Source organism: Lissotriton helveticus, chromosome 8 (genome assembly GCF_964261635.1).
Source record: "Lissotriton helveticus chromosome 8, aLisHel1.1, whole genome shotgun sequence".
In the NCBI taxonomy this organism is placed as follows: Eukaryota; Metazoa; Chordata; class Amphibia; order Caudata; family Salamandridae; genus Lissotriton; species Lissotriton helveticus.
Genome location: NC_136069.1, coordinates 1,441,207,102 through 1,441,351,280, shown reverse-complemented (window position 1 = coordinate 1,441,351,280; position 144,179 = coordinate 1,441,207,102). Strand labels below are relative to the sequence as shown.

The window sequence follows — 144,179 nt, the reverse complement described above, 5'->3', positions numbered from 1 at the left end:
ACGGATGTCCTCATTTATGTGAAATTGCACTTTCTTTCTCATGATAGGAATGTGATATGAGTGGACACTGTAGTTTACAAAAACCAGCCCCATGTTATCAGAAGTGCTAATACTGTGGAACATGCACTCAATGAAGAGCCTTGCAGGACATGAATTGGTGCTTGTACTTTCGTCTTCATGCTTCACAGTTGCTATGAGTGAACCTTGACTGTGCAGTGGTATCGAAGCAGCCCATGTATAGACTTTGGTGTTTGACAGGGTTAAAAGGGGCACTAAAAACAGTTCATTGTACATTTCCACTGCCATAATGTTTATGAACGCGCCACCGTCTTTGTTAAAAGGTTTGGTGCACCCATTAACTTTCAGTGTACAAATGAAGTTCATACTTTCTGTTTTTCTCCTAGCTTTGATCATCATTCTTCCTTGCAATAAGCTAATCCTGCATGTGCAAATCATCCAGCAGTCAACATTGATATCACACACCCATCTTCCTCACTGTTGTTCGAAAATGAAGGTGATGTACTTTTAGACCAGTAATTTGATGAAAATCGACCTCTTCAGTTTCTGCTTGCCTCAACTGCTGTTCCAGCTTGGCCTAGTGGGCGTGGCTGGAATGTCTCTGGAACCTTCTGGCATCCATTTTGCTTTCTCGACGTGACGCACTTGGTCTTCACCTCGCTTTGCAAACCATCATAAAATTATTCTTTTTTCCGCAGACTTTGCATATCTGACCAATGGCAGGACATTTACCTTCATGTGGAAAGGAAAATCCACATCAAAAACACAACTTCTTCGACATTAGTTTGCTGCTTTCTCCCTTGTGTTTCGAGCTGATTTATTTTGGGCCATTCCAGCATCCATGTTAGCGGTTTGTCTGTCATCTCTTTCTTCCACTGTGGCAGCCATGAGTGCTTACTCCAAACTGAGTGTCTCTATCAGCATGCGTCATCTGAAGGAATCAGAGACACAACCATCTATTACTCTCAGACACATGGCCTCTTCATCATTGAACTTGTTGTGCTTGAAATGCTTGATGAGCGAATCAAGCCTTTTCTACAAACTCATCCATCATTTCACCAGCTTTCTGCCATTTCTGGCTTTACATGGGGCATTAGATTGAACTTGGTGTTTAACGCCTCTTTGATTTCACGGCGCGTCACTTCATCACCGTCTGCTATTTTCTTTATCATATTGTTTACTCCTTCACCCGCATAATTCTTTAGCTATTTAATAATCATTTTGTCATTTCCTTCTTCCAGCGCATCAAAGAAATCATCAAAGGATTCGATCCAGGCAGTCCATCTGTCACCAATATTCTGGGTTTTGGCAGCATCGAAGGGAGGCGGTAGTTTTAGGAATGTGGCAGCATCATAACATGTGGAATTTTGTGCTGTCTGGAGCGGAGCTTACTCTGGCAGCATCTGCTGCCTGTTTGGACTGTCACAATCATCAAGCAATAGCTGCGTGAAAACATTTGGGTCATCGCAAATTGTATGGCACATTGTATTTTGTTGAGCCTGAGGTAGCACACAATTCTTGTTTCAATAAAGTCCAATAGATCTCATGTTTGTGAGCAGAGCACGCCTGGGCTGGGGCTGTCCGGTGTGAGGGACACTGGTGGCGCTGCGAGGCGTGTTGCTCCAGTTTCTCTTGTTTCTTGTGATGCTCCATTTAATTTGTTTCTTGTGGATCTTGTGCTTTGTGTGTCAACACTTCCTCCTGGAAATGTACTTGTGCTGTCTGTGTGGTCATTAGTGAACCACTATGTGTTCTGTGTGCTGTCTGTACTTGTAGAATCGGAAAGATCCTTCCAACATGTAGACTTCCCTGACACTTCCTCTTTAACCTCTTTAAGACCACAAGTAGAGCGTAAGTTAGTCTCCAGATCATCGCCAAAATGAAGTGGTGATGTTCCATGTGTAGAGGTGATGAAGTAGACGTAGCCGAGGTGTGTCTTTGTAAGTATTTATTAAGTGCATAATATCAGTAGTAGCAGCCCCACCAGGAGCAGCCTAGTACTACGGTACACAGTCAAAATATTGAGTTGAAAATTTCGACCTACCAAAATATCGTGTTTAAAATTTCGAAGGTACAGAATATCGATGTCAAGAATATCGTAGGACAGAATATCGACCCTAAGGTAAGTAATATCGAATTCATTTATATTGATGTAAGTAATATCGAAGTTAGTAATAACGATAGCATATATATCGATGTAACTAATTTCGATGTTATTAATATCGATATTTGTATTATTGTTTAGATTTTTATTATGTATGTATTTAAATTAATTTATATTATATGTGAATTATTTTTATATATTAATACATTTATTTTTAAGTAAATTATATGTTTTAGTACTGGAGCGGGTTGTGGGTTTATAGGGGAATAGGGTGGGAAGTAATTTAATTGTAATAATTAATTGGTAATTAATTATTTTAATTGTTGAATTAATTATTTAATTGGTAATTAATGTTAATTTTTATTAAATATTATGTTTTAGTACCAGAGCGGGTTGTGGGTTTATAGGGGAATAGGGTGGGAAGTAATTTAATTGTAATTATTAATTGGCAATTAATTATTTTATTTGATAAATTAATTATTTAATTGGTAATTAATGTTAATTTTTATTAAATGTTATGTTTCTGTACCAGAGCTAGTTGTGGGTTTATAGGGGAATAGGGTGGGAAGTAATTTAATTGTAATTAATTAAATTTTTTATTTAATTATTAATTGGCAATTAATTATTTTAATTGATAAATTAATTATTTAATTGGTAATTAATGTTAATTATTATTAAATGTTATGTTTTAGAACAAGAGTGGGTTGTGGGTTTATAGGGGAATAGGGTGGGAAGTAATTTAATAGTAATTATTAATTGGCAATTAATTATTTTATTTGATAAATTAATTATTTAATTGGCAATTAATGTTTATTTTTATTAAATGTTATGTTTTAGTACCAGAGCGGGTTGTGGTTTTATAGGGGAATAGTGTGGGAAGTAATTTAATTGTAAATAATTAAAAAAATGTATGTGTAATATATTTTGTAAATATTTATTAATTGGCATTCCCTACTGTTGAACCCTTTGGATTTGGAATAGTACTTTTTCTCCCTACGCTATCCAATGCTTTCCCTACTGTTGCACCCTCTGGAGTTGGAATAGTAATCTTTACCCATATGCTATCCAACGCTTTCCCTACTGTTCCACTAACTGGAGTTGGAATAGTAATTTTTACCCATACGCTATCCAACGCTTTCCCTACTGTTCCACTAACTGGAGTGGGAATAGTAATTTTTACCCACCCGTTATCCAACGTTTTCCCTACTGTTGCACTCTCTGGAGTGGGAATAGTAATTGTTACTCTTACGCTATCCAATGTTTTTTCTAATGTTGCACTCATTGGAGTGGGAATAGTCATTTTTACATACCCGCTATCCAACGCTTTCCCTACTGTTCCACTCACTGGAGTTAGAATAGTAATTTTTACCCACCCGCTATCCAACGTTTTTTCTACTGTTGCACTCTCTGGAGTGGGAATAGTAAATTTTACTTTTACGCTATCCAACGCTTTCCCTAATGTTGCACTCTCTGGAGTGGGAATAGTAATTTTTCCCCCTATGCTATCCAATGTTTTCCCTACTGTTGCACCCTCTGGAGTTGGAATAGTAATTTTCCCACCTACGCTATCCAACGCTTTCAATACTGTTGCACCCTTTGGAATTGGAATATTATTTTTTACCCATACGCTATCCAATGCTTTCCCTACTTTTCCACTCACTGGAGTTGGAATAGTAATTTTTACCCTTACGCTATCCAACGCTTTCCCTAATGTTGCACTCTCTGGAGTGGGAATAGTAATTTTCCCCCTACGCTATCCAATGTTTTCCCTACTGTTGCACCCTCTGGAGTTTGAATAGTAATTTTCCCACCTACGCTATCCAACGCTTTCAATACTGTTGCACCCTTTGGAGTTGGAATATAATTTTTTACCCATACGCTATCCAATGCTTTCCCTACTGTTCCACTCACTGGAGTTGGAATAGTAATTTTTACCCTTACGCTATCCAACACTTTCCCTAATGTTGCACTCATTGGAGTGGGGATAGTAATTTTTCTCCCTACGCTATCCAACACTTTCCCTACTGTTGCACTCTCTGGAGTGGGAATAGTAATTTTTCCCCCTACGCTATCCAACGTTTTCCCCACTGTTGCACCCTCTGGAGTTGGTAATTAGCCAATCTACGCTATCCAACGCTTTCCATACTGTTGCACCCTTTGGAGTTGGCATAGTAATTTTTACTCTTACGCTATCCAACGTTTTCCCTAATGTTGCACTCATTAGAGTGGGATTAGTCATTTTTACATACCCGCTATCCAATGCTTTCTCTACTGTTCCACTCACTGGAGTTGGAATAGTAATTTTTACCCACCCGCTATCCAATGCTTTCCCTACTGTTGCACTCTCTGGAGTGGGAATAGTAATTTTTACTCTTACGCTATCTAACGCTTTCACTAATGTTGTACTCCTTGGAGTGGGAATAGTCATTTTTACATACCCGCGATCCAACGCTTTCCCTACTGTTGCACTCACTGGAGTTGGAATAGTAATTTTTACACTTACGCTATCCAACGCTTTATCTACTGTTGCACCCTCTGGAGTTTGAATAGTAATTTTTACACTTATGCTATTCAATATTATTTATATTTATTTATGTATTTAAGATGTTACATAATGTTGTATTTAATTAATTAAAAAAATATTGAAAGTATATTTAATTGTTGTTATTTATTAAATATAATTATTTATTATTATTTATATTATTATTTTATGAGTGTTGATGTATTTTTAAATTGTAGTATTTGTTAATATTTTATAATTATTTAAGAAATAATGTATATATTATAATTATTTAAGTATATATTATATATTTAATTATTAATTTTAATTAAATGTTTATTAGTAAATATGTATTATTTATTCATTTTAAACATTATAACACATTTTAACATAAGTTTAAAATATATATAAGTACTATTTACTTAATTTTACCTTTGTTTTAAAAAAACGATATTTTTAATTACGATATTTTTAACATCGATATTTTTGTTTCGATATTTTTGTACTTACCATGTTGTAGATAGGGTGTCGATATACTTGCCTTCGATATTCCAACGTCGATATTTTGTCTGTCGATATTTTCAGCCTCAATATTCTGTCAGAGATTCTAGTACTACAACGTGGCCCTCAGGAGCAGTTTCCTGGACCACAGCAAACTCTTCGGGGCAGCACTCTCAGTTCTTCAGGTTGCTGGGTTATGTAATTCCTTATCTTGTTGCCAGTTGTAGCCTTCTCCTCATATGATCATGCCACATTCGGAGCTTAGTATTACATATCTTTATTCCTCTGCGTGCTACAGTTCACTGAAAAGTCTACATCATAAATTCTATCATCTACACCCACGCACAAATGTCACTGTTCTACAGAGTCCGTCAGGAACGAAAAGGGTCCTGTCATCTCTAACTAAGAAGACGCTACAACTGATACAGAAAGGCACCTAACTCAGAGCAAGATACTATTACCAATATGTGCATGGGGAAAAAGAACCCACAATAACGTCGAATTTAAGAAATAACACACACAGATGACGCAGATCGCACAGACACTGTGTCATCGAGACACCTAAGTGGAAAGGCAATTTATGGTAACAAGTGATATGCTGACACTTCTACATAAAGCCGAAAGATACTAAGACACAGACAGCTCCTACGGTACAAAAGGAACATATCTTGAAATGAGTAGACACACATCATGACAAGGGACACAGTGATGCATCAACATGGAAGGGATGTATGTCATTACATCGCATACTAATACCACGCATGCCATTACAACGCGGGTATTACTACGCAATATCAATGACATTGCATGCCATTACATCGCATACTTTTATCACGAGTATGCCTTTACCACGCATGCCATTACAACGCAAAGGCATGCGTGGTAAAGATATACTCGTGGTAAAAGTACGCAAGGTAAGTGACAACCCTACCCCTACACAGCACACTACTCCCACCCCTACACTTCCCCAACCCAAAAACACTACCACACTACACTACCCACACTACTCCCACCCCTACACTACCCTAAACCCAAAAACACTACTACGCTACCCACACTTCTCCCACCCCTACACTACCCCAAACCAAAAACACTACCACACTACTACACTACCCACACTACTCCCACCCCTACACTACCCTAAACCCTAAAACACTACTACGCTACCCACACTACTCCCACCCCTACACTACCCTAAACCCTAAAACACTACTACGCTACCCACACTACACCCACCCCTACACTACCCTAAACCCTACAACACTACTACGCTACCCACACTGCTCCCACCCCTACACTACCCTAAACCCTACAACACTACTATGCTACCCACACTACTCCCACCCCTACACTACCCTAAACCCTACAACACTACTACGCTACCCACACTACTCCCACCCCTACACTACCCTAATACACTACAATAAACAAACATTACAACACTACAACGCACACTAAAACGTTTTTTTTAAAAACACACACAACACAAACATTACCACACTACACTTAAACTACCCTAAACCCTACAAAAGTAACCCCCACCCCATGCACAAACCCCCTTACCTCTCTCCTCTCCAGCATCTCCGTCGGATCCTGCTTCCTCCTTCCTGCTTGCTTCATGTTGTTGTGAGAAAACAGCCTAAGTTTCCTCACAACGACGTGGATAGCTGCCCCCGCCGCCGCCATTACACATTACATCGCATGCGTTGTAAAATTACATGCGATGTAATGGTATGCGTGGTTTTACCACGCGTTGTAACATCGCATGCGTTGTAATGCATGTGATGTAAAAGCAACGCGTGGTAAAACCCGCGTTGTAATGGCTGTTCCCCCATGGAAGCCATAGCCACTGTGATAAGGGCACCTATTCAATGGACTACACCGGGATGATGAGAGCTAAACAGTGCACTGAGACACAGAATCCACAAATAGTGACCAGAACAGGATATGGCTCATCTTCTTTGCTTTATGTGTTTCCACTTCTTGCCCTTCCCTTAGCACCTCAGCAGCAAAGAGCAAGCTATTTAAAAGTTTAGAACGGGGAAATAAGTCAACCCTGTGATGACTTCCTTTGTCAAAGGATGTGTGATGTCGTTTATGCTACCCCATGCGTTTTGGTGAGTAGATGTACAGCATCACCACGTTGAAGATAAGTAGTCATATTTTGGGAGTTTCACAAAAAACTATCAATTTTGAAAAAATCTAATAAAAAACACAAGATAGAATGTCTTGTGGCACAGACGTAAATGAACAGGAAATGCCACAAACGTTCTAAGGCTAACGCATCTGCTTTACACAATGAAGTAATAGAAAGCAAGTATGCTAGCACACTGTTAGAAGCAGTCTGCCTTTTCCATGGGAAGAGATCTTAGATTGACAGTGAATCGGGCTTAAGCGGTGTGAACAGGTTTGGGAGGAGTATCGTAAATGTGGGCAGTCAGGGGAAGTACACTAAGGCGAACATACACAGTAATTCAGCAATGGGAACTGATAGAAGACCCGTTTTAAGATATATTAAATACAAGAGATTTCACAAGCACTGTGCAGGCAAAACCTAAAAATGAACTTGAATGTACATTGTAACAAAAAATCTGAGCGCGTTTTCGAACATCTTAAAACCTTTTCTCTGGTCTCTCACAATCATTCCATTTCTGTATATACCCAACACAGCTAACACCTGAAATAATGCCCAGCAAAAGCCTGTTAGGAATGCCTAATCTGAATGTGGTCTATGTAGCATTTTGTAGTATACACAGATCATTTTGGTACCCACTATGTAAGGAAGGCACTTCAAAGTGCAGCCAGGAGGCAGCTGCAGCAAACATTATGGCAATTTTATGAAAGAGTTATAAGAGTATAGGGTCTGCTATGGATCAGTCCATCGGTGGGTGATTTTATGTGAAAGATATGCTGCGGTCAAGGAGCATACCAAAGTTGCAGAAATTCTTCACAGTGTTAGAGTATTTCCTTATCGAATCACGTCAAGAGAACTTGTGCCCATGCTCCGTCGTTTGAACACCATGCGAATCAGGTTACGCTGCAACCATTCCTAGAAATCTTTATGGCAATTTGGTACACCCATTTACATGGATGGAAGAGGCTTTCTAACATCAAATCTTGTGTCGGGCATTTTCTAAATAGCTTTCCATCTCTCCAGGAGAGACATGGCCCCTTTAACTCGGGGTTATTGGCTTTCATGCTACCTTGCAAGGACGAAGAAAGTGCTACTAAGTAATGCTTCTACTTCACCAAAAAACATATCTGCATCTTATACTGAAATTCGCATATCTGGCAGTAACATAAAGTCAAGTGGAGTGTACATAGTAGATAAACAGCAAACATATATCAATTGATTTCCGCATGAGCTATTTACCAAGGGTAATAAGCATGAAACCTCCACAATTTTACCCAGGTAAATCTCTTTAGATTGAGCCTGACAATTTTTTCTGGAAAACAAATGTCAGGTGAGTACTGATACGTGCAGTTACAGTATTGTGTTCCATTTCCGAAATAAAATTCAGTGTAGGGGTTATTTACAAGAGAAGGGTTGTATTTGTAACCCACCTCATGTTGTCAGTTTTTATCCAAGCCTGTTAAAAACCTCAATATACTCTGGGACACTTGTAATCGAGGCCATGTGTCCCCTTTCGCAAGAAAGGGACAAAATGTACGAAACCTTGTGGGAAGTCGTAGGACTTCATATATGCATTTTAACTGTGGCATGACACATACCAGCAGAGCTACTTAACAGTAAATTGCACATCAAACCCAGCCAATCAGTGTAGTTTCAAGGTGAAATCCATTTTACATGCAGAGGCAAATAGCTGTCTGTCTCCTCTGGTTTCCATATCTTTTTATGGCTCTGTTTTAAAATATGTTTATGTGAATTTTCATGGACAAAGAAGGAAAACAAGCAGGCAGTAAGGCGTGCCAACGCATGCTAGACTTCGTTAGTCATTAAGTACAGGCCCAGAAGCAAAAGGTTGTTTAAAATGCTGATGTCATCATTTCTAAGCTGATCTGCTACTGTGAGTGATGCTTGACAGGGGCCTAAATCACGCCCACTTTAATTTACAGACAACAAAAAGGATATCCCTAGGAAGCGCATGGTCTCGAGCACTATTCTGACTGAGGGACCTTTATTGTGCATTAAAAAGGCTGTTCTCGGTGTGGCCTGTCTGGAAACACCCAAAGGACATGGCTGCAGGAAGTGCAAGCGAGCGGCTCTCCACCCTCACTCGACATTATTAGGGAAGAGGTTAAACGTCAACATGGGGCTGGTAGGAGCTCAAGGTTGACACCACACGTGCCTTTAATATGGACAGGCTGCAGCTGTGTTTGTAGCGGGAGTGTCTTTACAGCCTCTGCTATGGCTACATTAATGCAGAGAGACAATTGTGTCACCTAAACTGGAGGTGAAGCATGGAAAAGCAATGCACCTTCACTGTAGGTGCAGAGAGGAAGTTTTAATCACCGCTGCTGTAGATACAGGGGCAGATTTTATAATTACTGGCGCATCCCTGCAAATTAGCAGGGATGCCCCAGTAATTGTGCGCTGCAGCTCCGCCACCCATGATTTGCCGCAATTATAATGCGGCGCATCATGGGGCAAAAACGGCGCAGATGTGCCACGCATCTGTGCCGTAAAAGCGGCGCATTGCTGGAGTTGCATCACAAGCGAAACGCGCCGGAACTCCTCCTTATGGCGTAGGGCTTTACAACGTGACGCATCTCCCAGATGCGTCACGTTCTTAATACCAGCACCATGGCGCATCTTTTGCGCCGCCGCTGCGTCACAAAAGTGACGCAACGGCGGCACAAAAGAGGCGCAAGGGGCTTGTAAATGTGCCCCACAGTGATTAAAGGTTAACCCCTGCCGTTGTGGTTGCATTGAGGATGCGTGAGGACCACCTCTGCTTTTTGTGCACTGATAACAGGGGCACCAGCTCTACTGTACGTGCAGCGGTGGTTAGTGTGCCACTTTGGCTGTAGGTGCAATGGCTTGACTCGAGGTGCAGCGAAGATGTGGTACCGTCTCTGCTGAGCTGTGGAAATATAGAACACGTTCACTGTTTATGCATCGAGGAGGTGTGTACCCCCTCTCGGGTAGGTACATTGAAAGCAGGTGTACCAACTGAATACAGAGGGGCAAGTATACCAGCTATGCAGTAGGTGCAGAGAGGAGAGAGATAACATGTTCACTGTAGGTGCAGTGAAGATGTATTTTCCCGCCTTGCAGCAGGTGTAAACTGTTATGTTAATTCATTTTTTAAAGCACGCGATTACCCAAGGGTGTCTTGGCACTTGCTATATGCGCAGTAGAGAGGAACCCTAAAAATAACAGAGACCCTAAACAGTGCTAACCAGCCAAGTCTTCAGCTGCTTTTCTGAAAGCCAATAAATTGTGCATGGCTTTGATATGCAAGGGAAACGTGTCCCATGTGTTTGTTGATCCCAACACAAAGCTTTGGCCTACCCAAGCCACACATTTAGATCTAGGCACTAGCTCAGATTTGGCTGATGCAGACCTTAAGGTCTGGCCTGGAGGGCACCAATTGAAACTGTTTTTTTAAGGAAATCAGGACCTAAATTGTGTAATGCTTTATAAGCAATGTAAAGTACTTTAAAGATAACTATTTGTCTAATGGGCTGCCAGTGAAGTTCCCTAATAGATTTGGACACCGAAGGATGTTCAGGGATTTTCAGCAGGAGATGAGCACGGTTTGAAGTGTATTAAGAACGTATTGGTGTGCACTAAGTAAAAGACCATTACAACTGGTTAACTAAGACAGCACAATGGATGTGACTACCATTTTCTTGAGATTAGATGCAATAAAAGGTAGTGCCTTCTTTGTCATCCTGAGGGTGTGAAAAGCTGCAGAAGTGACAGCATTGACTTGGTCAGTATATGTTGATTTGTTATTGATTAGGACTCCCAGATTCTGGGTATTCCTAACTGCAATGGGGAGTGAACCCAAATCTTGTAGCCCCATACAGGGGTCAAGAAAGAGAATTGGGCTCCAAAGAGCAGAACTTCAGTCTTTCCTGAATTGAGTTTCAAACAATTTTCAGACATCCAAACACTGACCGCCAGCATACAGTCACATAATCTGACCCCGTTGCCAGTGTCCTCGATGGCCACGGAGACAACAATTTGTGTGTAATCGGCATACGATGTAAGAGAAAAACTGAACGATTTTATTAATTCATCTAAGGGAGTAACATAGACATTAAAAAGCGTAAGGCTGAGCAAGGACCCCTAAGGAACCCCACAAGGTAGAGAATAAGGCTGTGAAACAAATATGCCCAGACTAACTGTTCTCAGCCTTATAAGAAAGAATCAAGCAGTTCCCAAGCAGTTCAAGTAATTCTGTTGTTAGCCAAATGATCTATCAGCAGCCCATGATTAATTGTATCAAAAGGCGCTGATAGATTGAATAGGATAAGGACTGGTCTGCTTTCCTGATCAAGAGACAGTCTGATCTCCTCAGCGGCTTTGATTAGAGCTGTCTCTGTACTGTGGCACCTACAGAAGCCAATCTGAGTGGCGTTCAGATGATTGTAGAATTGAATATGCTCAACTAGTTGCTTATTCATAACTTTTTCATTATAGCAGGTATAACACCTTCACAGCAGGTGCGGTCAGGGCATGTGTGTGCCACCTTGGCTGTAGGTGCATTGATACCGGGGTTACAGCTGCATGGTAAATGCAGTTGGGGTAAGTGTACCACCTCTGCTGTAGCTGCAGGGAGATCAGTTATGCTATCTCCACTGTGGTGCACTGAGAACAGGTAAAACACCTCCACTGTAAGTGCAGGGAGGACACGTATAACACTGCTGCTGTTCTACCATGATGGCACATCTTACACCTTTCTTGCAGGTGTTTTATGGTCCTCTGCTGTAGGAGAACACAGGAAAGCTCCTCCATCTTTGATGGTACAAGGAGACATGCCAGGTATGCCACTTCTGTCATAGATGCATTGAGCATCGGCATAATACCTCACCTGTAGATGAAGTGAAGACGGGTACAATACCTTAGCTGTAGATGAAGCGAGGACAGGCATTACAACTTCAGTGTAGGTGTAGCAAGGTCAGCTATAACACCTTCATAGTAGGCTGAGGAAAGGTATAGTACCTCTGCTATAGGTACAGTGAGTACAGGGGTACAATCCCCACTGTGAGGATAGGTTTATAGTCGCCTTTCAATGCAGTGTGAGGACCAGCAAACTACCGCTGTTGTATGCTCAATGATGACAGGTATAACTCTTTTGTAGGTGCTGTGAGATCAAGTGTAAAACCACAGCTGAACATGTAGTGTGGACAAAAGTACCAGCTCTTCTGTAGGTAGATCGGGGATGTGTGTATGTGCCTCTCTCTCATTTAGGTACTGTGATGGTAGGGGTACCTTCTCTACTGTAAAAGTGTGTAAATAGGTTTACCACCCCTACTGTGAGTAGTACCTAGACAGGACTGCCATCTTGGACGTACTCGCTCTTTGGACAGATGTTCTTTCTGTGCTGTGAATGCATTGTCCACCGGTGTAGCACCTCTGCAGGAGCTGAATGTAGGCTGTGGCACTGCCTCAGCTGTGTGTGTGGTGTGTTCAGAAATACCATTTCTGCTGCACATGCAATGTGGACAGGTGTATCACTGTTGCATTAGGTGCTGTGTGCAGTGGTGTACCATCGCTGTTATAAGTGTTGTGTGGACCGAACATTGCAAGATTTTCAGTAGATACCACTGAAGTATACCAGTGTGGTTACCAGCAGAAATGCTGGGGAAAAAATCATCAAAATTAAATGCCTTCCCTTGACTTAAGAAGTAACATTCAAATCTTGACATGCCATGTGGCACAAAGGACATGAGCACAGCAGTACATCTCCCCAGCTCAGCTTGAATTATCATTCACCAGTTTCTCAAAATGCACATTTTTCTATCTATAACCACTTCCACTGTGGGCGAACAAACTAAATTTTCCAGAAGAAAGCTAATTTTTGACAACTAAAACTGCTTTTAAAATATCAGTGTTCAGTGTTTACGAAATGCACAGTCCAAAAACATCAGCTTTTTATTTTCATCACGTGCTCCCATGTACAAATGCCTCATATGGACAGACTACTTTGAATTCCCAGGTACTAGTCATATGCCATGGATGCTCACCATAGCACCACGGATGCCTGTCTTATGCCAGTAATGCCCTCCATTATACTAAGGCCACAGTTGTGCCAAGGCTGGAAACCATAATGATGAGGGATGAGACCATATACCAGTCAACACCATTGATATGCCAGGAATAGGTACATATAGGCCAGTCATACTCTTAGTATGTCAGTGATGGCTGCCAGTATACCACAACTAGACCAAAAATACTAAAAGTCAAGGATTTAAATTATTGTGCCATAGGCACTATTATGACAGGAATGGACACAGTTATGCCAGAGATGATGGGGGCTAGCATATATATTTGGCGGTTCTTCGCACTAGGCATAGTTTCAGGAAGCAATAGTGTTTATTATGGACACGCTTAACCCCTTCGCCGTGAAGCAAATTCCGCCGAGGGGCGAGGGGGGTCGGGGCTGGCGTGGCGCTCGGGTACTCAGGACGGCTCCCGGCTGTCATGAGTCACAGTAGGCGTGTGCTCATGACAGTCGGGAGCCGTCCAAACTCCTCCCACTGATTAATTCTCCCGCACAGGCGGGGAATTAATCGCGGGTGGGCGGAGCGGCAAAGTTCGGATGGCTCCCGGCCGTCATGAGCACACGTCTACTGTGACTCATGACGGCCGGGGGCCGTCCCCAGCATGGAAGGAGTTAAATGTTGATGAATATCTTAATTTTCTCTGGTCTGAATCATGCCCTGTTCTCCTGAAGTCTGGGGCTGATCATGCATCCAACTGAAACATTTTCACTCTGACTCTTGTAGTTCCACACTTTGGTGGGTCAGCACTGATTACAGCTCAGGCTACTGCTGCCATTCGTTTTTGATGGTGCACTGTTCACACACGAGGTGTGCTGAAAAAGAAGGAACTACAACATGGCCAATCTCCTTGTGGCTTAATTATAATGAGATTGGATACAGACTGCCATGTAGCAGGCCCTATAGGCCGACACAGTGTGTGTTTGAATGTTAGTATGAGTTACTCTCATATGTTTGGCTGGCTGTCACTCTAAGGGTCTTGAGATGATCAGTGCTGCCTTCTTTAATAGGCACCTACTCTCTGAATTTGATACTGGGCTTGAGCTTGACTTCACCTCAGATAGCTACTTTTAAGGTACTGGTGAGCTACCAGTAGCTCCCGAGCTATTCATTGTAGACCCCTGGTGTAAATGTATGTAACCTCTGCTTTTGGAATTGTGGGGTCAGGTGGGCCCCCTCTGCTGTAGGTCTTCCTTCTGTGACTTAACGAGTACCACCTCAGCTATATGTTTTACGTGATCAGGTGCACCATCAATGTTGTAGGTACAAGGAGGAAGGTGTACCAGTTCAGATGTAGGTGATTTGTGGACAGATTTACTATTTTTGATGTAGGAACTGTGTGGATGTGTGTATAATTTCAGCTGTAGGATCTTTGTTGACAAGTGTGCCACTTCACTATAGGTGTTTTGGACTAGTGCACCATATTAATTCAAGATGCAAGATGGACAGGTGTAACACCTCTGCTGCAGATGCAGGGAGGATTGGTCTATCGGTTTTGTTGTAAGCTCATTAAGGACAGGTATGACAAATTTGCTGAAGGAGCAGTCCTACAGGTGTAACACCTACATCAAAGGTGTAGTGAGGACAAGTATAACACCTCTGCTGCAGGTGCAACAAAGATAATACATAACACTTCAATTCTAGGTGTGCCCCCCTCGACAGTAAGCAGAGTGAGGACAGGTATAACAGCTCTTTGCTAGGTTTCCTGAGTACCTCTGTAGATGTTATAAGGTCATGTGAGAATCCACTGCTGTACATGTTGAGTGGAGAGGGGTAGGTGCATGAGGTCAAGTGAGAAACCACTGCCAAACGTGTCGATGGGGAAGGGTGTATCACCCTTTCCGCATGGGTGGTTTAAGAGGTGCACACATGTGCTGTAGAATCTGTCTATTCAAGTGTGTTGCCTCTGCTACATGAATATGTGGACAGAAATACCATCCCTGCCATGAGTGCAATGTGGACAGATGTGTGGTCTCTGTTATATATTTATTGTATGGATAGGTGGAGCATCTCTGTTTTAGATTCATAGCTTGCTACACTGTGCCTTCTACACTAAACTATACTATGTACTGTATTGTGATGCTGATATAATATAATACCTTGAACTATCAAGAGTGGCCCTCTGGAATGTTAATTGCTTTACTATTTTACCTCATTATAAGTAATTAGCTTTGATGTGCAGATCTGTGAATTAATGTTACCCAAACAACAATTGTTTGTGCTCTAATTAACAATCCAGGTTCTGTACTGGATATAAGGCTCTGCCTGGTATGTTTGTATCGTACATTCAATGAGAACAGATCTACCACTTCTGCTGTGTGAGTTGTGTGAAGAGCTGCACCTCCTCTGGTATAGGTGCTGTATGGCCAGGTGTACAACCTCTGTTATAGGTACACTCGGGACAGGCTTGCCACATATGCTGCATATGCAGTGTTGCCATCTGCAACAACTCTGTTGTAGTTTCTGTGTGGACATGTGTGCCACCGTTTCTACTGTAGATGCAATCTGGAAAGGTGTAACAAGTCAGCAACAGGTGAATTGGAGACAGGTTATTATTATTATTATATGAAATTTGTAATGCGCTCAGCTTACCCGGGGGCATCCCGGCGCAACAGACCAAAGAAGGAGGAACTCGAAAACTCACTACTGTGGAAACAGGTAGGTTTTAAGAAGTTTCCTAAATATTAGGATCTTGTGCTCTGAGCGAATCTTAAGGGGCAGAGAGTTCCACAGAGATGCCACCTGAACCGAGAAACGCCTGCCCCCCGTCCGAGCTCTTCTGACTCTCGCAGATTGCAAAAGATGTTGCTGGTCTGAGCGCAAAAGGCGTGGAGGTTTATAGGGACGGGCCATATTAACAAGGATGGGGGGGCCTTTGCCATGTAAAATTTTATGGGCCGTACACAACGCCTTAAATTTCACCCGCTCCTTAACGGGGAGCCAGTGAAGTGCTTTTAGGGCCGGGGCAGCGGACTGCCTTCTAGGGATCTCCATCAAGACTCTGGCAGCTGCATTTTGCACCTGTTGGAGGGTTTTAAAGGTAGCTTCAGGGGCACCAAGAAACAGGGCATTACCAAAGTCAAGCCTAGAAAGGATTAAACCCCGCATCAAAAGCTTCTTAGCTGGATCCGGAAGCAGTGGGAGTACCTTTCGGGCTGACTTCAGTAAACCGAAGCAAACCCCCGCGGTCTTTCTGGCGTGAGTCCTGAAGGACAGATCTTCCTCCAACCATACTCCCAAGGACTTGATCTCCTTCTTGGGAGATGGAGGGTCGCCAAGAGACCGGGGCCAGCAGCTGGCAATGATGGAGGGACTGGAGTTGCCCAAAAACATCAACTCAGTTTTACTTCCATTGAGCTTAAGAGCCGAGTTGGACATCCATTGGTAGACATTAGCCAGGCAGTCATGCAACAAGTTGGGTTGTTCCGCCAGCTGAGTGAGGCCCACCACCAGCTGAGTATCATCAGCATAGCTGATGATCTTCAACCCCGAAGGGGCTACCACTCTTTCAAGTGGAGTCATATATGCATTGAACAAAGTAGGGCTCAACGATGAGCCCTGAGGGACTCCACATTGAAGAGGGAATAGGGAAGACTGCTCTGCCCCTTCCCAGACTTGGTAGAAACGGTTGGAGAGAAAGGATCCCAACCATTTCAAAGCCGTCCCTGAGACACCTACCTCTGACAGGCGTTGGAGGAGCACCTGATGACTCACGGTGTCAAAGGCAGCACTCAAGTCCAGGAGGATCACTGCCACTGATCCTCCGGTGTCAAGAGTGCTCCTTGCTTCCTCCACTACCGCCAGCAGGGCCGTGTCCGTTCCTTGGCCGGGACGGAAACCAGTCTGGGAGTCTCCCAACAGGTGGTTGGACTCAAGATAGTAAGAGAGCTGACGGTTAACCAGCTTCTCGGCGATTTTAGAGAACCCCGGCAGAAGCGAGATAGGCCTGAAGTTGGTCAGATTGGCGGGATCCAAGCCTGGTTTTTTCAGTAAGGCTTTTACTACAGCCCTTTTCCATCTCTGAGGGACTATGCCACGAGAGAGAGAGAGGTTGATAAGGTCAGTGAGCGGAGCTGACAGAGTATTAGCCACAAGTTTAAGATGTTTCATAGGCACTGGATCACTCGGAGATCCACTCTTCATCTCCACCAAGACCTTTGTAACCTCCTCCTCCGAGAAGGGGCCAAAAGAGACAAGTTTGGTCGGGCAGCTTATTGGACCAGTAGCCGGCTCAGAGATGTGAGGCATAGCGGGCAGAGAGGATAGGATTGTATCTATTTTAGAATGGAAGAAACTAGCCAGTTCTTCACATTTGTCTTTAGGATTAACGTGTACGACTGGGGGGACCGGGGCTTTCAAGAGTTCTTTAAAAATTTTAAACGATTCTCTTGGAGAGTTACTTGCCCTCTCAATCTTATCACTAAAGAAAATCTTTTTGACATCCTTCAATGCACTTTTGTATTTTCTCATCTCTCTTTTATAATTAGCCCGGCTTTCTTCCGTCTGCTCTCTCCTCCAGGCACGTTCAAGCCTTTTGCAAGAAGTTCTGCAACTCCTAAGGTCCGGAGTATACCAGGGGGCAGAAGCAGTTCTTCTCTCCCTGATAAGTCTCCTTTTTTTAGGAATCAGTAGGTCAAGGGAGTTAGTAAGCCAATTAGCCAGGTGTTGATCAGCAATATTGGGGTCATCTACAGGGTCAGGACGAGTTATTGCTAGCTCTTTAACCCAACTGTCAACCGGCAGCTTCGACCAGAGTCGTTCCACAGTGTATTGTCTAGGCACGGGATCTCCCCGGTTCTTCAACAACCAGCTGAAAGGAATAAGATGGTGATCCGTCCAGGGAAGGGCCAGCATCTGGAGGGCTTGCAGGTTTGCAGTATTAGCAAAAACAACGTCAAGCTGATGACCTCTGTTATGAGTGGCTCCCAAATGAGCGAGGTGAAGATCGAGAGCATCAAATGAGCTCAATAAATCTCTTGCCACCATGTCATTGGGGTCATCAAAGTGAAGATTAAAATCCCCAAGAAGTACAAAGTTGCATGAGGCAGCGGCTAATGGAATAATGGCCTCAATAATAGAGTCCACAAAATTCCCCAGCGCAGCAGGAGGGCGATACAAAAGGAGGCCGGAGATGGAAACGGAAGAAGATATGCCAAGGGAGAAATGACAGCCTTCAGTGTTGGTAATACCGCAGTCCACAGCTTTGCACACGAAAGTATCTCTATACACGATGGCCACTCCACCCCCTCTCCCATCCGGCCTATCAAGATGGAAAATGAGGTAGCCCGGTGGGAGAGCATTGACAATATCGGGACCTGAACACGCGGTCAACCACGTTTCCGTCAGGAATAACACATCCAGACAGTGGTCCAGAAGGAGGGAGTGTATTTCTATCGCGTGACAAGGCAGTGATCTGCAATTAAGCAGAGCCATAGTGAGTGAGTTTAAAGCCACACAGTTAGTAGACACAGGACACCCAATACAGTGTTTAAAGGCAGTGCCCTCAACCCAATTGTAATGGCAACTAGGCAGTTTCGTCGCGCGAAGCGAGAGCAGAGAGTCTCGTGAATACCTGAGGGGGGGGGCCAGATGTCTAGATGGAATGAGCAGAGTGGTATGCCCTGAGCCCGTCTGGGCCCGGACGGGCACAGACGGGCACAGACGGGCTTGACTCTGGCGAAACTCCGGCGGTATTCCGGCATCCCCGCTGCGCGTCTCCGCTGCGCGTGGGCATGGCAGCTTTTAAGCCCTAGTCGCCTCCTAGAGAGAGGACTAGCGCGTGCACCCTCTTCCCCTTCCCCAACCAAAGATGTCCGCCAACAACCAACAAACGAAGGCGAGGGACCGGCAAAAAGCGGTAATTACACCGATTACAGTGCTCGTAAGAGGATGCAAATACAATGAGGCATGTGCCAGGAGATTTTACAACAGGGTCAACAATTTTATTTTAAAATACAAAAATTACGAAAACGAGTGATTTTAAAAGCTCAAGGGAGCAGCTAACAAGTCAGCATGGAGCAAGGAGTGAAAGCGCTGTATGTAATGCGCTGGTGGTCAAAAAAGGTGTGCCTCCTATGCTGACAGTACTGTGAGAACAGGGGTAAGAATTATGTTTTCGGTGCTGTGTTGATGTGTTGACATGTGTTGAACCTCTGCTGTATTTGGCGTCTGGCATGTTTACCACCTCTTTTGTATCTGGTAGTGAGACAAAATATCGAAATTAAAATATCGATATACAATAATATTGATGTTTTAATTTCGATGGTATAGAATATCAATGTCCAAAATATCGACAGACAGAATATCGTTTTTTTAAGGTATGTATGTTACTAATATCGAAATTTACTAATATCGAAATTATGTTTAGTGTTATGTATATTATTATGTTGTTTATATGTTTGTTAAATATGTTTTGTAATGTATGTTTGAAAATTAGTAATTTTGTTTACATTTTGCGTTTTAGTATCAGAGCGGGTTGTGGGTTTATAGGGGAATAGGGTGGGAAGTAATTTAATAATAATTAATTAATTAATATATTTTTGTAAATATTTCAAATTAATAAATAATTGGTAATTAATTAATATTAATTAGTTAATTAATTAATATATTTTAGTAAATATTTTTAATTATTAATTAATTGGTAAATAATTAATATTAATTATTTAATTAATTAATATATTTTAGTAAATATTTTTAATTAATTGATATTAATTAGTTGATTACATTAATTGGAGTAAGTGTGCTAATATATTTAAACTTTTGTTATTGTTAATTACTAATTAATTGGTAATTAAATAATATTAATTATTTAATTAAATTAATTAGAGTTAATGTGCTATATTTAATTTTTTGTTATTGTTAATTAATAATTAATTGGTAATTAATAATTATTAAGTGATTAAATGATGTGATTTATTTATGTGTAGTGGGTTGTGTGTTTATAGGGGGATAGGGTGTGATAGAATTAAATGTAATTATTTAAAGAGATTGTATTTATTTATTGGTATTTATTGTTAATTAATTAGTACTTAATATGTGTTAATTAGTTCATTTATAATTACATCAATTTAGTAATATTAATTGTTATTAATTGATTAATTGAAATTTATATTAATTGTGTTTTTTTGTATGTGTAGTGTGTTGTTTGTTAAAGGGGGAGTAGTGTGGGAAGTATTTTTTTCCCCCATGCTATCCAATGCTTTCCCTACTGTTGCACCCTCTGGAGTTGGAAAAGTAATTTAAACCCATGCGCTATCCAACGCTTTCCCTACTGTTGCACCCTCTGGAGTGGTAATAGTAATTTAAACCCCTACGCTATCCAACGCTTTCCCTACTGTTGCACTCTCTGGAGTGGGAATAGTAATTTAAACCCCTACGCTATCCAACGCTTTCCCTACTGTTGCACCCTCTGGAGTGGGAATAGTAATTTAAACCCCTACGCTATCCAACGCTTTCCCTACTGTTGCACTCTCTGGAGTGGGAATAGTAATTTTTACCCCTTCGCTATCCAACGTTTTCCTACTGTTGCACCCTTTGGAGTGGGAATAGTAATTTTTACCCCTATGCTATCCAACGCGTTCCCTACTGTTGCACCCTTTGGAGTGGGAATAGTAATTTTTACCCCTACGCTATCCAACGCTTTCCCTACTGTTGCACCCTCTGGAGTGGGAATAGTAATTTTTACCCCTACGCTATCCAACGCTTTTCCTACTGTTGCACCCTCTGGAGTGGGAATAGTAATTTTTACCCCTACGCTATCCAACGCTTTCCCTACTGTTGCACCCTTTGGAGTGGGAATAGTAATTTTTACCCCTACACTATCCAACGCTTTCCCTACTGTTGCACCCTTTGGAGTGGGAATAGTAACTTTTACCCCTACGCTATCCAACGCTTTCCCTACTGTTGCGCCCTCTGGAGTGGGAATAGTAATTTTTACCCCTACGCTATCTAACGCTTTCCCTACTGTTGCACCCTCTGGAGTGGGAATAGTAATTTCTACCCTACGCAATCCAACACTTTTCCTACTGTTGCACTCTCTGGAGTGGGAATAGTAAATTTTACCCCTACGCTATCCAACGCTTTCCCTACTGTTGCACCCTCTGGAGTGGGAATAGTAATTTTTACCCCTACGCTATCCAACGCTTTCCCTACTGTTGCACCCTTTGGAGTGGGAATAGTAATTTTACCCCTACGCAATCCAACGCTTTCCCTACTGTTGCACTCTCTGGAGTGGGAATAGTAATTTTTACCCCTACGCAATCCAACGCTTTCCCTACTGTTGCCCCCTCTGGAGTGGGAATAGTAATTTTTACCCCTACGCTATCCAACACTTTCCCTACTGTTGCACCCTCTGGAGTGGGAATAGCAATTTTTACCCCTAGTCTATCCAACGTTTTCTCTACTGTTGCACCCTCTGGAGTGGGAATAGTAATTTAAACCCCTACGCTATCCATCGCTTTCCCTACTGTTGCACCCTCTGGAGTGGGAATAGTAATTTTTACCCCTACGCTATCCAACGATTTTCCTACTGTTGCAATATGTGGAGTACGTATACATATTAATTTATATGTGGAGTTTTTAATTTATTTTAAATGTATATGTATTAGTTATAATTTTTTAATATGTTTTAATGTTTTTATTTAATATTTGTAAAATTATATGTATTTTTAAATTAATTTTACATTATTATTAATACATTTAAAAAAACGATATTTTTAATTTCGATATTTTTGTACTACGATATTAAAATTTTGATATTTTTGTACTTACCTTTATGAAGATATAACTCAGATATTTTTGATTTCGATATTTTTGTGTCGATATTTTTGTATGTAGATATTCTGTCTGTCCATATTATGTCATAGATCCTTTGTATCTATTGTCTGGCGAAGTACACCATCTCTGATGTAGGTCCAATGTGGACTGGTGCACAAGCTTTGCTGTAGGTGAAGACTATATATAGATGTGTCATCTATGCTGTGGGTGCTGTAGGAGCAAGTGTATCACCTTCATCTACAGCAACTTCGACTCACAACTGGATACCATCAACCTTGCAATGTGTCTCCCAGTATCAGACAAAGTCAACACTTTCACCACATGGAACAGCATCACCACAGAAGAAACCACAGCAATTATGCAGACCATCCACTCCAGGGCAGTTTCAGGCCCTGGCCCCACCACGCCTTCGACAAAGGTGCAGCCCCCATCAGCAAATGCTCACTCGATCCTCAAAACCTACATCAGCACTGCCGCTGTCCCAGAAACCTGGACGCACGCAGCCGTCAACTCTTTCCTGAAGAAGTTCACAGTTGACCCAGCCAAGCTCCAAAATTATGAAATGATTTCCCCTACCAGCCAAGGTCTTAGAAAAAGCCATCAATAGATGCCTCACTGACCACCTTGACAACCACAAGCTCCTTAATGTCACACAATCAGGATTCAGACCAAACCATAGTACAAAGACTGCCCTTATCACCACTAGAGACAACATTCAGAGGGTCTTCGGCAGGGGGGAAACTGCAACCCTCAACGTAATTGACCTCTCTGAAGCCTTCGACACAGTGTCCCATCTTATCCATATGCCTCCATGGAACTGGCATGCCAGGACCCACCCTACAATTGATCTGCACGTTTAACACTGGGAGAACCCAATCAGTCAATATGCCACCATGCTACTACTCAGGAGCACAGGAACTCATTTGTGAAGTGCCGAAGGGTTCCTTGCTCAGCACAACCCTCTTCAACATCTGCATGATGGCACTCAACATCAACATACTCACCTATGCAGAAGACACACAACTGATACTGTTCCTCTTGGACAAAACACCCAGCACCAGGATCAACTTAGTCATGTGCATGACTGAAGTGTCCACCTGGATGAATTAAACTGCCACAAGTTGAACATGGGCAAGACTGAAGTGGTGATCTTCGTAAAAGATGCCTCGCCATGATGTGACTGGAGGCTACAGATCTCGAACCCACTCTCATCCCCAGCACACAGGCAGGAAACATCCAAATGATTATTGACAACAGATTGGACATGTCTGTACAGTCAATGCAGCCTCCATGTCCTGTTTCCTCACCTTAAGGATGCTGAAAAAGATATTCAACTGACTACCCAACAGCACCAGGAAAACCGTCACCCAACCCCTCATTACCAGCAGACTAAACTATGGGAATGCCCAATACTCTGGAATTACCAGCCAACTCACAAAAAGACTTCAGACTGTTCAGAACGCAGCAGCCAAGCTGCTCCTTAATCTCCCATGCCGGTCTAAGATCACACCACACATGAGGAAACTTCACTGGCTCCCTTTACATAAGTGTACATAACTCAAGCTCCTCACTCACATATACCGCGTGTTTCACAACACAGGCCTAGCCTACCTGAACAGCTGCATGCCTTCACTCAGCCATGTCCTACACAACAGCAATAGCTGATCAGGAGGTAATACACTCTTGTACATTGCTCCTAAAGCATGGAATCACCTCCCACAGCACATTAGAGCGTCCTTTCCCAACCTTCTTGAATTCTGCAAAAAGCGGAACATCTGGATCATTAATTGGATAAAACAGTCATTTCCAAGAAACATCATGCATGGGCAGTGATTCAATCTTATCAGACGCTGAAACCACAATCGTATTTGTCCGAACACTTCTCACATTATAAAAAGCATTATCTGATGCTGTTGCGGCTGGGGTCATTCCCCACAAAGGATTTGACCCTGAAATGGAAGTTTACATGGCGGACAAAAGAATGCCGCCTCTGCGGACAAGGAGAAGAGACACTACTACACCTCCTGTGTACTTACCCCTCACTACTAGAAACCCGAAAAATTGTCCTTTGTGATATTTGTAGGAAAAAACAAATAAAGACATGCAGAGTTGCAGTCATACAATGCCTTGGAGGCCTGTCGATCCAATTGTCCTGCAGAGCCATTACATTTGGGAAAATGGCGGCGAAAGAATTGGACAAAAAAAATGAACTAATTTGAGTTGCTTTGATACGAACTGCCTGGACACATTCCATCTGCACTGGCACTATTTCTTCATTATTCCTTATTGAACCGTTTTGCACCTTCTATAAATTGCACTGGCACAACCTAACATTTCTAATCCTAACCATTGATTATTATTGAGGATATGACCTCACTGTGCTTTTATCTCTCGTATTTTACAAATCTTCATTTTTACTCATCTTGTATTATGTGTCTTTTCCAATCTTTTATGATTTTTAACAAAATCAAATAAAAGTATTATTGATATTGCATCATGAATTAAGTCCCACCACCTGAGGCTAGCCTCACACATCTGCCACAACACCAGATTACCCTCATGGGTGATAGTGCACTATAAAAATACACATAACATAACCTTTGCTCCAGATAGATTGTAGACAATCAATCAATCAATCATAACATTTATAAAGTGCACTACTCACCCGTGAGGGTCTCAAGGCACTGGCGGGCGGGGTATGCTGCTACTGCTCAAAAAGCCAGGTCCTGAGGAGTCTTCTGAAGGTCAGCAGGTCTTGGGTCTGTCATAGGTGGATGGGGAGGGTGTTCCAGGTCTTGGCGGCGAGGTGGGAGAATGATCTGCCACCAGAGGTTGCTCTTTGGATGCAGAGGACCGTGGCATGTGCGAGGTTGGCGAAGCGGAGCTGGCAGGTGGGGGTGTAGAAGCTGAGTAGTCTGTTGAGGTATGCTGGTCCGGTGTTGTGGAGTGTCTTGTGTGCGTGGGTGAGGAGCTTGAAGGCTATCCTCTTGTTGACGGGGAGCCAGTGCAGGTCTCTCAGGTGGGGTGTGATGTGGCTGCAGCGAGGGATGTCGAGGATTAGGCGTGCAGAGGCGTTCTGGATGCGTTGAAGCTGTTTCAGGAGTTTTGCCGTCGCTCCTGCGTAGAGGGCATTTCCGTAGTCCAATCTGCTGCTGATGAGGGCCTGGGTGACTGTTCTTCTCGTTTCAGTGGGGATCCACTTGTAGATCTTGCGGAGCATGCGGAGGGTGTTGAAGCAGGTGGCAGAGACAGCGTTGACCTGCTTAGTCATGCAGAGGGTGGAGTCGAGGATGACCCCTAGGTTGCGTGCATAGTCGGTGGGTGTTGGAGCTGTTCCCAGTGCGGTCGGCCACCAGAAGCATCCCAGGCCGAAGGGGTGGATCCTAGGATGAGGACCTCCGTCTTGTCCGAGTTCAGCTTTAGTCGGCTGTTCCTCATCCATTTGGCGACATCCTTCATTTATTCATGGAGGTGGGTTTCGGCGGTGTGGGGGCCCTTGGTGAGGGAGAGTTTCAGATGGGTGTCATCAGCGTATGAGATGATGTTGAGGTCGTGCAGTAGGGTGACATGGGCGAGTGGTACCATATAGATGTTAAACAACATTGGGCTGAGGGATGAGCCCTGGGGTAAACCGCAGACGATCTCGGTGGCTTCGGAGCGGAAGGGGGAGGCGGACACTCTGTGTGCTGCAGGAGAGGAAGGAGGTGGTCCAGTCCAGGGTCTTCTCTTGGATCCCGGCGTCGTGGAGGCGTGCGCGTACTGTGCGGTGACAGACCGTGTCGAAGGCGGTAGACAGGTCCAGGAGGATGAGGGCTGCGGTTTCCCCGTTGTCTTACAGGGTCCTGATGTCATCGGTGGCGGCGATGAGGGCAGTTTTGGTGCTGTGGTTGCTGCGGAATCCGGACTGGGACGGGTCCAGGATGCTGTCCTCCTCGAGGTAGCGGGTCAGTTGTCTGTTGACGGTCTTCTCGATGACCTTCACTGGGAACGGGAGCAGGGAGATAGGCCGGAAGTTCTTGAGGTCCTTGTGGTCCGCCTTGGGTTTCTTGAGTAAGGTGTTGATCTCAGGGTGCTTCCAGCTCTCTGGGAAAGTTGCTGTCTCAAGGGAAATGTTGATGGCTTTCCGGAGATGGTGTGCGATGGCAGTGCTGGCTTTGTTAAAGATGTGGTGTGGGCATAGGTCTGACGGAGATCCGAAGTGGATGGGGTTCATGATCTTGATGGTGTCGTCATGTTAATGTTGGTCCAGGAGAGCAGGCGGTTGGTGCGGGAGGAGGACGTGGGGGCTGTGGTGTCAGTGATTGTCAGGGCGGTTGTGGTGTTGAAGCTGTCGTGGATGTCTGCGATCTTGCGATGGAAGAAGGTGGCCAGTGAGTCGCACAGGTCTTGCGAAGGTGGGATGTCGTTGGTGTTGGAGCTGGGGTTGGAGAGTTCCTTCACGATGTTGAAGAGCTCTTTGCTGTTGTGTGCATTGTTGTCTAGGTGGTCTTTGAAGGAGGCCCTTTTGGCGGATCTGATGAGGTGATGGTGTCAACGGGTGGTGTTCTTGTGGGATGCGTAGCTGTTCGGTGTTTGTTCACGGAGCCAGTTCTTCTCTAGCTTTCGGCAGGTTTGCTTGGAGGTCTGGAGGTCTTTGGTGAACCAGCTGGCTTTATTGCTGGTGTGGCTGTTGGATGGTTTCTTAAACGGGGCGAGGGTGTTGGCGCAGTCTTCGATCCACTGTCTGAGGTTGCGGGCAGCAGTGTCGGGGTCGAAGGGGTCGGTCGGTAGGCTCTGGGCGAGGGGGGTGGTTAGCTGGTCTTCAGTGACTTTGTTCCAGCAGCGGCGAGGCATCTGTTGGGTGCTGTGGTGAGTGGTGGGTTTCCGGAACTGGAAGTGGATGCAGCGATGGTCGGTCCAGTGGAGTTCGGTGGTGTGGTTGAAGGAGACGTGGGGGTTTGCGGAGAAGATGGGGTCGAGCATGTGGCTGGCGGAGTGGTGGGTGTTGTGACGAGTTGTCTGAGTCTGAGTTTGGTAGGTTTTTCAATCAGTGTGGTGGAGTTGGTGGTGTTGTTGTTCTCGAGGTGGAAGTTCAGGTCCCCGAGGAGGATGTAGTCCATGGAGTTGAGGGCGTGTCTGCTGATGAAGTCGGCAATGGAGTCAATGAACTGTGGTTGGGGTCCGGGGGGTCTGTAGACAAGGGTTCCTCTGAGGGTGGTGTTGGGGTCGGTGTGGATCTGGAAGTGCAGGTGTTCGGTGGTGCTGAGGGTGTCGTCGGTGTTGGTCGAGATTCTGAGAGTGTTCCGGTGGACGATGGCGATTCCTCCTCCTACTCCGTTGGTGCGGTTCTTGCGGGTGATCTTGTAGCCTTCCGGGATGGCTATGGCGATGTCAGGTTCCGAGGAGGAGTTCAGCCAGGTCTCCGTCAGGAAGGCGACGTCTGGGTGGTTGAGTCGAGTAGGTCCCAGAGTTCACCTGCGTGTTTGCGGGTGGAGCGGGTTTTCAGAAGAATGCATCTGAGGTAGTTGAGTTCTTTCTTGGTCGGTGGGTTGGCGGGCCAGATGCTGGTGAAGCTGAAGTTTCGGCAGGAGAAGGGTCCTTGGGTGCGCTTTGGGGCGGCCTGGAAGCAGGTGTGTGATCGCCCGTTGTTGAGTGGGTGGAGGGTGCTGGAGTCTTAGCGGAGGCGTTCGTCGTGGCATGTGCGGGGGCCAGGTGTTCTGGTGCGGGGACAGGCGCGGATAGGCTTGCCTTAGGCACGCCAGTGGAAAGGCCGTGCAGCGGCCGCCATATAAGGGGAGGTGGGAGGGAGCGGCAGGTGGAAGGCAGGAGTGGGGCGACCAGACAGAATAAGTAGAGCAAAATGTGAAAAAACAACCTACAGAATTGGCAGTGAGACAAGCAGTGAATTAGGCAGAATGCAGCAGATGGCAGCGAGGCTGGGGGCACAGATGCACAGATGGCGCTATGCGGTGTGAGGAGCAGCCCGACCTGATGGCAGGGTCACGCCCTGATATATTTTTTGTCTTGACAGATATATAAGCTCTCCTGGAGATACAACGTCCGCAGGTGCGCCACCTCGGTTGCAGTTGGTGTGTTGACAGGTGCACCACCTCTATTCATGTGGACAGAATACTACCTCTTATGTAGGCACAATGTTGTCAAGTAGCAACAGCCTTGTGTAGGTGCTTGCTGAACAGATGTGTCACGGTTGCTGTATGGACATTTTACTGAGGACAGATGCACCGCCCTTGCTGTAATTGCAATGTAGACTGGTGTAGCACATCTGCTGCTGGTGCTGTGCACACAGGTGTAACCACTTCTGCTATAAATGTAATGTATACAGCTGTACAGCCAATGTGTTGTGTGGACAGGTGTAACACCTCTGCTGTAGCTGTTGCATGAACAGCTGTAGAACCTCGCTTGTAGGTTTTGTGATTCAGTTTTTCTGATGTGGGTATGGGGTGTTTTACAACCTCTGTTGCAAATGTTGTGTGAACAAGAGTACCGCCTCTGTTGTAGGCGCTATGAGGACAGGTGAAGAGGGTCTGTTGAAGGTGCTATGTGGGCAGGTCTGAACTGCCCGTGAACCTTCACTGCATGTGCAGCGCGGGTGGGTACACCACCTTGTCTGTTTGTTGCTGTGGGTTAAAGGTAGTCTATATTATCTGCAAGCGTTCTGTGGCGTGCTGCTGCCTCTCGGTGTGGCCCCGCGAATATTCAGTTTGTATTATGCTTATGTACACGGCATTTTCGTGGTTCGGCACTCCGTTTGATTTTTTTTTCTTCGGCCCCTCAGCCCTTGCCAAGGTCTGTATTCATAGTTTCACAGCTAAGGAAACGGGAAACATCGAGGCGACGACTAGAACACCTTTTTCATTCCATAAAGTTTACAGCTGTTTTGAAACAGGAGTCTAGCCAAAGGCTGACGGGTGACACAACCGTACAAGAACTTCAGAGAGTGGACAGATTTACGAGAAGGCTTTCTGGAAGCTACTCGTGCGCGAAACAAACACGAGCGCCCCGCGGTCTTGCCCTGAACTTGTTTGACAAACCTCCACAGACGAATCTACATAAAGCGCTCCGACGCTATGCTGGGGCACGAAGCGCTATAAAATGCTCGAAAGAGCACTGAGAACAGCATGGTACTACAACTGCACCTCGCAATTAAGGAGACCTAGAGGGACAACGACAACTCATAACTGGATAGAAAGCTACCGTGTGGTTATTTTGTTTATTTTATGGGGGCACTACCTGAGGTGAGGCTGCGAACGCAGACCACAATATTGCAGGAAGGAACGAGCGGAGAGAGACATAAATGCACAAAATATCACAGACCCCCGCAAAGCCCATACATCATCACCCTGCCCGGCACGCAAGGTCCAGGGGCAGTCAGCGAGACAAGAAACACTACGTTCTGCAGCAACTTCCTCTCCATAAAAAAGCTGTAAATCTGTCCGAAGTGCTGGAAAAACACAAATAAAAAAAGGCCGAAGGAGGTGAGGTAAGCAAGGTTAGCCAACGGGTGGCTGCTTGTGAAATAGTCAGCAGACGCGGACGCTGTGGCTTTAAGACGCGATTCAAAGGAAATCTCATTTTTCCTACCCAAACATTCGCCCCCCTCCCTCTCTCCCGCTCTCTTCTGTCTGATTAAATAAGGAGGAAGTGTGGGAGTGGTGGTTTCGAGGCTCTCCCTTTAAGAGGCAGCCTGCAGTGACGAATTGTTGAAATTGCCATTCCAGGATGGCATTCCAGTATAAATTCATTGTTCCACCTCTCCGCATCTTCATACGTCTCCCTCTTCTGTTCTGCTTCACATCGACAGACTGGGGGTAGGACAAGAAAAAGTAACGAGTCGGTGGAAACCCAGGATTACTTTTGCCTTTCATTGCTTTTTCTTTTCCTGTTGAGCGAGGATTTGTGTTTTTTTTCTTCTCATCCACAAAAAGCAGAGGAGAAATATTGAGGGCGGGATGCTGTCTGAGAAGTGCCGCTGACAGCCGGCAGGAGTGATCGGTGCAAACACCAAAAAGTTGCTGTGTCTGGAGCCGGGCACCTGCCGGGTCTCGCGCACCGTCTCCCTGTGGCCACCGGCGGGGTTTGGTATTGACTTGGCATATTTGCTTCTGAGGGGAGATCAAACAGAGAAGCGAAGGCGCGAGAGGAGATTGAGGAAAGTTCAGAGGCGGAGATGCCATCGCCCTGAGCTGAGCCGTAGGACTTTGCCAGCCAGCCCTTCTGCGGTGCGTGGACTGCACTCGCAGGCAGACCTCCGGCAGGCACCTACCGCTGCCTGTCCTTTCCCTGACCCGCTTGTGCCTTCCGTGCCGCCTGCCCCATCAAACTCCCTGCCCTCCGGTGCCACCTGCACTCTCTCTCCCCGGGCACCTGCCCCTCCTCTCCTCCGCCTCCACTCTGCAGCTCGTCACCTGTCCGCCTCAGTACCCACTGGCTCCTCCACCTCTCTCATGTGCCCTCCTGCTTCTGCCGTGCTCTCCTGCTGCCCATCGGTGCCATTCGTGCCCGTTGCACCTGTCCGTCTCCTTCTTGTCCGTGCATACCCCCTCTAGCCCTGCTGGACACTTGAAACCCTGCGGACACTTTTCTTCCTCAGTCAGAGCAGCCTTGACCCTTTCTGCGCCTCTGATGCCCTCTCTTGCCCTTCTCTGACAGTCCCTGGTCATTCCTTCCTCCCCGCCCGTCTCTCTCCCGCCCCAGCTCCGTCTGCACAGCCCGTGCCCTCTGCTGCCCTCCGCCCGGCGGTCCCCAGCCGGGATGTGGCTGCTCGTCCTCTTCGGGATGCTGCGCTTGAACTTGGCCGCCCCTCCGCCCGGGAGCCCGCGGGCTGCACCTGCCTATGAGGATGAGGCGGCCCCGGGCGCCCTCGGCCCCTCCCCGCGCCGTGGGGGCATCGTGCAGCGCATCGACCAGCTGTACGTGGGCGGCGGGCGGGCCGGCTACCTGCTCTACGCCGACGGCCGCCGCTTCAGCCTGGAGCTGGAGCGGGACGAGTCCCTGGCCTCCCCGCACTTCAGCACCGCCGGCCTGGGGCAGCGCCTGGCGGGCGGCCGCCGGGGGCGCTGCCTCTACCGGGGCACGGTGGACGGCAGCCCGCAGTCTCTGGCCGTCTTCAGCCTCTGCGGGGGTCTGGACGGCTTCTTCGCCATGAAGCATGCCCACTACACCGTGCGCCCCCTGGGCAGGTCGAGGGACGAGGGCGTCTACGGGGACCGCTCCGGGCCGCTGCTGCACGTCTACAGCAAGGGGCGCTTCAGCTTCCAGACCCTGCCGCCCCCGCTGGAGAGCTGCGGGACCCCCGGTCAGCGGGGCAACACCACCACCACCACCACCGCAGCCCCATCCCCGGCAACCCAGAGGCGCAGCCGCAGGTCTGTGTCCAAGGCCAGGCACGTGGAGCTGCTGCTGGTGGCCGACGAGTCCATGGCCAAGAAGTACGGCAAGGAGCTGCACCGCTACCTGCTCACCCTGGCCTCCATCGCCTCCTCCCTCTACGGGCACGCCAGCATCGAGAACCTGGTGCGCCTGGCCGTGGTCAAGGTGGTGGTGCTGTCGGACAAGGACAAGGGCCCCGAGGTGAGCAAGCACGCCGCCACCACCCTGAAGAACTTCTGCAAGTGGCAGCATCAGCACAACCAGCTGGACGACGAGCATGACGAGCACCACGACGCCGCCATCCTCTTCACGCGAGAGGTAGGTCAGGCTGGAGCGTGCTACCCTGCTGGATACCCAGCTAGATGTGAGATACATCTCTGGACACCCTGCTCCTTGCTACCTTACTGGGTACTCTGAGGTAGGCCACCTTATCAAATATCCTGGTGTAATTCTGCATGGGATACCCAGCTGCCTCCTGCCTTGCAGGTTCTTGGCTACATGATGCATGCTGGAGATACCACTGCGTTCTTATAAAGGTTTACCACTGCATGTGCACTAACCAGAGGCCGCTCTGTGTGCTGCCTGGCTAGATATCTCCCTACCTGCTCTGAGATTAGAGACACCAGCTTGGTATACATTGGCTGTACATTACCTGTCTGACTAGCCTGCTGCATGCCCCCTACCTTTGGTATCCCCAGCCTACAAAACGATACCTGGTTAGATATTTTGAGAAATGCTACCTGGCTCCATAGCTTACTAGATGCTCTGTGCTTGCACACCTTGCTCAGGCTTGTCTGGTGGGATAATGTACCGAAGGCTACCCAACGAGATACTCTATGCTAAGTTGGATAGTCTAGTGAAGGTTCACTGGCTAGATGCCATAATGAAGACAATACTTGTCACTTCAATGTGTTAGCTGGCTAGACACTTTACGAAATGATGTATGCCTAGACATCCCGCTGCATGCTACTGTGCTAGACACCCTGCGGTAAATTGCCTGCCTAAATACACTCCTAAACTCCATCCGCCAAAATACCCTTATTCATATTACCAGGCTCCATATTCATTTTCAGGTTACTCACTTAGATACCTTACTGAACACAACATGAGTTTTTACCACAGGGAATTTTACTTGGCTAGCTATCTAACAGTGTGTTTACTGGACTAATACGTTACAGCCTGTTACTTGGCAAAATGCCACACTCCACCTCATGTGCCTAGAAACCATATCCAGAAACCTTAAGAAACATATTGTAACTCAATAGTGCCTCAAATGAAACCTTGTTAGATGTTCTATTGGATGCTTTCTGTCTAGATCCTCCTCTAAATGTTTTCTATCTAGAAGGTCTAATGCCTCTATTCTCCACTGGATGCTGGACTCCCTTCTTGTCTCTATCTCGTTAGACTAGATAGATACCCTTCTGAATGATACTTCACCACATATGGTAATGCTGCACCCTATACCTTATAGGTACTACTGCCCCATACCAGAATGCTCCCTGGTCATATACTTTAGAGTGTAAGGCCTGGCTCGTTACCTAAAGAGTCTCAAAAAGCTTCTTGCCTATGTGAATTTATTTGGATAGAGACTCTACAAACAGGACACAAGCTGCTTTGAGATAGTAAGATGTGTGTGAGGTAGAGAGCGAGTACTCATCAACCAACATATCATTATTGCATGACAGAGCGGATGAGATGGATGAGAGCAAATCTGGCGATCAATGTTGGGAGCGATATGTTCAGAGGTTGATAAGGTAAGTCATCATCATCAAGGTCCACCAGCACTCTCAGAACCCAACTTCCCCTCCAATCACTTGTTGACTGTAACTTTCACCGTTGACCCTTTACAGGTCTCTGCTGCCCATTGGCTTGGTGCGAGCTATACAAACACCACATACATATATGCATGCATGCAAAGTTTCCGATTCCCTAGCTCACTCAAATCTGTTGGAAGAGCATGGATTTCAGCTCCTTCCTAAAAGGGTGGATGTTTTTTCGTTGTCTCAGCAATGGTATCATGTTGTTTCAGGCATCCTCCACAGGCGAATCCTTCTATAGCTTTATAACTAAAGGAACCATCATTTTGCTTTTGTACCCAATCTCAGGTGTTTGTGTGTGTGAGTGTGTAGGGGGGGAGTGGTAGTGTGTATTTGGGAGTCACCCTACTTGGACATTTGTTGATGCCCCACCAGGGCACCTTGTGTATTATGTACAACATCTTCTTGAATGTAACTTTCTTCTACAGAGGTAGGTAAGACAATGGCTTCAATGAAGGTGTAATGTACTTAGTCCATCACAGAGCTAAAACCAGCCTGGCTGCTGAATTTTGGATACATCGTAGCTGCTCTAGTGGTATCTTCTATGACAGGCTAGTGCTAGCCAACTCTAATGTTGACGCTAGCAGTGAGCTCAGACGAACCTAATGTTTCACATTTGTAAACTGGTGCAATGCAGTTTTCAAGTGCTGAGGGATCACTTCTCACTGGATTGCAATATACCAAACTGTATGTTAAGTGCCTACAACACCTGTGCATCATATTACACCGCAAACCTCACCATATGCTAAATAGTTAAGGCCACACTCCTATTACCAAACTAAAGGCCTCTTTATATTACCAGTCAAACATCTGATTTCATGAACCCACTATATGTAGTAAAAAAGCATCCCAGTATGCGCTGACGTTTAGCAGGTTGTAACTTCTAATGCAGGTTGCCAACCAGAAACTTTATAGTATATCTCCTAGCTGAATCTAGCATGTCTTATGACAAGTCTAGAGTAAAGGACAACTGAAAAAATTAGATGCAGAAAATATGTGTCTCCTTCAGGGCACACACTCATATCCACAGAACTATGCAAAGATCTCTCAAGATAGTACACAATCTACCTTCACACAAATATACACAAACCACTTCTAAACATTAATCTCACACAAGTGTCCAAAAACCTCAGACACATGGCTTCCAGATATTTGCACAAAAGGGTGGAATGTTTGAAAATGCACTACAGTGCCTTGGAAATGGAGGTTTACACTAGCTCACATGTGATTCACATATAGCATACACAAAATAAGAGGCCTCATGGCATAGATGTTGCCCGTACATAGTACATTATGAGTTGCATCCTACCCTTTAGCCTATTACATGACGGTACATCTGACTGCATGCTTCAAAAGCTGGAAATCACTTGCCTGCCCATACACCTGGAGCATAGCAGAAGATTCCACTGTGTCTTACAGGACTTAAGACAGCTCTCTGTGTTACAGGCCCAGACATACAAAAGTACTTTTATGGCTGGATATCCTAGTTACATAAGACAAAACTGCTATGGGGTGTATTCAGACCAGTCAACAGCAAATAAACCTTCCGTCACCAGCTGAACAGACATTGAATAACTGAAGAGATCTGCCACATGCCACTGGCCAACAGAGGATTTAAACATTTTCCACCACTGCAAGTCGCAACTAGCTACATGTTACAACCACATCTTGACATCTCACAGAGACAATGAGATATGGGATGATATTAACTAAGCCCTTCTCACCAGATCTTTCCAACATTTCTCCCTCCGACGTATATATCTACACAGGACCATTGACTTTAAATATCTCTGAATGTACAACCTGGTGCAGTAGCCAGTTCAGTGAACTATGATCACAACAAATACTGTAAATCCACCCTCAGAGCCGCTCAAAGCTGCCAGCTTACTGAAGACCATAAACTGAGCACTTAGCTCTCACACTTCATCGTCCATTGCACTGCTAAGTTCTGCTCCCCCTTTCACATTAACTGCTTCCGATTGGTCCTCACAAACAGTATACACAAATTGACCATACTGGATCTGAACATATATTACACACTTCCAGCTACACACCTTACAAGGTACAGTTGGCTACCCATGTAGGCGATTGCTTCAGCACCCCACATAGGGCTGCTAACTGGTATGCAAATATTACAATACAATACACAACTACATGAGTGAGTGTGTGAGTTGCATGACTGCGTGAGGGATCATGAGAGTGAGACTGAATGTTTTGGCATAGAGTCTTCTCATCTTGTTCAATCTACAAGCTCACCAGCAGGCGCCATTAACAGGGTATGTCTAAAAAACATTCAAGGGTGTAATTGGAATAATCTTATAATATGTATAGTGGAGAAGTGTGGCTCACTGGTTAGAGGAGGTAGACCCTGAAGCAGAGGTCAGACCCGGGACCAGGGTTCAATTCCCGACGCGGCAGGGTCTTGAGCCCAAATATCCACGGACTCGATAATTCTCGTTTCGGTGCCTACTCGAATCACGGGTTCACACTCTGCAGCTCTGGGCATCAGCTTGCTTAATCTCCACTACGGCCCCCTGCGGCGGGATGCCTGGCTTTCACCTTGGTGATGCCCAGTACGGGTATCTCACAGGGATAAAGCCAGGACGGGTTCCCAAGGCAAGCGCCGAGATGCCTACGGGTAATCGAGCGCTATATAAGAACGCATAATAATAATAATAATAATCGGGAAATCTTCCTCATGTGAGGGTCTGATAAAATGACATGAAACACCTTTCCGTGTGCTCGATGTCCTTGAATTGCTGTGGACGACATCCTCAAAGGCCGCTGACGTTGGAGTCACACGCGGCATTCATTTCTGTGATAGATCTGAGTACTTGGAGAAACTTCTGCATAATGACCCCATTAAGATGCTGAGACATGAGGGGTTTGGGCATTTGCATGTACAAAGGCTTGCAGTACTACTGCATTAAACAATTCTTGGAGAGAGGCTTCTGTCTCTTGTCGTAACCTGGACTGAGAATTCTGGAAAACCCTTTGGGAGCCACTTCTTACTGCACTTGACCTCAGACATTCTGACAAGACACACAACCTCGGACATGTTCAACATTAAAATAAACTCAGAATCACTAAGAAGTGTCTGAGGGTATCAAAACTCAAAGTGTTCTTCTGTGGGAGACAGGTGAGTCAGGATCCAAGGAGCCAATCTGTGGAGTTTTCTTCCTGCCATCCTTAGGAACTGACAAGGCCAAGTTGCTCTCAAGAGATTCACGACAACCTGCCTGTCCACAACCTAACAATTTCCTGTTTTTGAGCCTTAGCGCTGTGGTTGTGGCTCCGCTTCTCCATTCCTCACAATTTTCAGGAGACCCCAGTGGGGTGGACATTGCACTATAAAAAGACCTAGGGTCTATTATAATGTCAGGCGGATCACCACCACCCGTATGGTGGTGGTGATCCGTCCGACATTATTCCCCGCCCATCACCCATTTCCCTCCGCCATAATAGGGTGGCGTTTGGGACCCCGGCGGATGGAAAGACCGTCCGCCAGATTTCTGCCAGTCACACAAGTGACGGGGCGGAAAAGGGGCCTGATATGGTGGCGGTGTCTGCATCCATATTAGAATGCAGGTGGGAAGCAGCCTTTCCGTGGCGGCAACGCATGCAGTTTTCTCTGTTGGGGGCGCTTTGCGGGCCCCCAGGATTTTGAGGGGGGGGCACATGGGGGTACATATGGTACCCCCCTGCATTTACATGGACGACGTGGCAGGCACCGTGTGGTGTCTGCCACGTTGTGCATGCAAATGCACACATGCCTTTTTTTGTATTGCGGCGGGTGCTGCTGACAGCACTGCCCGCCACAAAGCAAAATATGCGGGATGCGCCTGCCAGTGTGGCGGCCACATCTTAATTGCCCATGTGGGACCGCCGCACCCTTAGCGGGCAGTCCCATTTCCAGGCGTCCGTCCGCAATCATAATAGACCCCCAAATACTTGACATTACATAACATTACCTACTTTTCTGTAAACAATATGACGTCATATCCCGGTCTTGTGGACATCATTCTTTTACTGGTGTTGGTGGCTTCGTTGGGTAAAATGTGAACATATTAGAAAAAATAACATACCTCTTGTTGCAGGGCGGGATCGGTAACATTTTTAGCATGAAAAATCATTGCTGGTTCCTACAAAATACAAGACACTTGGCTAGATGGATTTGACTTTTGTTAATTTGAATAAAAATGACTTTTATCCACATAGCTTTACGTATTTAACAAAGATAAATCTAAAAGTTAAATTTAATTTGAAATGAGATTGAGATTGGTTTGGATAGTTTACGACGTTGAAATAAAGGGCATTAAGTAAGCATTGGCGAAACCAATAGGTCTAGCATTAATGTGCTAATGCGTTCAAACTCAGGCAGGCATGGATGCAGTATGTATGCATTACGTGCACAAATACTGTTTAGCACATTAAAATTAGCGCTATTAGCCATGTCAGTGATGGAAAAAAGGAATTAAACATGTTGCTTTTTCTATAGAATGCATATGAGATAAATAAGTGATTGTGACAAACAGTGTGTTAATAGAGTCTACTGTTTAATTGTTGAAGAGTCTTTCATATATTCCTATGGATACACTTCCAAGAAGTCTTAATGATACACCAAACAGTTAGTAGGATGAGATGAGAACTTTTCCTGTGGCTGGAGCCAAATCCCACACAATGTATTTCTGAAAGAATTGGCAACAGCAGGTCTGCAAGACCTAAAAATGAATTTAAAAAAAAAGCTGAAAGCAAGCCTACATGTAATAAGAATCATAGAGTGTTTGGATGTAGACACTGAGCAGGGTGTAATGAGAAAATTTGATAGCCTGTAGATTTAGAATTGAATTCCACCATGCAACTGAACTACAGACCTTTGCTGGAGGGCAGGCAACTGGGAGTGAACTTTGTGTTGTGGCAGTGGTCAGGCATGAGATGAAATACAGCCTTATTTCAGCACTCCATGGTTTTGAACAAAAATACACAACTCACCTTTGTAATGTTCTATAAAGTGCCCAGATTTCATTTTTTGGTATTCAAAATTGTGTCACACCAGCAGCTGATCTAAAACACACAAATGAAACATCAAGATATTAGTCCCACAAATTAAGCCCTTCCACAGGACCCTGGAGATTTGAGACGCCGCCTGTTGTATTTCAATTGCTGAAGAGGCTTAGAAAGACAACAGACCTAAAAGTAGTAAGTAACATGCAAGCAGTACAAAGTTCAAGAGGAGAATTAAAATGCAAACCACATGCCCATCAAAGGTGGTTTGCTGGTGTTGGCGGGTGGGGTAAGGAGGGTGGGTAAATTGAGTTTGTTTTTATTGCAGAATGGGTCATTTGCAAAGAACTTGGCAAGACTGCTCAAGTCATTAATGGCTGTGAACTTTAAAGAATGTTGTCCTATGTCGGTATGTTAACAAATAGGAAAATACTCCTTAGGGAGCGGCACTTCGAAGGGCCCCTCACTGCTAAAGTTAAACAGGTCCTGGTGTTGTTTTACTGCTCTCGGGTTCCCTTGTTGACCCTTTCAGGCAAGGATCAAATGATTGCTTGTTTAACAAGATGATGGTTATTAGGGCAATACGCCAGTCAGTAACTAAAACATATTAAAGGCATATTATTATGCAAATATGCAGAGTACAATACTTCATGAAAGTTGTTGTTTGACCTGAAAGAAGAGCCAATGTGCCATGGTGATTATAGTGAATGCAGAATCCAGAGTATTGTATTGTAGCATTTATATAGTGCTTCATCCCCAGGACAATCCCGCAAAGCACTTAGGTTCCTGATTCCCATCATAGGTAAGTGCTTGGTTAATGGGGTGTTGGATGTACTTTGGCCCTTATGGGAGGTGGTGGGCATGGTGAGTGAGGTTGAAAGACGCGGTGAAACATGGTGCAGCGAATGTGTGCGTAAGTGTAAATGTTGCAAAGAGAACTCTTGTCTTATAGCATCTTTGCTCCAACCAGCACAGCGACCCCGATCAACTCCCGACTAGCGCCTCCCCCAGATTACCTAGTTACCTCTCCTAGAAACCTGGGGACTTGTCTCGAGTAACTATAAAATGCAAACTGTATATATGTGTCCTCTATCCTTTATATATCCTGCACCCTGCCCCTTTTTACCTTTTGTATATTATTGTGATTCCAAGCCTATTGTACATTTCTATGATTCCTGTAAAGCGCTCTGATACCGTAACAGGTCAAGTTCGCGCTCTATAAAACACACAAATAAAATAAATAACATTTGATAAGTTACAGAGTCAAAAATTGAATATAAGTGTATCTCACCAATAGTTGTGAGGATTTTTAATCTGTATGGCACAGATAGTGTGTGAGGTAGAATTTAAGTGAGGGTGTTCTTCTGTCAAAGTGTGACTGGAAGGATTATTCCACAGTGTGCATCAAGCGAGCCAAGAGGAGGAGAGGACGCACGCACTTCATGAGCGCGCGTGGTAGGAAGTCAAGTGGCATGATGACAGCGGCTCTCTCCATGGTGCTACCAGCTGACTCACGGTTTGAGTGGTGGACGGGAACAGTCACAGAAGAGCTATTGACCTGCAGCTGCCGTCAGCATTGTGGTTGTGTTAGCTGACCCCTCATGGTAAACTAACTATATGTTACCTAACCACTCACGTTAAACTAACTACCTACGGTCAGATGAACTTAAGGCCCTTCAGCTAGTCCAGTGAACTTGATGGAATAACTGGTCCTTTTCACTGAATCCAATAAGTTAGTCATCAAACTAAAGTCAAGCATGTTTCAAAGGGAACTTGCTTGGATTCCTTTTTAATTTACATTCTTGAAATGCTGAGTCAACAATGGCCACATTAAGTGTTGTATTTATTGTGTACACTACTATGATGCAGGAAAAGACACCTGTGTATGTCTTGTGGAAGACTCAGCCCAGGAGACCTAAAAAGATGATTGATTCCATAACAGCTTTAATGGCTCGACTGGTTCCCATTCCCTAACCTGCCTGTGGCTGCAGGACTCGTCTGAGGAGTGACAGTTGAAGGCTTCGCCATATGCTGCTCAGACACATGAACTCTGCTACATTTTTGGTTGTGTGTCATGGTATCATATGCAAAAGTCAGATTATCGACAACCAAAATATTGTGAAGGAAAGTCTACATAGGGAAGTATACATTTACTGTCATTAACTTCACGTCTATGTATCTTGATGAGATATATATTTGGGAAGGCACAAAGAGGCGTAGTTAAGTATAGTAAACCTATTCATACCTATATACACATATTTGAATGAATGAATGAATGGGGCTTATAAAGCGCACAGCTGCTTCTAGGAGTATCTCGGCGCTTAGAGTCTACTAGTGCAGAGTGAAGTGATAATGCCCGAGCAAAAATCCAGGTTTGAAGTTTTATCCTAAATAGGGACTCAGAGAAAACTGAACGAATATTAAGTGGGAGCGGATTCCAAGCCTGTGCAGTAAAAAAAGACAAATAGTTATTTTCATGATTCTTTGTAGTTAATATTCTGGCTACTGTGCTCGTGTAGCACGGGTTTATGCATCCCATCCACTCCCCTGCCACAGCCCTGCTGCCCTGTAATTGTTGGAACTAAAATGAGGTGTATCATTGTTTTCTCGAGAACTCTTACTGTCTGTAGCACACACGCTAGGGTGTTAACTCTGCAAGTAAGTGCATTTTGTGCAGAAATAACTGAACAGACCTATGAAGCAGTGTTTGCCCCTCCATGGCTCATGGCTGTGCTGCCTCTTGTGAATTCACTAATTCACAAAGTAAGCACAGTAGCGCAGAGTGTGCATAGAGCACAGCAAGAAAACATGGTCCTAAATGCAGTGGGGTAATGCAAAAGTATGCCCCCCTGCAGAATGCGAAGAGAGGCCCCTTAGTCTCACATATCTCACAGATGTCCATCGGCCTTGGGCTAAATGAGGCCTCCTGAAGGGTCGAGGGGCCTTGAAGGGTTGGGTCCCTCCTGCTTTGCAGGGGCCTGTGTTAAACCCCTGCCCATATGTAGTAAAGGTTCGCACTATACAAAAGAATGCAAACAAAAGTGATGATCAACTTTCATTCCTCAAATCTATTTTGCCCTGGAAGTTGATACCTGTGCAGCCCAAAAGCACTACATACTAATCTCCTAATAATTTTAGCAAATGGGTGGCGTGCTTGCAGCGGAAAAGCACAATAACCATAGGTTTCGGTGCAATGCTAGATGTGTTGAAGTAGCATGAACTGGCTGTGTGCCAAATCTTAATGCCAAGTGAAACCAGGTGCAAGCAAATGGTCACGCGATATGTTTCCTGCTATATCTACGCGAAATATGTCTCATTTATGCTGAAACACATACCTTAGTCGTCTGGCCCCTGTGCAGCTGTCTACAAATAGGAATTCGTGTTGAAGGGTGTGCCTCAAGTAAAGCTCCTGTGCTAGACAATGTTGACTCACCTTGGTGCCATAATGCAAGAGTGAGTGTCATGCAGAACAGCCATTTTTAGAATCAGCACCACCTATGATGTTGAGCAAAAAGATTTGTTACACTTTTTCATGTAGCACTCTGTTGCATGAAGGATGCTAAATCAGGGCCAGTGAGTGATGCTTGCTGTTCCCCTGTTTTCCTGTGCGGCCCTGACTGCAGTGTAGCAGTAATTCATGGAGGGATTGACAAACACACACTTTCTTGAAAAAAAAAATCCCTCAACAGTCATTGACATTTGTGCACATTGCCATACACCACCATTGCCCGCCACCTCCTTTTCAAGTTTCCCCAATGCTAAGAGGGTTCTGATAAAAGAAATGCTTAGGTTAGGGTACCCCAAGAAGACAAAGCGAAAGAACACACATTCAACAAGTTTCTAAATTACCAAGCATTTTAAAATGGGATTTGTTTAAAAATGAGTGACAAACGTTTAACCAGTTTCAGGGTCCTGCACTTATTTTGCTCAAAGACATTGATTGCTTCTGATGTTGGGCTTATAACTTCAAAAACGCTGGTGCTCTCCTTGAGGGGTATGAGGCGGTAGGGACTGCACAGAGAGGATTTGTTGTCAACCCATGCCCATATGGGAAGTGTTTGGTGTTTGCTGTGAATATGTCGAGTGGTTGGCAGCAGTTCCATATTACTACATTCGGGCATCCTTTCAACATCCTGCCTAATCCCAGCCATGCTGCTGAACAGCAGCCTCAATGTAATTTTCAAATCAAAGTTGAAAGAGTTTTGGATAATTGTGGGTCCTGGCTCTGGATTGTGACTCCCCTGGAATTTGCTTACAGAGGCAATTATTTTCTTTGTGGCTATTTCTGTAGTTTTACAGAATATAGAATCCACGCCTGCCCAATCTCCAGGCAAAATTATCATAATTTCTTTTGGAAGGAAGCAGCCAGAGACAGCAATATTTAACATTTCTTGCTGGCATGTAAATTTGTAATTTCGGGTTTTAGAAGTCGCAGTTCAAACATACATTTGCCCAGTTAGGCCACACATTGGGAAAAAAAACTGTTTAGAGCCGGAGGCATTTTCCAAGTAAAATCCCAGAAACCACTGCTTGGCCAGTGTGGCCTACTGATGTGGGAAATAGCAAACATGTTCTTAATAGACGCACAATAAACAATCCAGGAAGGCAAAGTTATCTCTCAGTGAAAGAAATTCCACATAAACTGGGTATCCTCTGTGCAAGCCGAGGCATCTGCTGTAGACGTTCTTAGTTTTTCGAAGTAGCATCAAGGCTCAAACATTTCGCACCTACAAGAATCCTCAAAATGTGAACTATGTCAAAATTTCCAGTAGAAAAAAATAGCTGAAAAACTGGGCACCTCAGTCCAAAGTAAAGACCTCTTTCCTGTTTTTTTCAATGAGAAGTGAAAGAAATTGGCAGGTGAGTTGAACTTTTACAACTGTGTTGTTAATGTATGAAGTAAGCTGCTTGGCAATTGGACGCCAAGCCACCGGCTTCATGTTTTGATGGGCTCTGAAGGCTGCTCGGCGTTCTCTTGCACATCCAGATGTCTTCTAGCTGGCCTGTTTTTCTTCCACGGAGCGAATTGTGTGAGGTACTTTTTCCCATTCCTGTTTACCAGCTAATGCCACCTTGAACTTTGTGTCTGTGTGTTCATAGAATAATATTTGCGCTTCATCTGTTAAGTCGGCACATTTCCTAGAGTTTTAGTAACCCTGTACTTGCCATCAAAAGCAGCATGAGGCAAACATAGTACCACATGGGAGGCTGGTTGGTACATAAACTATTTTTATCCTGTGATGTCAGTGATGCTGAGTTCCTCGTTTTCGCTAGAAGGCCTTTCTAACCTATTAATGTCACCATGTCTTCTCAAACTCCTCTCATTTTTGTTTTGTTTACTTTTTACAAATGATTAACTAGTCTAATGATTTGGCTTCTCAGTCTGAGCACTGTTGTTTTTGGGTTTAGCCTGCCGAAGGCTGCGCTCTGCGCAGCTTTTCGGCGCAGGTGAAATCCTATGTTGACCATAAGCACTTCGGGAACGTCCCCCGGCTCTCATTGGCTAGCTCCATAAATGGAGGCTAGCCATTGAGTGCCGGATCTGTCCGTCAAGGCCGGACCAGATTCGGGGGCGTTCCCGAGATTTTTTCCCAGGGCGGAGTTACATTTTTTCCCGTTCCCTCCCCTTTCACTGAAAGTCTGTCCATTCCCGCCCCCTCCGTGTGCCTTTCCGCCCCCCTCGCTGTCCTGTGCACGTTTCCCGCCGTCCGTGTCCTCTCCCGCCCCCTCCCGCCGTCCGTGTCCACTCCCGCCCCCTCCCGCCATCCGTGTCCTCTCCCGCCCCCTCCCGCCGTCTGTGTCCTCTCCCGCCCCCTGTGTCCTCGTAGGTGCTTGTTATGAATGGAAGGAATCTCTCTGAGGGAGTGAGTAATTCCAGGAAATTAACCCGCCACTCACAACTCAGCACATTCCGGAAGCATAACAACAGAGCGTGCATCACGACGAGCCAATTGTATGTTTTGATAAGTAACTACAGTGCACTGAAAATAGAGCGGCAGCGGTAATAACCAATACAAAGTAGTCATGGATTCACTGGAACCAATAAGGGACAGACTCGTTTTTTGTGACGTTCGGTGGGACGGTTTGAGTAGCCGAACTCTTTGATGGGCATTATCCTTTTCCAATGGCAATTCAGCGCTATCTCGGCTGGACCAATGGCAGCGACACTGGGCGTGATCTGCCTTTTGGGTCCGCGCCTGGTGTTTTTTGGTCGGTGAAGCCGTTGCTGCGCTGGAACGTCCACTCCGAACCGAAAACGAGATCCAAACTGCGGCAGTCCGGAGGAGCGGGGTTGCGGTAAGGAGACATGGGGGAGTGATTAATACAGTCCGCCGAGAAGGCCGCGTCCCAGGCCGGGCGCTCGGGCACGAGGTTTCTTGACCCGTGGTACTGGGCAGCGCCGACGGTATTCAAGCGAGACCGGGGCTCGCTTTGCGGCCTAGGTCGGACGAACGATGAGTATAGCGTATACTGAGTATACAGGAAAACTGGTTCTTTTGCTCTAGTGCAGACGCCGGAGGGGGTGTGGTGGTTTTAAAAATCAGAGCCTGTGTGCGGGCCTTCGCGGAGCTGGACCGTCGGGCCTTGGAGCACTCTCGTCATACCTTTCACACCCGAAGTGAAACATTGGATCCCTACCGGTTCACCAGGAGCCCTGCCTCCCTGGAGATTTCACCTTCCTTATTTACAAGTAAGGGGCGTGGGCATAGCGATGGTGGTCGCCACAATTGCATATTATAGATAGTGTCTGTTTATCATGGCAGTATATATATATGTGTGTGTGTATGGGATCTTAGAGAGGGATACGAACAGGACTAGATATTGTCTAGGCAAAAACCACAAGTGGGAAGGGTCGTGTATAGCGATGATACTGTTGAGATGAGAAGTCGTCCGGAAACATGGCTCGGACCGGAACTGAGGGAGGTTCAGGTAAGACGTGAGGAGGAAATAAAGATGGCACTGGGTGATCTACAACTGAAATGATCTTGGGTGTACGTTTATAGAAACAGACGGTAATTTCACAGCCCTGATTTGGACAAGATCAGAGTTGAAAGTGAGAACTTTTAGAGCTGTGCCTTGAGTTGTGTAAAAACTAGAAGGTCGTGGTGTTTGGTACAACACGAGTTTGATACATATCACTTCTTTATTTAGTCCAAGGCTTTGGGTAGTGCTTGTTATTTAGTACTAATTAAGTCCGTAGGATTGCGAACAGACGTAGCATATTTAAAACGTGCCTAGGTTACTAGGAAGGTATTGTGCGCAGGATACCGGGCGCTTCAACCTCTTTGGTCCTCTAACTGGATAAGGCAGCTCTTGAGGTCAAGGAATTTGGCTGTAGTAAGATAGCGAGAGTGCTCTTTTCGATAATTCAATGTTTGAAGGATCAGGAGGAGATTGTTGCTAGGGATGGTGTCCGACAGAGCGCGGTCTTTGCAAAGGAGCTCATATTTCGAAATGTTTTTGTGAATGTGAAGTATGGCGGAGAAGGTCCTGATCGCTGAGTTAGTATTCTATTTACTGTGGCGATACCTTGCAGTCTTGGTACATGTAGAGAGAAGTACGTTTCTCAACAGAATTTTAATATTTGTTGTACACTCTTCTCCATAGTTGAGACCAATAAAGCAGCTCTACTCAAGCGTTTCGCATAGTAATAACGCTTTGCTCTAAGATGTGCTTCCATAAAACGTATATAAACACTGACATTTTAAACCGTGGACCGGCTTAAGTGGTTTACATTGCTTGAGAATATGCATTGATGTGTATTTTAAACATTTCTTCCCATACTGAGGGAAAAGGGTTTACCTCCTGTTTCTTAGTGGCATTTATTCTTTGATTGGTGCTGTCCAGTAAAGAGATCGTTGCATTTAATTATATAATGCAGGGATGTGAGTCAGCATGTACCCATACAAGCCTTACCATATATCTCCCCAGCTACTTGTGAAGGCATTACTGAAATAAGTAAACTTAATTCCATCAGCCTACTTCGATCTAGGTCTGTAGAACCCAAGCACAACAAAATGCGAGCAGCACTCCTAAAATATATATTTCATTAACTTAAGTGAAAGTTAGAGCAGTCAATTACTTACTATTGGTTGCCTTCATCTTTCCTTTATCGTTCGTTTGCACGTGAAAGTTTCTTTGTGTGTTTGTCACTTCGATGGAGCATGGACCTCTAGGCTCACCCATAGGCACCCTGGCACTGAAAACAGATGTTTATTGTTACCCAATTCAATAGTACTCAGTTTATCGACCTGAGAAGGATGAATGGCTGAGTGGGTCCACCGGAATTTGAACCTGTGACCATGAGGTTGTACACAGGTCCCAGCAGTGTTCGCATTAGTCCACTGAGACACCAGACCCAGCTCCATGAAGGTATTCTAGATGCTCAGGGCCCCTTAGCAGGCATATGATGCCATGTTAGCTCCAGTTACTCCCCACCTGCCTCACTTCTACTCGTCGGTCCTGCCTGTACTCTGGACGTTATGCGCAAGCTGTCGCTTCCCTCTTCTTCTCAACATGCGCTATCACTGCACACAGCCTCTCCACACACGGCCTCTCTGCACATGCCGCTCTCCATATAATCTCTCTGCACAGGGCCATGTGTAGAGAGGGCAAGTGAAGATAAGGCATGTGTAAAGAGGGCGTGTTCAGAGGGTGTTTTCCAGAGAGGCACTCCATATTTCTGTGTAAAGTAAAACACATCAACGTTTTACACATAATTCAAAGAAGTTAGAAAAGACCATTTGTCAAAAGCAATACCAAAAGCTCAAACTTTAACAAAGGCGAAACCATTGCATTGTAAATGCTTGTTTAATAGCTACACCTGCCATACACAATGCCGGTGTTAACCGGTAACGTAATCCAGTTGCATCAGAAGATACATGTGTAGCTGTATTATCAGAGCGACAGCACAAGGCACAACTTTTTTTTCAGTCATTCTATATATTGTGTTATTTCTAAGCTCAACATCTTGGAACCTCTCCCTGATACCTGTAAAATGCAAACACATGTACTTTAGCGCATACATCAGACACGTTCTATACTCTCTTCATGCACAGGGACTCTAGAATTATGCATCACTAGAGGACCATAGTTCAAGTAAGGCATAATTATAGAGCCCTTTCTGTGTCAGTGCTATGGTCCCATTGACACACATTGGTACAGAAGAGATCCCAAGGACATGCAAAAAGAAAAGTATACACATTGGCATAATCATACTGAACATATTATTCATAAAACTCGTAGGGTCCCATTACGAAGCCAGTCGGACGCTCCTGATGTTAATGGGGCTCCCCGACAAGGAGTCGGCAGACACGCTTCCCAAATCAGGATGCGACCGCCTTCACTGTGGTCAGAAAGAGTATCTTTCCTATTACGGCTTGTGATGAGGGCTGCAGCACAAGCTGCAATAGAAAATATACACTTTTCAACCATCCATGCACCATGTGACGCCTGCCACACAATGCATGAATGTTTGGGGGAGCACAGGTGCCCCCCAAGCTTCATAGCGGAGGCCATGTTGGGATGAGACCACTGCTAAGGGCCTCACAGTATGTTTCCAACAGCCTTTCTATGTCGGTCAGACCACCATAGAAAGGCTGCCGAGAACGTGCATCGTAATCCCCACGGCGGTGCCTGAGTAGGCACCACCTCAATTTTGTAATGGCGTAACACAGGCCCCTGCAGCCCCTGCAGCGTGGGGGGTCCCCCAAGCTCTGAGGGCCCCCCTCAGCACAGTACTCTAGCTGGAGATCTCCTGATTGAGTCCAGAGGGGGCCTCTCCACGTGCCTTGCATGGGGGCCCCCTCAAGTTTTTTTTATGCCAGTGCTGACGGGCTCCTTGAGCCTGTCGCAAGTGGAGTGGATAAACCCCGCAGGCATTAGTCGGACCACCTGTATCATAATAGGGAAGTCAGACCAATGCCTCAGATGTCAGGCGGAGCGCCACAGACGAGCTGTCGGATAGCCTTCTGCCCTACATCGTAATGTGGTGCATAATGATTTTGTTTTACATGGAACAAAGAGAGACACTTTTTAAACTCCTAACTCTCGTGCAAAGGTTAAAGTGTTGCACTTAATGGAAAACAAGCCCACGTGCAAACTTTATACGAAAAATGTGTGCCTTGCTTATTCTGCATTTCCCAGTTATGCTTTAGAACTCGTCTTCAGATGTCCTTTTCCTCTGTGTACACCCTTTGGGTCTATATAAGCACCTGCTTCAATTAAGAAATAGCCTTGTAGAATAACATTTTGATGTCACATTTTGAAATGTAAGAGATGCACTAGGAGGCACTCCAAAATTCAGGACATCAGCCCTTGAAATGAAAACTCAAATCTGTTTTATTCTTTGAGTGCGCTCTTGAAATAACTGCTGTCTTAAGAACACTGCCTAATGTGTGACATGAGTTTGCACAAAAGAAGCAAATATTTATATTGGAAATAAACCATCATAATTTACACCCTCTTGAATTACTTTTGAATATGTCTGTATTTTTTCATGCTGCATACACAAGCATTCATCCCAGTTCGTCTCGATTGGAGACATACATGATGTCTGGCATAGGTATCACCTGATTGGCAGCCGTTCAACACCGGAACATTACAAGTAATAACTGAAAGGTGACCTGTTGACATATGAAGAGGCTTTTGACTGTACTATACTGCAAATGGCCTGTTACATATAGCAACTTCTGTTAAATTTGACATAAAACTTTTTTGTTGAAATATGCAAACTTTTCAGAATCAATTAGAATATGTGGCAAGTTCTGTAAATCCATAATTAATAGAAAACACAACAGTCCTATAATCACTTTTGTACAGCTTCCCTGATTCTACCAAACGAAATTACCAGACGTTTTCCCATAAAATTGATCTTCATTAAACCAATGGACACACAAACGCAAATACACACATGCATACAAACACAGACATACACATAATGATCAATATATATCCATTCAACCCATACAAAACAACAAAAAAAAACAGAAAGACAACTGGTAGCCCTAAAATATGTTTTGATAAATCAGCACATCTGCTGAGCATTCCAGCGTCGTTACTATCACAACTTCCCTTGTCACTACTCGCATCTAAGCCATCCCTTCCAGGTCCCTGAGAAAGCTACCTTACTCACTAGGTAAGACACCAATCTTATTGGGTGCACTCTTTGAAGCAGACAGCAATAAATCAGCAAGGTTTCCTTAGGTTCCAAGTACACTTTTGCCTCCTGCAGTGACTGGAACTCATTTTTACAGTCTTGTGGGCATTCCAAGCCCTACATCCTATACTTGCACCATATTGCTCATAAATTGTAAATCAAAAATAATCTGACTACAAATAACAACCCATTCATACTCACACTCACTCTCCAATTGTTCCCTTACTTTTCTTAACCACTATCTTTCGACCAACACATTCATTTCACCTTTCCAGCTACCACCTGTTGTTGTCTGGTATTTCAATATACATTTTGTCATTGGTTTTTGGATTCCGTACCAACACATGACACAATCACATTACCAGGGACCAGTATTTCAACAATTCAGGAGTCAACAATTAAAAAGTAGTCTTTCCTTTCATAGAAAGTGTCTTCATTATATAGTCAAAAAGCATAGACTGATCAGCCATTCTTCGTGACATATCTGATTCCAGCTTCAAGCGAATAGCTTTAAAAATAAAAAAAACTAGCCAGTTTTTGTGTTTTACTTGGTCATTAGCTTGGCAATCGCATAATTCTACTCTTTTATGCTGGGTTGCACATCCAGCCAAATTGCTCTCATTTCCTTAGCAGACATTGAATGCATTTTGATAATCAACTGCTTTTATAAAACTTTCCTTGAAAATGAATCCTTCAACTATGTATTCATTACCGGTCTACTAATATATCCCAGACACAACATCTCCAGCCATAGTGAAATATAGTCTACCAAGATTAGTGTATAAAATTGACCCCCAGCCAAAACCAAAAGGCCCCATTGATGCTTATTGTCTAGTTACACCAGACCTCAGGATGCAGCTCTCCTTGCATCCTTGGGGGTAGACGTGGTTAGACTACGTTTGTATTCCATCTTAGAGCTCATGCAGATTTCTATGTGATTATAGATTTCCTGTTGGTGAATGGGAATCAACAATGTTCTATAAATTCTGATGTTTCTGCATGACTAGAATAAATGTCATATGTTTTGCAGATCTTAGCTACTAGGCTAAATGGTGCAATTAAAGTGTATTTCCCGTAGTACTATTTCGACGTGTATGGCCAAAAAATTACTTTCCATCTGTACTTGATTCCACAATGTATAATCTAATACTCCCAAGCCAAATATATTTGGTACATTCTAGTTTCCATTGCGCCTCACTACCCTTCTTATCCCCGGCTGCTAATAATCTTTATTTATATTCCCCTTTTAGCTTTCTGTGCAATTTCACACTCCTGACAGTCCTCACTTACAGGTACCACAGAATGTGTCAAAGAACATATTGGCCTTTCTGCTACCATGCACATGCCCCACCACATTATGTAAAGTTTGTAATTTGGTCACTAATGATGATCATGTAGTCAACGTGACTGACCTATTTTCATTCCTCAATCTGAACTTCATACCCAACAAGAAAACATGAACATGTTAAACTGCTTAAGTGCCCCCATGAATGCCTTTATTTCATTATAGTAAATGTTCATGAGGCAGACATGAACACCTGTTCAACCACGCCTCACCTAGGAAACAAAGTTCTAATTCCATAGCCACTAATAACCAGTCATTACACAATGTCTTCCTATTTCAAACAGATGCTAACATGTTGCCTTCACAGTCTATTCCTTGATTTCCCTGAATCCATGATCACATTAAAAGTGGCACACAACCGGTGTTCCTGTACTAAATGACGCCTTTATAGGCTCTATTTAACCAATAAAGTTATCTTACGGCTTTGTCCATTACTGGTCAAAGCCCAGAAAAGAAACAATTTGTTCCACATTTTCTGGTCTTACTTCTACTAATGTGATCTTTTTTCAGTGCAACTGCCCAACAGATTGTGCCCACAATATCCAACTTCACACTGTGTGAATTTGCACTTTTGCTTATTCAGTATTATCCATGCTTCTGCAGCTTACTCTTTAAAGACCTCAATATTCCACTATGCCCTGCCTCATTGGTTCCTCAATCTAATTGATTAATTATTTTTACTGGAATTCTGTATGTTCAACATAATTCTTTAGAAAACAAAAACAAAACTAGACAATTAAAGTTGTGTAGACCTGAATTGACAGGCCCTTTTAGTTAGTAGGATGGGCATTATTGCTTTGTATTCCTCGCTCAGAACTACATGATGGTAAACATTGATGAGATATACCATGATAAATACATATACCATTGCCAATGTGAAGTCATCCATCGATATCTAGTTATTCAAAATTCCACTTACACTTTATTGTACATCAGGGGTACATCTATTACCTTATGACTCACAATGTTTGCTCTTTCTGTTTTCCTTCTTTTAGTCTAAATAGTGGTTTACTCTAGTAAGCTTTTTAACTTTTGTCATCAGCTGACATTACCTGAGGCATTGGGTGTTTATTTAAAGTTTCATTTTTAATATCGCTTAGTGTAGATCAATCATTGTATCGCAACACTTACGTTCCCACATCCCCTCTTGAAAAGCTGTATCTACCTGCATGTAATACAGAATGTCCACCAAATACCCTGCAATTTCCAAGGGACAACATTACATTTGAATACAATTCGTCATACATTTTCTTTGACACACTGCTATACAGCATGTCAGCTTTCTTACTCATTTCTGCCTCTCTACTATTAATTTACACCATACAAAGAGACAGTTTCTCTTCCCCTAGTGCACTATTAAAAATAGATTGCAAATGTGATCATTCATAATCTCCATCTATGACACAGCTATCGCTTTGACTTAGAGCTTTATCCTCACTCATGAAATGCCTTCATAGGAACATTCATTGCAATAATCAAATAATATGTATCAATAAAGTCTTCATCAATATTTGATTCAATTTGTAGCTTTATCACTTATCTTCTTGTCTCAATTGGCAGTGCTAGCACTATTTTAGTTATAGTGAGGTCAGAGTACTTTCAGTAGGAAAGTCATTTTTAGTTTTCTTAATAACTTTGGTGCTGTATGATAAATCTGCATGAAAGTTTCCAAAAAGGTTCATCCACTTTGGCTTCTTCATGAAATGTTTGGCTCTGATCCGTGAAGTAGAGGCCAAGAAAAGAAGAAGTCACAAGAGTTCAATTTCCATTTGAATTCTTATAGGAAAGTGTGTTCTCCAATACAGATACAAAAGATGAACAAAAGGACACCAAATGTGGCACAAAGTGTGAACTATACTGAGAAAGCATGCTTGTTATGGTTTAGTGTAAATCCGTTCAGCTGTTAGCTGTTTCCAGGAAGGAACCATTGTACTAGAACATTCTGATTGGCTGAATGTAACGGTACAACATGTTGAATCTTCAGTTCAGAACTCGAGGACTTGGTCATCAGAGATGTCATCCATTATATCATTTGATACATGAATAGTGATGTAATATGTGTAGTCTTGAGCATTGCATGATGAGGGTGCAAGTTGTAGTTCTATTGTGCCATAGAACATTTTTATGTACTTTTATGGATAGTGTATATCCGAATAAAGACCAATGAAACTGAAACTGAGAACATTTCTATAACACGATGAAAGTGTCTAATGAAGCGTGGTTCATCACTTTTAGCTCATTGACACGTGATAAGATGTTTTGTGTGTGTGCCTGTGTGCATGGCAATACAAAATGTATCCATAAAATGGCAATTCTATTCACCATTGTTGTTGCTGTCTAGTATAGTGCTTACAATGATTTTCTGGTCTAAGGTGCTTTCCCATTAAATTGAGATATGTGGACTAAGTTGCATAAATTTGCCCAGTCACATTGGGTCTGTGGAATTTACTATTACACTATATTAGAAGGAACCACTTTAATCCTTAACCTCACAAAGATAGTACATTTCCTGCACACAGCTGTTAGGTTTAGCTTTTTGAAAAACAGTTACAGCCCCTTTCTAGCATTATGACAGACACACAGACACACACCAGAGCTACTACCTACCTAACCCAACACATACAATACACTTATTGATGGTACAATACAGGGGGCGCCTCATTCTTTGGAAGTGCAAAGAGTGGATGGTGGCAGTAGAGAGAAATTCTGCATTTCGTATTGGAGCAAACCACCTACTTTAACTGTTAGCTTTGTTGTTGATATTCAAAAGAAAGACTGCAGTGTCTCAGATCAATGGATGACAATTTTCACAGTGTAACCAAATAATATGTAAGGTTTTTTAATTTATTTTTCAGAGGGCTCTGATTGTCTATATTTGATGTGATTTACTTCAGATTCCGAAAGTACACTCTGTGGCACTTGACTTCTAGGGATTTCAGTGATTAGAAACCAGGTTGTTTATCATAGTTGATAATGGTAAATTCTTTGCAGTAAAAACATCTATCCACAATTTTCCTTGTTCAGTTCATTACAAAATCACATTAGGTTCAAATCACACTACACAATCAAGCTCTAAGTAAATTTAAAAATAAATATTTCAATCCCAATCCTCTTTTTGTCCGATGCTTTATTGACCATTATAGTTTCTTTAGATTTCTATTTTTGTACATAGCTGATGGTCAATTCAGGTCTGTCTCTTTTGCAGTTAACGCCGACAAGAGTGTGCTGTAAAACAACCTGCTAAAAGTTGGCAGTCACACCATGGAATTTTCTCCATGTTTACCCCATTTCCCTTCTCTGGCTTTTAGAAAGATACCATTCCGGAAATAGCATTTGTTTCAGTTGGTCTTTCAAAGGTTCATGTATTTGTGTGCCCATGTGTACAAGGGCTACCTAAATATGTGTATATATGTGCAGAGTCCCACATTGTTTATTAGAAATCTGCCACCAATCCTGGCGAGTACCAGGGTTGATGCATATCAAGACGTCCTAGCTTTGATTCCACCTATTGATTCTTTCTTCCACCACCATCCACTTCCTGTCTTTTTACCACATTCTTGCAGGTTCTCCTTCATCCTCACTTTCACTCTTTATCCTTATTTTCATGTCTTTCTCCTCTTAACCCCTCCCCAGCCCCCCGTATCTGCCTTTTATCTTTTACTCTGGGTCAAATTCTGATCATGAAAAAAGTCCCTGCCACCAAAAATGAGGGCCAGTGTCTACCACCTGCAACGACCCCACAAATTAAACACTAGTTTGTCCCCCATCAGCACCCACCCTCCAGATGTATATCACACTGCATTTAGCTTCTGCTGACATTTGGATGTTTCAGACTTGTTTACTTAATTCGGTATGCTAAATTAAATTAGACTATAGAACTGCAATCTACTATTCTTCCAAACTTTCGTAACGTCTTCGAGAATGAGGAAAGCGTTTGTCCATTTTGCATATTTCTGTAGCATTTCCCAGGGGCGGTTCTGGGCTCATGGCGGCCCTGGGCAGGGAGCATAGGTAGGGGGCCCCGGAAGAGGGAGTCCGGGTGGGGCAGAGCCCCCCAGAGCTCAGGTAGGTGTTTTAATAGGGGCACGGCGGCACCTGGGGTTTGGCGGCCCTGTTGAGGAGCACAGCTTGCACATGCCTAAGGCCGCCCCTGCATTTCCTCACACATATCACCAACCTTTCGACTGTCGAGTGCCATTTACTGTTTGAAGGCTTAGAACTATTTGATTTGGGGATGTGTTAAAAAGTCAAATGAGTTTTGAACAGCAGCCCAAATAATAGGTAAGCAATGTCAACAAAGTAAATCACAGGTCTGAAAATGTTCCAGTGCTACCATCTTCTTTAATTTACAAAAGTGCATCTTGAAATGAAGGTAGATGCTAGCAATCATCTGTAGTAAAAATGGATAGGCATGCATTCCATTAATAAGAAGATTATGGAAATTCTGGTCACTAGAATCTTCCATCCTTGTTAAAATGGCATGTTTACTTTACTGCAGCACACATTCTGCGCAGTGTATCTGGACAGGAGTTATGCTTGGTGTTTAGTATTTTAGAGGTCTGAAAAAACAAGCATCAGTAAAGACAGTGGGCCTGATTCACAAAAGTAAGTAAACTAAGACAAAAGTCTAACTTTATGACTTTTGGTATCCACAAAGGGCATTTACAAGTAGTAAAGTTAGACTTTTGTCTCAGTTAAACGTAAGTTTTGCTCTTTATTTTAACTGCGACCAAAACTAAGACAAAAGCCTAACTTTAATACTCGTAAATGCCCTTTGTGAATACCATAAGTCGTTAAGGTAGACTTTTGTCGCAGTTAACCTTTAAGAAGCCGGTCCAGTGTGTCTGGGTTTAACATGCTGCATTAGCACCTTTAAGCGAGATAGATAGAAGAGAGCCAGGCAGCGAGGACAGAAGAGGTAAAGCAGCCACTCACGTAAGTCAAAGCAAGCACTTGCATGGAGGTAGGAGCTGCACCACTGGGTGTGCCAAGACGTGATTGACAAAGTCACAAGTGGATGCCTGAAAGAGACTAGTTGAAGAAACCCAATGCTCGAAAGATTTAAGTTGGGAGTCCACAAATGTCTATTTGCCTGAGTACGGGTGCCCAGAAGGGTACTCAGTATTTATCGTGTTCAGAATTTATTGGGTGTAATAAATAGAATTTTTCAGATTTCCCCCCAATAACAGAGGATATAGTGCTGAGTTTGATGGTTACCAGACCAAAATCAGCAGGGCTCAGAAATGTTTGGCTCAGTCATAATAAGGGCCTATATGAGCTCATGTGCTTAGGTATGCTAGAGGAATGCCATGCGTTTAAAGATAGTGAAATCAGTCCAAGTTAATTTAGCCAACATGTTTTAGCTCCATTTTCTTTTATGGAACTAACTTGTCCCACATTGGGAAACCATTCCTATATAATTCAGGTTCTTTTTTCTTTTCAGAAAAAGCATGCCATGACATTCATTTGTATTAGATTCATGGTGAGAAACTGAAGGCATTGCACTTGTGAAAGTTGGTACAATATATTCTAAAAAACCCTTGGCTTCTATGCAATTCAGTCTTTTTGCTATGGTGTGACATGTGAATCCATGTGTTGTATTATTATTATTATTATTATTATTATTATTATCATTTTAAATGGGAGAAGCCTGGGAATGTGTGCCAGTTTACAAATTACTTTTCTGTTGAGCCTGTCTTATAATGTCTAGTAGAAACATAATAGAAAAGCTCAGGAGCTCCCTGGGCATATTGGGTTTTATTAACAAATAAACATTTTATAGTAAGTAAATTACTACTACAGCAGTACTAGTCGTACTATAGAATAGTGTTCATAAGCCTACAGCTGGAGACCTCGTCTCTCCTATCGTTTCTGTGCGGAGGTCAATGGATGTCATTTTGGGTTTGCCAGGGGTTGCAGCTGCGACCCTTGGCTCGTTCCTTGCTTCCTCTGTCACTGTCCTTGTGACCCATTGCTCCCTCGGGCTGTCAAGGCAGTGACAAAAAGTAGATCTTGTTGATGTTTTCCATTCAGCTCCTCTAACCCCTTCGCTGCTTCTGTCTGCCAATGGCCGTCGGGAGCACTGCCTCCGTAGTGCTGCGCACGTCCATTGGCCGACGCGGCCCCGCTCACTTGATCAAAGTACCGCACCGCGGCGGAATTTGCGCCGCAGTTAAGCGGTTAAATGGAAGCGTTTTGCAGCTGGGCTGGATACCACTCAAAAATATGCAGTTGGAAACTGCTACAATTTTGGGGATCACCTAGCAGCCACCTTTATATCCCCCTCAGGCCCCAAGCATGATCACACTTTCATTGCGCTGTTATAGTGGTTATTTTGTGCAACATTTGACACAGTGGGTCATATCCTGATTTCAGAGCACTGTAGGTGTTGTCGTGTTTAAAGATGTTGGAAAAACATTGTATAAAAATGCAATGGCAGCCGGCATGACTCGTGTGTGGTGGGGGAGGGCGCGGGGGGTGTGTGTGCCGGGTTGCGCAATAAAAATACATAAATAAAATATACACTTACCTCGTTGTTGGGTCCCGCATCTCTGCTCCTGCTCTCCTCGTGGGACAAGAAGCCAGCAGCCAGGCCCCCCTGACCAATCACAATGCTGCAATGCAGCACTGTGATTGGTAAGCAACCAGGCTACCCTGACCAATGGTTTTGAGCCTCCTTGTTTGACGCTAAACCAAGGAATGGGGGCCTGGGCATGTTCCCAATGCAGGCTGCAATGCAGCCTACATGGTGAACAGGGAATGTACGCATGACTGGTTTGGGCGGCCAGAGTGGCCGACCAAGTAGTCATTGCGCACTTAGGAGTGGGCAAACCACTCCTCCCGTGCCCTGCTCCGAGAGCAGAGCTGCCCCACCCACCGCCAGCTCGCAAAGGAAACATAAAATGATAATAACTGAAAGTTATTATCATTTTGTATTTCCTTTACTTGACACTGCTGAAAAGCGGTGCGAGGAGCCGCCACTGTAAAAATGTGCTTGACTCTTTGCCAGCCTTTACTTTTCTTCTACAAATTTAGTACATGAATTATGATAATTCATTGCAGTATTTCACTTTGCACTACAAGCCTGTGTGAAACTGACCTTAGCCATGTTTTCACTTCCAAGTTGCAACTATCCGAGTGCACAGCATCTGGCGGGGGTTGTTCAACCAAAAGGTACAATGTTGTGGCTAAGGGATGGACTAAATTGAGATTTTGTGAACATAAATTCAGATCAGAATTCCAAGACGGTTTGAGGTATTGTATGGGGATGGAGAAGTACCTGCTGCTGCCATCTGCAGCTACTGGCAGCTCACTGAAGCCATGGGTAAAGAGGTGAAGTGAGTGGTAGTGTTGGTGCCACTTCATTAGCTGTTAATCTATGTTTAAATTAGGACTGGGGCAGCAGTATTAGCGATGCAGTTCTATCTCTGCCTGAGAGGACTGTGTATAGGTTGAAGCCTTTTCTGTGCAGGTTAAGCACAGAAAAGAAGGGGGTCTGCTGATTTTGCACAGTCAAATCCAGAGGTGGCTTTGCATTGCCTAGTATTGTACACCCTGCAGATGGCATAACGCCTGGAATTGAAACAGTACACATAGCTCAGAATAAGGGATGCATAGAAACTCTAATGGGGAGAGTGACTATAGAGAAAGAGCCTTGGCCTTTGGAAAATCCATCCCCAGTGGAATGTGGATTTCTATGTGGATATGTGGTAATGATGCTGAACCTACTCAAAAGAAAATCCCTGGGTAAACACTGTCTTAGAGATTTACTATCGTTTCATACACTCTCAATCCATGCATTCATACTTTCCTACCGTTACTAACTAATCATTCACGCTACTAGTAAGTATTTAAATTCCACACTAAAATTGAACGTTCACAGTCTTTTTAATTGAAATAAAATAACACAATTTATAACAATAACTTAAAATTTCAAAGAACAATCCTTGAAAATGTATCATAAAAACATCAACTATTCATAAAAGTTCAATAAACATTTTCATTATAAACATAGACATAAAAAAGATTCCATTATCTAACTTAGGGCCCGATGTAGGTAAATCCCATTTACCGATTTTGAAATACCGAATCTTACCGATTCGGTATTTTAAAATCGGTAAATGGGATGTAGGTCCCAACATCTGGATTCGTTACCGAATCCTTAACAATTCATTAATTACCGATTCGGTAAATACCGAATCGGTAATGCCCATTCTTTCCTATGGGCTTTGAAGCCCATAGGAATGATTAGGCATTACCGATTCGGTATTTACCGAATCGGTATTCAAAGAATTCACAAGGGTGCAGGGGGTGTCACTTTGACACCCTCTAGCAGCCCCAAAACGGCCATGTGTGCAATGTGGCACACAGACATGCCCTAAGGGCACGTCTGTCTGTCACATGGCACATGTGTACATGCACAGATGTGCATGTACACAGGAATCGTTTTTTTACCATGGATTTGTATTCCATGGTAAAATACCGATTCTGTAAGCCATGTGCTGCCGGAACATAGGCTACCTACATTGCATTTTCGGTAATTTTACCGAATCGTTATCATTACCGAATCGGTAAATATTACCGACTCAGTAAATTTACCGATTCGGTAATGATAACGAATCGGTAAAATTACCGAAAATGTGCCCCTACATCTCCATAGCCCTTTACCGATCGGAAACGGCCGAAAATCGGTATTTTCAGCCGATTCCGATCGGTAAAGGGCTACCTACATCGGGCCCTTAGTGCATGTAAGACAAAAGACATTTTGAGACGATTATGGCAATCAACAAAATATAACACAAGGAAAAAATTACACAAGAAAAACCTCTGTCTGTGGCCTTTGAATTCCTATGCCCCACTATTTTCTAGATCCACTGGTCTTCTCTATATAAGCAAAGGTATAGTCAATAGTTTCATATCTATATGGACATCTACTGCTCCTTTGACCCTGTTTGGATTCTACACAAAGAACATGTGAGTGCGTCGATGCGTTTCGGTGCTGTTGACATTAAATACTGTAGCACCTTCTTCAGGACTGCCGTTTCATTGGGGTCACCGGCATCAAAGAGTTTTGTTTGTCACAATGATGCTGAACCTATTCATATTTCCCTCATCAACAGTGTGATGAAGGTTAGCGAGGGAAATGTCCAATAACAGTACACTGCCTCTCATACCATGAATGAACTCAAATGTTTTGCATTATTGTATATTTTTATCCCTATATGGAACATGACTTTATGACTTGGACACTGCAACTACGTATGTAGCTCTATGATTTATCGTGAACTTGATAATGATGTCGGTGATTTTTTTACACTAATTTTGACATTGGGCCTTTTCTATTAATCCATTGACCTTGTTTCCTCATTCTTTTCACAACTTTGGTTAGTACCTCACTTTTCACATACTCTGGTCTTGTGGCCCACTAAATCTCAACTCTCCTCTCCCACTGACTATCGCCCTATTCAACCCTTGACCTATTTTTTCCACCTTGCCCTACTGCATTGTCCCTTGGCTAAAATGTCTCCCTTGCTATTCATTTTCGCTTTATTTTCGCGCCAATGCTTGTCTTTCTACTGTGCCAACTTCCAAATGAGACAAACTCCTTTTACTGCTCTCATCACCATGCTATTCTGAAAAAAGTTAATAAAAAATTGGCTGTGAGTTACATTTTTGATGTTTGATTTCTAACGCCATACAAAAAAGAACAAATACTTTGTGGAAAATGTTTTAGCACTTAATTGGTTAACACTTTCCATGCTCAAGACGAGCTCATCTCGTCATGAGGCACGGTTGAGCTGTGCTCATGACAAGCTGAGTTTGTCATGGCCATTGGAACGTTCACACGCGGGGATAATTTCCCCGCTGTGCTGAACGTTCCAAAATGGGTGTGGCCGTGATGAGCTCTGCTCGTCATGAGCACAGCTCCACTGTGCCTCATGACGAGCCGAGCTCATCACAAGCACGGCGGCGCCGAGCGCGCCCCCCCCCGCACAGCAGGTGAAAACGCCCCGCAGCGAAGGGGTTAAATGCATTGCTTAAAGTGTCACAGGATGAGTGCTGATGCCCAAAGTGCCACTCCAACTGTGCCATCAGGGTGGATGTTTTGGGGTGTGATACTCCCCAAATAAATGCATTATTGACTTGGTAGTTGGTTTTTGAGGCCTTGAGTTGGGTCTGTTATGTCTGTGTGGGTTTTTGCTTTCATCCTGATAACACTATGAGGTTTTAACTTGTTTATTTTTTTGGATCAGAAATATAAATATATTTAGGCCCAGATTTACAAGGATTTTGTGTCAGGGCTGCCTCACTCTTTTGATACTGCCCTTTTAGACACAGCCCTGATTAAAAATCCTTTTTTTATTTACAAGGCCATGCAAATATCAATTTGCGTTGCTTGATAGGAAAAAGTAACGCCACATAGTGCATTGCGATGCATTGCTTTATGTCAGGAAGGTATTCTATGGGGATGCTCCCATGTATTCACCCATGGATTTTGTTGCAAACTGATATTTACAAAGAGTTGTAGACATGGGTTTGTGTCAAAATGGGTGGGTGCCTGAGGCTGGCACAAACGAGGCGAAATATATTTATTTCTCCTAATTATTTCCTCCTTGTAAGTGTGCTACAAAGAGGAAAAATTCTAAGAGAAGGCAGACCTTCCTGCACAAAAACTATGCAGACAGTAAAGCAGACACCATCGAAATACGGTGCATAGGTGACTTCATTGGCACTAGGCAGCCCAAAGTGCTCCAGTGCTTGGAGAGTGCAGAACTGCAACATTTCTGAAATAGTGCAGTTCTGCGCTCTTCAGGTGACACGACACAACACAACAGCTTTGCTTGCTGCACTGCGTTGTACCACTTTTATCTAAATATGGCCATTACTACATGAGCCAACATGAAGACAGCAATGCATGTGCAAAATGTCTGGTAATGGGAGTTATTAATCACATCCTCAGAGCCATGGCCCATAGGGCGAGGACGCGCGTCCTGAATAGTGTGCCACATAATAAACTCAACTGACTAAACCTAACATTCATTAAAGCCAGTGACTTACTTGGTTACCTCGTACCAGGTTAGATCTCTGCTCTATGCTTGTCGCATTATGGTAAGTACAACTTGATGCTGCAAACATAGCACCAGTCTTTGTGCTGATGCTAATGGGCATAGTCATCCTACACAGAGATTGGTACTGCCACATTTTTGATGTGACAGTACCACTCCACTCTCAGTATGTGTCATGCTAAATGCATGGACGCAGTACACCTCCTGGTCCTACTCTAAACGAGGGCCTGAGAAGGTCTCATCCCGCATGCGCACTCTCAGTCTAAGCGTGTCGAAGACCGTTCTTCGCTGACTGCAGGCGACATAATCTTGTTGCTCCCTAGTGGTGTAGGATTTGATTTTAATCACTTCTTTCTGGTCTCCTACTTTCACAGGACTTATGTGGGCATAATTCATGTGATACCCTGGGAATGGCAGATATTGGAACCATATGCTCGCCGGAACGCAGCTGCGCAGTGATTGAAGACGACGGCCTCCATGCTGCTTTCACAGTCGCTCATGAAATCGGTATGCTCCATCTTTTCTGTTCCTTTGCCAAATGAAACACTTATACCAGCTGCACTTGTAACAGAAATACTGCTCAATTAAAACCAGGCTTGCTAGCTACAGTCAAATGCTCAGAGATTACTAACTTCTAGATGGCCACAGGATGGATGGCAAGGTAGGACCAAATTATGCAGCACAATGCGCCACATTTTGAGATAGTATTATTTCATTATTTTATAATTTTGACAGATGTTCACACTGTCTGAGGAAAGGTTTCATCTCATTAGTACTAGATTAACACCAGATACTGCAATAAACAACTCAGAGATGACCGGCTAACTCTTTGCAAAGAGCCTTACATTGTGTGGTAACACGCGTCACCGTGATTTTAGTGACTTTTGATCAGTTTGAGCAAGAAGCAAAGTTTTTTTGTTAAAATATGCAGATTATGCAGAAGATTGTGGGTTATGTGGCAAATGTTTCAAATCTATACTCATGAAGAAAATGTCACAACTGCAGAATCCCATGATTCTAATGGCCAATAATTGTATGAGTGAGGTGGTGAAGATCTCCTGTAACATCATCTGATAAGAGAGTGACTGCTTCCGTCTGAAAAATGACAATGCAGGAACCTTCTTGTGAAGTTCCTGTGGAATATTTATGCTTGTTCCCTGAAATTGACTCTACAAAATAAGAGCGGTGCAAGGTTGTTATGGTGAATCTATTTGATGTGGAGATATTTTAGTCCTTGATAGATACATGCGTAGTGCAAGTTCAAAAGTCGACTAATTTACACACCAGTAGTGCATGTGTACATAGCAGAAATATGAACCTATTCAGTCTGACTGACAAATATCTCAATTTATGTTTTTTAGGTGTCATTTACCACAAAATACTCACTTCTCAAATCTGTACATCTAATTTCAGAAGTCAAACTAAGCAAAAATAATATAACACTAAACCTATTAGGGATACCTAATTAATTTGGTTTTAACCCCTTCACTGCTGCGGCTATTCCGCCGCAGTGCTAAGGGGGCGGGGCGGAAGAGCGGCGGCGCATGCTGGTGACGGAACCGCTCCGTCACCAGCGTCGGTTGCGCTGTGCTTATGACGGAGCGGTTCTGTCACGGCCCCACCCGCTCAATAGAACGCTCAGCGCAGGCGCGGAATCCGCGCCGCGTAGGCGTGCCGGGCGGGCCGTGACGGAACCGCTCCGTCATCAGCACAGCGCGACCGCGGCTGATGACGGAGCGGTTCCGTCATCAGCAGGGGAGGGGTTAATTAAACATCGACATCTTGAAACAAAATAAGCAAAACTTGATAGGTACAGATTATTTGTCCAGAAATTCCTTGGTCTAGTGGAAACTGAATCCTGTTGTTTCCCCCACTATGTAAACCACTCAATGCATACTAACTTCACCTGAGAACAGTAGGAGAGCCTAGTAGAGCGTCCACATTCCATAAGTAAGACCTCAACTCCTGTTCTTGGCAACATATCTGGAATTTTTGATAAACTCTTCCTCAGACAGCCTGGATTAGTCGTGCTTTGTCAGTTGTGAGCGTTGCATAGATTTCAGCCTAGTCCTTACACGGCAGGCACAATATGTGAAAACATGCATATTGATTATATCTTCAATGTAGCTTTACAGGATTCATTTTTCCAAATTTGAAAAGAGCATACAAGACCTGTTCATGGGAATCTGACTTTCAGTGGTTCATTCTGGCTAATTACTACATTATAATTAAAGTATATGTCAAGGAGATTTTCCGAAGTTGGCTTAAGGCATCATGTCATCGCGTAGGAACAAGAGGAGAGGGCTGATCCTAAGGACAAGCTCTGTTGTGGTTGTGAATAGCATGAAATACCACTTATGAAACCTTGCAGAGACTCTGAAGTCTATCAGGCAACCAACAGAGAGAAGTATGTGTGGGATAAATTGGTCACTTTAACTTGTTTATCTTTCCCAGACTTCCATCCTAAGCCATTCAAACTGCTGCACATGGACATATGATCACCTTGAACTGTCATCAGCATACCTATTAATATTGAATCTAATGGACTGGATAATAAAAACCCATGTCCACATAAATGCTGATCAGGATTGAGGGCAATTCTGATTCATTAAAAACTGACCAACAGACAGCATGAAAGTAGTATGCATAAGTAGAAAAAGAGGTAGCCTAATAGTGAATATGAACGGGTACGGTAGCATCAATGGGCGCGTAGGAGAAATAAAATTGGGAGGCAGTCATAAGTGGTGTATTGTAGTCGGTTGAAAACATCAACAGTCCTGTTTGGATGTTCTTCATTTTGGAAGATGAGGACCGATTTTGAGCCATTGCCCTCATTATACCTGTTGAAGATAGTTTTTAGAGATACCCTAGTTTTGTCCTCAAATATTGTATTGTTTTGTAATTGCATTCAGCTTGTCATAGAAATGCAGATTTTGTACCGATGATGCTCTTCCATTTTTAAGAAATACTTAGAGGCCAGATGTCACAGTCATGTTCCCAGGTATCCTGAACATTGGTTAGTCAATGCAAGCTTGTCCCCAGGTATCCCACATATGCCACTCGATGCCATAATGGGCCTAGATAAGATCTATTAGATAGCAGTCAATCTCGTGTCCCCAGTTACATCTTATATGCCAATCAATGCAAAGAGCCCTTCTTTTCCTCTAAGCTGATCAAGGTATGTAGATATGGACTTAGGAATAGTGGGGGAGATTCACAAAAACATTTACGAGTATGGGAATTAGCACTTCAGGAGTACTCTTTTCTGTACTTTAACACCGTTCTTGATTTGCAACATTATGAGTGCTGTACCTAGAGCTCTGTTGAAAAGACAGCGATCTGTGCTAATAAATGCCAGTGCATTGAATACCAAGGCTGCGTAGTCCTGAATCCTCCACATACCTCTTTAATCCACTGCCAGATGCTCACTGCTCCTTTATCTCACTCTTTCAGGCTCCTGCTTTCTATCTTATTGACTTTTTTCCATCTTCTCTTCCTTCTTCTTTCCTGTTTGTGTGTGTTTCCTCTGTGTTGCTCTTGAGCAATGTCTGATAAGGAAAAGTAAGTGCTGGTGTGCCGCACTGGTAAACACCTGCTCAAATTAAGCACTGCTTTTACATACCATTTTGAATTGCCCCTGAAACAACCAACTCCCTATTAGTGCAGAGGGCCTTTCTATTTGTGTTAATGGTATATGAATAACCATGTGTTATATGAATTTTACTCCCATTTTAGACGTTTTGGGGGCAATTTCCATAGGAGTTTGTAAAAGAGAACTACAGGAGTATTACTTTACATATCCAAAATGCCTATAGCACTAGGTATCAAGAAATTAAATAAGAAACAAATCATTATTGTTAAATGTTGCTGTTTGGAGAAAGTTAGTTCTGTTATACTGTGCAGATCATACAAAAGCCATTGTCACATCATCATTAAGGAACTTGTTAGAGCTTACAATAATTACTTTATAAGTTCTTATTATTAAATTAACCGTCGCAACACAAATGAGACCAATAAAGCAGCACCAATACATTTCTTGCAACTACTGTTCTGTTTATTTTCCGCTAGTGTTTTGTCTCTAATACAACTGTTTTAATACTGATCATGTTTTATCTAGGTTGAATGGAATAATATACTGCCCATGGCATAAAATCAGAGACTTCAATGAATGAACAAATGAGAAATCTTAAAAGGCTGTAGGCAAAATGTGTTGACACTATAACATTTATTTCCCAGGTCTTAAGAAGTGGGAAGCAGAGCGTACTAATTTATATATTACTTAGACAGACAAAACAATATACAACAAAGTACACCACGTTTCAAATATCTCCTGACCATCTACAAATTGAGTGGGCGTTGTCACTGAAAGGCAAGATAGAAAGGGTTCAGTGGTGCATCTCCAAATAGTAATGCCGTGTCTATCTACAGAAGGGCAAAAGTAACCAGCGTCCTAATTTGCAATAGGGGCAAACTGTCTCTTTACATAGAGAGGCAAAAATGTGCCAGTTCTAGCTAGTAGATGCTTGAAAAGTAGGGTTCAGTCAACCTACATGTTCCTAACCAGACCACATTGATGATATGCTGTTGTGTAGGAAATTGCTTGAAAACAGTCGGGGGAAAGAAAATGTAGAGATGATCAGGCAGACGAGTTAGAGGGATGGTCCAGCAGCGAATAAAAGACCACACATGTGTTGTGTTTTCCATTAAGGAACAGAAGATTGAAAGGACCTTTGCTTATCCTGCTTAAGGGTGCAGGTGGGTGACACCAGGATTTATCTGGGGGACGTTTTTATTTATGGGGCACCCAAGAATTCATGGGCACTCGATACAATTGAAAATATCGGTGCTCAATCACTCTTTAAAGAAAGGGGTGAACTTGTAGTGAACAGTCACCACATCAAATCAGCAACCTGCAGTTGTTCCTTCAGTTTAGGAATGTTTTTATAAAAGGCAGATTGTATTTATTTGCCATGGCATTATATGCTGCCTTTTTCTAATCCAAAGATTAACTCTTTCATGGTATTTACAGTTAAAAGGGTACTTCTATTCTCTTTATGATGAACTGTTGGTATATATTTTTTCTTAATCATTGCAGGGAGTTAGCAAAAATTCAGCCAATTAGAAGAAAGTTGAACTTCATAGACCTTCTGGCTTCTCTTGACTAAATTATGCAACAGCCTCATTATTCTCATTAAAAATGCATAGTTTTTTGCCCAAGTAATGAGCGAACGGATTCTTTATCGGTGTCACTCAGCAGAAGGGAGGATAATTATGATTTATGGATAGGTAGGCTCTGAGCTATAAATAACTATCAGAAGCACATTCTTTTCCCTCCTATTCCATTTTCTTTCAGACTTCCACATGCAAGTTGCTTTTCTTTCTTTAATGTTTTTCGTGTGTTCCTAAAAGGCCTCTGTAAGCATCTCTTTGCGTGCACATGGGAAAGACTTGTTTGCAGATGGTAAGCATTCAGATTGGCAATTTGCATGTGTGACACCTTCACCTACAAGCAGAACAAACTTAAAAGTTTTCTTAACGTGATTTTCTAAAATGCATTCCAAACATCTGTTCCTAAAACCGCAGGTTCTGGTTCCAACATTAACACATACCTTTCAAGAGCAAAGGGAAGTGCTTAGCACGAATTCCCTGGGGTGGGTGAGACATGGGACAGAGGGGGCCGGGTCGGCCCTCTCCAAACATAAACACGACCTGCACGAAGATCGCTCGCTAATGCCAGTTAACATTTTTACAGAAAATTCTTGGCCAGCTCATGAATCTTTTTATTAAACTGTTAGGCTGAAATCGTTCCACCTGCTGCACACGTGTGTGTTTAAAAATAACCGGGTCTCTGGAGCCAGGCCAATTTGCAACAGATCCTGCGGGCTGAAAAGGTACAATGTCAACAAAACAACTTGATTTAGAATAATTGAACTCACTCTTAAACGTGTCTAAGTTTCCTTTTCTCTAATTCCCATTTCTGCCCGGTGTGACTGGAAGCTGAGAGCTTCCTCCATTGCAGCTGGGAAAATGATTATGAAGCAGAAGCGGGGCGATCTCAAATCAAAGCGAAATGTTCAGCCAAAAAGGTTTAGGAAGCGTCCCAGACACAACAAGGAACTTTGCTTTAGCTGATGCTGCGGTTTGGGGGTTTTCTGTACTTTTGCTGATCTCAGTGCAACCGTGCCACCCTGGACGGTAGAATAAACAATCTCTTATTTTCAGAAGCAGTCCCGCATCCTGTGACCTTTCAGATCCAGGATGTCAGGCACACCGGAGTGCAAGGTCAAGGCCGATGCGAGTTAGCGGGAGTGGAAAGCCACAACTTGGCACTTTTGGCCCCTGGAGCAGGATGTCGTGTGCAGCTGCACTTGAAGGCACTCTCCTTTCAACGTTAGGGGGCTGACCGGTAGTTGCCATGGGACCCTTGCATCATCACTTTGCTTCTGGGGACCTTCCTGTGATTATGGCTTCCTGCAGGCTGCAGTGGGTGTGGCATTCTGTTGAAGTCCTTCTGTTTCATCAGGCAGAATATTGTGGGATCTTATCCTACAGAGACTCTGCACCCCATAATGAGTGGCATAAGGAAACTTGAGGGCCCCCCTGCACAGTTCACGGAGGGGGGCCCCCACATTCCAGACTCAGGAGCTTTACGGCCAAGGGCCCCACTGCACGTACACAGTGCTGGAGGAGGCCCCTGGAACTCAGCGACCCCCACGCACCGTGGAGGGTGCGGGGGCTATTGTTACACCACTGCCCATAAGGGGGTCTGCTGTTAAATAGAAAGCATAATGACACCCTTTTCTTGACACTTCTTCTGTCTCAGAGGAAATAATACAAACAGTTGATTGCGACAGTGTCCAGTTTGCTTTCTGTTTATTAATTTGGCATTACAAACACTCAGAAAGAATATCGTTCCTGCCACTGCAACTCCAGGAAGATAGTAATAAATACCCTTTACAAGTTGAAACCACTTTAAGGCCTAGAGTACCTGGCAGATTTAAAAAAAAAGAAAGAGCAGAGAGGACCTTTTGCACCCCTCCACCCAACACCCCCGCGCCCCGAGCCATTGCTTTTTAGAAGAGCCATTCACATTTTGAATCACCCCATAGAACAGCATACATACTGCCTATTCTCAAAGGCATTTAGGTGTTACCCAAAGTAGCCCACTCTTGTAGTACTCTTTTATGTACACTAAAATGCCTTTGTAAATTAGCCCCCAAAAATCTAAAAGTGTAAATGAGCTCTAATACTCGCATAAGTTTCAAATACTTTAGTAGACATAGAAAGGGCTGTGCCTTCTTTGTACTTTTACTACCAGGGAGCTGGACGTTTCAGGGACAAGTCACGAAGGCATGTAACACATATGCAACAAAGAGTTTCTTTAGTACCTTTTCCTGTACTAATAAAGTGTTTTGTGAATCAGCCATATAGAGACGGCCAATGGGTCAACCCTTTTCAGATTCCAGCTTTTGCAAGGGCCATTTGCATTTTGAATCAGCCCACAGGACAGGTTTTTGGTGTTTGACGTGTCATCCTTTATGAGTTATGGCCTTTTTACTCTTTACATGTCCAAGTGCACATTGTGATTCAAAGGAGCCCATCTAAAGTTAACGCCAAGGCGCACCACACACTGTGCACATAGTTTGTGAGAAATTACCTGGATAGGTGTCTGATTACTCATAATGTATAACCTTATTTGTGAGCAAAATTATGTAACACCACATGTTCTAGCCATATCTTTCCCTATTGTCTGTAGTTTCTTAGATGTATCCACTTGCAAAAGCCCACATCCAAGGTGGCCTTTCAGCAGCAGTAAATAGATTTCACGGTGTCAGCTGTCAGAGAGGTTTTGGCACATATAGGCATAACAAATAAAGTGCATCTAGCCCTTTGTATTGCATCTTTTGAAGCATGCCCTCCTGCTAAATCCTCTGATTGTTTGTTGCTGTTCTCACCCTATTATGAAATTACCCTATTGCAGGGCAATGCCTTCAAATTTCAATCCCTACTTTGTCAAGATGAAATTTGTTAGCAATAGGAGGCTTGTCAAATTGTTGAGCTGGCCATACAGAAGCACATGGTGAACTGTAAGGAAAAGGAAGCATATTGAACTCTATCATTTTTCAGTAATTTTGTTGTGTTCGCTAAATTACTGTTTATTAGACAATCTTAAGGACTATGTATTGCTCGAACCTAGTTAAAATGGTTAGCTTCCTTCATGCAACAGTCCTGTCACAAATTGATTCTAGCAGAGGAAAGCAATTTGACCTTGATTGCTATGGTCAATTTCCTCCCTCGCTTAGCCAAATGCCGATCACCCCTTCCTAGGTGACAGTGTACCATGGATGAGTTATGGTGTTATTCCACGGTGACAATGTAATTAGACGCTGCTGCCTCAGAGCGTCATTCGTGCTCGTTCAGTCTTTACTGCAGGTCAGGCTCGCGGGATACTGGTTGTACAGAAAGGTTTAGCAGGGCTATTGTGAGCTATTGTGGAGTGAAATACCAGACATATATTGGGCATGGTGAAGACCCCGAGCAGGTCTAAAAAATGCTCAACGATTACTTGGTCAGTTTAAAAATCACATTCTATGGCAGTGTACATTACAAACCTGTAGAGCTTATACCATGTCCTCTTTCCTCTGCATACTTTCTGCACACTTAAGTTAGTTAGGCAATGACGTTTATGAACAGATTTCACTTCAATAAGTGCACTTAAGTAAGTGCATTCATTTAATAGCAACAAGAAACCTGTGTCACTAGATCAGAACAAAATGTGGTTTCTGTATAATATATTCGATTTGCAAATTTTTTATTGCAAGTGCCTGATTTAATCCGCAACGACAAATCATTTCAATATGCTTGACAAGAGCATGCGTGTAGCTACAGTTGTTGTAGCAGGTGCAGTGGCACCGGGAGCCAGAGCCCTGAGGAGCCCAATGAAACCCAATAATTGCTGTATTTTACTAACCTAACAACAGTCAAGGAGGCCATTTTCCTTGTATGCACCAGGGCTCATGGAATCCTTGCGCCCCTACTAGACAAGAAGAATCACTGAAATAAATTGGTAAAGGATATCTGAAGTGATATAAAGATCATCTTTATGAGTTTGAAAAAAAGAGTAATTTTGCATTTGGGAACATCTACGTTTTCCAGTTCTTCTAGGATTTTGAAACAGCACAAGTGTGGCAGGAAGTGCCTTGTGAAAATTCACAATATAAATATGTTGTCTTTTCACAAAGGATTATTAAGACTATTACTGACTTTTGCGAGTTTCACAAAAATGTAATGAAATCTTTACCTTAATCATTTACAGATGCAAATCGCACCATTTAATAGAGACACAACTTCTGCTACAACAGTCTCTAAGTGCCGAGCGAAAATATTCAGATTCATTTTACTTTGGTAACTTTGGAAGGTCAGTGGGTATAGGGTTTTAAGACATTGCTGACAGACCTCTCTAGCCCTTGTTCGAAGCAACATTTTCAAATTCTTGAATGTGCACATTGACTTTGAGGTCAGGTGTGCATGAACCACTGCACTGAGACATTCAAGCAGGCATATTTAAAAGAAAGATATAGGACAATGCATTGGAGACGTATTATGTTTTGAACCTTAACCATAGCTGGTTATGGTAAGAATATCCTTTCAAATAAAGGGCCTGCATTAGATCTTGGCTGGACTCCAGTCATCTCTCCACGGCAGAGTATCCAATTACTTCATCAATCTGACGGTATCCCGACCACAGTATTTATGTGTGTGCTGGCTGAACCGCCATCCACATTGAAAGACTGTTTCCCGAGGCTACTCCTCTTCTGGCAAATAGTACTCTATCACTGCCATATCTACAGGTTTTCGCCAAGCCTATTTAGATGTCTCTGTTGTGCTGGTGTCTTTCTAGCAGCCGTTTGCTGATGGAGTGAGTCCCTCAGGGCCGGACTGGCCATAGCGCGCACTGTGCATTTCCATGGTGGGCCACCAGGGTGGGGGCCAGTTTTGTGTCCCATAGGGGCTGTCTTTGTTACCGGGCCGTTTTTGCAGTATAGCTGCAATATCGGCCCTTGTAACAAAATCGGTCGAAACCGGCCCTGGCAAACAGCTCTGCTATACCCCCAAACCCACAGGGGGGGGGCGGCCGAGCACTTTGCCAGGCCCGCTTTAGGTTCCCAGTCCGGCCCTGGAGTCCCTGGTGAAGTGGAGCCTATATGTACTACTGATTTATGTGTCAATGCACATATATGTTGTGTTCGTTTCTAAAATATTAGTAGGTAATATGTTTTGCTCCTTTTCTTACATATTACATAGCACACAAACAACACCTACAACACACACACACTATTGAATGCACACCCACAGGCACCACAATCACCACAACAACATATATTTTTTTCAAGTGTCAATACAGGTATGTTCATTTTACCTTGATAAGTTGTAAAATGTACACTAATGTATTACACATAAAAAATACATGTAAGAGCAATGTAAAAATACACACGACTTAAGCAATTGTCTACAAATTATTCATGGTAAGACAAGTGTAAAAGAAACTCCAGGCGACAACTGAGTTGATTAGCATCGTGGTCATGTAGTAGCAGCAAAGGGAGAACCTGTACAATGGGGTTCAAGACAGAAATCAAAGTAGGAAACAGAAAAAACAGTCAGTTTCTACCTCATTTCCTTAGATTTCATGAACTCAAAGTAGGAGGTATCACTGCCACAGTTTCCTCTATAGAACAGCACATCATGATTGGCACAGCGGTAATCTTGGCTGGACTCCCGCCGACAGCCGTTTCTGCCTATGATGCCGTTGATGAGGGTGAAAATTCCTGGTGGAGTTGGCGGTACTCGGGAGGTCTTTCGACCATGGACCCACTAACATCTCAATAGAGCGGGCGGACTGCCAAAAAGTGACGGTGGGACCAAATCTGCCAAAATCAAAATCAGGCCCAAAGTTAGTAAAGATTTTTGTGATTATATAAATGTCATTGACAAAACCTGCAATACGGAACATTATGTGTTAAAATGTCAAAACATTTGAATCTGTTCAGTGTTCTCCTTGATTATGATCGTCAAACCTACCTTTTCTTTTAAGTTAGTGTTGTTTCACTTTGCATGTATATGTATATATATGTACTATATATACATATATCTCTATACATATATATATACATATATATACACACACACAATTGGTTGATAATTAATAACAGTTGAGACATTTAAAAGTATTGCGAGATCTAGAAACATGTACATCAGCAGTTATCATCAAGACCACGTACCCTCACGACAGTTTATATGAAGAAACACCATATGTGAAACACAATTGAATAAAATTAAATCACCGCTGCCATATTTGCAATAGTGTACATTAATTGCCATTTATGATGTCTATCTCCATTTTCCTCTCCTAGGGCACCTGCTTGGACTCTCCCATGACGACTCTGATTTTTGTAAAGAAAACTTTGGCTCCATGAAAGATAAACGTTTGATGTCTTCAGTGCTTACCAGCATCGATGCATCCAAGCCCTGGTCGAAATGCACAACAACAACAATTACCGAATTCATGGATGATGGCCATGGTATGCATGATTATTTTTCGCTCTGTAGAAGGGAATCATATGTCATATAATGCAGCTGTTGATTAGTATATACTCACTCAGTAGTTAATCATATCTCAAAGATGTGTTTCAGCTCTGGATACTTTAACAAAAGTTACAAAATGACCAATTATCTAAAAAACAATATGATTATATAGGTTAGGGCTGTCCACCATTGGTTCAAGATTGCCAAATCCATGCCAGGTTTACAGAATACCACAAAGGACACATTTTCAGGCAACATATCTAAATATATAACATTTCCATAGTCAGTGCTTATCCTGAGCATCACACATGGCCCCAACACTCACAATCCATCATTGGCTACCCAGATAATCATACAGTGGAGATGACCACTGCTTGCTTCCTGAAAAGAACTTCGTAATAATGTGCCAAAATCTATGCAAAATGCCATTCTGAAAAAAGAATTGACTTCGTTTTTCTGCCTTTGTGTTAAATGTTTCCATCAGTTTATATGCTGTGATTTGCATAATTTAGGGAAAAATTAAAATGTTAAATCTGAGTTTTGTTTAACGATGCTCACCAATGCAGAGCCTTTTTGAAAGGCATCATTCAAAAGAGAATAGAATCGGGCATAAGACTGTATTCAGTTTTGACATTTATATAGCTATAACCTAGCAAGGGAAATTTGAGATCTAGGTATTTGCTCTACATTGTGCTAAGGGAGCAGCCTTAAGCACTTTACATAAGATGTGTGAGCCAAAATGGATGACTAATATCACGTCAGCCACACTGATCAGTGGAGTGTAAAAGGCTGGCAGTTCTCCCTTAAATTACTATTACAGATTTCACTAGTAAGAAACCACTGTTGCCTCAGAAACTTACTTAAGAAAACCTCCCATAAATATAACCTCTATCACCAGGTTGAGCAAGCTGATAAAGGAAACTCACCTGTGTGCCCAGCTGTTACTTGCGAATTTCCCTATCTGCTCACACTGTCTCGTACCTCCAAATGGGAAAGAGTCATAATAAATATACATTTAGAAATACAGTTCTGGTCAACTAGTTTGCTCAGAGGACTCCCTTCATTTCATATACATTTTTCTTTCTTCCATTCTTTATATTTAAAAGGTTAGGCATGTAGCTCCCTAACCCTATTACATTTGCATCTGACCAGTGAAATCAATTGACCATACTTGTGCTAAATCACAGGCCTTTTGTCTGTGAATACTTATATATTATTCCTCCACATCCAGGAGTATATCATACCTACGCCTGTGGTAATTCACACCTACTCCCAGAAAAGACTTTGTGAATAGGGACCTTAATTTGCAATAGTGTTATATTGGAATACAAGTAAATCAACAGTATAGACACAAAAATGCGATCCAAACCTATTGTCACAAAAAGTGGTAGCGTTTTATCCAAGGACTATTGTTCTGAGTGTCAACACAAAAATAATTTACTCCAGATGGGAATTTCCATTCAGAGACCAAACAGTGAGCGTGGTCCTTTTTCGAATTTCATTTCATATTTGAAAACATATGATGAAAAATAAATAACGCGATGATGTGACCGAGTAAGAAAGATAGATTTAAATGTGATGTGTTAAAGAATAGAAACCCACTTCATTTGAGTTTGAAGCACTACAGAACTTACATTGCCGAAAGTTAACACACCTTGCTCTGTTTTTTTTTTTAAAAAGCTTACCTCTTCCATTGTAGTGCAGCAGGGGAAGGGTGCAGCCATTTATTTACCATGTAAAGCGACAGAGGCATGGGAGCTATTGTGGCTATCAACCAGCAGATCAGTATAAACCTCCCCAAGCATGACAAGGCTCTCTTTTGCTTTGTCTCATTCTTTAATCACTATATCTGCCCTCAATGACTTCCAAAGAATGAATGGGAGCACATTGTACACACTCTGTTGCACAGGACATCCATTCTCTTGATATTAATGACTTTCCATGTAGACTAAAAGTTTGCTGGAGTTAAGTGAACGTGCACTTCTCTTGTGGGTTAAATGAGTGCACTAGAATATTTAATCAGATACCCAAGCCACTTAACATTTCAATAATTGTGCCTGTTTGGAAGTTGTTAAAGAACTGGATCTTCCAGAATAGATCCTCCTAAATTGCTCCATTGGTTTGTACCGCTCTTACAGCGCTGAGATGCCTAATGGTAGCCAAGCGCTATACAAGTGCCGCAAAAAATAGAATAGAATGAAATAGAAAAATCAAACTACATTAAATGTGTCCTTGCTATCATCATGTCATCGATAACTCTTGCTATGTGAGAAAAAATGCAGTGAGATGTGACTGTGAGTAAGCAAAGGATGAAGTAAAAAACATGAATCAGCTAACTACACTGGATGACAAAGCTTCAAAGAGGAGTGGTACTAGGGATCAGGCAAGCCAGCCATCACACCATTCCACAATAGCTGAGCAATTTGGTGCATTAAATATGTACACACAACTAATACCCTACAATCACTGCCTTCAACATCCACAAGCTTTGTTTTTCTCAAAGCTGTATGCAGGAGACTGGACCCCGGGAATGCCTGGGTGTGTACATAAACAATTCCTGTGTTCTTGCTATTACGTTTCCAAGGATTGTTTATTCTTGAGCATTTGCGAAGAATGGGTAAGTGAGTTGTGCTCTTGATGCAACCTAAGACTCATGTAGTTAGGGGAATTGCAGCCTAAGGGGCTTATTTCTGGGATGTTGGCATGGGCAGCACAGCAAGGCACCCTGCTACACTGCCCTGCCCTCCACCAAAGTGAAAGGGCAGGAATGCACCGTATTTAAGCAATATGGTGCATTCCTGTCTTTTCTCCCTTGGCACCCTTTGGGCAGCCTAGCACTAACGTAGGCACCCCTGCACTGTGGTGCAAGAGTGTCTCCGTTGCATGCAGGATTGTTGTTGTGTAGTGAAGGGCACCTTCCTGCACATGAACCATCCTCTGAGGCATTTTCCTCTTTCCATGTTTGCTGCAGAGTACAGCAAACATAGAAAGATGAAAAAATGAGGAGCAGTAAACATATTTCCCCTCATTACACCAAACCTCTGGAGGCACATGGGTTTGCGCTTACCCAAGTTTGGATGATCTTGTAAATCTGGGGCAGCATCAAATTCCATGGGAGTTATGTGGGGTAACATGGAATGCCTCCCGGGTGATGAGTAAGGTGACACAGCGATTTGCACTGCTTTGCCTTACTCATGATTTATGAGGCCGCGCATAGCCACATAGGGTTGCTTTGCGTGGCTTCATAAATCAGATTGAGTGCCCTGTGTCACGCATGTACCACATTGCGTGGTGCAAAAGTGACACAGGGTGCTCATAAATAAGCCCCTAAATGACCTGAGTCTCAGTCTGTTTCCTTTGGGAAGAGTGGAGGCTTTCTAGTTTCTGGAAGTATTATATCTGTCGCCAGTGTAATGAATGTAGTCAGATTCTGTGTGTGAATTATTTCCCCAGGTTATGACACATGGAATTCTGAACTCTGTCCAGCTTCTGGTTATGCTCTCTGGGTTGGAAACTGTGTGGTATTGTGCTCTTATGGATAGTCCATTGGCTACAGGGTATAATTAAGGTTTACATATTCTTATAGCACCTTTTGAGAGGCGCCATACATTTACCTTCATTACACAAAGACCTTCTGAAACAAACTCCGTAAAGTTGTGAACTATCACAAATGGTGAGTTACAGTTTAACGGACTTTACTAAACTAGAAAAGCTGTACTAGCATTAGGGGGGGTCAGTGGGGTCTTTGCACTAGAGAAAGCATTTCATTTTTGAGCCTCATTGTTGATGTATGTTGGTCAAACACTAATAGCCCTCCTGATTTGAGGTCTGTAAGTGAGACTTAAGTGTCTACTGTTTGTTCACGCCACATGTTGTTGTGCGTAGCTCCTGGAAGACTGGTTGTTCTTGATTGTGAGCACATTTTGAGCAGTACACACAGGACACCCTTTTAACCGCATGCGCGCTAGCGGTTTTCCAGCTGCGCGCTGCGATTTTAAAAACCCCGCGTTACATGACGAGCTGGGCTCGTCATCCGCGTAGGGCACGTTACGCTCATGACGAGCTGGGCTCGTCATGAGCGCCGAAGGGGTTACAATGTTGGGTCTCACTTATGAGATTTTGGCACGGGCAGTGCCGCAAGGAATCGTCTGCTTCAAAAGGAAAGGGCAGTAATGTCTTGTATCTATGAGATAGTGCATTCATGTCCATTTCCCCTGTGGAGACGCACAATAAGCTGCTGTGGACTCATGCAGGCACCCTTGAGTCAAGGTGCGAGGTTGCCTGCATTATAGGGGTGTTTTTGTGCAGGAAGGCACACCTTCATGCACAAAAAAAATCACGACAGGTGTTTTCCTCTTTCTATGTGTGCTGCAGAACAAGGATATTTCTCCTCGTTGCACCTCCCTAACACCACCTCTGGGGTGACCTTAGAATCTGATGTATTCCCAGGTTTACAATTCCATGTAAATCTGGGAATGCTTCAGATTCCATGGGTGTTGCAGGGGAACACCAACAGAAATCCTCATGGATTGCCCCTTTATTTCAGTGTTCTGCATGAAAGGGGTACATATTTAGAAGGCCTTGAAAAGCCTGTAAAGTGGCTCTGCATGTCCTTCTAAATATGCTGCGGCACATTGCGCCACCGAAGCCTCAAAAAAGTGACGCTCCAGAGGCGCAAAAGTGCTACCAGGGGCCTCTTAATGATGCCCGATATGGTCATTAAATGGCAAATGTAGGATAGTTGAGTACATAAAAACAAACTTAAGCTGCAAAATAGGAAAGAGTGGGAGTTCTCTATGTTTAAATGAAAGCATCTTAGTCTATTAAAATTCACTCTGATAAACAAAATGTGCTAGATGTTACTTTGCACCACTTTTTAGAGTCCGCTGTGCATCCTCTGTGGTGCCTGTGATATATTTAAGTGTTAAGAGGATACCTGTTGTTTAAATAATCTCTAAAACAAAATGTTCAGATCACAATCCCACGGGTTAGAGAGTGTATTACATACAACATTTTAATACTAGCATTTGTATTCATTCATGTTATTCGTGTTTAAAATCACTGCACTTACATTTAACTAGTTTGTGCCATAAATTCGGGGATTAGTTCGCTAAGGCCAACTTTATTATTCAGTCATTAATAGGAGACACAGCCATGCTGTCATCCTGACACATTTTATGCAGCCCAAATGGCGCTTGCATTGCAAGGATTGGGATGAACACTGGACAAGTCTGGCTGCACCAGGAGAGTCCAGGGGGTAGATTGGCCTTGTTGCTTGAAATAAGTCACTGGAATTTTTGTGCACATATCCCTCGTTCTTTACTCCGTCTATTCCGAGGTCTTGTATTAAAACATTTTTAAAAGCATTTTCCTCCAATGCAGTTTCCTGTAATATAAATAGCACATCCTGTACATCAGAAAAAAGCTCATCTCTGTACATGGAAAGAAAGAACAGCACACTAAGAAGTGTAAAAACAAGTTAAGCTGCCAAGGAGATCTAACTTTAAATTGCAGAAGCTGTACAATCAAGCTGTACAGGAGTGTTCAAAGACATTACATGACATTTAGCAAAACTGAGATAGTGTTCTGCAGAGTACTGGACGAGGGCTTCAGACTTTCAGAGGTGAGACTGAAAACTGTCAAGCCACATCCTGCACCACCCAGAGTGTTTCTGCTACTTTTATTTCGGTTAAAACGTAGGCAATTGCATATCACTTTGTACTGTAGAGTAGAGGCTTGCACTGAAGGATTGCAACACCGCATTTTGTGTAGATGTGGATTTCATGTCTCTGCAGTGCTTAATTGGAGACAGGGGTTTCCTGTGCTCAGATCCAGCACTTAATCATTAACACCAGCACTCTTTATGAGCACCAGTTAAGGACACATTCCTTTACAGGGAGATTAAGGGCCCACATGCATCAAGGTAAATTGCATTCGCAAACGGTGCGAATCACATTTTTCGGCCGTTTCCGAATGCAATTTCCTGGTTTGGGATGCACCAACCTTTTTCAGAAATTGGCAAATTAAGAAATTGCACAATTGCAATTTCTGAAATTGCAAATGCATTTAAGGAATCTCAATTTGAGATTCCTTAAATGCAATTCATCATACTTTTAGAAATTGCGAATTCGCAAATTAGAAATGCAAATTACCATGAAGTTGACCTTCATGGTAATTTTCGAAAATGTAGAAAAATGCTTTTAAATGCATTTTTCATTGTTACATGTTACACACACACATGCCCTTGGGGCATGTGTGTGTGTAAGATGTATCCAAAATCAAATTTCAGGGCTGCAAAAGGGTGTCATTTGGACACCCCTGCACCCTTGAAATTGCATTCTCAATTTGCGAATTCACAATGATGAATTGCAAATTGAGAATGCCCTCCCATTCATTCCTATGGGCCTCTAGGCCCATAGGAATGAATGGGTAGAAATTCCTTAATTGCGATTCTCAATTAGAGAATCGCAAATAAGGAATTTTAAGAAATCACACTTTTTTTGCGAATTTCTTAATGAATTGCATTTTGCAATTACTTAATTGTGATTCCTTAATTTTCGCAATTAAGGAATCGCAAAATGGAAAAATGATGATGTGGGGGTAAGTGATTTGGCCAGAATCACAGCATTTTGTGCCGACGCTGAGACTTGAACCTGTCCCCACAGCTCTAAAGTCGACAGCTCCAGCCATTATGATACATCCTCTCCCCACTTTCATGGTTCATAGTTGGTTCTGTTTTAGGTGGCGCTAACAGGAGAAATGGGCTGGTGCAAGCTACTCGTGAGAGCCCCAGCAGCTATCTTTTTTCAAAATAACCACTGCGTCTGGTGATAGAGATAGGCATGCCAATAATACTGATGACCTTATTCACCCTGTCACATTTAAGTTGGCCATTTCTACCTCCAGTAGGTGAGCCTCTTTGAGCAGAGTGATGCCAAATTGTTTGCCATTCAAGTAAGTCAGGATCTTCTTTAGCTTCACAGAGTGAGCTAACCCATCAATGTTCAGTGAGAGGACAGTCAGTGTATCAGTGCAGACTGGTGTGGAGATAGTCTTGTGAACTGTGCGTAATGGTATTGGGGTGATACAATGGCACTTCTCATCCTGTATCTTTGGGTACTTGGGCTTCAGCATGGGAGGGCATCTGAGGTTGAAAGGATATCCTTAGCTGTGGCTGTGAGGGGCTTGGGAAGTAATGGAAGGGGAGTTGTGGCGGGGGTGAGAAGAGTTCAGGGGATGATCCCTACTTGATTTGGTGGTCTACTTTTACTGTAACCTGTGAACTGTTTGCCCATTCATACGACTGACCAGGTGAGGTCTATGAAACTCAATGAGAAGTAGTCTCAGGGGCGGCAGGAGGGACTTGGCACCTACCCTATCCTCAATGCCCAGACAGATGGCTATGGAGTGACCAAGGCTTCGGAGGCAGATAAGTGTGGCCATGAATGGGTGGCATGGGCGTATAGATAGTGCAGCAATGTCTAGTTTCATGGCACTCTGATGCCCGCAAGGGTCATGTTGGTGCTATATAAAACGTTATAAATAAATAAATATGTAGTTCATGCAGTGGAAGAGACAGAGTGATGGAAGATTCCCACCCATTAATAACCATTGTGTACTTGAGTCCAGCATGTACATAATAGAAAATAAACATGCAAATTCAATAGAGCCCTATAAACAGAGAACATGCTATCACAGTACCAGAAATTAACTGGAAACACAATAGTTCCGAACTGAACTTCTACAGCATGTTAATTATTGCTAAACTATGTACAGACATGTTCAAGGTCAAACACAAGTCAAAGACACATCTGCATGCTTAGTGCTACATCCCATTCCGAAGCAGCAGTTGTGGGAGCTTGGTCCCTTCCCGAGTCAGCAGCTTTGGTTGGAGCAAGTGGCATCATTTTTATACCGCTGTGAACTTCATAGGTGACTTATCTCGGCTGGGGTGAGAGTCCTCTTAATTCTGGGGGTTGTGTATATGCTGTGTATCTGTTGTGGCATCAGCAGTGGGCACTTCCATATAGGAGAAAGCATCTAGGAATCTCTTGGGATCCTCCGGATCGTCATATTCTCATATTCGCTGTCTGTGGTGATAATCACTGTAGCAGGATCCAGCAGGTCAAATTTAAGGTTTCAGTATTCTAAATATGGAAGTAGCACTCTCCTTACGTTAGTATTAAGCAAGTAGTCTGCCAAGACATTCATCATGAAGCGATTGAGACAGAAAAGGCTGCTGTTTTTCCATGCCACCTGCAGTATTGCACCTCCAACTCAATGCCTATGAAATCAAACCATTACAGGGTGGGACACACTGTCCCTGTTTGGGCCCTTTGGATCTCCAGTGGTTCCTAAAAGTTATTGCCCAGACTCCAGGGAATGAAAGATGTCATGTGGGTCACCATTTCTTCCTCTTCTGCTTCTGCTGGGATGCTGTAAATTCACACATTATGCTTGGAGCGGTTATTCAAGTCTGTCAACTTGAGTCACAGGAACCAAATCTCCTGGCTTCAATCTGAAGCAGAGACCGGTTTCTTTTTCACTTCCACCAGTCTTTGTACGGCAGTGTCCAGATTTGTGAAGAGTGTATGGTTCTTCATCATTCCATTTTACTTCATCCAACATATCAGTGACTTTGGGCTTTCCGACTTTAGGCTCCTCTTTCCCCATGGAAGGGCTGATGTTTGAGATCTCCTTCATTTAGGTGTCTAATGTAGCTTCAGGGGCTTTGGACATTGTTCCTTGTGACTAGTGTTTCTCATCTTTGTAGCCTTGGAGAACAACAGCTGGCTCACCAGTGTAGGCACATACATATGGGCTATGAGCTAAGGGTACCAATAATATCAAAATATTCCAGTGTATTTATGCGGCAGTATCATGCCTTCACCCGTTGAGAGTATGGTGCTGTGTATATTTAGAAGTAACTGCATGTAAAAGTTCAAGGAGTGGTTGCAGTAGCCTGGTGTGGACAGAAATCATCGGGAGTGGCCTCTGCTTGTTGAGGAAGAGGTTGTCATCAAAGAGAAGTAGGAGGGTGTACAGGTAGCAGGACAATGCTGACAGGCGGCCTGGAGCTTGCCAGGGTGTCTAAAGTAGTGCCGTATGTCTTCAGTATTCTCCTGTTGTGTAGCGATGTGCCCAGGGGTGCAATTGTCAGTCTCCTCTTTATCTAGTTCAGGAAAGTAAAATCACAATGGCCTCTTCACTCCTGGTTGTACTGGTCAACAATTCCAGTTGAGGGCATAGGAGTGGGCATTTAAATGTGAATTTAAGTGAATTTCATGTGACCTAAGCCTCAATCGGCAATCACTATGTGGTATGTCAGACCCACTTCACCTTCCGCCACAGAATGGGGTGACGTTAATGTGCAATCTAATATGGAGATGAGAGGGATGTTATTGAGGATTGCTCCCTCTCCCTAAACGTAATCTGCCTGTACTACCAAGTGTGCAGATGACATGACAGTGAGGAAGACACCGGTGTTCATTGGGTGCTGTTCAATGACCCCACTGCAGCCAGTGCAACCACCACAGCAGACTACCACAAGGTCCAGTATCCTGCGTCGCAGTTCCAGGCAGATGTATATGGCTGACAACCCCCTCAAGCACAGTAGACAGACTGTGGTCACTGATACCGGAGTCCAGATGAAACGCTCTGTTGAAAAGTTGCATAGTTAGCCCCTCTCGACGAGTTCGGCTGTCAACGGATGGGATAGGAGACTAAGAGAGCCAGGGAGCATTATGTGGTCATCAGCACTCCAGGGCACGGGCAAGTGCAGCAGGAAGCTGTTTCATCCTCAATCCAGAACAGTGCTGTCATTCATTGTAGGTCTGGACCCCAGGAGAAAAGGTTTGACCCATATACTTTTCACCCTCAGTGAAGGAGGGTCCTTCCTAACTAGCACAGACTCTGCTCTTACTCTAGAAGTTTCACCTTTGAAAACCTAGTTTTGTGTTTGGCAGTCTAGAATTAAGTGGTTTAAGAACAGTTAAGTTGAATAGTTGCTGATTATATTTCCTCATCCACTGGTAGATTGCCGTATCAATTAGGGATGACTTGTATCACAGTTAAAGCAAAGACAATACATGTTAAGTTACACATTAAACACATTTCAACTAGTAGCTACTATCACACTGAGAGCCTGTGTACGTTTTTTTAACCATTTTGTACTGCAGTCCAACATGGCTGAAGAGTTTATACTCGCGCTGCAAATTAATTATATAAATAAACAAGCACAGCCCAAAGTGAAAGCGGACTGCACTACAAATAAACGTGTGGCGTGCCTGGCTCTTGCCCCGCCTGTGCCCCTCACGCAGAAGAAAACAGCAAATTAATTAAATAACCAAGCGAGGCCGCTAAAGGGGGCGGACCGTGCTGCAAATTAATTAAATAAACAAGCGCAGCCGCAAAAGTGAAAGTGTCCCACACTGCACATAAAAAATAAAAAATAAATAGTGCTCTTAGCCGTGATAAAGCAGACCGTGTAGCATGACCAGTAAAAAGTCCAGTCCTTATGGGCGGTAAGAAATGGAGACAAGTACCAAGGAGGGACTAAAAAGCCTATTTACCAAACAGAAGCCAGCATTTAGGAAGGACAATGACACAAAGCCAATGTTAGACTAATGTTCTGATTTGTTACCTTTGCCTCAAATTGTAAAGCGCTCTCATATCTTTCGGGATCAAGTTCGCGCTATATAAAACTTTATAAATAAAATAAATGAGACACAAGTGGTTTCAAACACAGTTGAGAAAAGTACTGAGCTGTATAATGATTACATCGGCAGGCAGACCTCCACAATTTGTGAGCCCCAGTGTTAAACTTTTTAAAAGTATTGCAACTCACAGGCCACTTGCTTGTACAAATATAATCACTCCTAAGTGAAAGGTAAATAGCAAAGTTCCAGTTTCGTGACTGGTGAGTCTTTTAAATAAATTGAACAATGATACAGCTAACAAACCAGTCAATCCACTCTAATATTAGTGATGACAGACTGTTCTTATAGACTTTGTAGAGGGTTGAGTGAGGAACACTGCATAAAAGTATTTATCCCTTTTTTGTACACTGGCGTAACTTTATTTGTGATCGTTCGGAAAACCCAAGCCTGCAGTAAGCACACTGGCGTTCACTCTACCGTGAACAGTGCTTCCATCATAATGAGAGCAGTTCCTTTATAGACTATGTGAAGCAACTTGACCTCCCTCTGTACACTGTTCCATGAACAACGAAAATGCATTTTGATCTTTAAATACCATGGTCTATTCACTTCTTACAATAGGTACAAACCTTTTTGTTACACATTGTAATTCTGTTATTGATGTTAGTCGGTCACCTGTGTTGATCAAAGCACTTAATAGCACAGATATTTTAACAATATAAATCGCTTCATTTATCATTGTGTTTTGTGGGCTTGCAGTAAATTTAGTTGAAGTAAAAGACGTCAAAGTATACAAACTGGGGCCCAAAAATGTTTGTTTACTTTAAAATGTAAATAACTAAAAATCAACTTACAGTTTAGTAGCTACAATTTATAGGTTTGTCATTAATTAGACCTAAATTAAAGGCATGTCTGCTTTCAGTGAGCCCTCTTTATCCTCTGGTCTGTTAAATGTTTCATTCATTTTACTTCCCCCAACCGCAGAATACAGCATAAAGGAATGGGTCAGTTCCCTTCAGCCATTGGCTCCCCTCACAGTGAGTGACATGAATCCGCGGATGCACAAAGTGCATATCTCCTACAAGTGTTGTACACTTCTTTGCTATGAACTAGTGGGCCAATGTGTCATTTTTTTAAAGAAAGATTTATTTTCCCTTTTTCAATTTTTTTTCATTTGTGTCTCGACTTCTATCTTTAAGTGGACTTTAATGCTATTCCGAGATGACCTCCCATGCATGCCTATGTGAGCACACACTCAGGTGGCCATCTTTGGGTAGTTTATGTTACACTTAATAAAACATTTTTTTAACATTTGCACTAGACGTGTGTATACACACACAGGTCACCATCATTGAATAGTGTTTTTTATAAAATGTATATATTGTGATGGTTTTTATTTCACCTTATAACAGAACACATTTCAAGATGTCTCTTTCATGTGTGTGCGTGCATGTGCACACAAAGGCAACCATCTTAGATTTTTTTTGCCAAAGTCTCATAGAGACTATTAACAGGACAACACCCATATGTTTGCAGACAGGTGCATACACAAGCACCCATATTTAAATGTGTTTTTCTTACTTTAATTAAAACCATTTAAAGAAAAAAATGGCAAAGCCCATCTCTGCAGAATTGTGTTCCCTAACTCCCAACAAAAGGCTACAATATTGTAGGTAAGAGGGGTAGGAGGCATCAGAACCGTCACTTTAAAAATACATGACGGGGTAGCATATCACAAAACAAAAATAGCTGCGAAATGAACTACACTTGCAGTGTGTTTGAGCACAGCTAAGGAAGTTACAAATAACTTTTGGTTTCATTGATGAAATTTATAGCTGGTAACAGGAACGCAGACAAACGTTTGGATGGTAAGACTAGTTGGGATGAGCAAAGGAGTGGGTGGGTGGGAAGGGAGGGAGCATTTGTCTTTAATACACACAGTGGTGAGTGTGGTTGGTTTGGGGATGGAGAAGAAATGTAGGAGGGGCTATGTTACAGGGGCAGTGTATAGAGTTGGGAGTGTGAAAGAAGGGGGCGGAAGAAAACAATGGGGAACCGGAAAAGATCCTGTATGGGGAGTAATAGGGTTACATCCATGAAAGAAAAGCACATAAAAATTAAACGCCATACCAGATGCTGTTTTTAGATGGCACTAATAGTTAGAAAAGTTAAAGCACCTGAACTGTCAAACAAAAGAGCATTAATGTACCTTCATCAAACAGATTTAAGGGGTATTGTGAATCCCCTTTGGGTTCTATCCTCAGAGCCCCAATGTTATTTTGAGGGTCCCATATTCTCCATGATAACTTTATCCTGCTGGAAAATTCAGCTTTCAAATTCTTTCTAATGTTGCTATATTTAAAAATAGGAAAGTGGTAGGCCTTCCTTAAAAACATTACTTCATACTACAAACTCTTAACACAGTCTTTGAGTTTACAGCAGTATAACCACTTTGTTGATACCCAAGGGTACATGTAAATCTGTGAATGTGGAAAGCGTCCTCTCTCACATTTATTTATACATTGCAATGTGCTCATTGAGGAAGGTGCCTGAATGAAGCATAACATTATTAGTAAATGTTGAAAAGTACAGGGGTGTTTACAGGGAGGTGGATTTGGTTATTTTGCCTCTGACATACAGGGAGAGGCAGTGGCAGAGAGAAAGGAAAGATAAATCTAGCAAACTGGAATTTACAGGGACGTTCCTAGTGAAAAAGCGAGTGTGTGTGTGTGTCTGTGTTTGTGTATGTGTGTGTGCGTGCATGAGTGTGGGGGTTCTATAATGCTGAAAAAAAAACAATCTCAGAAACATCACCAAGTTGTCCTGTGACTGAAACAAAGATGAGCCTGAATCAGTCAGAAATATTGTAAGGAAAATTTACATCAATATTTTACAATTTATTATTTGTGATTTACTTATTAATCCTGTGTTTTACCTCATAATACAAAGTGTTATTCATTTTAAAGCAATTAATGTGTAGTGAGTATGACTATCTAGCCACTGTTAATACATTTTTTAATCTGTATCCTTCATGTGAAGCAACATACTGTGATTACAATTGTGACTGCTGTTACAGGCTTCTGCTTGCTTGATCAGCCCAGGAAACAGATCTTGGGTCCAGAGGAACTTCCAGGACAAAGCTATGATGCTGTTCGTCAATGCAAGCTAGCCTTTGGCCCAGAATATACTGTGTGTCCTGCTATGGATGTTTGCGCCCACTTGTGGTGTGCTGTCGTTCGCCAGGGTCAGATGCTGTGTTTGACCAAGAGGTTACCTGCTGTTGAAGGGACGCCTTGTGGAAAGGGAAGGATCTGTCTGCATGGAAAGTGTGTCGACAAAACAAAGAAAAAATTCTACACGGTATGTTATGGTTGGATATTTCACATTGCCTTTTTAGAGGCTGTCCTAAACCTTTTTTCTAAAGTCACTGTTCTTTTTCTATTGTCATATGCATTCTTCTATAGAACTACATTTTGACTGTGATAACACAAGATAACGCAAATGAGCTCTCTGATTGATTCCTATCTATCTCTTAGCTATAATCAATAATATGTAGTGTTTCTCATGTGGGTGGGCAGGCGTGAGGGGTAACGGGGTGGGTGATTCATGGGGGTGATTGCGGGAAAATAAATGAAACGTACCTTTCCACAGGGTCCCACCTCTTCTCAGCTCCTACTCTCCTGCCTCCAACAGGAATAGGAAGAAGGCAGCCAGGCTCCCTCCCCAAAGCCTATCACAATGCTGCAAGCAGCGTTGTAATTGGTCCGAACACCGCCCGGCCAGGGGCTAATGGGGTGGGCGTGTTCTCTAAGTAGGCTGCAATGCCAGCAGGATCCCAACCTCCATATTATGAGTTGACCACTGGGCTGGCGGTGTTGTGTCAGTGATGGCACGTTGGTGGCATGCTTTGACTCATAGAGAGTCGTAGCATGTGCCTCCGCAGTGACAGCGCTGCTTGCACATTGGTGCACTGTGTACCATGCACTATGTCATGCATGGCACACAGTGCATGCATGACAGTGCAAGCAGAGGGGGAAAAACATGCGACCCCAAATTCCCCCCATGGACTAAAATGCCCTGGGACTCTGTTAGGAGTCCCTTTCCCTACCTTTCCGCCAACCTTTTCATGGTACGTTCACGCTGTGAAAAGCTGAACATAGACCACCACTTTCCCTACTGCTGCCCCTTCGGGATCCAGGAACTTGGCAGTGGCAGCAGTCTTGTGTTGGGCTGGTGCTGGTCCACACTCGGTATTGGGCGGTCGGACCACCAAGGTTGCAGGCGTCAGACCGCCATACTCAGAATAAGGCACTGAGTCTGATTTACCAAAGGTATTTACTCACCTATGCAGCACTTAGATATTACGTAGATATGCAAATACCACTAATAACCAGTGCAAAAGCATATGAATGATTCACAGAACATGAATTTACAGTCATAATTTAATTTACAGGGCAAGTTCTCTGTGTCAGAGCATGGACTCCTCAAGTGAACACCCGCAAATTTGCGAGTATGTAACTTTTCACAAATCTTTGTCACACATTTCAGCAGTGGCGTAGCTAGGGAGTGGGGGATGAGCACGTCATCTGTCGTCTGGCTATGGCAGAGGAACGGCACATCCCTGCCAGCTACAGCAAAACTTAAAAAATAAAACGATAATAAACTACATTTATTATCATTTTATTTTCTCTTACTTTGTAGTCTTGGGGTCGGTGTCACGGGATGAGAAGTACTGACGGGGAGTGGTGGGCACTGCCTTCAGTGCGCATGACAGTTTGGCTGGCCATCTGAAGCTCAAACCATTATGTGCACTGAAGCTGTCTCCAACCCAGCTATGTTGCAGGGTTTGAGACCGCAGGCACAGGCTTCCAGTCTCCCTGGGAGTGCAAATTGAGGACACCCAGGCCAATCCTGACGATGCACTCGTACTGTGTGAGCAGCATCAGGATTGGCCGCAGGGCAGGCTGGGAGCCTTTGTCTGCCTTTAGTAGAGCCAGAAGAGCAGCAATGTGGTGGGATCCAGGTAGAAATGTTGTTTTATGATGTGTTTTTTGTTTTAGCTCCCCCACTCCCTCACTCCCCCGCCTTGCCACTTTACACCAACAGAAGCCGCGACTGCTATATAATATATGTCTTTACCAAGTTTTTATTAATTCATTAAATGTGCCTGTAAATTGGGGATGTATGTTTTTATACTGCAAACAAAGAATGGTAAAAAACACTCTATAAATGTTATTTATAAATAAACCAATATCCTTTTGTTACAGCACTTCGAGATTTACAACTTCCATCCTCTTATTAGCCATCCTATTCTTCTCTTATTTATGCCTAAACCTCTGTCTTTTTTACATAAACTATAGATTTCTACATGCCCGTCACACACAATATGTTATGTTCTTTCACTCACCATCCATACTTACTCCCTGCCAAAAGCTGTCTCTTCTGCAAAGCTTTAAATCACTAAGCACTGTCCATTAAACAACTTTGCTGTATCTATCTTTTAAGCACAAAAGATACAGAGGGGCAGATTTACAACCCGTTCAACACTTTTGCACCACCGTTGCGTCACTTTTGTGACGCAACTGCGGCATAAACATGCGGGCAATTTACCACGTGATGCATCTAGGGTGCGTCTCATTAATCCTGCATCAGGTATAATGTATGCAGTTTGGGCGTTCCCACGCCGGAAAGCCTTTTAAACGATGAAGCAGTGAAATCTTCAAGATTTCACTGCGTCACGTCTAGGACGCCACTGCATCAAAACCATACGCCTGCTTGAGCTGGCGTAAGGAGTGATGCAGTGCAGTGGGAATAGGCCTCAAAATGCATTGCTGGAGTTGTGTCGTGCTCGCGACACGATTCCAGCAATGTGTGACTTTTGCCCCACCAGATGCGTCAGAATTTCTGATGCATCTGTCAATACTTGCGCCTTGGTCTGTATTGTAAATACAGACCATCCATGGTGGCGCAACGGTTTCTCAAGGTGGCGCAGGGAAAGTGACGCATCTCTACAGATACGTCACTTTCGTGTAATACTGCCCCAGGGTGTGGTGCTTACGAGCCAAATTGCAAACCTGCACTGAACTCCAAAATACAATGGCCAAAAGTCCACACTCTCCTCATAACTCGTGTGCTTCCACTGTAGACATTCACATTTTTGGTGATCCCCGAAAGACGGTAAAGCCCATGCCCTCGACACATAAGGCAGGAATTCATACAACTGTCCCCTGTTAATTTGACTGCATTCTACAACCCAGTGCCGTATGTCTGTATTTTAGATGTTGAATTTAACAGAACTGAGCATGTGGAAAGGCTTTACACATGCTAAATAAAAGTCGTCTTGGAATGTTGGAGCCAGAAAGTCTTTACCAAGCATTATTGGCCCTGAGCCACACGTCTGTCTTTAGTAGAGCTGTCAACGTTCCAATGTTCAAGTGTTACTTTTACCCAATTTAAGATTCTCGCATCTATTCAGGGGTAAACATCAAAGTCCATTTGGGACCTGAATATAGCGATTGCCGCGTACACGGTGGAAGTAATGGGCACACGTCCTCCGTGGGATACTGTAATAGTCTATAGGCAGCCTGAAAGTGAATTAATGTTTGACAAGTGCCCTGCAGACCTTTCAGCACATTAGCAAATGGCACAGAGGCTACTTTAAGTGCCCTAGATTTGGCAGGATCCACTTTATTAGGAGTCAGTCTTTTTATGTAAAACACCCATGGCATTCCCTCATTACAGAGCAGAAACCCAATGTGCTTCTTTGAGAAGATAGCATCACCTAAATTAGAACATTCTCATAGTCAAGTGATTTCCCGACTGGCTAATGGCTTTGTGAAAGGGGTATATTATCATCTGGCATCCTTCAAACTGCTGAACTCCAGAATACTCCACTGAAGTCATGCAGTAATGATAGCAGGGACCCCCCGATTGACCCTGTCATCCCCCCCCCTCCACTCCGCCCCTCCACTCCGGACAACCAGCTCTTTCTGCACCTCAATTAGTGCGAGCATCTGAGGCTAAAGCGACAAGCATGCATTACTTAAAGCAGTGGCAGGCATTTCTGGATTACCAAATCAGCAAAGTAGGTACCGCCTATGGGCCCGACTCGTTTTAGGGGCCCGCGACAACGGATCAAAATAATATTGATTTGATCTTGAAAGAAAATTACTTTCAGGCTTTTTTAAGTTGTTTCTAATTAATTTTTGTTTAATAACATTAATACATGTTATTGTTCAGTTTTGTGTAATAAAATTGGGTTAATAAAATTGTTAGTTGGTAAAATTAAAAACGTATTAGGGGATAATTTGCATGGGGGGCGAAATTTCGACTGCCTAGGAGCTTCCACAGGGTTTAATCTGGCACTAGTGGCAGGGAACCAGTGATCATTCAATATTGCTAATTAAAACTATTCTTTTGCATGATCTTCAGGACCAGACTGGGAACCGAAACCGGCCCTGGCAAACTGCTCACCTGGCTCCCGGGCCAGGAGGGGGGGGGGTCTGTGCTGTGCAGCCGAGCTGTTTGCTAAGGCCAATTTTGTTACAGGGGGACGATGTTGTCGGCCCCCGGAAACAAAGCCACCCCACCCTGGCAGCCCCCGGGGAAATGCTCGGTGCCCGCTACGGCCAGTCCGGCCCTGTTGATCTTGCATGGGAGAGCGGCTGAGGGGCAACAGATTGGTTGGGTTCTCTGAGAACAGCCAGGAACATATTGATGAAACGCTATATTTGCAGAAAATAGCACGACAGTGCACCGTTGCTCACAACGATGGGGATATTATTGTGTATTTGAGTACTAAGCAGGCAGGGGTGCCTTGTGCTTTCACAGTGCCAAGAGGTGATTCTTTCTGCAATGCGCACTTAGGGGCAGATTTATGAAGGCCTTGCGCCGCCGGTGCGTCACTTTATTTGACGCAACGGCGGCGCAAACAATGCGCCCTATTTACAACGTGACGCATCTAGGAGATGCGTCATGTTGTAAAGCCCTGCGCCATAAGGAGGCGTTCCTGCGCAGGGGGGGGCGTTCCTGCGCAGGAACGCCTCCTAAAAGTGGCTGAGTGAAATCTATGAGATTTCACTCAGTCACTTTCAGGACAATGCTGCGTCAAAACCCTGCGCCTGCTTGAAGCAGGCGTAGGTCTTGACGCAGCATTGTGGAGAGATGGGGCACTCCCGAGCCTTGCTGGAGCTGCGTCGCGCTTGCGACGCAGCTCCAGCAATGCAACACCTTTACGGCACAGATGCGTCATGCATCTGTGCCGTTTTTGCCCCATGGTGCGCCGCATTGTAAATGCGACGCACCATGGGTGGCGGAGCAGCGGCGGAGGATGACTGGCGCATCCCTGGGGATGCGCCAGTCATCATAAATCTGCCCCTTAAAACTTGCACTATTCACTCACATGCAATTTTGGCTGCGCCAGTACGATGCTTTCAACAGCCTGGCTTTTACTGTACGGCTGAAAGTGTGGAGAAGTGCCCATTGACAGATGTTCGCTTATTGGATGGCCAGCCAGATGTTGAGCATTTTTCTGAAATTTTAAGTAATTGTATTATTCAAAACTCTTTCAGTAGCTTTCCAAAGGATGAAAGCATGGGTGAAGTGTACTCACCTGCAAAATCTAGGCTGCTGGTGGCGTGGAATTAAGAGTTATACTATAGGGTATAATGATTTGTTTTAAGATTAGCGAGAGGAAATCAACTGAGAGATTCCACTGTGACATGTTTGCGCCACACTAGTTAGATCCTCATGTCACGCATAATGTAAGTAGGCAGAGTGAGTGAGTCTTTACATCAGTTGCTGCATATTATCAAGGACCATCATGCAGTAAGCAAGCATCATTAAATATGAGAGCCCCCCATATATTGCTATCATGAAATGTAAAATTTACTTTTTACTCTTAGTGGACACTCTAGTCTTTTATAAAGGGATAGCTGGATGAAGGTCGAATTTAACGAAGGGTGTCTATTTAATATTTCTGTGTTTGTTTCTTAACATAAATTGGCTAAATGTGATCAGTGCTTTCATACCTTTTGATATACATCTAGTAATGGCTTGGTTTACCAGTGATCTACTGACATACCAGATCTCTAAGCTCTGTGAAATTGATACCCATTTTCCCTGGGATATTTCATATGCATGGGTACATTTGTCTTGAAAAGATTGTATCTGCTTAGTGTGCATGCCCCACATGGTTTGATGAGGTTCCCATGGGACTGCATTGTTGATGCTGCGTTGTTTCTGTTCCAGGCTTCACATCATGGCAACTGGGGGCCGTGGGGCGCCTGGGGACAGTGCTCGCGCACATGCGGAGGAGGCGTTCAGTTTGCCTACAGACACTGCAACAACCCAGCTCCACGGAACAGCGGGCGGTACTGCACAGGGAAACGAGCTATCCATCGCTCATGCAATGTAACGCCTTGTCCTGCAAATGGTGAGTTCGTTGCAAAAAAAGGCTCTTGTATTATGACATAGAACCCTAAGATAATGATGACTCCATTTTACAACCAGAGAACATCATAAAGCTGTTATTGACTCATTTTCCATTTGATGGATTGAAATAACTGTTTAAAAACTGCTCCATAATTGTCTATTCAAAAAAACATTTTTCAATAATTCCCTGCTGAGAACAGACTTTGCACAAGTTAACATTGTAACTTGGTAGGTGCAGGGGCTGTTAGGTACACCTGGATATATGTAAAAACCTTTAGCCCAACAAGTATGGCTCATTGTGAGCCTCTATATGTGCCAACAGACAGCCACTACCAGTTTAGCATTGTTATATATGTAACTGAACAGCCAAAGAAGACCCTCACTGGTCCTCCTCACAACTTCTTATGTGTCTTACCACTGAGTGTGTGTGGCATTGCTTCCTCGGGGTGGCTAGCCATGACTAGACTCTGTTTATTGTGGCCATGATGTAATGATTTGTTGGGCCACTGGAATGTGGAAAGGGATGCTTTACATCAAGAGAATAGCACATGCTGGTCACCAGTGCTCACTTATGCTCCAAAACTAGAAGTATGTTCTGAAGGTGGCAGGCAACTGAGGAATGTTGAGAAGATACTGCGTGAGATGGTAACTGTTCTGCTAGGTTCAATCCTGAAGTTACTCTTTTTATGCCACTTTTGTGGCTCCCATATTACATTAAAAGTTGACTGGTGCACAAGTGAAGTTAGTTTTCAAAAAATAATCATTCCTAGGCAACTCGGTACCTGTCTAATAGTCAGTATAATGCGCAACACAAGATGAGACAAAAAAGTAACCTCAATGTATAAACAAACAAGAAAATAGTTTTAAAAGAAGCCGTATATTGTCATTTATTAATATATATATAAAAAATACTGGAAGACGATCATGTGCAAATCATATGCATAAAAACAATGAACAGTGCATATCAATTAAAAAAACATTAACAATACAATCATGTGTATTCAAATAAAATGTTACAAGGGTCTACAGACAGAAGGATCCGTTCAATAATGATCACAATATTAGAGGTAAATATGATGAACGTCTCTACGCGCATTTCAGCGTGTAACACGCCTTCTTCTGGAGAACCTCTTGATATTCTATAAACAAGAAATATATATCAAATACGGCACAAGAATACATTGAGGTTACACATGTTAATACATAATAACATGAGGTGCACAAAGTGAAGTTAGTACATTTGATGAATATGGCATAACGTGTAATTGTATGACTTTTAACTTAAAGAAAAAAGGGCTAACTGCCAATGTTGTTCCTGACCAATGGCAAAACAAAGACTTTTGTTTCATTTGCATTTTATGTCATATTCAGGAGAGGCATCTGCCTTGACATTTCACTCTGGTCATCAAACGGTCTCTTTCTGCTCAATGTTGTAATAGTCAAGACTGAAATCTAACTTATACAAATTTGTTACAGGTGATGTCATTACCTGTTGACCTTCCTCTGTGTTTAGACTGTTGATTTGTCACTGGCATACTGTGTTTCAATCCAGTCCTTCCTTGGAAGGAGACTGAACTGTACTTGAAGCTGCTGTCTGTCTTCCTGCCTCCTGGTGTCACTCCACCTCCCATTTTAATGAAGGATTTGTCTATCTTCTTGCGATATTATGATTCTCTCTCTTCATCCCTCCTACTAGTGAATCTCACATTTTAGGGTGTGTCTTTTCTCTCTTCCACCCAACTAAGATGAGAGGTTTCTCCCATCTGTTAGCGAGCTTCATGTTTATGCGAAGTCTATCTGTGTTCCATCATGAAAGACATTTACTTTAATTAATGATCTATCTGTTTTCTGACCATCTAGAGTTTCTCTTCTCCCTGCTATCTTAGGCACCTACTTCTATGGCATCTCCATCGGTCTTCCCATCATAAATGTTTTATTTGTGTAGGGCTTCTGTGTCCAAGTTTTTATAATCCAGGGTGTATCCATCTGCTTACCCACCTTCCAAGGTTTCACCTTTGGGGGCATCGCATTGTCTTTCCTTGATGTTGTCTGGGCTCAGAGATTCACTAAGGGCCAAATCACCAGACAACCATAAATTCTTTTACTACCATATTCAGTAATATAAAGAGGAGATGCAGGGACCCTAAACTTTCCTGCATCTCTCTGCCCCAAGGTATTGAACTCAGGCTGGCTCTCTCTTCAGTTTGAAGACACTGCACATTGAATGGCACACATGATTTAGGTTCTAATGCAAGTATATTGTGTCACTTTTAAATCAAAAGTTGCATTTCTGTCAACTTGTGCTAGAAATTGTTAATTTGTATTGTGCCACATGTAGTGACTATAGAGAATGTGTTTTTAGCTGTAAATAAATCTCATATTTAACAAAAGAGTTAGATAATAACTACATATGTTATGCAAATACTGGAACTTTTGTCAGGTAGCTAGCACGTACAACAATGCCACAGTGATTGAGGTCAGGATATCTAGGCTGGAAGTTAGGCCTAGGTGCTATTACCGCCACGCTGAACCTTTTCACTGAGACGAGCCTCATGCTTCCTTGACACAGCACAGGGCAACAGTGCACATAGATTTGCCCATTGCCGTTGGTGTTAATGGACAAACACAGGGTATAGGTAATTTATGATGGTAAATTGCATACACAGTTCTGACACAATGCTGCGGGTTGTATGCACAAATGGTAAGGACTTTGACAATCGGTGAAGGAATACTTGTAATAATCTTGGAGTTCCTTTTGACACATTGGACCATTATTAGACCAGGACATGTCAATATTTTGACCTATTGGGTCTCTGCTGGAAATGTTACTCTAATGGGTATTCCTATAGAGGCATTGCTCTTGTGACCATTATGTGTATGATGGAGTTATGGTTCAATAGGTATTGTACACAGTATCACCTGTGGACCAGTCAAGCAACGCTGATTAAATTGAGTCAATGTCACTACCTTATCTGTATCTTTCATAGTCATTTAGCATGCCAGCAGTCTTGAACTGTCTCCAGTTTTTATTAATGTTACCTACATTTTGTGTAAAAATCAGTCTAACCAAAAACCCTCATTGTTCTCCAGCCAAATCCTACAGACAGGAGCAATGTGAGGTGCGAAACGGCTACCAGTCCGACGCCAAAGGGGTGAAGTCCTTTGTAGAGTGGGTTCCCAAATATGCAGGAGTGCAGCTTGCGGACGTCTGCAAACTTACTTGTCGAGCCAAGGGGACTGGCTACTTTGTGGTATTTTCCAGCAAGGTAGGTGCAGATTCAATGTTTATGTGTTAAAACATGAATTATTCCTTAATGAAAACATACAATTTACATGTCATTCAGTACAAAGTGTTGCCCTGTCCTTGATCTTTCTAATGACATATTCCTGGCACTGAAGCTAGACCACCCAGCTCTGTCTGCTTCAAAACACTGTTTGTTGACACTCAGGTGACAGCTTTGTCTTGTTCTGCTGGTTATTCCCATCAATATATTTGGTGCTGCAAGGCTGCTCAAACATGTTTTTCATTATGCATGAACTATAGTCTTAAAATGCCTTGTCAACCAGTAGTTCTAAAATACTAAAAAGTAAATACTCAGTGCTAAAACAAATAACAGCAACAGCTTGAATACATTTAAAAAAAAGTTAAAGTCAACGTGCCTTCGTAAATGTTTCCTAAAATCAGTTTTGCTGAGGTCATCAGGGAGATAATTATAGAGTGGAGACTACTGGTAAGGACCACTGTTGCTGATCAAAACGTTAAGGATATTTGCCACAATATCAGATCAGACTTTTTTAAACTGCATACAGCAAGCATTCAGGGTACCTTAATTTACAACAATTCTCTTATACATGAAGATAATAATGGTTTCATATTCTAGAGGCTTTCTCCTCTCTGACTGTGCACTGAAAGACATTTTGTGCCATACCTCTTGAGGGCACTGTCTCCAGCCACGGCCAGCAGTGGGAGTACCTGCAGTGCAGTGACGTGGGGAGGGGGAGGGGCAGTGTGGGGCATAGTAATGTATGGATTACGGAGTTTTACAGGTAAGTAAACATTTAAATAAATAAAACAAATTTCGTTGCGCGCACTGCATCACATTTGGGGATGCAGTGCACTCAACGAAATTCGTTTTATTTATTTTAATGTTTACTTACATGGGAAGCTCCGTAATCCATACATTACTACCCCCACCCTGCCCCTCCCCTTCCCCACGTCACCACCCTGCAAGTACTCCCACTGCCGGCCGCGGCTGGTTGTCTCTCAGGTAATCCGCATGGTTGAGAGAAAGTGCCCATGCCGGGTAGGGTGCGATGTTTTCCCTAAGAATAGATGAGGCAATGGATCCCTAAAGGTAAGATTCAAAACAGCATTTCAAATATCACTCATTGATAAAGATTGACTTAAAAAGCGAGTTCAAGATCAGTAATTTAGAAAACTATGAATGTTTATTAAATATTAAAAGAACAATATAGAACAGCAAAAATATAGTTGTCTCAATAAATCAGTCATGAATTTCAAAAATTATTTGCCATGAAGGCTCTCAGCAATTAAAATAGATGAAGAAATTAGCAAAATCTGAAAACTAAACTAAGTCCAGAATGTGCAGCACATCAATAGAGAAATGGAGAGCATCCCTAGAAAGATCCAAAATAATCCAACTCACCCCCCAGAAACAGGGTGTTTTATAATGAGTTTCACCACAGGAACCAATAGGAATCGTAAAGTCTGCTTGGATTGAGCAAATGTATCAATACATTGTCAGATCACAGTCCAGCATTATAAAACGTCATATAGTGACACCGTCCTAGCCCTATCTCCCTAAATAGAGAATATTTTTCACCTTATGACATAATGTCATTGAAGATGTCAGAACAAATCTGGGGACATAAACAATGGAAAGTCTCATAATGAGTGGACTACTATGAGTGAGCAGAAAGAGTCTTGAAAAGTATCCAAAGGCTTCATCCATAGTTCTTCGAAAACAGCCTGTCAACACAAAGCAACAGCCCACATTTTGTGCACGCAGTATCAATGAGAAATAAACACATAATCAAAAATATGGATGCCCCAAAAACAAAATGGAGTCAAGCCCTAGTTTGTGTTATGCCAAGGAAACATAGTTTTGTACATCATAGCATTATCATTTCAGTTTCAAAAGTTTCATGTTAATAAGAAATTCAGAAATTAGCTAACACCATAAAATCAAATGTAAAGATATGCACAGAGACTGACATCTCTATCTCAATGTACTTTTGCTTTCTTTTCAATTCACAAACATTCCCTGAATTACGCTTTATCTGGGCATCTATTTCTCTATATAGTGTTAACACACATAGGGGAATGGATCCCACTGTACTCAGGCAAAAAATGTCCCCTTCACAGACAAATTCCCTTGTTAACACCCTTCCTCTGCACCCCCCAGCAAATATGGGATGGTACATTCCCTTTCCTATTCTAGAGGGAACCTACCCCATGCCTTGGCTGGATTTACTTTCCAACCATTCCTAGGGCGGGAGTAAGTCGAATTTCATTTTTGTTGAATGCTTATAAACATGGTTGTGGTTATTCACAAACTAACCAGGCAAACCCAAAACATGCAATGCAATGCCCAATTTGTAGCCGTGAGTTGGATTTACTACTGCATATTTCTTTGCACTGATGCCGGAGAAATCTGCAGTGGTAAATGCATTTGCATCTGCTAGGAATCATACTGAGAATTTCTGGCACGGATAAATGAGATATTTACAGACATAAACATATCTCTGTAGATAGGGTCATGTTTAGCCTTGGAGGATATCTTTTTAACTTAAGCATACCTGTGCAAGGGGCCACTAAAGCAGCTTGTATTTATAGATACCAACTATATATAATAGCAAATAAAACAGAATAAATCATGGCAAAAATATCAAACAACAGTCATATCCACATGAGAAAACAGTTTATCCAATAAATAATTCTTGAACTTTCTATGCTGTGGTTCTTCTTTAAATTGCAATAACCCATAGCTACCTAAGGTCACATACCAAGTGGTGGTACAGTAGATAAACATTTAGAATAATTTGATTATGCTCAGTTAAACTCTATCATAAAATCTTCATATGAGATACTTCCAGAGCATTTTTATCATCCTTATATAGTGGGTATGAGGGACCCATTGTGTTGTGACAGTTACCATTGTCCACAGGGATCCTAATGGCTTTTAAGCATGTGGCAGCAGTTCGGGGAGTTTGCAATATCAGTGTATCACATGCGTGGTAGACACAGCTGTCACTGCCAGCGAATAGGCCTTCATGGGGATGTTCTCTACACGACTGAGTCCATCCCTCCTTCCACTACTATTGGTGGTGTCCATTTTGGTGGTACAATGCAGATGGTAAAGAAACTGAAACAGCAACCTTTTACTGGTATAAATGTGATCATTTATCTAGGAGCTAACTATGGGTCTCACCCTAGATCAGTTGTTCAGTGAGGATGACCTGGGTTACCCTTCCCAAGCAGGTCTACAGACAGCCCTATTATAGCCAGTAAAAGAGTCATTTACTAGGAGTGACAGGATCAGTTGTACCACAATAAGACAATGGAAAGAGGTTTCTCTTATTCCTGCTCTTTATAGCTCAATTGCTGAAGTTTTGCATGAAGTGAATGAATCTTCAAGAAATCGGTTGCTGTTGTTTAGCTCTGTGGTAGAACTTACATTGCAATGTGATAGGGTCTGGAAGTTTTAAACTATCAATAAATTATGTATAATGAAAAATAAAAGGTGATATATGAAGGATGTTCCTCAAACATCTGAAAATATATGGAAAAAGAAGTGTGGACAACTTGAATGTAAGATGCTTATAACTGAGGACTTCAGTGATGTATTAGTAAGTGTGGTATTTAAGAAAAATGGTCCTCGACTCCAACACTGTTCTTAAATACCACGTCATCAAGCACAGGAGGAAAATGAGCAAGCAACTACAATTTGACACCTCCATGATGCCTCCACTGTTCTAAAGTCCTGAATGTCATATGCAAAATGCAAACTTTTGGCTCATTTACCAGTTAAAAAAAATATGAAAAATCTACAGAATAAACTCAGCAGCATCAGGTCCTCTGTCATTAGCATACAGTACACATGGATTGAGATGTCACCCAGACCCCTTGGCAATAGATCTCAAAGTTGTTTGCATAGATATTACAAAGTATGTTTGACAGAATAAACTATTGAGCCATAAATCATGAAACATGAATGTGGGAAGATCTGAGCAATGTTATCTAATAAATAAGGTCAACCCTGACTTGAGGATCTGAATGACTTGAGGACCACACTCTCCCTTCAATGTGCATGATGAAAGTTAACATCCATTATTAACTATGTAAGTGGGAGTTTGCTATTGAAAAATGAAAAACAAATGACCTCGACATCCATTTTTTTCAGATCACCGGAGGAAGCTTCCTGTCAACAGAGTCAACCTGGGCTCTGTTGATGGAAAACTGACAGTCCTCCCAATTGTAAATAGGCTATTCGGATTGTCATTTTGTTGTTAAGTGTACTTTGAAACATTTGTGACAGAGAATCTGTCCTCCAAACTTTAAATCACCCCCTTAGTTATAGTCATATCACGGAGTACAGACTATTACATTTCCTCACACCAATTTAGACCCTTTTTAATGACCTTTTGCATTTGAATAACTTACTTTGAGGTTTACATTTTGGAATATTGTTTCTTTTATCCTATAGGTGGCTGATGGTACTGAATGTAAGCCATACAGCAACTCAGTGTGTGTCCGAGGGAAGTGTGTCCGAACAGGCTGTGATGGCATCATCGGCTCTAAACTTCAGTTTGACAAATGTGGAGTGTGCGGAGGAGACAACTCCAGCTGCACAAAAGTCACAGGAACCTTCAATAAGAAATGGTAAGGGACTCAAAGAAGGTATTGCCATCATTTTTGTATTACGACCCACCAGGTTATGCATAATATTTATTCCTTCAGGTTAACATTTTGAAAATTAGGGAACATTTTGAAAAATAGGTCCTTAGTTAATACCACGCCTTTTGTCCACACCCACAAAAGTCCTGTCTTCAGCCACACATGTCAAAGATGTTGCCTCAGTAATTACATTTCATTGGGTGGTGACTACTGTGCTGTAACTGCAATTTATAGGGCACAATGAGCCATGTGATGGTCAATGCTTGTAACTCCCACAAAATGATGAAAAACTTTTTAAACTTTTCAATTTCACTTAACTATGATAAATCGGTGAGCAATTAATGATGGTTTATTGGCAAAACAACATCTGTTTAATTACATAACAGCTGGACAATGGATCTCGCCGACATATTTAAAGCAGTATCTGTGTTGCCAAACTCCAAATCAAGACATGGTAAATTTTCTAGTTAATTAATCAGGTATATGAATGTCACCAGACCAAGGTTAACTGATGTTAGATTATTAATCATTTTAATTATGTTTGAGGCAGTGTGAAGCAGCTGGGACATAGCGTTTCATATAATTATTGTATTCATGCCAGATTTTCTATCTAATGCCAGCCCTTCTATAAATAGGCATTAATACCTTCTTAATGATTGTTTGTCTTTTTTGACACAATTTGTTTTCAATCACTTGGATAACATAATGCCTATGGGAAAATTATACTCACAAAGACAAGCCCAAATCAATCACTTTGCCTTCAGCATTTACTGAACAATCCTTTTCAATCTAGACTGGGAACACAATGTTACTTGTGATGTAATGTGTGAATTTTGTTGATTTTTTACAAAACAATTTAACCTTGATCTCAGGACGTAAATTGATTGTAATACTCAATGAAAAATGGTATCTCAGCTTGGAACATGATGTTTGGTGTACCTAGGGTTTACAGAAGCACATCATAAACAAACCCTTAAGGGGGCATTTTGCAAGTTGTTTTGTGCTCCACAGAGAGGGAATTTTCCTGCTCCGAAACTGCCGAACTAAACAGAGGGATGGCGTGGCATCATGGCTAATCTGCATATAATAGATTATTAGTTATTCACAGTGGGCGTGGCTGAAATTTCTGTTTCACTGGCATCATTTGGTGTAATTTTGGTAATTTCACGTTATGCTTGTTGCACTAAATTACTGACATTATTCAATTATGCTGCATCATGTAATTATGGACTGTTCGTAGCAAAATATTTAGCGCAAACACAAAGGAACGGAGCTAACGACCTGAATACAAAAGGCAGCTGTTTGCGGTGCTTGTGTTTTTGGACGATTCTTAACCTTGAAATGCATCCTTGTGTCCAAAATAGACATGAAGATGCATATTGCATTCAAATCTAGCACAAAATGCTGGTTTTGCATTTTTAGTTGTTATGTATATTTTCACATAATGTTTCCTTAAATTTGTCATGCAATTACACAAAAGAAAATTACATGAATTACACAAATCCCTATTCCAAACATTGTGCTGCAGATCATCAATGGATTGTGACACTGGTCATTCTAGCTTGCTGGCTACAAGAAAAATTAAAAGCAGCCACAAGGTTTGCCCTTTACTGAAGAGACACATCCCTTGCCTACTTGTGAAGCAAAATGGTTTACAAGAGGCTTATGGTCTGTTCGAACTTCAAACTCAACACACAAACTCAATCAAGGGATCCTTTAGTGAACAGAGACACCCTGATCATCCACCACCGTTGTGAAGGGGCATGCTACAGTTTGCCGCAGAAATTAATGCACTTTATTCCAGTTATTGTAAAACTCAGATGCAACCAGAAGATGCTTCAAAGTGTTTTTTGATTAGGAGAGCAGCAATTGCTAGTTCTCTCACAATTCAAGCAATATCTGACTATACAGCTAATGTGGATGGTCATGAAAGGTTTAAAAATAGGCACTGAATAGAATTGGTGAAGCGCAGGGACCATGGGGCGCACCATTAGGTAATTTGGAATGCATTGAAAGAAAAGGTCCTAGTTTTACCTGTCGAGTATGATTAGAAAAAAAAATTAGAAATCCATAAAATAATGACCATTCTACAGTAACTGAGGATGTAAGACGGTTGAGAAGAATGCTATGAACCAGCATGTCAAAGTATAACAACGCTTTGTGAAAAATCACAGCCCAACAAGTGAAGGGGCATGTCACTGTTTGTTAAAGCAATCAATGCAAATAATTCCAGTGGTTCTCTTCAGAGTCAGATTTAGATATTTTTAATACAAGCCTTCATTTATTTATTGTTTCTATAAAACTCTGATGCAAGCAAACAATGCTTCAGGGTGTTTGTGGGTAAGGAGAGGAGAGGAGTAGCAACATATAGAATAGTTAGGTTAAGTCCAGAGCAAAAGGCAGATCGTGAGGTGTTTACCAAAGTCTCTGAATTCAGCCTCACATTGAAGATGCAGTGTCAAAAAGAGGTAACTTGGAAAGCTTCAGAAGGCAGGAACCTTACCCGGACATTGAAATAGTTTCGGTCTTGGAAGTAGCAGTGACAAATGGTGTTGACAAACAACAGTGTGCTTTCTTGTGTATGGACCTATTGACCAGATTGAGAGTGAAATCTAGTATTTCGTTTGACTGTCAACATGACAGCTTGTATCACTGCAAGATATATGATCTAAATTGTTAAGACCAAAAATTGGTCTGTAAGCAAAGGTGTGAGCTCTTTACTACAGCTTCATCATTTTTGTAGCCTCACCTATGTATATGCTTTTAGAACAATGTACATGTGAAACCATCACGGTGAGGATGATGGTAACACCGGATTAACATTTTGCTTCTTGAGGAAGAGGAGTAACAAATCTTTTATTACATTTTGGGTTGCCAACCCAGATATTAGAGAGGCATTGGTAAATATTTTGGCTTTCAACATGATGGTAGATTGAGTCAGATGATCTTTGTATTGCAAAGTTCGAGGTGTGAAGTAGCAGATTTAAATTTTTTGATGTTCCTAATAGCAGTGGCCTCTGCAACTTGTAAAATAACGAGTCTGTCAAATACTGTGATATTATTGTTCAAATGGGGTGAGGGACATTGGGAAAAGTTAAATTAAGTTTTGCTCCTGAAGATCTGACCATAACAGATCTTTTGGAATATTGGCACTTGGGTGTGTCAGAAGGAATTGAAATCATTTTTTGGTTGACCCGAAAGAGTTTTTTCGAACATTTGTCTACTTTAGTTTGTGGGCCTTAAAGTAGGTTTCTTACTCTGGTTTTAACATGCTCACACCTCATGTACATTATAGCTACATTTTTAACAAGGTTCAAACAATAACATTATTTGTTCATCAATTGATGTCTTTTCCTCCCGTCCCTAGGACCAATAGTACTAGGATGAGAGTCACGTATCAATTCCTGGCTCAAGTTTAAGAAATGCCTTCTGCCTTCTGCAAGTCTCAGCGCAAGGATTCAGAATATCTTGATTCATCAATAAATCTGCTACTCACTTCTTGAAATTTATCTAACTGGTCATTCAGACTGTATATTTCCCTTTCGCACAATCATACATCTCTTGCAACCACATCTCAATATCAGGACTGTGTTAAGTTCTCCAAAGTCTTAGAATCAAAAGGTTTGCTGCTGTTATGCTGACACTCATCTTATCCATTGATGAGTGATTTGATCTCTGGGTAAAAGATTGAATCATGTAACAGAACTGCCTGGCATGCCAAAGGCCCTGCTATGTAACCACTTTATGCAATATCTCCTACACCTCAGTCCAGCAGTGACTTAAAGTAGGGCAATCCCAGAGCAGGTGCATAATATTGCTTTTTGGATGTGTGCTTCTTCAGCATACTACCTAAGGATTATTCCAGCATCATTCATTTTATATTGGATTTTGTAATAACCAATATCCAAGTATGTTTCCCTGAGGGGATTATTATTCTGTGTCATGAGGTCTGACCAGTCTTCATCCAAATAGTCTAACTGCAGACAGAGTGACCACCAGTCTTTCAATAGTTTGGATAGCAGTAAGAATATATGGTCTGTTATAGTCTTGTAGAGCCCAGATACCACACCTTTATATGTTCTAAAGGTACACAAATATTTAAGGATGGAAGATTCATATAGTTCTTTCAGGGGCCCAAGGTCTTGTTGAGGAAGTGGGTGAGAAGTTGGTAGCTCCAGAAGTGAGTGTGGGTGGGAGGGGGGGGGGGGGTTGTTGTTCAGATTCCTCGTTTATATCTGCAAATGTTTTCAGATTACCATCTACAAGCAGGTCATTTATTGTCTTTATGCTTCTCGGCTTAAACTCTTACCAGTTCTGCTCTGCTCTGCTCCAATTTTTATGTTACTGTTAATCCACAGAGGGGCATTCTTGTGTATTCTGCTGATTTCTCCATGACGGTGGGTGCTTTGTGCCAAGCATAGGTCATCACAGAGACCATGAAGTTAAAGGCTATTTCTTGCCACATGCCCCTGTGCTGTGTACAGTGTCCTGATACCCCCTGATTTCTGCCATTTGATGAATTTTTGCTAACAGAGATGCCGGTCAGTAGGTCTGTGAAGTAGATGTAGACCACTACTTTCTATTGCTGCATGAAGTTTGGATAGTTAAAAGCGCAGATTTAACCCACTCCAAATAAAGGTTTTCAGTAGTTTAGATACTTCCACTCTTAGTGAAGTGGGATACGTATTGGAAACATAAACAAAGATGTATTTGAGACATGTGATCACATTCATTTTAATCACTTTTGTCTTGACCCACATTGATAAACTGAGTAAGGACCATCTAGCCAGATCAGATTTGATCACTGTGAGTAAAGAGCTTATAGTACTGTCACTGTCTACTATGCTAACCCCTGCGTACTTTAGATGCTTTCCAATTAAATAGATGGTTTCCAATAGCTGCAATACTAGTGTGTCTAGTGAGTGGGAGTTCTTCACATTTCTCACAATTATTTCTGTAACCGGAAAATGTCGAGAAGTGTGAAATTACATTCATGAGAGCTTTGATGGACGTGACAGGCATTGATACAGTAAAGAGGATGCAGTAACACATAAAATAGACCTCCATGTTTCCCTGTAAGTGTCATTACCCCCTCTATGTCCTTGGCATGATTAATGCTAATTGTCAAAGGTTCTAATGCTAATATAAAGAGCAATGGGGACAGGGGTCATCCTTGACTGGTGCTTCTCTTGACTTTAAACTCAGGGGAGACTTAACCATTTCAGGCAATCACTGCAGGCAGCGCTGTATACAGCCATTAAACTTTTTGCTAACAAGTTTTCTCCCAGTTCTATGTTCTCCATGACCTGTTATCGGTACTCCAACTCCACCCTATCAAAGGCTTTCTCTGTGTCCATCGAGCCCACCAATTTTTCATCAGATGCATTACATACTTGCCAGAAAGCATGTGTAAGCAATCTTAGATGTGACCAGATGTGTGATGTAGAATGAAGCCCACCTATTCCCAGTGGATGAGAGAAGTTAGTTAACAGGTCCTTCAATCTATTGGCCAGAACTTTGATCTTAGGGGTAGATTAAGTTAGCATTTGCCTTGCTGTTGCATCATGCAACCCGACGCATAATAACACAAAGGCTAACTTGTGATTTACAAAGTCCTGCAGGACCTGATTTCCCTGACCCTGCGTGGCTTTGTAAATAAATGTAATGCAATGCTGCAGCTTGTGCTGCATTCTGTTACAATTCTTAGTGGTAGGCATTCCATGTGTGGAACATGAATGCTCTTGTGCATCCACCAATGGATTTATTGCAATTCTAGAACTACTAAGGTTTGTCAGGCTGGAACTGTTTGAAATCGGTACACCTATCACAGTGATGAAGTCTGTATAACACATAGAAAGAGGAAAATGCCTCTTTGGATTCATCACGCTTGTAACACAGGCACCCTTGCATCATGTGCAAGGATGCAATGGTGCCTGAGTTGGCACTAGGCCGCATCTAGTACCACCAGCACAGGGAGAGAGATGAAGTGTGCCGTACCTTAGTACTTACAGTATTCTCCAGCTCTCTCCCATTCATGCAATACAGTGCAGCTACTTGCCTTGCTGCACTGGGTTGTGTGAATTCCTAATAAATATGCCCCTTAGTGTCTACATTAAGTATGGAGAATGCAGATCCATAATGGCTTGTGATGAGGTGCCATGGTCAGCAGTAGGTTTAGAAGGTTTTCATGAAACTGCTTCAGTAAAAAGAAGTTGTTTAGCTGATCTCAGCACTGTGTTTTGTTAGTCTGGGGTCGATCCATTGAATGCTTGTGCCAACACTTTCTTAGTTGGCGGCATTTGGGGTATTACTGTCGCTAATGAGGAAGTGGGTCATCAGGCAAATCAACAGAGCCAAATATGCATCTTACTTGGAATACCATCATTAGTCAAAGACCAACCTCTTACAGTGGCAAGGTGTGGCACATTACCTTCTCACAAGTCCTTAGGAGTCACTAAGTCACTGTGTGTTTTTTTCAAATTGTCATCTTTGCCTTTTTAAAAGAGGTGTTCCTCCTGGATTACTGGACGGATTGCTTTGAGAGTTGGTTTGCCAAGGTGAGACCATTGGTATAGATAGACTGTGATCAATTACATTAGTCTGTATCCTTTGTGTATTTGGCCTAATGTCTCCCCCATTGTTTAGCTGTGCTGAATCTGCACTTCACTCCTATTTCTTTGCTCAATCACTCAGTCGAAGTATGTAATGAATTGGATGCAGATCAGCCCCATTTTTTAGATATTCCAGAGCTACGAAGCCACTCCTTTCCCTTTGCTCAATTCCTCATTCAAAAATAGTTCTGCCTGGTATCTACTGCTCAAGATGGCCGCCACCAATCCCCTTTCTATGGCTGTGCCTCCCTTGGTTATCAGTTGGTGCTCAGCCGGGGCCTCCGAGATGAATGCCCCTTGCATCCCCTGCCAGTTGCCATTGACTGAGTCCCCCGCATCGTAATCACACAATCCTGTTCAAAAAGGCCTGACCACCAGAATCCTCTGTCTGCTGCATGGATTCACATCTTCCATCGGGACACACTGCGTACCTCTGTCCCGGGCCCCCAGCAGTACCACACAGAGTCAATTCCGCTATCTTGGGAAGAGGGGTGTGGGGGACCGCAGCAGTCACCATTTAGTTTCTACCACCTTCCAACAGATATGGAATTGTCACTTATTACGCAACAAGAGCTGCAGTGTGCCTCCAAGATCAGGCAGTTGCAGAGGTATAAAGAGATGCCGCAATCGTCCTTGCCACCTGGCTCAACGCCCCCAGGTTGGTTTCCTACTCTGTAACATTTACTCATATGAGTCAATCTAAACTGTGCACAAAGATTAGTTCAAACTGTTGCTTAACCTTACTGCAATCTAACTGAGTTTACTTGTGTGACTGAATTATTATGTGTTATTATTTGACTTGTATGTTCCTTCTGCAATCAAAACATGTTAAAAAAATAGTTTGACTTGTAATAGTGTGGACAAATAGCCATAGAATTATATTTTTAATGTAACAACAAATAAAAATGTAATACCCAATCTAATAGCTTACTATAATAGTATACACCACTACATCCAGCTCTCACATTGGTGCACAAATGTAATACAAGTTAAAGTGAAAATAACGTACGCGAAACGCAGATATAAAAATAATACATTAACTAAATGAAGATTGTTAAGAAAACATTCACACCATTGCACAATAGGTTACAGCAATTAAAGAAATGGTTTACTTTGATTCAAAATGCAAAGTGAAGCATAAGTTAATTTAATTTGGAACAAATCTGAAGTGTAAAGTGACAAATACTAAGCATAAAGAACCTTATTTGGTGCACATTTTAATGTAAAACATTATTGCGATCCAAGCGACTATCTCTGCATGTCCCACTGGCTGTTTTAACTGATTGACACTCACACACTGGCATACGGGTACAAAGAGTCTGCGTTCTGCTGATGTGATGCACAATGCTCCATGTATATTGGAAAGCGTTGCAACGTTTAGTGCGATTATTTTGACCAGTGCACACCCCATAGAATGTTGGAATGATTGCCTTTAATCAATAAGAAAACTCAGATCATCCGAGGAAATGTCCTATTAAAAGTATTTAACTTTTTTTTATTGTAAACAACTTTTGAGGAAGTATGAATATTTAATATGTGCCTATTCTTATTTTCAGTAAGGGCTACACTGACATAGTGAAGATACCGGAAGGTGCAACTCATATCAAAGTACGGCAAATGAAGGCTAAGGACCAGAAGACATTTACAGCGTACTTGGCCCTTAAAAAGAAATCAGGCGAGTATTTAATTAATGGGAAATACCTGATCAGCACATCTGAGTCAATCATTGACTTAAATGGAAGTGTCATGAACTACAGTGGCTGGAGTCACAAGGAGGATTCATTTCATACAATGGGACATGCAACAACCAAGGAGATTCTTATAGTACAAATTCTGTCCACTGATGCCAGCAAACCTGTAGATGTGAGTTACAGTTTTTTTGTTCCTAAAAAACAACTTCCATCGTCGAACAGCATTACCAGCATCAGCAACAAACTAGTGCCAAAGATTACCCAGCCTGACTGGGTGACTGGACCATGGCTCTCCTGTTCGAGAACCTGTGACACAGGTTGGCACACAAGAACTGTTCAGTGCCAAGATGGACTTGGAAAGTTAGCAAAAGGATGCCTTCTGTCTCAGAGGCCGTCAGCATTTAAACAATGTTCACTAAAGAAATGCTAACCCATGACTATAGTCATTTAACAGAAATGTCTCCTCAAACATTCTTGGCATACCGCTGTATGGCATAACCAGATGAAGAGAAAAATCAGCTACTTTGTAGTTATCAAGGAAAGCTACTTAAGCGCAGAAGCTGCCAATCTGGGCCACTACTTTACATAAGAGTAGATTCTGGGATGTCAGAAAGCAGAAGGGACTGCTACAAGTTCTTATTTCTGCGATATTTGAAGACTTACAGCACCATCTTCCCAATGTCACCTACCTCCAATGCTTACAGTTCATGATCAGGTGTCATTTTCAAGTCAACATGAAATACAGTAGCATTTTTTTCATAATTTGTAAATACTTGCCCTTTGGCATGTCACTTTACACCCTTAGGCCTATGTAAAACATGATTTGTATAAACAACTGATTGACCAAAGTATGTCTACAGCCATTGATACTCTCAGTCGATTTATTTCCAGGAATGGCTGCAGATGTTTACTGGAAAACAAAGTGCTTGCTTCCATTTATACATTTTCTATTCGACTTTTCTTATGACAATAGGAGACATATTTCCTCCTAGGATCTTCTTGGTGAAAAAGTTCAGATTTCTTTTCATAAAAAGTGATGTTTAAAAAAAAGAAAGATCTCACAAAAGACATGCATTTACCTTGAAAGAAAAACATAGTAAAAATACTCTTTCTTTTTTGAGAGGCATTCAGTATTTTTCATCCAGCAGGTCATGTGTATAGGGACCAGTTATCTTCCTAACCCAGGTATCCCTCAAGTGTTACCACTGCTTTGTCTTTTATTTTTTCTAGTTTCATACTGAAGAATGTTTTTTTTACCCAAATGTATCAAAGATCTCCTTCGTGTTACAGACAAGAGCAAGCGGAGTTCAACGTTTTGACTGCAATGCCTAACCCTGGTATCGATCTTACCAGAGAAAAAAGTTTTATGTGTTTGCTAACAGGATGCAGATACTTTTCTTTAGTGTACACCGTGTATAGTTTCTTTCAATCAAAGACTTACTGTCTTTTTGAAATAGAAAAAATCATACCACAATGTGGTAGCCAATGTCTTAACAATGATTCCACATAGAAAACATTCTGGCACTTGTTTGTGATAATCAGTTGCCACATGGAAGTATGTATTGTTTAAGTCATCAAGTCAAATATAACAACTAGATTTGATTGGGGAAACATATTTATAAATAAGAAGTTGTTATTCCTAAACCTCAAGGTTCCCTCTAGGACATTGGTACCATGTCAAAATACAGTGACAAAGAGCCCTTTATTCTGAATGGACAGCACATTTTACATATGCCCAAAACCAAAATGTACATAATCATTATTTGATGGGCAAACAGTGCTCCACCTATTACTATTAGAGAGTGGGATGTCCATAACGTACTTTAAAGGTGAGTGTGAATCACTGAAAGTTACTATTTTAGGTGTGAGTTATGTAGGCAACATATTCTGAATTCCCAATTTTGTTCAGCTAGCCATCACAGCTATAATAATGTTGCCACATACTATCAAACAAAAAGCTAGATTACTTCTAGATGAAATGATACTTCAGCGTGACAATCAAAAGATGGTCTACTGCATTTTAAATTATTTCAGCCGAAACAAAGGCTCCTTCTTCAGCATACTGGCTATGTCTGCTAAGAACACAGTCACTATTCTGAACACTTATATGCTGTGTTCAGTTTGCCCTTCTATGTACATCTTGGGAAAGCAAAGGTAAATGAAGGTGCCTAGATGTTAAATGATGAATAATATCTTGGAAAGCTTAAGTGTGAGGACATTGTTGAGGTGTGATTAGATTGAATTATAGTAGGTTATCAGCAAGATTGTGCAACAGATGCATTCCATTGATATTTATCATGCACTGGTCCTACCTTTCCTGAATGTGTTAAGTAAACCTAGCAGATTAGAAACTTGCCTAGTTGAGCCTTGTTTTGAAAGCTATGATAAAAGGTAATCTTTTAGCCATTTCCTGAACCTTAGGTGGGCTGGTTCCACCCGCAGTATTTCATCTAGATTGTCCAAACCTGAACAGTAAATGTTCACCCGCCGACTTTCAACTTCTCTGAATTAGGGGCTTTCAAAGTGAAGAGTAGAGATGAACAATTTAAGTGCTCTAGATCAAACCTTGAGGTGTATTATAAAATGATGTATTTTATGAGAGAGGTTTTAAAGCTCTGATAAATGAATACTAGCAGACTAAACCACTAATAACCCATTTGGCACCGGTAGGGCATGGCACGTTCCAATGCAATTCATGAAAATGCAGTGTGCTCACAAATACTGATTCCAGCATTTTGCTTGATTGCATCAAACATACTGAAGTTGTCTGCCTTCATGTGGAAACAGTCCCAGCCCATTCAGAGCTACAGATATAAAAATGTGTTGTGGGTTATTTGCAAATGTAAGATAAGCAACTCGGCACTGAAGAAAATAATTTATTTTTGTACAACTGGTATGTGAACAGATGTAATACATTTATTTATTCTTATTTAACAAAGACACCAGTTGGGCAAATGTATCTATATTTAAAAAATGTACTATCATCTTTTTTCTTATTTATGCTTCTCTTTTGTGTGGAAAGTACACCTTGTAAGTTTACATATTGTACAGCACTGTCTAATTTTGTATTTTTGTTACAGAATGCTTTCTGTGTGAAATATGTTTATATGTCCCTGTAAATATATCCTGTATAGAATCTCGTTACGATTACAGCATTCTCCCCATTCCCAATGGAGATGTGCATTTGACCTTGTCTGGCATTTAGTGTTCTAGGCTGTTTGCTACGCTTACAATATTCACCTTATGCTATCAAAAGCCACTTACTCAGTGTTTCCTTAACCTCAGTTGCACTGTCATTGGACACAATATGGGCATTGTTTAGTCATGCTGAGTTACAATCTGATTTGTTGCTGAAAGTCACACAACAGAGAATCTCTGACAAACAATTTTCTGAAACTTTGCATTTCGTTGTGGGCTAGAGAATGTTTGCTCAGTAATAGCATAGGACACTTTAACAGAAGGGAAACCATAGGTTTTATGGTGGCCTTGAAAAATATGATGAGCAGTGCAAATATATCACAGCGTGGTTCATTTAATCCAGATATTGTTTTGCAATCAAATTAGTGACAGACATTATAAAGGTGATTGTACTTGGACTGATGAGAGAGACGAATGAACTGTGTGTATTATTGTGGCCCGCCTTTAAATCAGACATAAATGTTTGTTCCACTGCCTTCTTGACCCCTTTGTTCCTTCTCCTGATGCTCAAAATTGCCTCCTGTCAAAAGCTAAATTGCTGAACTCTTGAGACAATTAACCTTTGTAACATAGAACATCTATTTTGGATCGAAAGTAAGTGGTAAATGTTCTTGTCATGAAATTTACAATAATGCACTGGTGCTCAACAGTTCTATCCACCTATTAATTAGTAATATACATATATATATATTTAAGTCAAGAGAAAATTATAGTCTGCAAATGTTGTGTTTGAAAATGTCCATGTTATTTTTTCACAGTAAAATGACAAAAAATGTAATGAATGAACCCAACACTGGATATGCTTCCATTTCTATGCATTTCTACATGTCTCGATGGGTAACCAACATACCCCAAATCATAATGTCTAACATGTGTGTTTTAACTGATAATATCAACAAAACAGATTCACAGTTTATCTAAGCGTTAATTGATCTCTCACTATGTAAGTTCACAATGATATTGGTGCAATATGGCTAGACATTTAAGTTCACCTGTCACTATCCTCATTTTGTAGATAAGTAAAGTGAAATTATGAGGATAATACATAATGTATTCCAAGTGAATTTTGCAATGTGCAAAAGAGCAAAAAAAAGCCAAAGTTCATCTAATTTCTGTTGAGAAATTGTGTATATTCCATTTAGAAGAGAACATTAAAAAAATTAAGTATAAAATACAGTTGGGTATGTAGCAGAACATACGGTTTTGCTCTGTTACTCATAACAACAATTTAGAAATACAACTAAATTGCAAACTTATTTCTTTTTTAAACTGTGAGTAACATTTATATTTGTTTAGCAGCAAATAAGAAAAAGGGGCACATAGACAAATGAAGGAAACGCACGAAATAGCATCCAGTCAGATATATTTACTTTCAAACAATTGATTATCTAGTTTGCAATATAAGCAATGAAGTGTCTGCCACATTATATGAAGTTAATTGTTTCTTTAAACTGTTGGAATACATGCCTTTTCTACGAGGTTTTAGAGCATTATCATGTCAGACAATGTAAGTATGTAAAAAAATACACCACGACTTAATCTGTTACCAGGGCTTACTCTACTGGAAATAAACTGTAGGAGAAAAGTACTGTAACTGCACTGTAACAGAATTCATTAAAAGCAATATTTTGTTTAATAAATCAATCATGTATGTATAATTTACCAATTGTATTCTTAAGCACTTGGTTCTGTGGTTTAGTGAAAGTAATAAAAAAATGAATTATATCCTGCTTCAGAGTTCTACATTTTTGCAAGTTTATGACCAGTTTTGAACGTTCTTTTGGAGCATTTAAAGACACCTTGAACGTAAATACTTATATGATTTTATTTTGTGATAAATCCAAAAATAGTAGGTGTACATTGGTACATCCATTTATTTGTGAAGCTGCATCGAACACTCATATTAATTAATTGTATTTTACTTACTTCCTTTTCGGCACTTAAATGTTTGTAACTTAATGAATTTATTTTAGGAATCTTGTGTGGAACACAAATGATAATACTTGGAGTAATGTTTGGGGTTTTATTAATATGAGGCACCAGAGAGAAAGGAACATTTCGAATTCCCGTCTAATTTGCATAGAACGTGAGGTCAAAGGAAATTACATCTCAATAAGTACCTTCAATAAACTATTACCCCTCGTTGAAGTGACTTTGCATAAAGCAATTTTCCTTGTGCTGATATTACAAAAACAATAAAAACATTAATAATAACCATAATAAAATAAGGCCATATATTTTAATGTTCTACTAAGTGGAAAACAGTATATTAGTCACACTGGGTAGAAAGGTTTGACCTAGATTGTTCGAAAACATATCTTTGCTCAAAAGTTTTCAGATTAGTGCATTATTATGCTTGTAGGGATGAGGCATCGCACCAGCCTGGCCGTAAAGGCAGCGGAGATCTGTATGGATAGGAGGGTTAAGTGATTTGTGGACTGTTACTGAACCATGATGTTCTTTAAAGAGGTGAGTATTTGGCTATTTCTGTCTTGGAACTGTCTGTTTGGATACTGGGATATCGTTCTAAATCCTTGTTGCATAGATGGGGAAGGCGTTTTACCTTGTTTTTGCTTTTGTACATCTTCATCTTCTGTCTGAGAGGTGTCCTTACTTTGGGTGTGTGGAGAACCACTGGGAAAGATGAGCTTGTTGTCCATGTAGTCAGGGGTGGCAGTCGCGACAGCTTTGTAGATGATGCCGCTGGGTCTGAAAGTGCTAAAGGCTCGCAAGTTATGCCTCTGGAGCTCCCTTATGGTAGGAGATTTAGTCATATTTCTCCAGGCACTAATGAGATATGTGCAGGCATGTAGGATGCCCTCAAGGTGGGGCTAGTGTTAATTAAAAATCCAAGATGACTTGCCAGATACTGAGTACAAGATAAGGTATGTGGCACAAAAGGATTTGGAGCAAGAAGGATATGCAAATGCAAGGAAACAAAACAGTTGACCATAGCTTTTTTTCTATTAAATACGTCACTCAATTCACTGTAAAACACCAGAAACAGACAGAATATAAAGGTAGGCTAAAAGGGTTTAAGGCATGTGCCCTAAACCATGGCTACAAGACCTCTATCAATGCCCTCAGCAACATTTAAAAATGCTTGTACTAATTATTATTATACACATAGATGGTTCCTCAGTGCATGTACTTTTTTAAATTAGCATGATACAGATACATTTTACAATTTTTAGAAATATCTTATCATCAAAGCTTTATTCAATATAGAAATATCTTAAAAGCACAGAACAATACAATTCATGTTATTAATTAGAACACTTAATAAATAATTAAAAAACAGGATAAAACAGCATTAAACCATTTACAGCTTTGAGTTAGTTAAGAAGAAAAATAACAGGGCCCCGCCAGAGACAAATTCATCGCATAGCTTTGAATCTAATCACCCATGCCCAGCTAAGAAATTTAGCTACCCCACAGGCCAGTAGTGTGTTAGGATCAGATTGTAAGATTCTTAACGCTGGGGCATAGCCTCTAGTCTTGAGTAGGCGACAGACTGGTTTTAGCCATTTGGATCTAGGCTTGTTATAAGCACTGCAGACAAAAAAGACATTTGAGATGGTTTCCAATTCAGCACAGCAGTGTGGGCAGGTGACAGGCGTCTGATGGGGGGTTTCCATTTAGAGGTGCGATCACGGACTGGTAGTGTTCCCGTTCTAAACTGGATATATAAGGCCCTATCTTTAGGTTTTCTAATGAAATCCATATAGGGTTCAAGCAAGGGTACTGTCTTGTGCAGACGAAACTCGTCTGTGAGTCTACCTAGATTATCCGCTCTAGATTCTTGGGCGTCGACCCACAACCAGTATGCCCGCTTGATCTCCAGTTTGGATATTGAAGCACCGGAATCACATACAACCCACAGGCCAATGGCCATTAGGAGCTCCTTCACTTTGGAGAACCAAGCAATTTTGTAAGACCCCTGCAAATTCATAACTTCTTTAAGGCCGTCGGCGTAGCTCTTTAGCTCTGGTGTGCGCCACAGGCGTACCCAATAAAGAAGCGGACGCAGAATTATAAGATCTTTGATAGATCTGCGTCCCAGATTGTATTGGATGGGTTTGCTTGGAGTACTCCTAGGGACAGACAAAAGTTCCTTATAAAATTTATTCTCGGCCATTACGAGGGAATCAACATTACTGAAACCCCAGAGCTCTGCTCCGTACAGTGCACTGCCTACTGCTTTTGCAGAATAAATCTCCAAAGCGGGAGCTATGGGTCTTGATACTGAAGATCTATGCTCCCTGCCTATGACGCCCACAACCCGTTTGTGGTTTAAAGCCATTTTTTCAATGTGAGAGTTCCATTTAAGTTGGTTTGATATCCTCATCCCAAGGTAGTCAAACATTTTAACCCACTCCAATGGCTCTTCATTAAGTGTGAGCGGGCGATTGGCTTTCCTACTGGGGTTAAAGTAGAGGAGATTGGTTTTAGAGGTGTTAATAACCAAGCCCCTTAGATTGCAAAAGACACAGAACCGATCCAGCAATTTTTGGAGCCCCATGGGCGTTTTGGAGACTAGTAGCGTATCATCGGCAAAAAGCATGGCAGGAACTTTCACACCAGCCAAACTTGGGGCATCAGCATTAATATCAGATAAAAAAGAAACCACCCCATTAACAAATAAAGAAAAGAGAGTCGGCGCCAAGACGCATCCTTGGCGGACACCTCTGTTCACCATGATTTTTGCAGTTTTCTGCTCCTGCGTGCCCCACCGAATGCGTGCATACGTTCCATCATGCATGCGGGCCAACAGGTTCAGAATGGGCAAAGGAAACCCCATCTCATTAAGAACCGCCCACAGACGCCCTCGAGGGACCAAGTCGAACGCGGTCTTCAAATCGATAAAGGCCAAGTACAGACTGCCCTTACCGATCAAGACTGTCTTCCAACGGAGTAATAACAGCCTTAAAGCCTGGTCTACAGTGCTTGTACAAGCCCTAAAACCTGCCTGGAAAGGGGAGATAATATAGCTCTCCTCTGCCCAAGAGAGGATCCTCTCCAGAAGGACTCTGCCAATCACCTTCTGACCAGCATCGATCAAGCTGATCGGACGATAGTTGGCAGGGTCACCCCTTGGCCCCTTCTTGTAAATAGGATCACTTCAGCCCCCTTCCATGAGCTTGAGACTGGAGACCCAAGGAGGAGGGCATTAGTCAAGAGGGAAAAGAACTTGGCCCATTGCTTGGGGCTGGAGCGGAACAGATCACCGGGAATGCCATCCTGGCCCGGTGCCTTGCCTGGGGAAATATCTCCTTTCACCTACAGCCAATGATTTCCCAATTTTGCATCACACCTGGAAAGCACATGTTCAAATGCAATCAAATGATGCTACACACCTTGCTAACTAACCAGCCCGGTTCCTTTGGTCTCATACTGCTAGATTATTGCTGGAAGACTCTGGGGAGAGAAAAGGCGCCCAGATTTCCTAAGGGTTTTGCATTGGGGGTTACGTCATTTTTGTGATGCAGCCCTGACACAAAATCCTTTTTGCCATTTACTAAGCAATGCAAAGTCTGTTAGCATGGAACTGCGTGGTTTAGTAAATACAAAGTTTGCATCAGGTATGCGTTACAAGGGTTGAGCATGAGCAGTCCATGTAAATTGCTGCAAACACCGATTTACAAAGACTTTTGAACATGGTTTTGTGCCACAAGGGTGCACCTATCCAACTGCGGCGTAACAAGCAGAACTATCTTTATTTCTCCTCAATACTTCATTTTTCCATGTGTGCCACATTATATAGCATGCTTAGAAAGAGGAATATGCTACTAAGGATTGTTTTTCTTCAGGAAGGCATACCTCCCTGCACAAAAACAATTGCCCCCTTAATGCAGGCCCCCTTGCACCATGGTACCGGGGTGCCTGCGCCGGTCGTAGGCAGCACACAGTGCGCCAGCAGTGGGAGAGAGCAGAAGTGTGCCATATCTTAGTAGAAATGTTGCTTTTCTATTCTCTCCGTTCACCCAATTGCCTTGCTGCTTTGCTTGAAACAATTATATACCCTGCCCAAGGTCTCTAGGATTTCCACCTTGCCAGTATTTTACCAGCATGGTAAGTATTTTCATGTGTAAATTAGAAGAAAGTGGATAAAGGAACACAAGCTGATATTTTTCTACTTTCTTTCTGTTTTCTACAAGAGGATTAAGGCTGACGTGCATGTGGTGGATCCTCATCTGTAGCACACTAGGCCAAACACTGATGGTCTTGAATGCTTACTACAATAATTACATGTCCATTTTGACACATTCTCCACGTCACTGATTAGGCCTAACAAGAGACCAGTATGGGGTTGCTTGTATTTCTGTTGAGCGGAAATTTGACACAATGACATGGCTGGACTCTTACTATCTGAGCTCAACCAAGAGTGGTTTGCATAAGGTCAAACCCTAACCATAGCAATATGGTGAATAAAAAATATGGACTGGCATTCCATCCAACTAATGACTAGCATCTAGATTCATTCCAGCATTCTTTACATCACAGAGCAAAAGGTTATCAAAATAGAAAAATCCAACAGAATTTTTTGGGCTATAACTTTTATGGAACGAACAATCCTTGGTTCAATGATTAAGGAAAATCTGTCAATTTAGGAAGAGTAAGCAGAGCACAAAGACAATGGTGTAGAGAAAAAAAACACTTGACCATCAAGATATCAACACCGTTTGACAAATTTCCCTTCTCCTATTCCTTGGCAGACTTTTGGAAAAACGGATTTGTAAACAGATTTAGAAATTTGTCAAAGACTGTAATCTTTCAGATACTTTCCAATCTGGATTCTAGCACAGAACTGGACATCATATTGGTTTTCGATGATCTTTGATGCCTGGCCGATAATGAGGGTGTTCAGGTACTGGTACTTTCAGTGAAAACACAAATAGAACCGGAGCAAATTTAAAGACCAACAGAGGCCAGTTCCCCACTCATATAACTGAAACACAAAAGATGGCCTCTTGGTCTGTTAGTACAATGATGAGGTCTTAGAATGCCCCTATCTTAGGGCGAATCCCCTCACCCACAAAAAGTGGCATGCTTCATCATAGGGGATCTCCTCACACTACGATCCTAGACGTAGTGTGGGCTACAACCCCCTCTCTGAGAGGAGGAGCTCAGGTATGTTTTATTGGAGATATTTAGGTGTACTAAACCTCTAGATAAGCTGTGTGTGTTGAGGCGGGTGTGTAAAGGATATGTGAAAGTGATTAAAACTGAATCAGTGGTATGCTGGGCAACTTTATTCTGGCATCCACGGTCCGGGATTAAAATCCAAGCTAAGACAGGGAGTGAATCAATCTGTCGAAGCGGACAAAAAGATCAACATGCTTCTGCCAAAAAGGGATATAGCGGCTTTCATCACCACCAAGATTAGTGAAAAATGGTGTGAAAAAGGAAGTGCAGTGTTTATTACTATTCATTCAATAGAGTAGAAAAAAATTGTAGAGGTACTTATTTACAACCAGTAATTGGAGCAGGCTTTCACTCTGTCTTGAGGTGTACTGGTCTGAAAAGCTCTCTAGAAAGGAAAACAAACACTGTGCAAACAGTTAGATGCCTAGCACAACTTCATGTATACATGGCTCTCAACTGAGTACATACTATACTAGCAAACTAAATGTCAGAGATACACCTACCCGAGTCGCCGGGTGAGCAGAAGAAAACCCTATATTACATTGGCAATACCAACTCAAGGCGGTTCTCAAGTCCTGTTACAGGTAAAAAAGACAGTGACATGATATGTGACTATGGCATGTGGTTATTAACACATTGTATATACAGCTGACAGGGGTGTATAGGAGATAAAGGGAAGTCAAATATAAGAGACATTTGCTGAGGTGCCCAGGTGTGGCCTAGTGTTTTGTTGGCAGCTAGTGTCAAGCGTATAGGAGCCCCTATGGAAACAGGTGTTCCTGTACCTTGATGTGTACACAAAGAAAGGGCTCCAATGTAAGAAGCAAAAAATGGGATGGGAAAGAAAAGCAACAACGTGGGTGCACAAAAGCCTGTGGTCTATATTGACTGATGTTTGTTAAAAAGTGGCATCCTCATAGGAAAGTGAACCCTCAAATACTTCAGTCAGGTATTGGTGTTAATAAAATATATGTCAGACCCTCAAGGCATTCAAAATGTTGCAGTCCGGTAATCTGATACCGAGTGATGTAGTGATGACTGCCCCGGAAGGGGAACCATGTTCACCACGATGATAGCTCACCCAATGTCGGTATCTCAAGGGGGCCACAGAATATTGCAAACTGCAAGTTTGAGTGATTCGGAGGAAAGATAGCCATTTTATTCCAAACCCAGCCAAAGAGGCGGGGGGGAAAACCGTAAGTCTTATCTGGCTCACTCGGGAGAAATGCGGAGCAGAGAGATGGGGAGAAAGGTCAGGAAAGAATGGTGAGGCGTAAGCACATAGTGCTAGGTACACTTTTCTGAAAAAAGGGGAAGCAAACCTCTCTTTCTGTGTGGTATGACAAACAAAAAATGCCTACCTGCATTGGAGGACGTGGTCCGTTGAGCACCACAGGGCCCGAAACCAGCGTGCTAGCTGTTGCGTATATGTAAATTTTGAAAGATGTGGGCTACTTATGGCAAACGCTAGTCGTTGCCGTACGACTACGTCAGCAAACACAAAGTTCAGGGAAAAGAAAAGGAAAGTCGTCTCTGGAACATGTAGTACCCAAATGCTGTAACGTGCATAACCCATTGGTGAAAAACCTGTTGTAGTCACTCTAATGGGGAAAGGGAATAATAGAAGGACAGGTCAGTACTAAATATTTAAATAATATAAAAGAGGACTATCATGTCCAACTGCCAAGAAACAGTGACTGTATTTACTGGAGACTGAAGAGCAGGTCGGAAAACACAGTAGGAACATCCTCCCGGGAAAATAAAGCTCCCATATTGATTAGAAGCCATAGTTAAAGGTCAGAGGCAGCAAGGTGCTGGCCTTATCACCCTGTAGGTAATGACGGCCATAAAGTCTCATGCCTACTGAAAGAGTGTTGTGAGACTAACGCCGACAACAAATGAGTCAAAGCCCACATTAAGCGGTTATTCAAGACTGAGATAAGGAAAACCATTGGATATCATCATTGAGACCTGTACTGTGACTCCTGAGTCTATTAACCCAGTGCTGTACTTTTAGACCTGATAGCAGCCTTCAATACTAAAAATCTTTAATGAAATGGTGCTTTAAAAAGGCTGCCAATTTAACAAAAAGATTTCACTATTTCCAGCAGAACATTGCGATACCACGTTTTGATTCCACACCTTTACAATTGAACTATTGTTGCCTGAACATGAAATACCTTGAAAAAACAAGAGACAAGAGGCATTTGGCAAAACAGGAACAGTTAGTTTAATTAGACAGAGCGGCCGGGAGAACAGTTACAAGAATAAGGTCTGAAGACTGTCTCAATTTACAATCAGTCTGCGGCCTCTTTTTATATAGTTCATCGTGTATAATAAAGTTATTCCAGTGATCCGTTAGCTGCTTTCTTTGGAGTCATAAATTAATTGTCTAATGGAGAGTACAGTTGGGTCTCAAACTTGCATGGGCACAATGTCGTCAGTGGGTAACATGCCCAGATATCCAGCATAGGGAGCACATGATCTTTGCGTATGCTATGTCCGGATTGGCTACGTGTTCCAAACTCATGTGGAATCTGTCTTGATGGTGTTTGGGAGCGCACATTCCTCTCCTGCCTTGTGTGCTTTATTGGGGTCAGTCTACCTGGACTATTGTGGTGTCGCTGAACCTATCGGTGGGATTGATCTGGGGTTTCCTGTTCACACGTTTGTCTGCTGGCTACATGCCACCCCACCTGTGACATGTCAATCAGTGACTTCAGGCCTGGGCCTCAGCGCCCTATACCATTGTGGGGTTGCTACTCCTATCCGTGGGATTGATCTAGGGTTTCCTGTTCATGTGTTCTGTCGTCTACCTGCCACCTCACCTGTGCCCTATCAATCAGTGACCTCAGGCCTAGGTCACAGAGCCTGCTTGACTACATGTTTGCGAGTTGGGGTTGATGTGGAGTTCACAATGGGTGAATTAGTTACTAAAGATGTGATTTCATTCGCGAACCTCAATGTATAGTTTTTCATATTAGCATAACATGTTTCCATATTAATGCTTTGTGTCCCACAAGGGTCAATACCATCCTCACTGCTTTTCATCCACTCTCCTACAACACCTAGGTGTCACTTTATATATGTATGTGGACAATATTGAAATCAAATTTAGCCTGTCTAAACTGAGGGCACAAAAAAAAACTTACATAAGATGGAACATCTTTGACCAGTTGCCTTATTTTAATGTGCTTGTGGATGTGTTCTAACTTCCTTAAGGTAAAGCCTACCAAAACCAAGGTGATGCTAATGACTTCCTCCAGGGTTAGGGCCAACTATCCTGAATTTATGCAACCTCCTTCATCCTTACGTATACAGCTTGGGCATTGACCTGAACACCAACCTATCACTCGAAAGATAAGTGGCAAAACTGTCCAGTTTATCTTTAGTTAACTCAATATCTTGAAGAAACTTTTACCTTACATCCACAACAATTGGCAGACTACAACAGTTAATGCCTTGATTCGATCTACATTAGATTATATAATTTATTTAGCCAACACCTCTATCAGTGTCAGGTTGTGTAAAATACTGTTGTCTTTCGTGTTTTGGCATCTGAAGACATAGCAGAATATCAGCATTACTAAGGACCCTTCACTGGCTACCACTTGATCTAGAGTTACTTGCAAATTTCTTAGAATCATATATAATATCTTGCATCACCATTCAAATGATCAGAAATTGCTGAACTTTATGGGTAGAAAGGGGTTTTCATTAAAGAGGGGGTTTATATGGGACAGGTATTGGTGGAGTTTAGGGGTGGTGAGGGGATTTAGGGGTCAGGGATGGGTTCAAGTAGGGTGCTGAGAGTTTTAAGGGATGGGTGGAGGTAAGGGTTGATGAAAGGGTGTTAGTGTTGAGGGATGGGTGGAGTGTACCGATGAAAATGGATTTTGCTGTGTCAGGAATGGGTGGAGTTTAGAGGTGATGATGGATTTTTAGGGTTCAATGATAGGTGGAGGTTCAGAGTGGTGAGGGTTTTTTAGGGTTGAGGCATAGGTGAGATTCAGGGCTAGTAAGGGTTTTTTTGTGGCCATGGGCGGGGTGACTTTCAGGTGGTGAGGGTTTTTTAGGGTTCAAAGATGGGTGGAGCTTTGTGGTAGAGTGGGGTTATTAAAGAATCAGGGATGTGATTTAGAAGCATACGAAGTAACTGTTTTTTAGTTCAGCATATCCAAATCTAAAGTAATGGCCCTTGAGGAAAAAGCATTCAATAAAACAGCATACAACCTTTGTGGAGAGGCCAAGGAAAGCGTCCCCAATCCCTTAAGCCTCACAGCGGGTGACAATGATTTAGGGGCCCACTAGAGTGAAGCCAGTGGTACAATCATGATAAACTGTTCCTCCCCCTTTACCACTGAATGGATAGTACATTACAGCCCTAATGTGGGTGCATTGATTCCTCTAACCCCATCAGGAACATGATGCCATTGTACTTGCTACTCAATTGATAGTTTTGCCCATCAGAGGTTCTGCTGCAAAGTCCATGGACGGGTGACCATCCCCTGAGCGTCCAGAATATACCATCCATAGTTACCAGGCTCAGGTCAGGAAGGGCCTCCCAGTGGCTGCACATAGTGGCAATGCCAATAGAAGGGAGGCAAGTAGCATAGCCATGCGCTCTGGTGCAAAGTAAAAGTGTCGCCTCAGACCTTCCACTGGCTGCACTGTAAAATACAGCCATAATTTGGTTACCTTGGTCAGCTAAAACCCTGGGACCTGGTGCCACTGCACCTGCTGCTTTACTGATGGTTATGTCACTGATATGGACCCATGCGCATTGTTATCGTACAACATTGTGAGGCAATTGTAGCAAGGTGAGTGCTACACTAAAGTTAGGAGGTCTAGACTAGGCACCCCCTACTTCCCTAGGCTTTGAAACTATGCCCTACCTCTGCAAGCCCTAGGGCCTGGACTTCACAGCAAGGATCTAACATGGCAAGCACAGGTGAGAGGGGTCCCCTCACTTGATTCTTGCCACAATGACCCAGAGGTACAAGAAAATGGGAGGAAAGAGATTTACTGTTGGCCTCACAACCATGGTCTAGTGCTTCGGGGCCCAGCTGCGGGGCCCTGGGAAGGTGCCCCACAGACCTGTGTCCCCCAGCCTTGTTTAGTGCTTCAAAGCCTGCAGGAGTGTGCCCTACTACACTAGGCCTCGCGGTCGTTGTCTAGTGCTGCTAGGCCAATTGGAGGAGTGTTCCCTTCTCTGGGTCTCGCAGATAATGCCCTGCATTAATGCCAGAAGAGGGGAGTGCCCTCCCCTGGTCATCATAGCTATGGTCTAGCTCTGTGATGCCCAGGTAGATTGGTAAAATTCCCATTATAACTTCACAGGACATTTTGAGTGTTGAGACACATTGCCCGTGTGGAGACAATAGAAAATGTTTGCGAGTAGAGGGAGTATGAATCATATACCACATTTTTGGGGTTCCATTATAAATTTCCCTCCACTACAGGAAGACATCTAAAAAGATGGATATTTAATTTATTGAGTGTGATTATTTGAGCTCTTGTTACATATCATGGGGTAAGTCTTGACTGCTCACTGTTACAAATTATGAGAGACAGAGTTAGAAAATGAATACAAATGGCAAATATCCATATCTACCACTGTACAGCCCAGTAACCACCCACTGCCACATGACCTTCTTCAGTGGGTACATTTTAACCATTGAATTAGGATTCTTGTCATGTAATCTCTGCTTTACACTGCATTCTAAATCAAGGCTGGGACCAAACCAGAGTGACATTTCCCTGGCAAGGGTAGCAACTTGGCCTTACCATCAAAATCACTGCCACATTAGTTGTGAACTAATGGACTAGTTAGAAACGTGGAACCAGGAGACGTGGTTTTTAACCCCAGACTCCCCGTTGGCCATATTGTGTGTTCATGAACAACCACTTTTTTAACATATTCCTCTGCACCATTTTAGCAAGATTGCAACTATTTAGATTCAACGTAAAAGCTGCACGTACGCATGTGGTTAGAAAAATGTACTACCCAGTCTCATGGTATTTTCACCAAAATGCAACAAGTAGTAGTGTGCTGCAGACTTGGGTCTTCTAATTTAATAAACTGTCTGACCCTGGGCAAATAATACTCACCCTGTGACTATGTCTACTAATCTTACAATTCGTCAGCACTTTGAAACAGTCGTAATGGAGGAAATAGACACCAAGAGATAACACCAGGACATGTCCTCAGCATGATATTCATTCACACATTCAGGGGTGTTTGTTTCCCATTAGCTAAATGTTCTCCTGAAGCTGCATTGTGCAAGACCCCACTGCACAGTAGTCTCTCCCTCTGTGCTATTTACACTCACTTCTTTTACAGGTCATAAAGGGCTGAAAGAGTGAGAGTTGCTTGTCATTTGAGAGGGTTATAAGAGGCAGGGCACTAAAATTTGGGACAATGTGCATCCCGCAGGGGCTCTGTACAGGCAATGGGGCAGAAACACTTATTCCAAGACACATCTGCAGAATAGCTGCAAGGTCCAGGGTAGGGTGCTGCCTCTCTAGGATCCAACCAGCAGCGAGACACGCATCACTCTCACATGGATGAGGAGGTGGCACAAGAGGATGAGTGTTGGGAGGGGAAATGTGGGAAAGTTGTGGCCTCGCTGTGGTGCCCAGTGGTTGTGGGTAAAGTGCAGGGCACTGGGCAGCTTCCCACACTTCCCACACTTAGGGCCAGCCCTGTGTCTAGCCAGTGGTCCTATTCAGGTTAAGAATAGTACTCCTGTGCTCTTTCAAACACATCTTTCAATTTTTTCCCCAATGTTCCTGTTGCTCACACAATCCTTTAATGGAGTATTGCAAAGTGAAAAATGTTAATCTGTCAATGGCATTTCATGTCAGACTTAATGTTGTTAATACAGTGGTTGCACTTTAAGCACAAAAATGTGCCCTTTTATGTCTAGCTAAACATACATTTAGCTGGTTGTCAAACTAAGATTTTGCTACCAATACTTTAAAATATACTAAAAGTGGGCTTTGACTCAGACTGTTGGAGTATTTCAATTTTATCTATTGGGTGTTTGGTGATCATCTTGCCTCTAATTGAGTGTTTGTGGTGCAATGCATGATGTACTATTTTACATCTAAAAAGTACACTTAACCTTTACAATTACTGTCATATATAAGGACTTCTCTAATAATTTTATAAAATTGTGAGAATCTGGAAGTATTAAAATCATATTTTATATTTACACAGTGTTTAATTCTTTCAATGATTGGTGATATGGATGGATCAAAAGAATCTTGACCACTATGTATTACACCCTTAATTCCAGAGTCAGAATGGTTAAATACCTTTTTGATTTAGCAGCCTCCTTTTCCAACAAGTCAGTATCGATAGCTGGCCAACTGCCAAACTCCCCAGGCTTTAAACATTCAATGCAAGGTGTAGTGACAGGTACCTTGAAAAGAGTGCTGTCACAAAACACATCATATAGAGATGAAAACATGACAAAATCCAACAATAGTCATGGCTGCAAGTTGTCCCATTGTCATTTGTGATACCATCAGTCAGTACTGGCTTTTAACCCAACAGCACTTTACTGTTAGGCTTTTTGAGCTCTTAGTTACAAAGTTAACAGCCCCAAAAGTCCCCCCCAAAAATGTAATATCTATTAAAAGGCCAGTATTGACTTTAAGTGAGACATTTGTGATGGGGACACTTGACAGCTATAAATATCCAACCTTACTTTTGCGGGGAGTTTATTTTTCCTTCACTTGGGAAAACATTAAGTTTTCCATAAAACCCTCACCCACCAGGATTACCCCTTGGTGGCATGCTTCATTATAGGGTCCTTCCCGTTCTGCTGTGGAACGGGGCGTGTGCGACCAGCCATACTACGTGGTAGCAATTTTATGACTATGAGAGGCAGATGATCCTGCAGGGAAGGAGTAAAAATACCTGACTAGTGGGTAATGTTACTTTATTCCGACCCCTAGTTGGTATGATTAAAAGACAGGGGAAACATTTCTGGATTATTTGAATTAATGTTCACAAACCCTAATGGTCGACATGTTTCTAGCCTACCCCTCTCGGCTATTCTTCAGTACCAGGTGTAATAATTGTCAAATTCCTAGTTCCACTCCTATAGTTATTCCACTAATCACAACTTACAAAAAGTGCATCAATCACACATGCTTACTCAGGTGCACAAATAATTAAACCACCTGGTACTTTTATTGTCAATTTCTGAAAGAAACGGAAAGAATCGAAAGAACAATAATTATATTTGCCAATGTGGGCTACGCCGTACTGAGACGGGTCTAATTCTTTGTGCCCTTTATTCATGTGTGCACCTCCAAGGAGAAGAGATAAACCAACCTGTCTGCTCATTTGTTCGTGGTTACCCATGGCACTTCTAGTGAGTTTGAAGTAGTCACAAAACCCAAAAAATGTTGTCCACACTGAGACATACAACTTACATAGCACACATGACATGCCCGTGGTTCTCAGTATCTCGTACAGTGAGTGAATACTTTCACCAATAACTGTAGTATGATTCGTAAAATAAAGCACACAACACGGGGCGTGGCTTGAAAGCCAATGGAGAAGGACATGTGAGCCCGGAGCTCCGCGCCGGCCTCACCAATTATCCTGTGTAACGGCTGATTCCCCGGTCATGGGGGCATACACCGGCCCTCATAGCCGAAGGGTGCTAATTGGGCTCGTCAATTGTGTCTCCCGGAACTTTGATCAGCGATAATCATGACGATCCGTGAAGAAGCAAGCTGCGGACTTGTGGTGGCCAGATGGCGGCGCTCGGGTGCCTGGAGTGCCCGGGGTCTGCATAGCAGCTCTGCCCAGCCCCCACGAGTCCTACATTGGTCCTGCAGAGGTAACGGGGGCCGGACGGCCGGGCTGCATATTTGCTGCTTGGCGAACACCGAACTATGTGACTGAGCAGGCTCCGGCTCCGCAGCAACAAAATGTCACCCAGAGGGTCAGGAGTCTGGAACCTGCATAGAGGCACTTCCTGGTCCCTGTGACTGCCAGCTTGATCCTGGGAGCAGCTGAGGAGGTCTTGGCTGCTGAGTGAGCACTGCAGAGGTGATTTGGGTGGCACGCTGGGAGACACTCTTCTCGCCTGGTGTGCGGGCTTGAATACTGTCCCAGAGGCTTCTTTTCACCATATAGGGAGTACGGGACCTCCCTAGGATGGATTGGAGGCCCTGGCTGTAATTTATTAATCTCAAAAGAAGCAACGGAGGGGTCCTCCCTGTGGGGGGCTTCCCGGGGGTTATCTACAGTGGCTGGCGGTGGTGCGTACCGGAGTCGGCACCATTTTGAGGGTGGTACTCTTGGTGTTGCTCCATCGAATTGCGGCGGCTAGTATGTCGACTGTGGAGCCATAAAAGATCCCCTACGCCCTGGGCGGCTGGAGACTGACTTGTCCAGAGTGGACTACTGCGTTCAGCGACCAGTGTAGACTCTGATGCCCCATTTGGTAGAGCTTTAGAGCCAAGAGTCGGGGTTACCCTCCTTTGCGCAGTGTGTGCTCCCTTGCCGCCTGGGACGATTTGCTGTGGGGCCTGTGCGTTCTTTATTGGAGGCTCTCACTTGGCAGCCTCGCTGTATCGCGGGAGGGGGTGACTGCTGCCAGCTGGTGTTATGAGTGATTGGGGCCCCTGGGAGCCATCGTGGAACTCTATGGTACTGGCCAGAATCAGCTTGAGGCGCCCAGACTTTGGCACCTGACTGTGGCCGCGACACTCAGTTTAACAGAGAGGCCATTTCTTGGTAATTGATCTCACACTTCTCTGTGGCGCTGACATCTTTCCCGGTGCCTGTATTATTGGGAACTGCTGATACATCTCTACCTGGTAGGTGGCTTTTCACTCCTTAAACCATGGGGAAAACTAGGGGTAGGAAGGCAGGGGTGCCCCAGGACCAAGAGGAGTCAGCGTTGGAGGGCCGACAGCAGGATTCATCCGATCCTTTCGCCGACAACTCGGTCCAGGAACAATCGTACCAGATCCTGAAGGCCATATCGGATACCAAGGAAACGTTGCACCAGGACATTGCTAGTGTGGCGGTGGGGCTGGGGCTGCTTCAGACAGAACATTCCAAGCTGGCTGACCGGATGAAGCAAGCGGAGACCACCTTGGCGGACATGGCACCGGTGCAGCAATCCCTATCGGCCCAGAAGGGGGATATCTCCTGGAGAAAAGAGCTTAGGATGAGGAAGGGCGTAACCGCAGGAATAAGGGTGTTGGGACTCCCAGAAGGAGTGGAAGAAACTAGCATGCTCGACAATCTGGAGTGCTGGCTTCGAGATATGGTGGCACCTGCAGGACTGATCCAATTCTATACACTGGAGAGGACACACTGGGTTCCTGCTTGGCCCCCGACACCCGGGCGCCCCCCACTGTCGGTGGTCACCCGTCTCCTTCATTATAAGGATAGAGACTTCTTGCTGCAGGGCCTTACACACTAGACAACAGCAGAGTGTCGATCTTCCCTGACAATACGTTGGAGTTCCAGCGCCGCCGCATGCCCTTTCTGGAGGTCAAGAGGGCGCTGCGCAATGAGAGGCCCAAGTACTCCTTGATGTTTTCGGCTCGGCTGTCGATAGTTCTCGATGGTAAGACTCACTTTTGCGAGGACCCCAAGGACGCATGGGACTGGATTTAGTCCTATTAGACAGGCCGTGGCTCGACATACTGACGACGCATGCCTCCCAAGCACTTCCAACAGAATAGAGAGACAAGACATAGCCGCAATCCCCTGGGAACACCTAGTGCCTCCCAGATGGAGAAAGAGAGATCTGATGCATTGCGGGTGGTGTCGGAACTATTGCAGGACCACAAGGCTTCTGGAAAAGACACTGAGTCGGAGAGGGCATCTGATGGGGCTGCCTTTGAGGAGTCCCAAGCTGTCAGTGTTCAACTGCCGCATGTTACTCCAGGGACAGCTGATAAGATTGCTTGATTGTTTTGTTCCCTTTTGCTGCCTCTAGCTAGCTCCTTTTCTTACCTCTGGGCTGTCGTTCTTTATTTGGCCCGGCTCACCGGAACTGCTTTGACTTTCCTTAGACTGTTGGGGTGAAGGATTAGTGGGGGCTGATCTTCGGGTCCATTGTTGTGTGTCCCTGTGCACAGGGCAAGAGTGGTGCTCGAAGCTTGGGCACTGTTCTGATTGTTGGTTACAGGTACCTCCCCTTTAGATTCTCTGTACATATTAGAGGATACTGAATGTGTAAGGTGTGTTGGATGGGGACTAGCGTTGTAGTGCTTGTTCTGGGGTGGGGGTGTTGGGGGGGTTTTGCTTCTGTTTGGTTTTGGAGCATTTCTGAGGACATGGTGTATCTCCTTCAAAAGGATTTTAGGGCACTGGTCACTGCTTTATTATGGGATCGTTACTTGAATTAAAATGTATATCATGGAATGTCAGGGGCATGCCTACAATGGTGCGCCAGCACAAGATACACGCCTATTTAGTGAGTAGAGGGGTTCAAATTGCCTTCCTCCAGGAAACACACACCACACGTGAAGAGGGTCTCACCCTGCAGCGTAGATGGCGGGGACAATTTTTTGCTACAACTAACTCTGCCTTTGCGTGGGGCGTATTAATTTGTATCAGGGCGGGGGTTCCTTTTCAAACTTCGCATCAATTGGTGGACCCGGAGGAAAGGTAAGTGCTAGTTACGGGTCGCCTTAATAGCAGGGATGTTGTGCTAAGCAACATATATGCACCCAACATGGAACAGCTGGCTTTTTTCACCCAGCTATCTGGGAAATTGGCACCATATCCGACTGGGTCGGTGATCCTGGGTGGGGACTATAATTCCATTACCAACATTTCCCTGGATAGGTCCCATCCCCCTCTCCCATATGCCCCTATTCATAAGGTCTCTAAGGCTAGAAGGGATTGGCAACATAGCTCGGAGTTAGTTGATACATGGAGAGCGCATCACCCAGTAGTGCGTGAATATTCCTTCTTTTCAGCACTGCACAAACTTCATGTTCGCTTAGATACGATATTGTGTTCCATGCGGCAGTCAAGCACAGCGAGTACCTAACTAGAACACTCTCTGATCATAACCCGTTACTAGTGCGGATCCATTGGACCCAAACACGCCCTACAATCCCGACATGGCGCTTAGCGCCGGAGCTGTTAGAAAACCAGGCCTTTTGTGAGGTAGTGCGAGATGGCTTTACTCAATACTTCCTCGAGAATACCAGCACAGTGTCCTCAATTGCTGTGGAATGGGATGCTTTTAAGGCAGTGTTAAGGGGCCACTGTATCACCAACCAGATCGGGGTGCTTAGGACGCTTTTACAGGATATAGAGGTTGTGGACCGACGCCTGCGTGAGGCTGAATTGGGACAACCTGGACATCCTGATAGACTCGGGAGTTTATTAGAGGCGAGGGAGGAAGTTGCCACAAGGGTTGAGAGGTTGCACTGTTATGATTATAAAAAGTACATCGCGCGCACTCACGCGGAGCATGATCAATATGGAGCATTGCTGGCTTGGGTAGCCAACCCCGCCAGATGGGGAGCGGTCATTTTACAATTGTGCACTCCAGCGGGGGATGTTTGCTACACCCAGCAGGGGATTCATGGCCAATTCATTGGATATTATACGGATCTCTATCGCAGTAAAGTGGCGCTAACTGGTGGTGTTCTTGGTAAGTTTTTAGATACAACAGCACTTCCAATGCTAGATAGGACATGGGCGGTGTTGTTAGGTCAAGCTATAACACTTGGGGAAGCTAGGGGAGTGATCAAACATATGGCACGGAAGAAGACCCCTGGGGCGGGTGGCATACCGATTGAGTTTTATTTGACTTATGTAGATCTTCTAGCGCCTAAATTAGTGTTACTTTATAAAGAAGCAAAGCGTGCAGGACTCCTACCTCCTACCTGCCGCCAACCGTGAAGCCATTATTATTCCCCTACTAAAGCCGGGGAAAACGTCCTCTGATAGGACCGCTTATAGTCCATTGTCCATGCAAACTACTGACTATAAGTTATTAAGCCGCATCTTAGGGACACGGCTGCTCCCACATATGACCCATTTAGTACACCTTTATCAAGCAGGATTTATCCCGACAAGGATGACAGCCATAAATGTGAGGCACCTCCTTCGGCTCTTGATAGCTGACTCTTACCTGAAAGAAGCTGCTGCCATTCTGTCGGTCGATATAGAGAGAGCCTTCGACTGCTTGGAATGGCCTTACTTGTTTCAGGTAATGCGCAGGTTTGGCCTTGGGGATAGTTTTGTTGCTTGGACAAAATTGTTGTACAAGTATTCTACTGCTCGAGTGAAGACGGGGGGTCTGATTTCAGATGCCTGCGCTGTGAGTCGTGGGACGAGGCAGGGATGCCCGCTCTCCCCTCTGTTATTTGGCCTGGCTATGGAGCCTTTAGCGGCCCAGGCCAGGACGGGGTATTGATATACGGGCCTCTGTGTGCATGGACAAATCCATTATATTGCTCTTTACGCCCATTATCTACTCATGTTTTTAGATAATACAGCTGACGCCCTCGTCGGAGCAAAGTGATTGCTTCATGATCTTGGGACCGTTGCTGGACTTAAGGTGAATTGTGTGAAGTCTTGCCTGTTCCCAGCCACCCCTTTGGCAGATGGCCTTTCAGTCACTGAGGGAGTGCAGTGGGAGCACCACTGCTCGCCTTATTTGGGGACCCGAATCTATCACAAGCAATCAGACTTATTGGAGGGTAATGTGGGCCGCGCCATTTGGGGCTTTTAGAGTAACATTGACTTTTGGGGTACCCTGCCTCTCTCTGTGGCTGGTCAAGTGGCTCTCCTCAAGATGGTGAACCTCCCCAGACTACTGCACTATTTCCGTACTTTCCTGGTCTGGATACCAGCTGTGATTTTTAAACAGCTCCAATCAATGGTCACAGGATTTCTCTGGTCTGCTGGCAGACGTAGAGTGGCACTGAAAACGCTATTGAGACCAAAGTCTGAAGATGGGCTGGCGGTGTGGAAATTTAGTTCGTGTACTAAACATTATCTACGCCATCTTGCAGACTCACGTATGAGAATACACGACAGCCATTTTAGGTACCATGGTCTCCCTGTTCACGATCGCCCCGTCAGCACACTTCCCTGACCTTACAAGCCTTCCCCGCGCACCCTGGCTGCCCCCGCACTCACCTGCACAAGCCATGAAACCCCCCCATGACTCTGTCTCAGGGAATCACACCCCGCGCCTGATCAACACCTCCTTCCCGTCCATGAATACCCCTCTGTGGATAAACCCTTCCACCACGCTCGATTGTCCACACCAGTCCTTTCCGTCCATGAATACCCCTCCTTTGATGACCCCTTCCTCTGAGCCTGAACGTCAGCACTGACTGCTGGTCATCCTTTAGCCCGAGGACACAGTTTATTGCCCATCACTGTATGCCCTCGCCTCTCCTGAAAGAGACCACTATTGATCATGACATCCTCACCCCCGGAGATTCGATCAGGCGCACACATTCCAAAGAGATCGGCAGAACACTCAGCTGCGTGATAGCCCCTCCCAATCATATGAGGGGAAAGGGTCTCTACTGTTGTCATGTGTTGGAATGGGCTGGAACTGGGGGGTGTAGGGGATATCGTTCTGATGTCATTCTCATGCTCTACAATGTCCCTGTTGTAATAAAGGACGTTCACATGTCTAAAACCAGTGTATAAAAGACCAGGTCTCAGAGAGGCTGGGAGAGCACCTCGAGACGATACCTTGTTGTCTGATCTGACGTGTTCTACTCCGTCGGAATAAAACTTGTTTCCTGTCTTCCAGTCTCCAGCGCCTGCCTCTTTATTGAATAACTTCGTATGGTATTAGAGGCGTTTTACGCCGGGCAAATTTAACTTAGGAAACAACTACTGAAATCGCCTGACCATTGTAAATTGATCTTTAACAATTGGCGTCCCAAACGCGGGGCCCATCAGCGACACGTGGATCCAGTGGGAGAGGTCCCGACGACAGAGTGAACGACTGCAACGATCGGAAGAGCTCCTGTCCGATAGACCCTCGTCTGACAGCCGATCATCTGAACTTCACTGATTCCGAGCAGACCTCTCCCGAGTGATCTACGGTCCTGACTGGGAACCACCAGGAGTGCCGCGATAGCAACAGAGAATAGAGGACGATCGGGCGCTGGAAGCGGAAGACGAGAAACTGTCCATGCGGTCCGGGTAAGGTCGTGACACACGACAAATTGCGAAATTGATTGATTGATTGTTTGAAAATACTAGTATTACTTATTGTCCGTTTCTGAGAAATTCTCTATTTGCAAACAAACACAGAATCACCATACTCTGTTTAGTCTTTGCAGATAGTGGAGGGTAGGCAACGCAAAACTTTAACACGTCGTGCCTATTCTTTTTTTCTCCCCATTGATTGATTGATTGAATCGAGCATTGAATTGTTCGAAGTTGGTTCTCTTAGGGATCTTCTCTGCCTGCAAACGGGGAAGAATAGGAATATTCTCTCTCCCTTTGCAGAGAGTGAAGGGTAGGTAACGCAAAACTTTAACACGTCGTACCTATTTCGTTCCTCATTGATTGATTGTTTGCCCAAACATTGACTGTTTGGAATTGGTTCTTTCTGGAGGTATTCTCTCTTTGCAAATAGCGTAGAATAGAATATTCTGTCCAGTCTTTGCAAATAGTGAAAAGATAGGTAGTGCAGGCTTTTGCCCCCCATTGTAATCCGTCATGCCTATCTTCTCCCCATTGGCTCATAGTTGGGTCAACCCGGACCGCTTATTAGAGATGAACCATCCAGCTCCACTGGAGGGCACCCCTAATAAGGACATGTTTACTAAGCAAGGACTAGTCGCTATAGCTTATAGTAAGTTATGGCATAAATATACAAAAAGGGATCCTAAAAACCAGTGGCCACTGATAGGTTCTTTTGATGAAAATAAAATAAAAACACTAGAAGCAGCTGTAAAAATAAATAAGGTAACGCCCACTATGCTCATTAGTATCGGCATGTGGCGCAAAGAAGCAGACCATCGCAGGAAAAGAGAGGAAGTAAAAACAGTGAAAGAATTACGAAAAGCAGCCCATCTAGCCGCAAAAGAACTAGACGAAGAAATAAGAAGAAGAGAGAAAGTTGAACAAACGCAAGAATCATGACTGACAGGTCAATGCCCTGTCAGGAGTCAGGACCACCTCAGCGCTCTACCCGGAGATTCCCTCCAAACAGCGAGCAAATGACGAGTTACTGCTCGGTCCTCCAATTATCTACATGCCTCCTCCTTATGCTCCCAGCCAACCTCTAGCACAACACTCACCAGTTCAAAATGCAGGTGTGAGTAACTCTAGCGCTAGTGCCCCGGCTCTTACGGCCTTCGCACCAACCGCGTTGGTAACAACAGCAGATGAGCACGAGATCAGCAGCCATCTAACAGCCAGACCAAACAGGTTGAGCAAAGATGAGCGGGATGGAATCGACCAAATAGCACGAACCCTGGTAGAACGAAAAGAGAGCGAAGAATATACGATGAATATGCACAACTCGCATGCCGGTAGTCACAGACGGCATTTTATTTTACGGTTCAGCTACCACACCCTGAACGCGTATGAGGATAGGTACCAGACTAAGGGTCCTGCTAAAGTGACGGCTCTATATAGAAGGGTTGATGTCGGAGATGGGGCTGAAAGCGATGTGACGGACCTCTTCATGCAAACGCTTGAGGTCTTCCGCCACCTCGCGGAACAGAAACCAGAGGTCAAGATCACAGTCCCTGAGACGATTGAGCCCTCATTAGGAGCAGCCAACACCATGATGCCTATCAGAGAAGCCGCCCCCTATTGGGTTCCCCCAAGAGGTCAGGGAACAAACGATGATATCAACCATGCAGATGCCAAAGGGAGGGTTGTGTACAACTGGGTTTACCAACCATGGGATCGGCAAGATATTTTAACTTTTAGACAAACCCTGCCCGATTTAAGAAAGAACCCTACAGCATTCTATACCGAATTAGGCACAGCCTTGGGCTCAACCATAATGACTCTAGCGGACATGGATTTGTTTTTCGGGTTGTGTCTGCCGGCTGATGTGTGGAAGCAAATCCGGAGAGCCGACCACACAGATCTGTTCGGACACACCTGGACAAAACTCGATGAACTAGATAGGCAGCGAGAGACCGGAAAGAAACCTGTAAAAGACATATTGGAACTCCCCGACAAAATAGTGCAGAAACTAAAAACGTTGATCCCAGAAAAGAAGGTAGACTGGTCGATAGTCACGGCCTGCCGCCAGAAACCTCAGGAGGACGTATCAGAATACTTCTCACGATTTGAAACAGTGTTCTCCGACTACAGTGGCCAAGACATGACCACCGCAACCGGACAACACCTATTCGTGCAGAACTACGTAAAGGGGCTATCGCAAGAGGTCTCCCAAAAGTTACAGACTAGCGAAAGTAGTTGGGGAGCCTCTAAACCTGCAGCTATCCTTCAGATGGCTCAGTATTACGAACACCAAAAGAACGAGAACGAAAGGGTAACTGAGAAAAAGAAAAAGGACCTAAAGGAACGAGTAATGATTGCACAACTACAGGGAGTGACCACAGGGAGGGAACGGTATAGGGGAAACTACCAGTCAAATGCCCCTAGGAATTCGACCCCTAGAGAACGCAACCCCACCCCTGGCACTCCACGAACCGACCTTGATGAGAACCAATGTGCATTTTGTAAAGAATTTGGACATTGGAAGTCTCAGTGCCTAGCCCTTCGGGAACTGATTAAAAATAAAGAGACAAGGGACATGGCAAATGGCCCCAAAACTGGAGGGCAGGGACGAGGACAGACCCACGACACCACCAATGACCGATCTGGTAGACCAAACACATTTGACCGCCCCCGACAGAATCAGTGCCAACAGTCCGATGGCTGCAATGATCACGACTCTGCATAGGACTGCCAGGGGCAAGGGAGGGATCCAGTCGAGCTCTGTGTTGACCAGCAAGGTCCTTATGTCACTGCTAAGGTCCTGGGTACAAAGTCTCCATTTTTGGTAGACACTGGAGCGACACGTAGTGTGTTATCAAAACGACTGATTCCAAGGGCACCCTTGTCTGGCTCACACATTACCTCGATAGGTTTCGATGGGACGCCCTCCACTAATCCCCTGTCTGTACCTATCTCCTTTGACCTAGGAAACAATCCCACTGACACGACGTTTCTGCTCTCCTCCAACTCCCCTGACGCTATTATGGGTATTGATTTACTGAAACATTTCCGAGCTACTATTAGGTGTTCCCTGGAAGGAGTCCGAGTTACAACCCGAACATGTCCGGACCCTACCCCGCACGACATATGTACACTTTAACAGATGCTGACCTATCCTTGCTCGATTCGCTACCCCCGCACCTATGGGCCAGAAACGACTCGGATGTAGGACGAATGATGATCGATCCTGTACACATAACTGTTCGACCAGATGCAATACTCCCGAAACTCCCACAGTACCGGATATCGCCCGAAGGCGAGAAGGCATTGGTAGCGATTATTCAGTCCTTGGTAAATGCAGGAGTGGTAGAGGAAGTGGTTAGTAATGTCTGCAATAGTCCTATCCTACCCATTGTTAAGAAGCAAGGTGAGGGGGATGAGAAAGCGTACCGCTTCATCATCGACCTGCGAGAAGTCAACAAAGTGGTGGTGCCACAGTACCCCGTAGTCTCAGACATCGCCACCATTCTGACTCTCATCCCGTCCACTGCCACCACCTTCACCGTTATAGATCTTAAAAATGCATTTTTCTCTATCCCCATCCATCCGACAGCCGTTATCTCTTTGGCTTCACTTTAAAAAACCGTTCATACCGATTTTGTAGAGCTCCACAGGGCTACACTGAAAGTCCCAGCATTTACAGCCAGGCCCTAAAAAGGCAGCTGGACGCCGTCCAGCTACCAGATGGAGTGGTATTGATCCAATATGTCGATGATATCCTTTTGGCAGCCGACACCACTCCACTTGCAATCACAGCCACTATCCAACTCTTGCACTTTCTCGCGGAGAATGGCCACAAAGTCTCCAAAAAGAAACTGCAGTTCTGTCAGTCCCAAGTAACATACCTAGGCCATCTCCTGTCCAAAGAAGGGAGAAAGCTTACACCCGACCGAATCCAAACCATCTTAGACACCCCTATTCCAAAAACACAGAGGCAAGTCCGTTCATTAGTAGGCCTTACTTCTTTCTGCCGACAATGGCTACCGAATTTCAGTCTCATTATAAAACCCTTACTTTCCCTATTGGCCAAAGATGTTCCGATCCCACTCCCTTGGACTCCCGAATGCCAAACATCCTTTAAGGAGTTACGGGATGCCCTTTGCTCGGCACCCGTTCTAGGAACACCAGATTACTCCAAGCCCTTCTCCCTCTACACTCACGAAAGGGAGGGATGCGCATTGTCTGTTCTGACTCAGCCCATCGGCGCCAAACAGCGCCCTTGTGCCTACTTCTCTGCCACTCTTGATCCAGTCGCCAGAGCTCTACCAGCCTGCCTTCGAGCAGTAGGCGCTGCTGCTGTCTCTATCCGACAGAGTGAGGGAATTGTACTTTCGAACTCTCTCACAGTATTAGTACCCCATGCAGTTGACACGCTTTTGAACCAGACAAAGACTCAACACCTGACTAGTGCACGACTGACAGGATACGAATTGACTTTGCTTGCGCCCCACATCACTCTGAAGAGATGCACGACATTAAATCCTGCTACACTGTTACCCTTGCCCGAAAATTACCCCGATGTGCCCCCTATACACGAGCAGACTAGGAGTAGAATTGACCTCCGAGACGTTGCTTTCACAGATCCTGACGGAGAACTATGGGTAGATGGCTCTTGCATTAAAATCCCAGACGGCACCACTTCTGCTGCCTATGCGGTAACGACTGCTCGAACAGTAGTTGAAACTGCTTGCATCACACAACGATCCGCACAGGCAGCAGAACTAATTGCCCTCACACGAGCATGTATCATAGCAGCAGGAACCACGGCGAACATTTACACGGACAGCCAGTACGCCTTCGGGGTAGTTCATCATTTTGGGCTCCTGTGGAGGGAAAGGGGATTCCTGACGTCCCATGGTACACCCATCCTTCACGGAGATTTAGTCTCCGCCCTGATTGAAGCAGTCCTTCTCCCCACACGATTAGCAGTGATCAAATGTCAGGCACACAAGAAGGTGACAGATTTAGTTGGACAGGGAAACGCACTAGCCGACATCACTGCCCGAACCACAGCTGAGAATAGGGCCACGACACGCATGTATGTGACCAGGTCACAAGCAGAAAAATGGACCAACGCTAGGGAATCGACCAGCACACCACACGAACTGACTGAGTGGGCACGGGTGGGTCTAAGGGACGATGACGGCTGCTGGCGGACAAAGGACACAAACAAATGGTTGCTGCCTGATGCATACTTGATCCCCATACTGACAATGGCACATTTCCCTGCACACATAGGTTCTGCCCCCATGATCGAACTCATTTCCAAAGTCTGGCACAACGGCAAGATCCCCGACTCAGCCAAATGCCTAGTCCAACAGTGCCTTATCTGCTTACAACACAACCCCGGGAAAGGAACTGTGGTACCCCGGGGAGGGTTTGGGATCCCCGATCACCCCTTTGAGGTCCTCCAGATAGATTACATCCAATTAGAGAGGTGCCAAGGCTTGAAGTACGTATTAGTCATTGTATGTGCCTTCAGCAAATGGGTGGAAGCCTATCCGACCCGTGATAACACTGCCATGACTACTGCCAAAGTACTACTAAAGGAGTTTTTCCCTCGCTACGGCCTTTGTCGAATTTTATGGAGCGACAATGGCCCCCATTTCATAGCTGAAGTTATCCAACTTATCCTGAAGGGGTTGGGGGTCAAACAAAGGTTCCATGCGGTCTTCCACCCCCAATCCGCTGGCCTGGTTGAACGACACAACGCTACACTGAAACTGAAACTGTCAAAAATAGTGGCCACCACAGGGCTTAAGTGGCCAGATGCCCTTCCACTGGCATTACTATCGATGCGCTCCACCCCCACTAAGCATCACTTGACCCCCTACGAAGTTGTGTTTGGACGGCCTATGAACCTCTGGACTGCCCCCAAACCAACCTCCATTCATGACGTCCCCGACGTCCTGCTGTCAGATTATTTGTACAAGTTAACTAAGACATTGTCTGTCATTCATCAACAGGTGCAGCAGGCCATTCCCGATACTTCCAGGGGTCCCGGTCACGATATCCAACCGGGTGACTATATCTTGATCCGGAACTTTCAACGAGCGAAGAGTCTGGAACCCCGGTGGACGGGCCCCTGGCAAGTACTGATCACCACTCGGACGGCTCTTCGAGTGGAGGGGAAAAAGAATTGGCTGCATGCGCACCACTGCAAGAAGATTTCCTCGACCCTGGCCATGACGGACAACGTCAGCACCCAGGAAGAGCTCCTGAACAAAGACCGACCATCATTGAACTGCTATCCTGATACCGAGGCACTTGAACTTGCAAAACACTCTGATCCCACTGTGCCATCTCGAGAAGGGTATTTCCTGCGTCGAAAGGAGGGAGCTTCGGCTAAGTAGGCCACTGACTAAGTTAAAAATCTCAGAACGGTGACCCAAAGCAACCAAGGGTTACCTGGAGAGAAGCTAAACTAAGTCTGTGCTTCTGCCCACTACCGAGCACCTTGAAGATGAAGATGATGGAAGCGCCAGATAAGAAGATGATGGAAGCGCCATATAAGAAGACGTCGAAAGCAACAGGAAATACCCACTATAGGAATCCAAAAACTGACAATTTGCACAAATCAAAGACAATCGCCTTCTTCATTATCTCCCTATTCTTCCTCCTTCTCATGACTTCCTTCTGGATCCTGGAGGAAAGCACACCCGCTCACCAAAGAGTTGCCAACCACTGTCCAGCCAACCACTGTGAAAGAGCACCACCTGATCACCCTTTCACCTCGGCTTCGAGAAAGGCGTAGGGAATTCTGGAACAATTCCTTTGTACAACTGTTGCACCAGCACAACCTTGCTGCAAATGCCACAAACTGCTGGATCTGTGGGTTGCTCCCACATGCTACCGGACACTCCATCCCCTTTATTCCTTCACCTTTCTCTGTTCACGGCTCTTGCCTCGCCTGGTTGATCCTCATGCAAGAAAGCCTCAAGGACAACGCCGCTTCTGGACAGTGTCGCACTTCTACTATGGGTTCTGGCTGAACAACACAGGAAAGCCCTTTTGTCCCGCAATTTCAGGTTCAACCTTCCTTACGAACATCCCTGCCAAAGAAAGGGTCGAAATGCAGGTGCTCCACAATCCAGCCAGATCCACCTTCTCCCACCTGCGGAAACAAACGGCTGCCACCCTGACTGCGGCCCTGTCTGTCATCAATGACACAGGACTCGTATGCCTCAAAGGACAAGGAACGCAGCTGGTGGGTCACAGTTCTTGCCGCATCACCAAAACAATGGCCTCAGCTGACCCCCCTTCCTTTGTTGCTTCCCCGAATATGTACTTTGTTTGTGGCACCAAAGCTTACACGTGGCTCCCAAAAGGCTGGAAGGGTACGTGCTACATCGCCTTCATTCTTCCCCCCACGTATGTGGCTCCAGCCAACCACCACCGGCAAAAGCGCGCTGGAGATGTTGAACAAGCCGACTCCACCGGAGCACAGTTCCTGGATGCAGCAAAGGGACTTGTTCCTCTGTGGGGACCAATGGCCAATAGCCGCGCAATCCGACACCTAACTCAGGCATTAGAAACAACCATTAATATCACCTCTGGCATCCTCGCCAACAACACGGCTGAACTTCAGGCGGTCCGCCTGGTGGCTCTTCAAAACCGTCTTGTTCTAGATGTGGTTCTGGCCGACCGTGGAGGTGCATGCCGTATCATAGGCTCCAGCTGTTGCACCTACGTGCCAGATAACTCACCTTCAGTCTACAAAGCAATCGAACACCTCCACAGACTGTCCTCGGAGGTTCACCAGGAACAGGAAGGATGGTCGCTTGGAGGCTGGTTCTGGGACACTTTAAAGAACTGGGGATGGAGACTGTTCACGTTTTTACTAATACCAATCATGATACTATGTGGGTGTTGTTTAGGTATTCAATGTTTACCATCTCTATGTGCACTCATTTCCAACTGTATGTGCCCAAAGACTTTGAACTTTAAACCTGAGCACATGAGTCCCCTATACGAAATAGAAGTGCGTGGTCTCATGGGGATTGATCCGAACTGACAAGCTGGCGAGACATGTTAAAGGGAGGACTGTGGAAATTTAGTTTGTGTACTAAACATTATCTACGCCATCTTGCAGACTCACGTATGAGAATACACGACAGCCATTTTAGGTACCATGGTCTCCCTGTTCACGATCGCCCCGTCAGCACACTTCCCTGACCTTGCAAGCCTTCCCCGCGCACCCTGGCTGCCCCCGCGCTCACATGCACAAGCCATGAAACCCCCCCATGACTCTGTCTCAGGGAATCACACCCCGCGCCTGACCAACACCTCCTTCCCGTCCATGAATACCCCTCTGTGGATAAACCCTTCCACCACGCTCGATTGTCCACACCAGTCCTTTCCGTCCATGAATACCCCTCCTTTGATGACCCCTTCCTCTGAGCCTGAACGTCAGCACTGACTGCTGGTCATCCTTTAGCCCGAGGACACAGTTTATTGCCCATCACTGTATGCACTCGCCTCTCCTGAAAGAGGCCACTATTGATCATGACATCCTCACCCCCGGAGATTCGATCAGGCGCACACATTCCAAAGAGATCGGCAGAACACTCAGCTGCGTGATAGCCCCTCCCAATCATATGAGGGGAAAGGGTCTCTACTGTTGTCATGTGTTGGAATGGGCTGGAACTGGGGGGTGTAGGGGATATAGTTCTGATGTCATTCTCATGCTCTACAATGTCCCTGTTGTAATAAAGGACGTTCACATGTCTAAAACCAGTGTATAAAAGACCAGGTCTCAGAGAGGCTGGGAGAGCACCTCGAGACGATACCTTGTTGTCTGATCTGACGTGTTCTACTCCGTCGGAATAAAACTTGTTTCCTGTCTTCCAGTCTCCAGCGC

The 144,179-nt window shown here is 43.5% G+C and overlaps 1 protein-coding gene across 1 annotated transcript; it reads left to right on the top strand.

Moving 5' to 3' along the window:
- Positions 1-29,836: 29,836 nt before the first annotated feature.
- ADAMTS5 (ADAM metallopeptidase with thrombospondin type 1 motif 5) lies at positions 29,837-114,669 on the top strand. Its single transcript, XM_078658378.1, has 8 exons — positions 29,837-31,781; positions 62,228-62,360; positions 73,265-73,432; positions 87,171-87,454; positions 93,344-93,527; positions 96,617-96,792; positions 101,254-101,429; positions 109,612-114,669. Exons 1-8 carry the CDS (start codon positions 30,846-30,848, stop codon positions 110,174-110,176), a joined length of 2,622 nt encoding a protein of 873 aa, XP_078514504.1. The 5' UTR covers positions 29,837-30,845; the 3' UTR covers positions 110,177-114,669.
- The last annotated feature ends 29,510 nt before the right edge of the window (positions 114,670-144,179 follow it).

Excerpts from the sequence above, each read along its gene's own strand:
- ADAMTS5 (XM_078658378.1), top strand. The coding sequence starts at position 30,846 with ATGTGGCTGCTCGTCCTCTTCGGGATGCTGCGCTTGAACTTGGCCGCC. Across the intron at positions 31,782-62,227 it reads CCATCCTCTTCACGCGAGAG|GACTTATGTGGGCATAATTC; the intron begins GTAGGTCAGGCT and ends CTACTTTCACAG. Across the intron at positions 87,455-93,343 it reads CAAAGAAAAAATTCTACACG|GCTTCACATCATGGCAACTG; the intron begins GTATGTTATGGT and ends TTTCTGTTCCAG.